Source organism: Pelmatolapia mariae, linkage group LG10_11, assembly GCF_036321145.2.
Source record: "Pelmatolapia mariae isolate MD_Pm_ZW linkage group LG10_11, Pm_UMD_F_2, whole genome shotgun sequence".
NCBI lineage: Eukaryota > Metazoa > Chordata > Actinopteri > Cichliformes > Cichlidae > Pelmatolapia > Pelmatolapia mariae.
Window position 1 is genome coordinate 24,732,646 of NC_086236.1, and position 144,179 is coordinate 24,876,824.

The window sequence follows — 144,179 nt, forward strand, 5'->3', positions numbered from 1 at the left end:
AGTTGATTTCCTTACATGGATGATTGAGCATGCATCAAGAGAAATATTTTTTTAGTAACTCCAAAATTGCTGATATTAAGAAAAACAAGTAATGATGACACAACTTGAACACACCTAAAGGCATATTGCAACATTTTTAAATAGATTAACAAATAAAACTCATAAAATCCATAAAACTGAATAAAATGTAATAACAACAATACACGAATATAACTGCATTCATTTCTTTCAAGATAAAGAGATAAATAATTAACCTCTATTTAGTCTGTTATTAAAAATATATGCATAATAAAAATAGAAAATAATTAAAAACATATGTATGGACACATAAACTTACGCCTCTACATAAACATTTATATTTCTGGAGTTCTCTTTTAGTCTCATCTACACACCTACTGTGCAACAGACACACAGATGAAAGACCTTTTGCTGCTGAGCTAATCAAACACACTACCTGAAAACATGATTTAAATATTTAACGTATTCACTAATTAAATGTGATAATATTATAAACAGGTGAAAAACACTGTGACATGTTACATGATATATTTACATATGGAAATTTGTTTAATTATTGCAGATAGTTCATGCTAAAGAATATATTCAGCTTGGATATGTAGCCTGAAACCATTTCATCATTGCAGATATGTCATTTTAATTAATTAATTAATTTGGGATTTTAAGATATGTCAACTAAATGTAGCATATTTGTGATTCATATGTTGGTTTAAGTATTTTTTTTAAATGCTTCAATTCAATTCAGCTTGTTATTACGCATAAAAACTAGATAACATCTCATAAATGACAATCCACAGCATCAATAAAAAATGAATTAGAAACTAAAGGGAAAATAATAAACAGTCATTTTACATTCATAGCCTCACGACAAGAGTAAATAGTCAAAACTTATAATAAACTTAGTATAACACATTTCCCTATACTGCAAGTGTGGCATTAGGGTAAGTGACCCATCTGGTGCCATTATAATGTCTATGTTATATGTGAAAATCAGCAAGGAGGTTTTAATAAAGCACAAATTTTCCCTAATTTACTGAACCAGGCAGCAGGCAGGTCTCTGTTCCAGCCTTCCATACTGCCCCTCACTGAGCAACGAGAAGGAAGATAACCAGCTCTGGTTTGAGTCATCTGGATTTTATTAAGCTCCTGGTTTGATACACTAGACCAGATTGCTGAACACTAATCAAGAAAGTGTAAGAGCACACAGTGTGTCATGCTCAAAACTCCCCTATTAATGTCAGCTAACCATAAAAATTAAATGCTGACACCCAGTAATTTGGTGTCTTTAACCTGCTTCCACCACATTTAGCATTTGTTTGAGATTTTAAACTCGTGAATAATAGCTTTAGTGACCAATGGAAAGGATTTTTGATATCTAAAATTCAATTCTATAGATACTGCTATATTTCAGCTATCACACACCCAAGGAAATGGTAAACAACATTCAAAGTAGCAAACACATATTATTTGGTGCGTTAAATAGCAGTTGGAAAAACAAAGCCAAACGTGCACTTTGGGTTTTGGTCACTAAGCATGTCAGAACCCCCCCCCCCCCCCCCCCCCCCCCCCCCAAAAAAACAGTTTTTAACACAGGGTTGAAGGCATATTTGTCCCAAACTTCAAAATCCATGCATCACTTACAGAAAACTCAATTATAAATCAATCCTACACTAAAGAATTAGCAAAAAATGAAAATGACAAGGATCTGTGTGCTGGTCCCTTTTTTCTTCTTGTGCTTCATTTAATTTCTTTCTTTTTCTTAAAAAAACATTTTAAACCTCTTTTTCTCCCTTTCTGTCTCTCCTTGTCTGTGGTGTTTGTCACTGCTACGTCCCAAGAGGCATGGCTTCTGCTGGTCACGCTGGCTCTCTGGCTGGTGCACCTGCTCTCGATTAACTACACACTCACCCTCTGAATTTAAACACCAGCTCTTCCACCCACTCTTTGCCAGATCTTTCTGCCAGCTCTGTGATTGTATCAGTCAGGCTCCCTGGTGTTTTGGGGTTTTTTTGTGATTCTTTGTGCTTTTTTTAAATCAAGGGACATGTCTTGTTTTTCGCTGCGCTTCAGATCTCCTTCCTGTGTGTCATCAGAAATCCTGACCTCTAGCCCCTGCATCTGGATTATGTCCACTCTTTTTTTTTTCTTTTTTTTTTTTACTTATTAATGAACTCTTAATTAGGGAACTCTTGAATAGGTGTTCTGGTGGTTAAATCATTACAAATAACCAACTTGGAATAGTAATAACACCTCAAATATATCTGTATCTTAATTTAAAAAGGGTCAGTGGTTGATTAGTGGAATTAAACTAGAGATAATTCGACTGTGTGACTCTATTATTGTAGAAGCACCATATTTTCGGAGTGTTTTGAAGATGTCTGCATTACTGCAGTTCGACTTGTCTCTTGTTTTAAACAAAAACTTCAAGGTGAGGTTGTAGTTGATTGTGATTGGTTGTTGATACTAAATCCATGCCAGCAAAGGCACCTGCCTCCAAGGATGAGGTGTGCAGACTGTCAAACATTAAGCAAGCAATAACCTCTGGTGTTGAAAAATAAAGCCAAAGTACAAGTGCCAAAAAAAATGCAGTTGTGGGAGTTGCAACTTGAGGCTGTCCATGAAATCATGGTTTCATCTCAGTTTCACGTACAATGGGAACACGGCTGCTTTGATCGACAGTTGGCAGCTGCAGTCCATGGCCAGATCTCACTTATACTAATTTGAGTCGCTAACTGAATGAATGGACAAATATTACAAGTTTCTATGTTATACATTAAGTATCTGATGAATGGCGTGCGATCCAGGCTGTATTCCGTCTCTCTCCTAGTGTCAGCTCCTGTCCAAGTGGTAAAGTTGATGGATGAATGAAAGGATAAATAATGTGTGTGAAGAGGGAAAGGACACAGCTTAAGTGAGCTTGCTTGCATTAACTGATAAGATAGCACTCAACATCTCATCTAAATAACCCCCCCCCCCCCCCCCCCCTCAAAAAACAAACAAACAATCCAAAAAACCCCAACATGGTGCAGTTCTCACTTTAATGTGGCAAAAACTCACAATAAGTAGTGACGTGTTGTACACAACAGTATATAACGTTCTAGATTCGGGTGTGTTAAAGAGTTGGCTATTCCCCTTTTTCTGGTAAGAACACTTTTTTGTGCCCATTTTCAGTAACTTTAATTAGCATCCCATTCCGTATAAAGCCTATTCACATGGTTGCCGTGCCACTTAATAGAGTATGCAGTATGCCGAATCACTCAAATAAACAAATTAGTCCTAAATTGTGAGTCAGATTGCCAATCGTAATTCTATCAATCCTTTGGCCAGATAGTTGAACCATAACTAAACAAAAATAACCTCAAGTGTTGGAACTAACAGGATTATATCAGCAGAACTGCTTTTATGGCTACTTCCTTCCAGCTTCTGGTTGCTTGACTCTGCCAGTCTTTTAGGTTGTCACATAATTATGTTTGGGTTAATGTCACAATCTTTTTATACCTTTTTTTTCTCTGTCAAGGTTAGTTTATGCTACTGCCACACTCAGCTGCACTCATTCATAGCTTCACTCATATCTGTACTGAAGGTCATCTGCTGTATAATGGTAGAGCTTCTGAAATATTAATACAGTTTACTTAGCATAGAATAGCTCTCACGTTAAATTTTCCATCTGCCTTTTAAGATCCAGTATTTGTTTAATTATTATTTATTTTATAAGACTTCTCCTCTTGAATAATCAGGCCTCATTTTATCTTAAAGACCTCATAATATCTTATCATCCCAACAGAGCACTTTTCTCTCAGACTGCAGCCTTATTTTTGGTTCCTAGGATATTTAAAAGTAGAATGGGAGGCAGAGCCTTCAGCTTTCCCGCTCCTCTTCTGTGGAACCAGCTCCCAGATTGGATTCAGGAGACAAACACCCTCTCCACTTTTAAGATTAGTCTTAAAACTTTCTTTTGGGATAAAACACATAGCTACAGCTGGACCCAGAATGATCAATTAATTATGCTGCAATAGATCTAAGCTGTTGGTGGACTTCCCATAATGCACTGACCGTTTCTTCTTCACTTACGTTTTTTTTTACTCTCCATGTGTTTATACACTAATATGCATTTAATCATTAGTTATTATTAATCACTAGCTCTCTTCAACAGTGTGTCTTTTCTCCTTTTGCCTTTAACCTCACCACCAATAGTTGTGGCAGATGACAGGGCCTCCCTGTGCCTGGGTCTTTATCTTACAATATAAAGTGGGTTGACTGTTGTTATCTATCTATCTTAAACTGAAAATGAATCGAATTGAAACAAATTCTCTGGGATGTTTGGTTGTGCTTTGTTTTGCAGTGGTCACATATCAGCTGGAGTTGTTCCTCTTTTCTACATAATCCATGTGACTTTGGTCCACTTTATTTTTGCTGTCTTGCTGTTCTAAACTTGGTGTGTATGGTTTCAGGCAATGACTAGGCTGGGGTTTACACAAACCCTATTAACCTTGTCCCTTCTGCATTCATATAAATCTGTTCCACGTGAGCTGGCTGGCTGTAATGTTAAGATGTGTTTCTGCACCTTTGAATTACATTAAAGTCACCCCCCTGAGCTAGCTGCATTCTAACGGTATTGTCCCTTGTGCAGAGTTGCACGTATGTGAGATTGAAGACTCCCCTGAGTGGCTTTTGGTGGACTAGACTATTACTTGAGGTTCAGTAGCCTATTCTCTATAATGGTTTTCATTAACTGAAATCAGACATTTATCTGACCAAACACTCAGTCACACTAGCAGAAGCATGAAAGCACTTTAACTTTATTTACTGTAAAGAACAGCGATTCCCGGACAAAAGGATGGAGACAGCTTGTCAGCAGCCCCACACAAACCCTGTTTAATAGAAAGGTGAAAGGTTAAAATAAAAGAGCTTATGCCTAACAGCTTTGCTTCACAAGTAATTAGAGATGATCGTCCTTTACCACAACAACCCATTTTTTTTTCTTTCTTCTCTTTTTACATCAGTGAGCTCCATCCTTCATCAAACGAACTTCACGTCACAAAAAGAAGCGCATTAGCCCTATTAGCATGTTAGGTGTTACCATCTACTGGCTTACCATAGTAACTGGTCTCCAGTTTGCATAAATTATACAATAAATTTACTGATGGCATGTGCGATCTATGCAACTTGGCATCTTACTGAAAGAAAAGCATCCTTTGTGTGATGTCAGGTCACTGGTTAAGTGAAAATAAAACATATCTTTGACGCTTTACTCAGTGTCCTGCTAATTCCACTGGGTTCACAAAACATTTGTGTGTTATCACATTGTTCCGAGATGTGTGTCGGGACTCTCATTTTAGCCTGAACAGTGCGCAAACGTAGTGGTTATCCCAGTGGAAGATGGTGTTCACTCGATTGAGTGTAAACAGGTCTTTAGTGTTGCTGTACTCAAAGCCTTTTTCCATGTCTGAGCTCTGGGAGATGAACAAAACAGGCGCGCAGACAATAAAACAAAGAAAAACAAAGCACTTTACGGTCTAAGAGATAGCGCGCACAATATCCTTTTAGTGTTAATGAGTAACTTCATTTATCATTGCACAAGCATGAAAACAACCTTTTGTGTCTATGTCGTGGGGCGGGGTGGTGATCTAATTTTTTCAGGCGTGCGGTTGTAGCTAAATTTAAAGGTTGTAGTTTTACACATAACGCCGTTCCCGTGCAGTTGAAGGCACCTACAGGGCAGTCAGAACTGGACTCCAGCCAGACAGCAACAACCTTCAAAGTCTGTGGACAACAGCACAGCTGCCTTTGTCAAAAATACAAGCTAGTGTTCATCAAATGTTCAAAGTTCATCAAAACTCTTGCGCTGTGCAGATTTTACTTCATTTTTAATTCTCTGCTGTCACTTCAGTTGCAGTTACTCTTTGTAACACTGATGCCTCCCTCCCCTCTAAAAGCTGTCCGGCAGTTTTTGGCAGTTTACTCATAGTGAAAGGCTCTCAAGGGTTGTTGTTTTGTTTTTTTTCCTTTGTAACGTAATGTCTGTAATGTAATGTCTGTCTCATGTGCGTTCTGGCCAATGTGCAGCATTAAATCAAGTTTTACAGGTAACCTCCAGTGTGTGTACATCTATCAACATTTTTTTGTGTGTAATAGAAAACTGTAATTTCATAAATCCTGACCATTAAAATGTATAGGAATAACACTGCATCTGTTAATTTAAAAGCTAATTTGGACAATTCATTACTAGCAGGCAGCACATGTTGAATAACCATATAAATGAGCTACAACATTAAATATACACTATTTATCATGACATATATTAAAATCGTCAGTATACACTTTAAGCCAGATGCTGTGCCCTTGCTGTTTTGTCTGATTTGTGTGTAATCTACAGTGGCTATAAATGTTGTGAAATACAATAAATTTTAGGTGGCTGTGCTTTGACTTGAATGTGTGCAATATGTTTGTTCCCTGTAGGATGTCTTCAGGCTGTAACTGAATTTTCCCCTAATGAACCACAAACAAAAAGGACCCGCATGCACAGCACAGACAATCACACAAAGGGTTAAACAACAATAGTCGTCAAATGAGCCTCTAAAGGAGCATCAGGTGAGTCCAGTGTGTTGAAAGCGTGCACCTTTGAGGCTCGGATGTCACCAAGAAGGGCCTTATAACTCCAAGACAAAATACACGGTCCTTTTAATCCTCATTTCCATTTGCTATATCCCATACAGTAAGCACATGAATGACAGAGGGCAACACACAGAGTCCAGTCACTGAGCATATAGAGACCACTTCCTAACGAAAACACAAAGTCCACAAAGTTCCCGGAGCTGTCTTTGTAGAGGAAGTCTTTGATCTCTCAATGCGTAGAGACATGCAGTGAAATTGCTGGAGAGAGAACACAGTGTGTACGACTCTGCTTGCAGACAGCTGCTTATTCACAGTTAGGTTTGAAAAGTGCACACAAGGTACGGATCGTGTAAATAGCTCGATGAGTATTATCTCTACTGTACATCTTTATAATACCATAACACGTAGTGTTACAGAGCTCAATGTAAGACAGCAGTACTTATCAAATGTAAAAATAAATGACATGACATATCAATATTCACAAAAACTATCTGAATTAATTTCACAATATCTACAAATTCACAACTTAGTAGTACTATTCTGAGCAATTATTCTGCGCAATTAGAATTGTTGCCATTTAGTTGAATCATTTGTTTAGTTTGCCTATTTTATCTACAGCTTTCTACGCATCAGGAGTTTTGCATAAATGCTGTTGAGGTTACGTCGTATAAAACATAGAATATTTAATGCTGTACTGAATAGCATAAATATATTAATATAGTAATATAGTCTTAATATACTCTATCTCATATGGATGACATGTTTCTGCTGAAGTTAACTCTGGCCCTGTGAGAAAAGGATTTACCACGCGACTAACACAATCATAGCCGAGCCTAAATGGCAACAGTACACTGGAGTCCTGCTCATCGAAATCATCCCAGGAATGTTCAAATCAATCAATCAATCAATCAAAAAGAAATAAAACAATTACCACAGGTGTACATGCAGACTCTTCAAAACACAGTTTTTTCTTACAATTTCTAGTTTTAAAAACTGCTCAGATTCTTATTTCTGCACTATGACATGTGTTGGCTGCTATGGCCTTTCCAAGCAGACTGGACGACGATGATTACGCTGTAGTTTAGCGGCAGAGTGAAGTGGTTCTGGTCTTATAGCTCCGGAAGTGTTTTACCCTTGTTTGCTAATCACAAACACACAACATATGCGGATTTAAAAAAAAATTGATAATTGATGAAGTGTAGAGAAGTATGCTATTCTGTAAATATTTAACTTGATCAGTACAGTCAGTACAGCTTGGCAGTCACACTATTTTCATGTTGTGAATGGGGTTAGACATGAGTTTATGAATGCTGTAGTACCCATGAAATTACAAAGCAAAGTGATCTTTGGTTATCACATTATACCAGATCCTGACATGACAAGGGCCTTTGGGCATATCAGGGATATTTATAAGTAAAGCGACTGTTTCTGCTTAGAAGTACGTACCTACAGTACATTTATCCCACTACCCAGAAGAGTCATACACAAACATTAATGCTGTGTGTCATCAGCTCCACATTTAGCAGCAGCCAGCAGGGTTTATAAACCCTCAGTAGATGTGTATAATGGATCATTTTGTTTGAGACTAAATTTAAAAAAAATGAAGAAATAAAGAAGAGGAAACAGGGTGTTTTAATAGAAAAGTGTATAAATCAATGAAATGTATCGGATTAAAAAAAGCTATACTGCGCCGGGATGGCGTGTGGTGTTCAGAAATATTTAGAGGCAATACGTATCATTAAGACACAGCGACATGCTTCACCCTGTTTGTTATTATACATTTAATTTGCCCGATGAAATGAAATGAATTTCTATTCCTCGATTTCAGTGCAGAGGTTAGTATCACGCCTTATTTTGCCATTATAGCCACTGTGTTTCTAATGTCTGTATAAGGTTTACAAAGAAATGCACATGCTGTTGCAATTTAGCTGCATGTGGAAGAGAGAGATAGGGTCTAGCTTTGTGTGTATGTCCACATACATATGGCTTGAAATTAGACGCACTGATTTATTGTAATGGCTAAAAGAGTCAGTGCTCTACAAATAGCCACTGATTACATTTTATAATAATAAAAACGCAAATATCTTATTTGTTCTTCATTTGATTATCTATCAGTTTTTTAAAAATATAATAATACATCTTGTATTAAATTGTACACATAATATATAATATATATATATATTTGATAAGAATAGCTTGTTTTCATCATGTTATATGTTGGCTAAATTCACAACTTGTTTGATGTACTTAACTTAATTCTTTCAATCACGGAACAACATTTTGTATTGTATTGGTGTTGTCCTATATCTTCATGTATGAACTGGCTAACATTATTTAAGATGACTGCAGAGCCAGTTCAGTGTGTGCGAACTGTGCGTGTGTGACCAAATAAGGGTAAAAACACTCCCAAAACTCTGTACCAGCTGTAAAGCATAAACATTGCATTAGTATGCACAAATAATTGGAATTACGTGTGTTTATACAGATGCTGGGTTATGAGAGGTAACTGGGATGAAGTACAACACATTGATACCAAGCCCTATTTCATTAGTGACAAACACCAATATTTGAGGCCAAAGACGAAAAAACGTGTACAGACTTCATCATGCATTAAGCTATGACTGAACACTTCTACATGGTTTGTATTAACAAACCCTTACAGGTGCCACAACACGGTTCACTCACTGTCCTAAGCTTACCACTGAAAATGGTAAGCTTAATGTATGAAAGAGTATCGAGTACAGTGGTTGTCAGAGCAGGTATTTAACATGATGAAAAACAGTTTGCTTAGCATAAAAAGCAACAGAAATGGCTTTAGAGTTACACCTGCATAAAAGCTTAGCACACATAACACAGAGTGTCACAGGAATACAGACACCACTAAACAAATCAGAGACAAATTCAATGTACGAGCGATCATCGCTCCATCGTTAGTGGCTCTTTGGCACGATCAGAACAATTTGTTGTTGTTTTATTATTATGAATTTTGCAATGCAACTGTCGCCAGCGATGGCAGTGTCTCCGAAATGTGTTCAGAAATGCTGCATGACTGTGACTCGACTTTTACTACAAAACACAGTATATGGAGACAATCAAATCAACACCAATCGACTTTACATGACAAAGTATAAAAAATACAGAACAAATCAAAACGCTTGTGCATGAGTGTGGCTACGGTGACCGATGGAAACAAAATAAGGGTGAAAAAAGGAAAAAAGGTTTCAAGGTGCCTGCTCACAGTTTGCTCACAGTTTACTTAAAGGGCGCGTGTCTGCTATGATTTAATGTGTGAAACGTGTCACGTTATTTGCATTTGAATGGTGAAAAAAAAATGTGTGAATTTGACTTCAGTCTGAGGTAATGGCGGTAGTTTGTAATGACTGCTCAGCTCACAGAGATGTCAAAACATGTCAAAACATAAATGGCACACGGACTATGATATATCCTTTAATATCTTTGCTTCAGCTTTCCACTAGTGCTGAAAGGTCTGTTAGCCTTCGGCACTCATGGGAAACGTTTACACTTTATACCCATCTCCACCGGCGGGGTGCGTGATGCACAGCCCACACTGCACTACACTGCAGAGCATGGATGCCAGTTTGTAAATGTTTGTATGTAATGTAAACACACAGACCGTCGTCTATATGTGTGGAAATGCAAGTGTAAGCATGTCAAAGCCTTTTTTGCTTCGTGATGTGTGTATTTACCAAGGCACGTAGCTTCTCTGTCGTAGGACATAGCCAGTTAAACCTCAAAGAGCCACTGAACTAGAAAATGTACAGGCAGCCCAATGAGACGCGAAAGCAGTTGCAGATAATACTGTATTGGGACTGTTGAACTTCACCGCAAGCTGAAGGTCAGACACTGACGATTATTAACGATGTTCCTATGGACCTACACAGGCTGCCCCCAGCTAATAGAATAACAGTAAAGCGACCAGCAAATGGCTCTCTTGGTGTCTTCTGATGCATGTGTTTGTGTGCATGTCTGCATGCATATCTCAACTCAATGCACGTGACAGAGTCTTATTATTGGTAATGAGCTACAACGAGAACGTTGAACGCATGCTTGCCCTGACTCATCATAAGAAAAGCGCAAACATGTCCAAATTTGGTGGAAAATGCAATTTGACTACTCTTCAAAACAGCAAGCCGTCAAAGGTACAGCAAAGATCACCGGGTTACTCACAACAGAGAACAGGGCCAGAGCTAAGTGTGGAGGGGACAAAACTAAAAAGAAATGCTGCACAAACACAGACTGACGTGACAATGTGCTTCCTCCACAGTCCACTACTCTATGTGAAACTACTGTGTGGTCAAATTTGCCTTCCATCTATACGGACGTGCAAAATATCAGATGCCTAAGAAAAAACAGACACAAAACATGCGTGCACACACGTACACACGCACAAAAAAAGATGTAATGGACTTGGCACACCGAAACCAAACCCAATCAAGCCTAGCATTTGGTCAGACTCAGTTTAGGTTGTTTGCCTTCATGATAGCGGGCTTTCTGTTGACATATGTGGCCCAGTAACCTAAGTTGAAGATGAAGAACAAAACTGGGAAAATGATGCGTGATATCTTGTCCACTTTGCTGACGCGGTTGTAGGATTTCTTGGCCTCCATGTAGGGGTCAGGCATATAGGGATGCTTCGCCGATGCGCCCGCGCTCTTGGAAATGGTCGTTAAACCTTGATCTTTAGCTACGTTGATGGCGTAGGTGGTTCCAACAATGTTGAAGGTGTTGTTCGCCTTTTTGGACAAAGTTGCAGATTCTCTTCTCTGAAAAGGAAGAAGGAAGTAAAGCAAAGGTCGTTAGGAAGGGGGGGGCACCAGACTCAACCATACTTCCATTTGAACTCATAAAGAGGAAATAGAAGCAACACCACGAGACACGACACACACAAGAACAAAACAAAAGCCTAACCATATCTTTAATCCTGGCCATGTTAGCCTGAAACGGTTCCTGAAAAGAAAAGTAGAAAAGAAAAAAAGTTTACCAATTATATTAAAATTACCCAACTTACATACTGTATTCATCAGTATCTAGCTGGAACTACTTTTGAACATACTGTCAAATCAAATCTGCATCATACAAATCTGGATTGCAGAACGTAAAGGATCAAGATCGAAAAAAAGAAAATCATGATGAAATTAAGAGTATGGGAATAGGAACAGTTCTGATTTGCATCATTGCAGAACCAGGCTGGACTGGCGTCTGATACTGCTAACAGTAGCAGTAGCAGCACAGAGCAGGATTAGAAGGAAAAGCAAAATAACAGCGCCTGAAAACATGTCTGACAAACTGTATCAATGAGAGCAGCCAGACCTCTGCAGGCAAACAGATTGCGATACAACAAACACGACAAAGGCTCTGTGTGATAAAGCTGGCTGGAGAGACTGCCGTCTTAGTTCTACTAGAGGGAAATCATTAGACTGTCTTTCATATTGAAGTCGCACAGGGAGCCAGAATTTTATTTGCTAAATTGGTACTGGCTCAAATAGCTAAACTTGCATCACTAGAGGATCCTGTCAGCCTAGCGGAGAACAGTACAGCGCACACAGTAGATGTGGGAGAGCAAGTAGGACACTAAGATTGATTACCAGGCAGAGTTTTAGTTTCCTGTGTGGCATCCAGTGTGCGAGTCTGTACTGTGGTAATTTCCTTCACACCATTCATCCCCACTGTGGCCACTTTAAGAAACTAATTCAGTGCGTGTCTTGTAACAGATTTTCACTTTCACAGCTCCCCCTTTTCACTTTTGCTTTGAGCCCAGCTTTAATTTTTGCTCCACTTTTTTTTTTTAGCTTCATTTAATTTTCCTTCCTTTTTGCTTCTCTCCATCTTTTTAATTAGCATAACTAATGTCCCCTCTACCCCAAAGTGCTTCACGGTGAATCTCTTACAGCGCACAGCTCATCACCAAATATTTTGTTTGGTCTTTATGCTCAATGTTCACATATACTCACGAATGGAGGCACAGCAATGGTTTTACACGTGACAAGACATGTGCCGTGGTTATGTTCAGTGTCTCGAGTGTGTGTAAATCTCACAGGGAGTCCTTTTTAATGTCTGCCAGTAGGTTTTGCTTGTTTTTTTTTACTTTGTACTGAAGGCAGCAGGATTGAGGGGGAAATATATTTACTGTCATAAGTGTGTTTCCTTGAGTGAGCAGGGCAACAGGATGAGTATTATCCTTCAACCTTGAGGAGAGCTAACAAACTTGCAGGCAGCTGATTTTAAACATAGGAATGGTGAACCAGTGCTTGAAGCGCCTGCTATCTTAAGTCAATTTGAACAGAAAAAGAAAGGAAGACATAAGAGTCACACTCTTGCTTCCAAATAACCAGGTACCTTTCAATGATATTGATCTAACACAGAACGAGCTGCTCTATTGGAGGTTTCTGTCAGCAGGAAAGGCAAATTACTACAATATCACGCATCAGGGATGCATCAATTGTAGTAACAATATAGCTCAATATGGCTACCCGTCATGCATCTTTTAAAGAGCAGAAATTGAATCATAAAATTTGTGAAACTGGATCGACTTCAAAATGGATGGAACACAACAGATAGCCATCAGTCACTGCCAGTGGTGAGTGTCATGTCTGACAGTAGAATTACTTGGCTGATGAATATGTGTATCCTAAGTGGCAAACACCAGTCCTGAGAAATGAAGCCAAACCACAACTTGATTTCCTCTAATGGCCACTTGAGACTGGCTCCAAACGCAAGTCCACACAGACTCCTGTGCTTTCACAGCCTGCTACAAAAATCAGTTTTGGCCTCGATAGCTAACACTCAATTTTAGCCTCAATAGCTAACGCCCGCTATACCTTCTGCCTCTGTACCTGTCAGGTGCAATTGTTTTAGCTTTGATTGCTAGCAGACAGTATATTTTTAGAGTTGATACCTAACAGATGCTATATTTTTGTCCTCAATAGCTAACAGATGCTAACAGATGCTACCATTCTGGCCACTATAGTATCTTCACGGAAATTGTATAAGAGGCGTACGGTATGTATGTTTGGAGAGGGAGCTTCAAATTAATAAGGATGTAGCCGCTCTGAATGACAGTTGGGTGCTAACACAGGATTCTGTAGTTGCTAACCGCCTGTTTGCCTTCACCTCAGTTAACTTGAATGGCTAACTTGAGAAACTTCTTAAATGTTCCTGCGGTGCTGCCTTTAAGAGCATTTTTAATAAACAGAAATACTATGTTTAGAGTTCTCCACCAGTCTGGAGAAGAAGGCCTGAATGAAAGTGGTTGTTAGCCTGTATTTAGAAAACATAAATTGCAATTTTATGGTCGCTAAATTAGAGTTCAGTTTATGTCTGTTTATACTGAAACTTTCAGTGAGTACTAAAAGTGTTTGGCCATCTCAATTTAACTTGCTGTACATTATGAAGGCTGTGTACCAAACTTCTAAAACCAATTTTCATATCGATCAGGGAATGTTCTGCACTCTTACACCTCTAAGCTCTAATAATACCATCCCAAACCATTCAGTCTTTTACACCATGGATGCTATCTGCACAGTAATGTAGCAAATTTGTAATACAAAGTAATTTTCTGTTCTTTTTTGCTGTTCCATTGTCCTTGTAGGTAATAATTTATATGGTCTAATAATTGGGGGAACAGTATGTAGCACTGGGCTGTTTGCATGTTTTTATGAACCTTATGTAACAGAGCACATAATTCACTAGCAGCCAAAGATTCCTGTGGACTATTCAAAGTCATTTCGCTAGCTGCAGGCAAAAATACTCCCTGAATACAATGCATCTATTGACCTTGTCTTTGTAACTTCTGAAAATTGTTGCATCAGAATTTCTTGATGAGTGTGATTAAGTGTCCTGGGGGTAATTGTGCCTTGCTGTGTCCTGCTGTTTGGAGCTCAGTGTGTGCATGTGTGCGTGTAACTGAACCTGGTGACAGTCTGTCCCTCTCTAAGACTGGAGCTGAGGTGTTGGCGTAATAAATAGCCCCAAGTATGTGAGCATGTGGGTATGTGAGTGTGCAGACTGTCTATAAGGAGCCACGATGTCCCTGTTTGTGTTCCTGTGGACACGTTTTGACGTGAGCATTTAAGTGTGTATTTAGGTAGAGGCACTTGCACTATCAAAATTTGGAGGAACTTGCTAGTTGCATGGGTGGCCTCTCTCAATAATTATGTCATTTAGTTATGATATTATATATAAACATGAAATAGACATTTCTGATATCACTTAAGGAAGTGTTAATGTACACTATATGGAAAAAAAGGATTCTAGCCTTTGAATTCAGGTGTTTTCTGTCCTTTTGCCACAGATCTATGAAATTAAGCATCCAGCCATGTGGTCTGATTTACAAACATTTGTTAAAGAATGGGTCATTCAGTTCACTGATTTCAAGTGTGGCACTGTAATAGGGTGCCATGATGGCAAGAATTTAGTTTGCGAAAGTTGCAAGCTATTCCACAAACAGCTGTGAGAAGCTTGAGAAGTTGATGAACTCTACAGAGTGGGGCAGCAATGTGCTGAGGTGCATAGGGTGTGAAAGCCACCAACAGTCTGCTAACTCTGACATTAACATCAGCACAAAAACTGCACCAGGAGCTTCATAACATGGGTTTCTGTAGGAGAGCAGTTCCTGTAGGGTGTAGTGTGTAGGTGGCCCATTGCCTTTGATCATATAGCGTCACATGGAAGAAGCCAACAACAAGGGGTCAGCGATTTAGTGGCATTTCATGCTTGCTATGTCAAAAAAGTTGTTTGGTTTTTTGGTGTAGTTTGTGACTCATTTGTGATTAATGGCTCACAGTATTTTATCTGGCAACGATTCTTTTTGTTCAGTTTCTTTTAGGTTTTAACACTTTAACACAGAAGCTTTTATTGCTCTTTCAGTAACATAATGAATTTATATTCTTCGCATGGTGAAATATACACACCGACAGACAGAGCAGAGAAGAAGAGAAAAGCTAGCGTGACAGTATATGCCAGCACATGATGCAGACACTCTCAAGTGCAACTAGATAAGTTAAATCCCATTATTGTCATGTGCCTGATGTTTCCTTACATACAAAAGAATGCTTCCAAGTATCCTCCTTGCAGTGAGGAACACAGCTTAACACCCAAGTATCTCTATCATTATTAGGACTGAAAAAGTACAAAAGTGCACCCCTGGCCTCCAGAAATGTCAACTCACCTTTGTTCTTTCCACCTGAGTGCATCAAAACTTCCAGAATACATTCTACTGACACGCAAATGCTTGTGCTAATAAGAGATAATGAATTATTCTGGTAAAATGTTGATGAAGTTATTATGTACTGCAGGTGCGTAGACACACACACGCGCACACACACACATGAAACCGCGATCACCCCTTGGCTGCAGCAGAGCAACCCACAGCCAGTGCTTCTGCCTCTGCTGATAAAACAGCACATGATATCCAACATAGCAGTGTCCAATCATGTGTCACAGGGTGCCGAGAATACGCAGGCTTTTCCAACCAAACTCCCCACCGGCTAATTTCTGTAATAACCTCACCTTCAGCCGGAGAGGGGAGAGCTAATTAGGCAGATTGCCTGTCACAGAAAACGTTCGAATAAAAGAAAGGAAAACGGCATCGATGCTCCATAACCAGTAAAGTAAATTAGTGCGCACACACTCGTCTGTGGATCATATCTGAGAGCTAAAAAAAGAAAGCAGCCTAAGGGTGATGAAGTCATCATTTGGTTCCGGTAGAAGTGGTGGCTGAAACCCTATCTCTGATGGCTGCAGGGCTGGATTTTTAAAAAAGACTTACTAGCTAAAACTTCTCTCCTGAAGAAGAGGTTTTGCTTATGTAGCTCGTGCTCATTAACAGTCATTTTTCTAAATTTGCTAAAAAAAAAGAAAAAGGGAAATATATACATTGCCTGATTACTTTGGATTCCAGTAGCTCGTTCTAGCAGGCAGTGTGTTGGGAGTGCCACGTCTCCCTCTGTGACCCCATTCTATTTTATCTATCATGACAACTGCATGCTCAGCACAACCCCTGAGAACCCAGTCCAGGCTGTTGCCATTAAGACGAGCCATCAAAGAGGAGGGGCGGGGAAAAAAAGAAAAAGAAAAGAGAAAAAAAACCCCTCCTCTCTGCAGCAGTGTAACGCTGCAAATTATCCCCACCAACTGAAAAGTTCTGTGGCAGCAATATGCATTTCTGCCAATCACTCCGAGGACCAAATGTCAAACTATAAAAAAAAGCGGGAAAAGGCTGTACTGAATGTGTCAAACAGTTTGTACAATGGTAGCAGAAAATAGATTCGTGGCACTGTCTGTCACAGAAGAAATAACTTTCCCTTTATGTTGCGTCTGTGGCTGTGTTTTTATGTGCTCACAGCAATACAGTAATAGCACTGCCACTATTTACCACTGGCACAGCTTCATAATGTTTCTTATATGATTCTTATATGTTTTTCCAAACACCCCAGAAGGCTGTCCTTTTAATATGGCTTTGCTTATAAGCCACAGTTAATATTCTTTTTCTCAGTTTGAAATGGACTGTGTTATACATATATCAGGTAAACTCATTTTAGCTGCACAATTACTAACTTATATTAGTCTCTTTATGCTGGTGTGCTTTGTTTTTATTGTTCTAATGTTCAGTTCTATGTACCAGGTCTATCCTTATTGAACTTAAGCTACTTCTTCATGCAGCCCCTTTTTTTTAGATGAACTCACTCTGATCATAGACTGTATATAAAAGATGGGTGTAGCCACCAAGACCCTGTTTTTGTTTTTGACAAAAACGGGAAAAGTTTGACTGACCACCCCAAAGCATACCCAGCTTTTTGCTCCTTTTTGAGTCTAATGAGGACAGAAAGCTGTAAAAAGAATATTATGCTCATTCAGTAAGACTTGAAACTAGCTCTCATGGCTGTGGACTGCAGAAAAGTGTTTAGTGAAGTCAAAGGTTAAGTGAGCAGTAGGGTCATTTCCCCAAAGACTTCTTCTTGCATCCAGAGAAGTCGCCTCCTGCTGGCCACAAGAAAGAATCCAAACCTGAGCCACTTTAGCACTTCACTTTTCAGACCTGGAAGCTACGTCAGTGTTTTATATGCAGTCTATAGTTCTAACTGGCTGACATGCGAAATGCTCCTCCAAGAATCTCTCCATGGTTCCAATGTCAGTGACTCACTATGTATGTTAAGAGAAATAAAGGTGCTGTTCAGTACATGCTAAAGTCTTTTGCTTTTTACTTTCTAGGCACTTTTTTTTTTTTTACATATTTCTATCTAAGGCTTTTGTAAAAGAGCTAAATAACATGAGAATCTTATATCATAACAGTAAATGAGCACAGCCTGATTTTAAACTGGTATTTAGTGCCTGGTGAGATTAATGTTAAAAGAAAAGAAGACTATTTTGATATTTAATCTGACTTAGTTTCTTTCATTTCACTACGTCTGTGTGCCTACAATTGTTTTTGATTTAATGCTATCATTTACAAACACATGAAGCACTCGGAGAGTGCAAAAGTCCACCAGGGAGGCTCACCCTGGGCAGGATTAACTTTTAAGGGAACAACAGAGTATTTTGTGTGGGAGTAGGAAATAGATAACAGGTATGGATTTGTAAATAATTGGATATAATTATTATATTATTATATAATATTATACTACTGTATATATTTTTAACTAACTAAGCAGATCTTGACAATACTTTAAACATATGACATATAACTTAAAAAAAAGGCAGATGTAAAAGTGAGGTCAGAGGTCAAATGTGACATGACATTTAGATGCAAACTATAGTGTTAATATTTAGAACCCCCATATACTGGCAGCATTTCCTAAATCTTCCAATACAAACAAAGGCTGTTGAATTTTAAGCACATAAAGGACATTTTATGAAGGTCTGGCCTTATTTGATCACCATTATTATTATTATTTCAATTATTATCAATCAGTTATTATCACTTTGACCTTCAAATCATTGAGTTAAAGAAGAGGTCAGAGGTCAAATGTGACATGATATTTTAAATCTTTCTATATGTTGACAGCAAACACAATGCTTGCCATACGTTTTAAGTTATAAGGCTTTTTGTCACTCTTCGACCAATAAATCATGAGGGTGACCATGAAGACCGTGGTGGATCTAAGACACTTTTTAATGGCTCGTGCTCTACACTACAAAAAAGTTTTATCAGAATTCATTGAAAACCTTTCGAGCTGTCATGATTACAGACAGAATGATCTTTCCAGTAAGGTAATCATACAGATCATATTGCATTTAAAAGCTGAAGCTGTCATGAGAAACACGTGGCTTGATTTAGGTGTTTCTTTTTCTTTTTGAACAACAACTTCTTTGGATACATATCTGGTTGTTCCCTCAATATAAACCATTAAATAGGCTCAGGCACGGCCATCGTTTTATTTTATTTTTTTTGTTTGGCTATTGATAATGTACAAGATGTGATTTATCTTCATCATCACGTGATTCATTTTAAACAATATACTATATAGATGTAAATGCACCATCTTTTCTGAGGAGAATAAGGCTGCACTGACTTTAGGATGAGAGTTGAACATATGCTGCCATCATAAATCAGGGCCAGCGTCTCTGGGAGTTTACCTCTGTTTTTGCTCTCACTGTTCCACCCCACTGTCTCTGTTCCATTTGGCTGGTAATGAATAAATAAAAGGTCTCTTTACAGTCTTTACAAAGTACTCCATGCTGCATTAAGGATACTTTCTATGTGTTTCCAAACTGCAATTTCCCCTCATCACTCCTCCAGAATCAAGTGACATTTTTAGCAACTTCTTTTTTTTGGATTAATTTTGAATTTAATAAGCAAAGAAAAGTTGCGTGAGACTTTTTCCTGAACTAGCTGCCTTTCATTCTGTTTTTGTCCTTACATATTGGTGATAGTTAATGTTGGTGCGCTGCGATGAATCGAAAGAGCAGGCGTCACACATCCATCATTTTTTTTTGGTTACATGAAACTGTTGCAAATGAGAATCACTCACCCTTATTTCCATGCCCTCTTTTTTCCCATCCCATGCCCAGCTGCGCTTGGTGAAGTAGTTGACTGTGGCAAACTCAATCAAGGCAGAGAAGACAAAGGCATAGCACACAGCCATGAACCAGTCCATGGCGGTGGCATAGGCCACTTTAGGAAGGGAGTTTCTAGCACTGATGCTCAAGGTAGTCATGGTTAGGACAGTGGTGACACCTGAGGAGAGAATAAAAGATCAGCAAATATTTCATTATTTCTGAAATTAAACATTTTTGGGGCAAGCAAGTGCCATGTAGTTCCTGTGCATTCACGAGAAGGAAATTTGCTACCAATGTCTTCAGTTGCTGGGACATTCTCTTCAAAACAGTCCAATTGGATAAATAACAATGTGGCAGTGAACTGTCCCTTTAAAGGAAAGTTACTTACAACTCAGTCATGGTTTGTTTGGGTTTTGCTATCCTGGCACTAAACTCTCACTTTATACTGACCAACATCTTGTTAGAGATTTAAGAGAAAAGGAAGCTGCACTGCAACATAACAATAGTATGGACTATGGCTAGAAAAAGAAATGTTAATGTGTACTGTCTTTTTAAACCTAATATAGATTCACTTTCCTGGGTTTGGTATTAGGTGTAAGTTATAAACTAAAAATGATGGTGTAGTTCCCTGCATTGCAGAGCTTTACATAATCTACTGTATGAAATCAAAAAGTCTAGCCTCATAAAGATAACATAACTCAGTGGTGCATAAACATTCAAAGTACACTGGGTCAGTCTTGCAAGTTCAAACAATGAGAATGTAGAATCTCAGTGTAATGACTCACTACGGAGGATTTTTCAGGCTGTGTTCTTCTGTTCAAACCAGTCTGATGAATGTATTTTCTTACTAGACTTATCTACAGTAGAACGAATGAAAATGTTGAAAGTTTCCTTTAGCTTATACACAAACAAAGAGACATGCTATGGACCTGCATACATAAAGCACAACCTGTCTAAGCTGCAGGATTGCGTGCAAAGGTTACCTGAAATGAAATCACTAAATGACACCACTTCTGAAAAATGAGCAGCAGATCTACATCTGCTGAAATTAATTAAGGCGAAAACGACGTCTTAAAACTTTCTAAATTTCGCAGATCATTTCACAACCTGGCCTTTACAGTCCGGGCGAATGGAAATGAAAGGCGGCTCGGACAATGTTCGCCCATCGAAGCGCATCGCTTTATCTGTTCCAACCTTTCTCATCTGATAAAAGACGGATACAAAGGAGGCTTAAAAAGGCTGCAACAAAAGAGTGATAGATGGCTATTCATGAGCTGATTGATTTGCAGGTAACGCATTTCTAATCTTGACTTTGTTCCACCATTTACATTAAATTAGAATATTCATCTGTACAAAAAGCAGTCCTTATTAGAACAGCAATTAACTGGTGTCAGATGAGACGAGGACATCCGGTGCTTGCGGTAACAGTGAATAATGCTCTTATATAAAATGCAGGTATAAATCAAAAAGTATCGAGTCTTAACTAGAAATATAACTGAGGATGCAAAAACAAAAAAGATAAATTAGATTACGCAGGTAATGACAGTCACATGCTCTCATAAACCAAGAGACTGTAAGCATGATGGCGAGAAAACTAAAACCAACACAGCTTGAAACTGTCCACTGAGAAAACAGCACTGATTAAAATTACTCTCATAATGTGAAGGAAATTGTCCCCTAAAAATTCAACCTCGTATGGGGCTGAAATGATTCTCAGACGACTGTATAAGAGAAATATAATAGTGGGTGTATTTTTGCAGATGTGGTTATTAAGACTGCACAAAGGGAGCTGGAACAGTTTTTATCTTCTCAGCAGCGCTTTGCCTTGCATGTATTTTTAAAATCTTTTGCGCAACGTATGCTTCTGCATGTACCTGTCTAAATGCAAAAATGCTAACCATGTTTAGAATTACATAAGACTACTCATATTGATTATGCAGCGCAATAACAACAACTGCAGGAGAAGGAAAATTACATTCCTTCTTTGAGTATCTTTGAGTTGATCACATCTGACGCAATGTTCTTAGCATGAATCGAGTTGGATGGACAAATTGAATCTGTTATTATTCATGGCTTAAAGGGAGAAAACACAGTCAATTGTCGCGATGGCAACAGGGAAAATGTCTCTATATTAAAGAGCTATTGTTATGAATAATAAAGGAAAAATATGACATTTAAATGCTTTAAATCTTGTTTTATGTTCTCTGTATTAACAGTGAACAGTTTCCTAAGAATAAGTAGTAAGGATGTTAGTGTCTGCAGCAGAATAAAGTCAGTACTGATAAAATAAATTATTTTCAGTGCTCGTGTGCACCTGAATGTACTAAGCTAACTAAAGCTAAAAAAAGAGAACTTTTCATGCTGAAACCTTTTCAAACCGTTTACTTGTTTGCTAAGTCCTTAGACAGTGCCTTTCTGTTACCTCATCATTTAATAGCCCTCTGATTAACTAGCTTCTTCAATGAATCATTTAATGCATTTATTTGAGCTGGATTTAAAACACGAGATAGCACTCACCGAATACTGTGCGTGCCGGAACGGATTCTCTGTTTAGCCAGAAGGAGACCTGAGACAGTATGACAGTCATGATGCACGGAAGGTAGGTTTGAATCACAAAATAGCCAATTTTCCTTTTCAAATGGAAATATGTTGTCATCACTACATATTCGCCTGAGGGGAAAAGAGACAAACAGAAAAAGATGGAGAGACACAGACAGGGTCATGATTATTAATATACTTGTTCCTCGCTTAGAGCAGCACAAGGCAAAATATTTGAAAATTGATGCATTAATGTTTGAACATTAACGTGCATGTGACAAGACGTGAGCAGTATTGAGACAGAAAATGCTTAGATGCTTAAAATATTCCAAAGATGTTGATGCACACTTCCAAACCTTAAGCTACAGACTGTATATAAAAGATGGACATAGCCACTGTGTCAACACCCATTGGCTAGTTTGGCCTTAATGCCTCAAGCTGAGAATGCTAGGTCCTAATGAGCTGAAGGACTGCGTTCTCAAAGGTTTCTATACAATATGATTTGATTTTGGAACAACAGGAGTCGCCACCTGCTGGCTGATAGTAAGAATGCAAGTTTAAGTAACTCGCATTGGCTCAGATGAGAAGCTATGTCCATCTTTTACTTACAGCAAGAGTTTTTAACCGTAAGAGACAAAAAAGTATAATAATAACTAAATAATAAAGACTGTAAACAAACAGACTGGTAGATGACATCACATTGATGTCATTAATAAGACATTTACAAAGTGTCACATTCTTTTAAGTGCACATTTACATGTTCCTTGGGATGTTTTTTGCTGTTCATATAAATATGTCAGTTATACTAGCAAATGGATAAACTCACATCTTCTCCAACTGCCAGCTCTCAGTGCCATGTTTGCAATCTGTGTTACGAAGATAGGACGAAAAACAGATTTCCATCCCTGAGGTGATTTTTTGGTTTTGTTTTTTTCTGAGGAGAATCAAACCAGAGCTGAACGGGCTCAAATCCTCCCATCCCCCTAGATCACTATAGTCCATTAGGTTTAAAGTCTAAGGAAATTAGCTTTTCCAACAGCCATAAGCTGAAGCGGTTTATGAAAGAAATCGCACTGACTCTATCTTGAATCTTTGGTACTTGTCAGACTTCTGTTGGTCTTGTTCCATCGCTGCAATTCTCCTGACTTACATTCAACCCACCAAACAGCACAAACAATAAAGATACTCTCAAGGAACGGATCCTCTGTAGAGTTAAACAGGTGCAGTTATTTAAAGGAACACACACACACACACACACACACACACACACACACACACACACACACACACACACACACACACACACACACACACACACACACACACACACTTTTATTTCTTGGAAAACAGGAGTGCCATCTAACAAAGTGGATTCTTGGTGCTTTAGTCTCCAAAGACAACTGAAGTCTGACAGATATCAGTGACTCTGTGGCTCACCTCTTGAAAGTTTCACAAGCAAACAGCTTGAATGCAAAGGTTAAATCTCTCAAAACTGAGAGCAGCGTGGCTCGCTGGTAAGTTGTTTTACTCTTTTAGTGATTTCCAAATGCCCCACTAAAGCAACTTTTTATTTTTAGCTTTGCCATTACAAGCTCTTTGGTACTTTATCTAGTCCTATTACACCATTAACTAAAGCTGCTAATTGATGTTAGCGGTACATGATAGTGACTGATAAGTATAATAAAAATGCAGCACATTCTTGAAGGTGTTTGAACTCAAATGATCTATTACCAGTGAGATGCTGCTGCTGTAAATATCTTCAGCATATGTGAGTACCCTGCCCTCACCGTGCTATTTCATCCCTTTATATTAAATTGCTAACATAAGCTTTAAGCCCTCCAATGGGGAAATAACAAAAAAATTGATTTTTGTGTGACAGATAAAAAGGATTCTGCAACAGTTTTGAAGATAAGATTTTAAGATCAAATGAATATGTAATCAAAAGAAAGGGGTAGACGATGGTTATTATAGTTGACTCTTGGCTGTACCCCAAAGCAAAGTGAAAAAAACCAAAAAAAACTTTCACCTCTGGCAAACGTCTTCATATTATCTTGGTAAATATGCTGAATAGTTTCAGTCATCATTTTCTCGATGGAGCCAAACAACGCAAGATGCATTTAAAATGACAGAAACTGTTGAGAAACTGCAGACTGTTTATTATTTTGGAAGACAAATTACACAAGAGCCACTATATGTCCGTGGAATAGATTATATGCAGTTTATCTTTCAAAAGTGAGAATTCGATCACTTTTGAGTACTCAAAATCAACTTTTTGCCTGTTCCAGACAAACTCTGATTTACCTTACAGTGTATTGTATGCTGCTGTCTGTACCCAGAATGGCATACCTGTGCTGGAACTGATGGTTTCTTTGCCAATAACATGTCCCAGTAAGTCATATTGGTTCAGCCTGGAGCCGTCCTCTGCCACAGCGACAGACCTCTCATCGCCCTGGGTCCACAGGTAGATCACCTCATTATTTGTGTAAGCATCTGAGCAAAAAGAAAGCCCCCCAAAAACAGACATCATAGGTGAGAGCTCAAAATATGGGTGCAATATTTTCTATTTTTCTCCTACCTCTGCACATTGTAGGGTTATCAGCATTTGCTTTGGCAAAAAGTTAACTGCTGACTTCAGGATCTAAAAGAGATTTTTCCTCAATTCCAGCAAGTCATTCATGATAATATGCAGCGTCCATCCAGTATTGATCGGGCTGATACACCTGCGGCCGATACCGATATCAGGTTTCACAAAAAATTCCTTTTACCGTGTTTAAGAGATTTAATCCTCACGCGTTAGGGGATCACTGACTTTTCCTCCAGCACCACTTTTTTAACTAAATGTATCCAAAATGAATGCTGTACCTATCAGCATCATTTTATGTTGAGTCATATAAGCATTGCTGCTAACACATCAAACTATATCTAATGCTGTGTCTGAAACAGTAAATAGCCTATGCTTGTGTATGGATGGTCACATGCCCCGCACTATGAGCATACTGAAAGTAATTTAAGCACATTAACTGTCGCTGTGGCGATGCCTAAAGGGTGCAGCCCAAAGAGGGAGAAGATCTTTATTAATAAAATTTTCTCTTGACTGCTTTTGTTATATTACCAAACATCATACTGCAGTGTAGTTTTAGTCTTTGTTTTTTTTCTTCTTTTTTTATAGGTCAGAAAAAGGTTCCTAACACCTGCAGAGAACCATCCCCACTGTTTCAGATGTCTGATCTTATATAAAACACTTTTGTTTTGACCATCTGGACTGACTTACAACTTCCAAACTTCAGAGGACAGGCGTGTGCATCCATCGGGAAATCCTCCAGGTGCATGGGGCACTCGGCATGAATGGTCAACCTGTGGGGGCAGAGGGAAAGAAAATGCATCACTGTTCAGTCTGCAGGATGGTTGAACAGGTCATTATAAACAAATGATGATGCATAATGATGTCAAATATTTCTGCAGAAACATAATTTGGAGCATTTTCATAGAGATACGTGAGACATGCTGGGAAGGTCTTATGCAAATTGCTTTATCGTGCATCAAAATTGGCTTTCCCACAAATCCAAATGCAGACCAAATAATGCTTTAATCTCTGAGTTTATTTCAAAACCAGGGATTTGTGTACGTGTGAATAAAAACTGAAGGAGAACAGATTTTGTCCTCTCTCTCTCTCCTCCTTTGCATCACCACTCTGTCAGTGGTAATTAGAAGGCAGACATGGACTAAATCTCCAGAGAGCACCCAAATTTGTTTCAGTTGGTCAAATGGCCAGGCCACAAAAGGCACTCTGCAAGTAAACAGAGAAATTGTGCACGTTATCTCACTCATACATGTTTAATCAACATCGGGGCTACATTTGCCGAGTTCAAACAACACAGCAACTCATAAAAAGCCATCCTTCGGTGCACTAACTCACAAATAAACCCCCCAAACTGGGTTATTTAAACTCAATTATACCATATTTACCCTGTACATCCATTGAAAACTGGGTTTTTACTGGGTAGATTCTTTTGGTCTCGCTGTTTAATGTTGCAGAAAGTCCCACAAGTTTATTTGTAGCCACAGCCTTAAAATTTGTAACATCGCGGGCTGCCTCCACAGACAAACTTTCTGTTTCCAATTAGCTCATTGTGTTGTATTTACAACAATGCCAAGCCTGTTTTTTGCCTCTAACTCGCTTCTGTGCTCTCTGTTGCTGCCTCATTACTGATAAGTGGCTCACTATCTACACAAGCTAACGCTTTACAACATAAATGTGAGAATCTTTTGCATCACACAGCACTTAAAACCAACATCCACGCGCTGTACTTATACTCTGACAGAAACAAAGGCTACAAGAAGACAGAATGGTTTTGATTAAAGACAAAAAGGCAAGCTGTCTTCATACAGAGCTTACAACTATATCATCAGCCTTGCGAAGAAGCGCTTGGGCATAGAGGTACCTTACACAGCATGTGTCAGCAATTTATGGTACTCACAATGACAATGCAGACATGCTGGTGTTTTTTGGGGAGGTGAAGTCTGATAAACTTTGGCAACGTTTACAGAACCATAAAACACCAATGAACACACATTGAAACCTCTAAAAGAAAAGGTTCATTTTTCTGTCAGCCACTTCTCCTTAGCCACCCTTAGTAACCTAGTAAATGGTATTTTTTTATATTCTAGAGGTGTTTACATTTCAGACTCAGGATTGTAATCAGGTGAAATGGACCACATGTTCCAATATATGATAGAGAGAAAAAAATTAACGAAAATAATAAAATTGCAAAAATAAAATTAGTACTAGTAGTTTTTGGTAGGGTTGTCTAACATTACAGTGTGATTGCATCTAAAAATTAAGTTAAATGTATTTTGCTTAATGTTTCTTTGCTGCCTTCAAGCTGCTGAATGGAATTCTTGTCTGAACCGACATTTCTGCCTTTCTTCTCTTAATCCTTCCTCTTGCCTTACAATTTGTTCTGGCATTTTCTCTAAAATAATATATTCCACTTTAATGTATTTAAATAGACCTAGCTTATTATACTTTCAAAACCTTATTAAACCTGGCATGCCTAATTTTAGTTTTAGCATGTATGTAAAATCATATGATAATTAAATATATACAGAAAGAATTGGCCACACTTACACGTGCAACCGGACTAAAAAAATAAAATGTATATATATTATAAAAAAAGTATTATTTCACCCATCACTTATGCTCTGTTTCATAACCCGAGACTTATCAAATCAAACAAAAACACTTAACTGATTGACAGTGACTGATTACTCAAATTTAATTTAACAGTATTACTCCTTCCAGTAGTATTAGTTTATTAAAGTACTGCTGTTGACGGGTGACAGGAATGGCAGCAGTTTTCATAAACCAAAGCACTGGGCAATTTGAAATTGGATCTGATGACTGGTGCAAGTTAAGTGATCGTTATTACGAAGTAAATATTGATGTGCAAAGTGAATGACGATCGACTGTTGAAACATGTTACTAAAATATTAGTATAATTCGAGTAGAACGCCTCATTTGGAAAGCCTCGTTTTGATCTGCCCCCACAGAAATTCTTAATTTCTTGAAGGGTTTGAAACATTTGCAGGCATATGCAAGAACAGCCAGACTAGAACAATAATAAAGGAAGACAAAGCAAAGAATTAATGAGGCGAATGCTACCACTGTGCTCTTTTGAACAATGTGAGACATGATGGGTACCACCCAACTATTTTCTAATCCAGGACTGTGGGGGCAGCAGTCTAAGCAGAACCCCACCACCTCCTCCACTTCTTGTGTATGTGTGCATTTGTGTGTTTCGGATATCAGAAAGCTTCCAAACCATCAGGGAGTAAAAATTTCCCAAGTGTGTCCCAGAACCCCATCGGGATCTTCTCCCTCCTGAACTCCTTTCTTAGAGTGAACCCAGACATCCTTCAGGAAAAGCTCATTCTCGGCACTTGTGTCGGTCCTTTTGTTTTGCTCGCTACTGACTGGTTGTGGCCATAAGGGAGGGTCTGAACAGTTGCTGCCCAGAAAATCAACAGCTATGCCTTGTGGCTGTTTTCACCACAACAGACCTCTATAGCTGCACTGATCCACTGATCAACCTGCTGCTTCAAGGTAGCGTGATCAGTCCACCCTCTTCCAGCAGAGAACCATGTCTTCAGACTTTTAATCCTCATACTGCTTAGCTGCTATTGTGGAAAATTTAACAATAACCTGCAACACACCCAGTGAGCTTGATTTGAAGTGGGTTTAATAAACACATTGCAATGTGGAGAGAGCATCCCAGTGAAACACCAGGACCATCTCTGAATTGTGGCCACCGCCCTTACATCTTATATACAGAGACACAGACAAAGAACATTCCACAAACTCTTACACGCTGGCCCCTCTCACGGGGGGGGGGGGGGGGGGGGGGGGGCTATACCTTCTCCCTCACAGAGAGAATTATGACCTTGTTTTCTGCTTGGCCGTCACCTAAGGATTTACATCCCTGATAAGCAGAAGGAGTCTCACTATCTGTTTAACGTCTCCCATTACAATGGCCTCACTGTGTTAACATTCCACATGCATGTAAACTAGTGACAGGAGTGCTCTTACTATAGTAAAGTGAGAAAGTGATATTACTAGAACTAATGTGATATGATTAAATATGTGATTAATACATGAGAAAAGAAATCTTCCACCACACTGCTTCGCAGTGTATTCACTGTGTACAATAATACAACACTTGCCTTCACAGATACCAGTTTTTCTATTTGTTTGATGCCTGTCTTTATTTGTTCATGTGGATCACACCCACTGCCATCACTGAAGTCTTTCTTTAGTTAAATACAATTCTTTCGTTTAAGTAAAAATGTATTTCACTCTGGAAAAGGGGGGGAGACATAGGAGTCATGCTACTAGCAAGCTATAGATCATATAAAACAATCTATTTATTTAGTTTTTTATATACTAAATATACCAAATGTTTAAAGACAAGACAAAAACTTGTGTCTTAGCAGCATTGCTTTTGTATTGTGTTGCTTTTATAGTCACATAGCAGCGTGTTAAGTGAAGCATTACTTCTCAACTTTGGCCGTGTTGAAAGGGCTTTCTGGCATTGTAAATCCCCAAGTACAGCTGTACAGTTGTATTTGTTTTTGGTGGTCTCTAAGCTGTTAAGTCCACTTAGTAAATGATACATTCTCATACAATAAATTCTTGAAATAGCTTTTAATGACAAATATAAACCTCTCTCTCTTTAAAAAGCACACCTGAGTCTTCTCACAAATTAATATTAGTGAGGGACAGAGAAATGCTGAAGAAGCCATGAGGAGGTTGAGTTAAAATGAGGTGAACTGTAAATGAGTGACAAATGCTTTCACAAAAAATAACCGCAGCAGCGCTGGCAGACAATACCAGCTCCCTAAATTCAGAAATAATGACGCAATCCTGCAGAGCCGAGGCCTTCATAGCATTTGTCAGTTCAGATCCTGTAGACGTGCTGATTAAATGGATTTAAGCAGTTGTTTAGTGAGGAATGTCAATCAAAGCGGGGCGCTATGGTGACGCACTGTGCACTAAACTTCCCGTGAGACAGATTTATATTCTGAAGCCTAATACCTGTGCAGTATGTGGAAATTTAAGGTATCAGTCTCTCCTTGGGAGTGTTTTTCAGTACCTCTAATAATACAGCAATATTTTCATGCAGATCCCCTTCAACTAATCACCCAAAGCTTAAGATAGATGAAAGGTAGCCCTAAAATTGAGAAAGTTCTTTGCCAGTGCTTTCATAAATACATTCCATATTAAGTTTATGATATGGGTTTCATGATAGAGTCAGTAAAAGTAGGGATGGTATAAAGAATACTTTGCAGTTTTTCATTAGGGCTTGGCAAGATATCAATATATTTGACAGAATTGTATATAAGAAATGACATTATTGATGCTGTACATTTAGCGCGCAGATTTTCACCTACATGCATTTTAGCGGTGCAAAACAGTTAATCTCTCTCGCCGACTGCTCACACATTAGAATTCCAGATCTTAGTGTTTTTACTTTTTTTGGCTCAACTCTGCAATGATCGAGGGGGATGCAGTTGTAAATTTGCATGAACTAAGTGTTTATTTTCTTTATTCAGGCAGTAAAGATGGTTCACAACATTTGGATTTATGTAATAACACTATTTTTACTTGAACTATTCAGTTCATTTCCATTTTATTTATATAGCACCAAATCACAACAGCAGTCGCCTCAGGGTGCTTTACATTCTTAAGTTAAGACCCTTTAATAATATAGAGAAAACCCCAACGATCAAATGACCACATTTGAACATGCACTTGGCGACAGTGGGAAGGAAAAACTCCCTTTTAACAGGAAGGAGGGGTAGCCATCTGCTGCAATCATTTGGGGATGATGGGAGGACAAAAAGCACACTGCGGAACTATGGTTTTAATGTTAATATTATATAATGTAATAATGTTAAGGTCTCTAATGTATAATAGTGTTAATAATATCAAAGTATGCCATACCCCCAAAAGCATTGCAATGGGAAATACAGAATTCCAAAGAATGAGTTTTATTTGCTGGTGTTTATTTTAGCTCCATAATACAGCTAAGCTGGTTCCAAAAATGCTTTTGGGCCTCTAAGGATTATCAAGGATGCCAAGGATTATCATACTTAATCATGCAACTTTTTCATCATCTTACAATACATTTCCCTGCTTATTTAAACATGTTAGTCCTTGTAATACTACATCAGAGCTCAGGGATCTTTGTTGGCCTTGGCAGAACTGCCACAGCATCAGATCTACTCATGTGGGAGCACAAAATGATTTTTTCACCATTTCATTTTCACCCCTAAAAATCTATACTGACCTTGTGCACGAGCGTCATAAAAACATTTCTGCAGCCTTTTCACGGCCCTGGTGCAAAGCTGGTGAATGCTGATTGACAGGTTCAGTGTTTCGAGCCAAAGCAATCACAGAATTATTTTTGCTGTTATTCAGTACATAACGGTATTCAGTGACTATGACTGTCTTGCTGATGCTATTTACAGTGTACTTTACGCATGACATACACACAATGACACTCCTTTGATCAAGTGAGTATTATTCACTCGGCTGTCTGCGTGTGATACATATATGGGCCAGACTGGCTGCAAGTCAGTTATCTGACTCACAGACAGGTAAAAAGCACAATTTTATTCCTAAGATGTTGATTTACACTTTAGTGCCACCACGGTGTTTGCATTCATGCTTTTAAATAAAATGTCTCTTTAGCTATTGAATTTGCTGATATACACACATCATCTTGTAAAAGCTAAACTAGGTTCTCTCATAATCTTCTAACTTTTCTTTGGAACCTGGGACTATAGTTTCCAATTTTCTTTCTATCAAATGTTCATGTTCTAACTGAAAAAAATATGACAAACATTCAGATTTCATTTGATGAAGGATGAGAATTTTGTAAATTCTCAGCTTAAAAAATGTTTTCAATGATTCAATATTGACTATTATTGCTGCAGCTGTTGATACATTTAATACTTGATTAATTGACTACTCATTTTAAGTCTTTTTCAGGGTTTTCAGTAGTTACATTTCTCTGTACAACCTCCTAGGCTTGGAAATTAAGCAAACCTGGAAGCGTCAGCAACTACTGTTCCTCTAATAGCCAGTTGAGGCAAGCTGGGAAAGTGAGTCAATAGACTGCCATGTTCAAATATCTGTATATAATGATTAGAGCATATGTACGTAAATATGCCTCTATGTACCCTTAACATTGGGCCAATCTGAATGAAACTTTGCATGGACATTGTGACGCATACAGTAACTTACAATAACTTCTATATGATCTTTAAAAAACCCATTTATTATAAATCAAAACTAAGTTTTTAAAAATGTTTTAATATTGGCGACAGAATACAGGATGATGAATTTGAAAAACCATTACAGGAATGGCAAAAACTGCCCACAGGCTGGAGTTTTGTTAGTCCAACAAAACAACATTAAGAAGCATTTTTACAGACTGATACAGAAAATGGCTTTGATCTTTATGGATAGTTTTCCTTTTCATATGGTGGGTCAATTTTGTTTGAACTAACCCATCTACATAAACTACTGGTCAAAAGTTTTAGAACACCCCATTTTTTTCAGTTATTTATTGTGATTCAAGTTGTTTAAGTCCAATGCATAGCTTGAAATGGTACAAAGGTAAGTGCTCAGATTTAAAAAATAAGGTTCAACAGCTTGAAGCACAGCTTAATTGTGGTAAGCAACTCTCAGTTTTAACTGTGAAGAGAAGACTTCAAGCTGCAGGTTTGACAGGACGAGTTGCAGAAAGAAAGCCATTGCTAAGACATGAGAATAAGACAAAGAAGCTTGCCTGGGGCATGAAACACCACCACTGGACTACTGAAGGCTGGAAGAAGGTACTATGGACTGATGACTCAAAATTTAAAATCTTCGCTTCATCACGCAGTATCTCAGTATGCCATCAAGCAGACGAAGGATGGTTCCACAGTGTGTGTCATCAACTGTCAGACATGGAGGAGGAGGTGTGATGGTCTGGGGCTGTTTTGCTGGATCCAGGGTCGGTGACTTGTACAGAGTGAGAGGCACCCTAAACTAAAACAGCTACCACAGAATTCTGCAGTACATGCAATACCCACTGGTTGCACCTAGTTGGTCAGGGGTTCATCATACAGCCAGATAATGATCCAAAACATAAGTCCAAGATACGCCAGAACTACCTCAGGAAAAAAGAACAAGATGGTAAGCTTGAAAACATAGAGTGGCCAGCACAGTCTCCAGACTTAAACCTCAGTGAGATCGTTTGTGATGAACTGGACAGAAGAGTGAAAGCAGAGCAACCTTCAAGTGCCACACATTTATGGGAACTTCTGCAACAGATATGGGAAGAACTTTCTGAAAATTTATTTGATGTCTATTGTAGAAAGAATGCCAAGGGTGTGTTCAGCTGTTATATCTGCCAAAGTTGGCTACTTTCATGAGTCAAAAATTTGAAAAATTGGGGTGTTCTAAAACTTTTTACTGGTAGTGTATAATACTACTACTACTACTAATAATAATAGTGTATTTAAGGCTTAATATTAGGAGAGGAATGCTGTCACAGTCAACTGTATCCCAAGCTTCCTAGCATAAGCTTATAAGGAAGCGAGTCACCCTTTCATACATATGGAGAACTTCTGGCTGTAAAAAGTGCTGAGTGCCAGTGGGTGAAATCTTTTATTATGCTTTCTTTTTTCTTTTAGGAATGTCAAAATAAGGATGTTCTCATGCCAAATTAAGATGGTTAATATATCTACTAAACAGCACCTGCAGATTTTTTGTTTCAAGTGATGGTGTTGACCTCCGAATCACCACAAAAGACGCTCACCTCATTGTGTATAGAAGCGTGCCGTTGTCGACTAGTCGTAGCAGTTTGTTAGGAGTTGTCATGTTGTGGGCTACAGATTTCTTTCCGTTGTGGAAAAAAGTATCAGGAGTCCAGATCTTACTGGCCAGGAGGTTGTTGAGGGGTAAAACCTGCATGGGCCCATCAAACTTCAGCCGCTCATCCCTCCAACTCTGGCGAAAGAAGACATCGATGGTGTACTCCTGATGGGAAGAGAGTTTGAAGAAATAGTTAGCAAGGTAACAATTCACAAAACTGGGAACATGGCTCTCATTCAAGCCTTACGATGCTCTTATTTGTGAAAGCATACAAAAAAAAAAAAGGCTACATGATGTTAAGTTGAGCCACTTTTTTTGTTCTTTTATTTCCACTTTTGCTTTTCCTGCTTTAATGAGTCAAAGTGCGTTTCCTTTTTTGTGTGACACGATTACTGCTCCGTTAACAATGTTGTGTTTCTCTCACACTTAAGGTGTTGGAGCCTCAGCGAGAAAGCTTGTAGAACATCTGTTTCATGTTTTATTAATGTGCGACACAGTATTTCTGCATCGTCACCAACACACGAAAGACCAAACAAACTGAAACAAATGCGGGAAGTAGCTGTTCAAAATGAATTTATTTCACATTATTCATTCAATGGGTCTTGGTGTCCTAGCAACTGCTTTTCCTCGCCAGCTGTGTACAGCGGCTTTGCAGACAGAGAGCTGAAGCTTCAACAGAGTGAGATGTGGGGAAGCTATGCCACAACAGTGCGCAACAAAGGCACGGTCCACGTGTTGCTAGCCATTTTTGAGCTTTTTGCTTGTTCGCTGAAACAGCTCAGGTACTGTGAACTGTAACTGGCTGCCCCCTGAGTGACACCTTGATTAAGTCATTTCCCATTGGTTTTAACAACAGGAATCCTTCATGCTCTGTGGGAGAGGGTATGCAGCTTCCATTCAACACAGCAACAGGTCTCCTCTAAACAGCACAGGATGGACGTCTGTTAATTGATGCGATTGACCTCCTAAAGGCCTGCAAACTTGCAATGCTATACAATAATTACATCGCATCTGTCCTCACAGCAGTGCTCTAAATAAAGCCCACAGAGAGCTTCACAGACTGATAAAAGCCAGAATGTGACTAACGTGCTCAACCCTCAATCACTTTATTTCATCTTTGCCCCATTTATTAATTAACTGCAGTCTCTGGTTCTTTTTTTTTTTTACACCTACTAAAGAGTTCAAAAAGTAATTTGTGTACTCTTTTTCCCATTAATTATGTCAGACTGATTCCTTCATGCATTAGGTTCTCAGTACTGTCATCAAAGGACTCTCCAGGTCACAAAAAAAGACTAATGACCAAACACATGTGGACAGTAGGGCAACCATGACACTGATTTATTGTTCTGTCCTGTGCATCTTTAACAAAAACTTTCCTGCACAGTCTAAGAAAGTTTGCTCTATCTTGGCATACAAAAAAAAGGAACCCTAGTAAAACATTTAAATCCCCATCGCCAAGGTTATCCTTTTGTTATGCATGTTAATCACGTCTTTATGAGATGCCAAATCAGGCCTCAATTAGTGTAAAACATGCAGTGATGTAAACTGACAATAGTGAGCTTGGCCCAGCTGGGGTGAAGCCATCATTTGTTTGTTTCCTTTGGACAGAACCTTCTGTAAACATGGGGAATTAATTTGAAGACTGAAAGACAGAAGTGAGGAAAAGTATAGTCAATCTCCACAAGGCCAAATGGCACAACCCATTCAGATGCCAGCTGGTGTTCCTCCAGGGACTGAGTGATTGATTTCTCCTTGACAGAGGAGACAGAGCGAAGCTTCTACCCAACAGTGGCTGTCAAATATCTTTTTTTACAGCAGTCAGAATCATGAATAGATTAACTATGGCAAACAACTCTAATTTAAAGAACCCCTTTAAACACATGACACCAGTATTGCAACTGCATTCATTAATGCTGACTGTCTTCACATAATACACAGACCATTTTTACAAGATTGCTGGCATCTTGCCTTTATTAGAAAGATGAATATTTGGGGGGACTGATGTGCCCCGGATGAATTCAAAGTGGATGGTGCAGATGCTCTGTCCTTCTTACCCAGACAGCCCACAAATAAGTACAAATTCCATAACTGTAAAAACATATTTGCTAAGGATGTATGTTTATTGCTGCAGTTAAATGAAATCATAAAAGTTGCAACTGGATCTAGACTACAAGAAAATTTGTGGAGCATGCTGAGCTGTAAATTAAATCATTTGATTGGGCTCTGATAAAAAAAAAAAAAGTAAAGATTTGCATTTTATGGGTTGAAAATTCCTCAACAGGATGTATAAGCTCACCTTAAAACAAAAAGGTGCCTTTAAATGTTATGTATTGTGGACATGTATATATAACCTGTGAAGGACTGCTGACCTGTACAGGGTGTACTCTAATCTGTTCACTATCAGCTGAGACTGAATCTATTTCCCTGGAATCCTAGTTGGATATTCAGTTTTGAAAATGAGCAGATGAAGGGTCACCTTGTAAAGCTAGTGCTGACATAAAGTCAACAGCTTGAGACCAATCAGAGGTGGGCGGTCCACTTCCTTCAGCTGCCCACCCTTCAGTGGCAGGTCTGTGAAACGGCGCTCATTTTCAATCAATCCTCAAGGCTCCTGATTCACAGGAGTGATGTTTGGAGCTATAGTTTAAACTTGGACTTCTGATGTCTGTAGAAGCATCACTGTACATTAACCCTAGACATTAACCCTAACCTAGACTTTTACATGACTTGGCAAAGGTAGCAGCTGGCAGGATGGGCTCCTTGACTCATTTTACTCCTCTCTTGGTCTTGCATTGACTAAACGATAAAAAATGTCCCTGCTTTTGACATTATTGGGGATATAGCAACAACTCTAATTGATAGAGATGTAGTCTTCCGCAACACTAATGCCTGCTTCAAGGATTTCCTTGTCCAATTTTTAGCCCACTGTTTGCGAGCAGATCTATTAAAAAAGTTCTAAAACAATTTGCATGAAACTGTTACTTTTAGAGTTGACTGAAATTTAGGTTCATGATTTTTCATTAGGATTAATTACCGCAACAACACAGGAAGAAATGGGAGACAGTCTCTTGATGACATACTTCTGGAAGCAGGAACTCAGTTCAGGTATGATGTGGAGGGAATAGTCAGCCTTTGTGTGGGTGTGCCGTCTTGGACTGTTGTTTTTTTGTAATTTAGCAGTGGGGTGAAGTTACAGTTTAATTACTATAGGAAGTAATTATCTAAGGCTACCCTTATTATAGTCATTACTTAATGTGAAAAAGAACTAAAGAAAGGTACTTCACAACAAAATACCGTAAATGACTGCTATAATCAATATTAGAATAACAATTAAACTAAGACTAAAGTAAACTAAGATGAGCTCACTGGCCACTTCACTGAATGCCCCTTTTCCTTCAGAATTGCCTTATTTCTTCATGCCATAAATCCACAAGGTGATTGGTACTAAACACCCAAAAGGTGCCAGGAAAATGTTCCACACAACATTACATCACCAACAGCCTGAATCATTGATACAAGGCAGGATGGATCCATGCTGTCTTGCTGTTTATACCAAATTCTAACTGTATCATATGAATGTCACAAGACTTGTCATGCTTTTCAAATCTTCTATTGCCCAGTTTTGGTGAGACTTGCAAATATAGTTTCCTGTTCTTAGTATACACAAGTGGCAACTGGTGTGGTCTTCTGCTGCTGTAACATATTAGCTTCTGCATACCTTGGTTGTAAAGACTAGTTATTTGAGTTAATTTTGCCTCCATATCAGCTAAAACAACCATTCTCCTCTGACCCCTCGAATCAGCAAGGTGTTTTTGCACAGAGAACTGACACTTAATGGATATTTTCTCTTTTTCAGACCATTTTCTGTAAACCCTATAGACAGTATATGTGGGAAAATTGTAGCACATCATCAGTTTCTGAAATTTTTAGTTTAGCCCATATGGCACCAACGACCATGTCACATTCAAAGTCACTTAAATACCATTTCCTCCCCATACAGATGCTTGGTTTGAACTTCCAAAAGTCGTCTTGACCATGTTTACATGGCTAAATACACTCTTACTGCCATGTGAATGGCTAATTATATTTGCATTAAAGAGAAGTTGGACAGGTGGACCCAAAAAAGTGGCCAGTGAGTGTATTTTATGAAAGGATTCAGTCACAGTTACAAAGTCACAAATTATCTGTCAAGCCCTTAGTTGTTTCGAGAAGCAGCAATTTTCAGCTACGGAGCTTTGATGAAGCCTCTGTACCCTTGCTGCTCACCAAAGATAGCAACGAGCTGGGACGAACAGATAGATTAGACAGACATTTTTCTCACATGTTGTGAAAGGACCACAATGTGGCTAAACGGCGAGAAAATCTGGACTTTGATCTGATAAACACAGCGATGACTCCAAATAAATGCTAATAATGACTTTTGAGTTAGATGTGTAAGTACAAACAGTTTCCATTTGATTTTTTTCTTACTATATCATCAACAGATTTATCACCAGCTGCAGACGTTTGATAATAAATGTCCTCTTTTAATGGGCTTAGATGTAAATTAAATTTCTCCTAAACTGTCTGACTGCAACCCTCTAAGACCATAAAAAAACAAAATTTCATAAAGTGAAAGCTTCAAAGGGCACAGCTGGGGTTATGTCTGTTTCACCATCTAGTGAGAAGGTTTACTTGGGAAATCAGATAAGGTTGCATTTACTAAGGTGTTGTTGCGTATACAGAACACAGTGCATTATGGGAACAATTCTTAATAAAATGGTGCATATTTGTGTTCATGTTTTTTCTGCCTTGGGTACTGCAGAACCAAATGAACTAAAATGAATTAGGTGTCACTCTCTCAACTAAATGGGTCTCTAATGTTTTCAAGTTGGGTTTAATGGCTGAGAAATTTCAGTAGATACTGAAGGGCTCGCCACTGCAGTAAAAAAATTATTCACATTAGTGAATTATGGAATGAAAGGAAATTAGGAAAATATGAACAGTTGTTGAGGTAGGATGTACACGAGACTGGGCTAAATGAGTCTAGACGTTAAAAAACGAGATCGGGTGTCTGGATCTCTGGTAATGGCAGGAAGGTTGTGTCTAATATCTGATAGAATATTAATGCAGTCTTTTATCATGAATTAATGAGTTCATTAAATTCTAAACATTTAGTTATTACATCCTCTTGTAATAATGTCACTACGGCTTTGTTTTAAATTGTTTCTTTTCTTTTTTTTTCTCGTTTCAATGAGTTCTTTTTATCAAACGAAATCAGCTTTTAGCCAAAGCAACCTGAAGAAGCCGTTTATGCCAGAAAATTTCCACTCGGTAACCCATGCTACTGTTATTCGTGGCTACAACTGGAGACATTTTTTCTTTAGATTAGCAGACTGGTTTGACAGGTTTGATTTAGTGCCTCTGACAAGATAGCATATTGTGCACAAGCGCCGTTTCCCCAATTTACTGTGCAGAAATGGTATGCGTGGTACACAATATGTCATCATGTCTTGTTTTTGACAGTGCACAGCAGCCCAGAGATAAGATACTGGTTCGCTGGTGTGGTAATGATACAGAATTAACACAGCTTTTGGGCCCAATTCTTCTCTTCTGTGGGCATCTGTCGATCAGTCAGAGGCTTGATTAATAATTACAATTTCGCCTTTCTCCCTCCCCTTGCCAATTATTCTGTCTCACTTGGATTCTTGTTTGCTGTTCACCTTTCCCTGCTGAGAGTAGAACCTGCGTGAGACTTGCATTGAGCTGTGAATCCCATACCAACTCCAATTATTGTCAGAGTTCACAAGCTTCTGCAGCTCTGAGCCGTAAACATGTTTTAGCACTTCACTGCATCACACTTCAAATAGGAACATTTTGTTCCACGAATATAGAGTCAAGTATGTAGCAGTAATCACATAAAAGCAATATGGAAATGGGACTCATTAGCAAATTACGACTGTTTGGAGCTGCATGCAGTGATGCAAACATGAATGAATTACATTTAGAAAGGAAATTTGGGTTATCCATCATGTGTTATATATCTACTACAAAAATAGAATAAATCCATGCATGCATGTTTAAAAAAATGCATACGTAGTGTCCCCTGACAGTGTTTTCACAGTCCGCAGTAGAAAATGCAAGAGAGAGATTTATGAGAGATCAGGGTTTTCATCTTGTGTCCAATGGAAATCACATGATTTAGACTGAACATATTCAATTCAGTTCAATTTATATAACACCAAATCACAACAACAGTTGCCTTGAAGTGCTTGATATTGAAAGGTAAAGACCCTACAATATCAGAGGAAAACCCCAACAACCAGACATCTGTCCCTCTGAGCAAGCACTTTGCAACAGTGGGAAGGAAAAACTCCTTTTTAAAAGGAAGAAACCTCCGGCAGAACCCAGCTCAGGGAGGGGCAGCCAGAACAAAGGACACACTATGGAATATATGTAAACTGATGTGTGGCATATGTATAAAAACTGAATACCATTATAGTAGATCTGCTATATTAGATTTATAGTGGCTCTGCTGTACTACTTTAACATGGATGTTTTTTTATCCTTGAACTTCCCTTGAGTTCTAGTCCTTATTTATCTTACACTGCCCTTTGGTGCAGTCCCTTAATTCATCCTGTTTGAAAGAAGCTGATTAGCTTTCCTCTGTTTAACCCTCAAGCGACACTTAAATGTAACTCTATATGAACACATTTACATTTAATTAGAGAATCTAATGCTACTTGTTGTAAAACTAATTTTCTTTGTTTTAATACTAACAATATTTCATTTTTGAAACCTGAGGTATGTTCGAATCAGTAACGCATTGCAGTATTCTGGTATTTTAAATGACCAGAATACAGTTTTCTCATCCTTTATTACTGCAAACAAAGATTTTTTTCTGCAGATTTAACCTATTTTGTGCAGACGCATTCAAAGTATTTAGATTACTGAAATATCTAGAAATATGGAATAACTGCCTACAAGCTAGAGTAAGGTTTCACTGGTCAAGTTCACGTCTTGCGTGTATTTATGTTTTAAAAGTCCATTGCATACAGTATGACTTGTTTGTGGTTTTGCTCTGGGCTGCGTTGGTAAAGCGTTGCTCTGGTCCCATAGGCACATTCTGTGTCAGAATGGTCGGACATCTCAGGGATATTACCTTCACTATCCGATGCCAACTCATCTCCGTCCTTGAGCTGTGTTCACTGTCACTTTGGGCACTTTCAGCACTTTGGGAAAGTATCTGCCTTAAGGCAGTGAATTTTAATACTCTGGGTCTGTTATGTCTGAACGTATGAGAGCAGGACATTTAGAGCCATCTGAAGCCTGTGCTATCGGCTCACTGCAATTTCAAACAATACAATGAGCTCCTTATAACTTTTCCAGTATTTAACATTAGATGTCCCATCAAAAAAGAGAAGATGGCTGCAGCTGCAAGACTGAAAAGCACCTGACTGTAGTGTTGGTTTAAATGGATTTGTGTTCATGATTTCAGTTGGCTTCTTTGGGATCAGAAAGCGAACATGTTTAAAATAGAAGCCATACAACAGTTTTGCTTTTAATAATAAAAAACGCAAGCCTCCACTGCCCTTTACTTGCTATGGGATTAGGATTAGGGATGGGAATCATGGCGTTTCAGGTCAGTAGTTCAATTCCTTGGAATTGGTAGTCTGCTAGCCTATCGATCCTGCTTATCTGTTCCACTTTCACTTGCGCTACAATCAGCTGATTTCAGTTTGTGCGCTGAAGGACGACTATAGAGTTGCAGTCTACAGCGTGAACATGGACATTACTTTTATTTTTACTGGACAAAAAAAACAAGAGTGTTATGGTGCAAAGTGCATCGGGGACAATTGCACTATGCTGCTAACACAATTTTGGCTCTTTGCAAGCATCTGCACAGACATCATGCTAACGCTAAGCTAGCCAAGAACCCAAAGTGATGTTAGCTGATCCAACCACCGCCCAGCAGGCAGACCTTAAACTTCAACAGGTAACAAACTGATGAGCAGTCAGACTGCAGCCTGTGTTTCTACCTATTCATATTTCTAAAGTGAATTGCTGTGGCGATCACTTTAAAGTCTCTTTTTGCTGATTTTTGTCTTTGCTTTGTGTTCATACCTAAATACGAGGAGAGAGATCATATGTGTAGCCTCATTCGGATAATGATTTGTCTTGGTGTATGGGACTGTAGCCACAGGTTTACGTTGTTAAAAGGTAATTATGAGACTATGTGTTTCGGGTCATTTTATAGAGAAAACTTTATCCTGGGAGTATTACTTTAAAGACTTCTGTTCTGTGTGATATTTGTAATAGATTACTTTTTTTGAGTAACGACTTAACGCTGATCACAACAAAAAGGTGAAATACCTCCAACATTCACAAAGATTTAACCACACAGCATGCTGTCAAGCTGCACGAATGTAATGTCTTGGATATGCTTCTTAGCGATGGTGGTGACATTCAAAGCAGAGCCAACAAAAACCCAGTGAGAACCGATAAGCGATCGAATGAATAAGTGATATCGATAATGGAATTGGAATAGCTAAATTCTTATCACTTCCCATCCCCATGAAGGATGTTACAGCCTTCTTACTTCTGGCTGCTATTAGAAGAAAAATATAGGCTTTTAGGTTGCAAAAAAGTCTTCCTGTTCTGCTTTCAAGTTGTTCCTGTCCGACACATGAATCATGCCGCAACACTGGGGAATACAATGACCTGTACAGTGAGTGAAAAAAAAGCCCTATTTTAAGAGTAAAGTTTTTTTTTTCTTTTTTTTTAATGAAAGGTGGTGGTGATGACCAATTTAAATTTGGTGTATTCTCTAAAAAGGGCATAACTGGGTTAGCAAGTCCTTGAATAAGGACAACATGATTGATACAGATTCCAGGAGTTCACCTTCAAATTTTAGCAGCGCAAAGATTCATCTTTCCTCTCCAGAATTTAAACTTGTAGGGGGTTTGTTTTGGAGCTATTTTTTTCTGAACTGTAAACATACGAATATAGGCTGTCACTTTTTCACATAACCCAGTAATTTTTATCCCCAGAAAATTTTGCAGCCCTGGTGAGATCGGGCCATCACTGCCGTCTTTGTCAAACCGAGCTTCAGCACAGTGCATGTGACAGCCTAAATCGCTTCCCATTTCATCTGCAAAGGCCTGTCAAATCCCACCATGAAACAGGTACATGTGCTGTGACACAGCATGCATGTGGATACGACGTGACTCCATTGACTTACTGAAAGGGCAGGAGAAAGACACAAACGAAAGACAGAAAAAAATCCACCGGATCGAGTGAGAAAGGGGGAGCTCGGGATAGAGAAACACACCAACCTACTTACTAGAGATCAGCATCAAGATCGTAACCTACATTCTGTGTCTTAGTGTGACAAAGTGCAGAAATCTTCTCTTAGTCAGACACAACTGTACAAAGTGCCCTGCTACTGGCCTAATATTTGAATCATGCACAATGAATACGCAGATGTGAGCGTTCCTCTTCTTCCAATATGGGACACTAAAGGTAGATGTGGCGGAAAGGGGTACAAGTGACGTCTAAATGTGTGGCCACAGGGCGAGCAGACATTTCTAGGACACTTGATGTTACGGAGATCGGTAGTTGGAAGTATACAGCAGAAGATAAGATTAAGAGGTCATTGAGTGTGCTCTGACTGTGAATTTCTTGTAACAGTTTGGAGAGAGATATCTCTACAAGTATAGTGTTTGTTTTTTCATGCTCCCACATCAACCTATCGCCTGATCTGATTTCATGAGACTTTGTTTGGTGATATTGTTCTTCTTGAACAATATCCCCTTATACACATAAGAATGAGGTCTAGTATGAGAACGCTTTTTTTTAGGAGACAGTGTTGCACGATAAGATACTTTAATGGCTAATTCAAAACATATCTTATGCTCCTATAGAGCTGGTTTGCCTTTTTGTTTCAGTGACTCTGCAGCTGCCTCAAAGTAATCAGTTAAACTGCGGTTAGCTGTAGACAAAACAAAACTCTCTTGTGTGAACACATCAAGGGAATACCTCAAAAAGCTTCTCTCCACCTCTGAAATACCTCCAAGATTAGCCGTTTCCTCTTTTTTAACTGACCTAGAAAAATGGTTCAGGCTTTTGCTTCCCAGTACTGTTTACTGCAATGCCCTACTCAGAGGCTGTCCTGCTCCACGCTCATTCAGCTTGTTAGCCTGAAAACTCATCATCCAGAAAACACGATCCCGCGACCTCAACCTACTCTAGAGATGCCACCGCCAGCTCTGACGAGTGTCTTCAAAGCTCAAATATACAACCATAAAATAACCCACAATATAGGATTATCTATAAGACAGCACTAATTTTCTAAATTTGAAAGAAAAACTACGCCAACTTCCCACCCACTTGTCCTAGAAGGCACCCGTCGATGTGGAAACAGGCACCAATTTTAGACAACTCCTTATTAAAATGCACAATATGAATTTTAACCCAGCCTACTATCCACATATTTTCCTTGTACAGCAGTCGCTCTTGTCTTGTGTTATTTCTTCCTCTGCTTAAAGGACCCGAAAAAGCTCAGAGTGCTGATCTATGACCAACATTTTATTCATGCAATGCTACACAATACCTTTGAAGATAGAATTTAGTAGATAGTGTAGGAGGAGATTACTGGAGTATAAAAAAAATGAGATGTTAATCTCCATAAAGTTGCTATCTGAACTGGACCCTTGCAATGTATGCACAACAATGCAAACACAACACTTTAAGCAGTTCACTGGTACAGACAAGATGCGAGCAAGCGAGAGGAACAAAAAGAGCGTCGGCACTACATATGCAAAAGATGTCCTATAAACACATTTGCAATGCAGATATTCAGACACTTGACTTTCGACGTCAGTTCCATTGTGGGATGTCTTTTGACAGCTTAAGCCTGATCATCTTTTCAGACTAGGCTGTGGAAAATCTTGAAAGGAAGTACTTGGAGCCGTTATACAGCCTTCATGTCAGTATGAAGCAAGAAAACCCAGTGTAGCCTGGGGCCAAGATGAGTCCTTCTTGGGTAATGATCTAAAACTGACAAGACAATGGAGAAATTAAAATAATAATAATAATATGTTGCTACTGTGTTTCCCAGGCTGCTACTCTACATACACTGACAGCAAGACAAAGGTGCCAGCGTGTGTGAACCAGCACTGACCTAGCTAACTGCAGCTCTGACCAAAGCATTACCACAAGTGGGCTTCTGTGTCCCGTGGTGTTTTCTGTTGATTCATGCAGCTGCCAAGTGGAGCATGTGAAGAGAATAAAAGACTGGATCTAGAACTGAGCTCTGAGAGACCCCAAAGGTGACATGTCCTGAAAAAGAGAAGGGCTCTGTCTTCTGTACTAATGCGACAGAGCCCTTCTCTCAAAGCAGGGAAACTGCTGTCTTTCTCATATTAATAATCATACTCAGCAAGTGTCACATGCAAACATTAAATGAGTAATCACTTTTTTAGGCTAGTTGTAGGAGGAACATTGATATGTCATTAACTTTTAGTTGACATGGCACAGTTGTTAGCAAACAGGTATTTATTCACATATAACAATTTCCTCTTATTTTGTTTTATTTGTGTCCATATAGTGAACATTGATCCCAGGAAACTCTTCTAGCACTTTATTTGGTGTCTGCCAACACATGAGCCAAGTGTCTCCTTTATTGCTTAATGCTATGTTCACGAGCTAGTTACTGCCTGCCACTTGATTTGGAGCAGGCTGCGAACAGCGGGACAGATGTGTTCTGTGGCAGCTGGAATGTGGCATGTGTGAAAAGGTGGCTGTGAGTGCAGGTGTATCAAAAGGCCTGCGATATGTTGAGAAAAACATGCAAAGAACGAGTTCCATGTGGAAATGCAGTATTTTACATGTGAGTTTGATGATCATTGAAAAGTTATGGCCCTAGAATTTTTGTTTGAAAAATACCGAGTTGTCAGCAGATGAACATTATGAATGTTCACTTTTGCTCAGTGGTTAATAAGCAAGAGTTTGCAGATGAGTCTTCCATGCAAACTAAAGACAACTGTGGCAAGCTGCTAGCAACCAAGGAAACGGCAAGGAGATTTCTGGTGCAAAACCCTCTGTCACTCGGCAACCTTCAGTAACCACTCATCAATTGGCCAGGGAATGCACATTTTCCCCTAGCGATCGGTTGTTGACAGGGGGCACCTGAATGGTCTCAGTGAAACTGGGGGTATTAGTGATCGATTTCCCAATGTCTGCCTGCAATCTCCAGCAACTGGCTGGGGAATATTTCTGTAACAGTTGGTGGTTGCCAGGCTGTCGCCTCTGATCTCTAAGCCCGTGTGACTGGAGCCATGGATAACCAAAAGTCAGTATGTTAACAAAGAGCCTCAAGCTTTTCCAAGACGTTTAGAGAAGATTCATCAAGATTTTGATGTGAGAGTGTTTCTTCTTAACAACAGTTTGTCAGCATGTTCATGTACTGAAATGATGCCATCCCTGTTTGCAAAAATACAAAAGACACAGTTGTTGTATCAGCCTTACATGACAGTCACATAGCTTATAGAGTACTTACTTATGGATATGCTTATTTAGATCGACATAGAAATAGCTCATGAAATGAACTGTGCTTGATGAGAAGCTACATCACTATCATTTCATCTCTCAAATAAGCAGTGTGCTCACACTGTAGCTCACATTATGTTGAAATAAATGTTGAAAGACTGCTGTTTGAACATCCAATCAATATGCTGAATATTTATATATGCAGGGCAGCACGGTGGCACGATGGTTAGCACTGTTGCGGCACAGCAACAGCAAGAAGGTCCTGAGTTCAATTCCACCATCAGGCTGGGGTCTTTCTGTGTGGAGTTTGCATGTTCTCCCCGTGCTTGTGTGGGTTCCCTCTGGGTACTCCGGCTTCCTCCCACCGTCCAAAGACATGCAGCTTGTGGGGATGGGTTAACTGATTAATCCAAAATTGCCCATAGGTGTGAATGTGAGCGCGAATGGTTGTCTGTCTCTGTGTTAGCCCTGCGACAGACTGGCAACCTGTCCAGGGTGTACCCCGCCTCTTGCCCTATGACAGCTGGGATAGGCTCCAGTGCCCCCCGTGACCCTGAAAAGGATAAGCGAATGGGTGGATGGATTTATATATTGCCCTTGTTATGTATCCATGTATATTGTCCTTTTGTGGATTAAAAGAGAACAAATCAAAAAAAAAAAAAGAATTACAGCAAGAAGAACAACTGGACTGACTATAGTCCACCACTGGATGTGGAAAGGTGTTTTACATTTTTTTTCATCATTAGACCACAACCTTCTTTGACTAGTGACACATCAGTATGCTGGCACTATACAGTATATTAATGGGTAAGTGCATTATACACAAATAATTTTGTAGTCTTTTCAGGTATCAAATTTGGGATTAGAAGCCATTTAACTACCATGATTACTACAGTGACAACCCTATTTTATACACTGATATAATAAAATTATTCATTACAGTTACAATCATTTCTAATTATTAAAAGTCAGGGTTATCGCCCAGTCACAGTAGAATAAGAACAGGATGGCAATTTTCTTGTGACTACCAAAAGCCAGTGCCTGCCCAGTGATTGCATTACATTTTCGCATTTGACAATCAAATGCAAGTAGCTGAAACAACCATAGTTGACTGTAGAGTTACTGAACAGGTTGCTTGGTGGGAAGCAACTGGTCTCCAAACAGTTGAGTCCCGACTCTGACTGACTGCATTCATTCTCAGACAGACTGGTAACGTTTGCAAATAACTGTTTACTAATTTATAAACGTGGACAGCACATCTCAATTAATCTTAGACCCCATTCAACTGATAGAGTGATAGATTTATTGCTGATTATCACCATCCTGAGACACCAAAGTTGCTTGAAAGAAAGCAAATGACTGCAAGTGGTTGCAGACCTGGTCTTTGAATCTAAAGTATTGAGATTGCAAGCTGACTGCACATGGTCGCAATAACTTTGGGTTGATTTGGGCTGTTACACAAAAAGTTTGAGCAAACCAAAGGGCCTACGTGATCGATGGCACTGTGTTTGCAGTGACAGAAAAATGTGTGTTGAGTCAGGGTTTACATAACATTGGAAAATAAAGAAGTCACCAACCACGTAGACTAATATCATTTCTGACTTGCATGGCGACCTCTTTTGTCGTCGGTTGGCTGGTCTCCTCCTCTTTTTGTTCTTCTTTTTTCTTTTAACTAATTAATTAATTTTCTGATTCTTCCAACAAATCTCTTCTTTTGTGTACTAATACTGACATTTAATTACTTCATCTCATTTAATTATATTTCATTTAATTATCTAATTATATACAGATATACACCCACTCATTTTATTTTGATCTCTTCAGTATACATTTGTGTCTTTGTTACCCGGCACACTTAACCATGACAGCATGAATATTTATGTGTCTCTGTACTATATAGTTGAGTTAGTTAACATAAAGAACATCTGTCATATACCAGGAAGTAAAGCCGTTCACCTTTAACATCCTCTGTAACTGTCTTCACACAAGTTTATGACATCCTCGGGAGATCCTCATCGACTCGTGTTCGAGTCTGACAGCCTGAACACAAGCTGCTGTAGAGGAGCTACGCTTAGAGCCCCAGAACAGAGTGAAGCAGAGCTCCAGTGAGACCGAAACACTCAAAGTTTGGCAAAAACGCACTAATCTTGCTACGTCATGCAGGCTGTCAAGCCAGCTCTGTGCTCAGCCTCAGAAACAAACCCAGAGCTCAAGGCGGTCAATTAGAGCTGCATGATCAAATATGTCAAATGCTGTACAGGGTCTCAAGACAACGCATAAAAATTCTCAGGCAATTGCTGCTTAAAGAGGGTCATCTGAGGCTTTTAAAGGCTGTGTTTTACAGGGAGACCACTTTGACAAGGAACAGCACCATCCGAAAGTTGTCTGCTAGTATATAACATAAATATATGTACACAAAACCATTACTACTACTACTACTACTACTACTACTACTACTACTACTACTACTACTAATAATAATAATAATAATAATAATAATAATCATAATAAAAAAATGCATGAATAGCTAAGACCAACAAATCCAACATCCTCTACAAGGACCTTCAAGCAAAGATGCTTACACAATCCAAATGCCACACTAAGCACCTCTGCCAAAGTAACAGGTAAAGGGATGAAAGCCTTCTTAGGTTTGATGATTCTGATCAGAGTGAGGAGGAAGCTGAGGAAACTGATACTCACCATGTCCGTGTCTGAAACGGGTCCAAAACTCGTTACATAGATGTTTGTCCTCACTTCTGTTACGCTCTCTGAGGAAAAGAGACAACGAGGACCAGAACACATTACGGTGCAGTCTGTACACAAAAAAAAGCATTGCTGCAGCTCTGTCTTTGTTAAGCTGATTGTTTGTGTGCATGACAGTGAAGTTCGCTGGTTGGATTTTAACTAAGCTGCCTTAGAAAAAGCCTAGAGTATTAAACGGTTAGAGAAACACCTCAATTTGAAGGAAAAAAATAAAACAAATGCAGAAGACTTATGCATGCTCAGGGAGGAATTTGTGTCCTCCTGGACGGCTTAATACCTGGATTCAAACTGTCTTTATGGATCATTTCGTCAAATCCGTGTGCTTGTGGCACAGGCTGCTGGTTTAAGAACATAATGCTACACCAATAATATAAGACATTTTCTAAAATACACACAGCAATGGCTATAACAGTCCTAAGGATTTGGCCCAGGAGTTGTTGTTTGTTTGTTTTTTTCCTCCTTCCCTGACCTCAATTCGGAGGCAAAATGTTGCTGCGAGCAGCTTCACAGATGCTTCTGAAAGTTATCCATTCAGTAAAACTACCATTTGTTTGGCTCAAGCTCGTTTTTGACCACTGAAGCATAAAATTTGCTTTGGGCCACGCCCAAGTCTATATCTTCAGAGACGAGATTCCCTTTTGACCCAAAATGATTTTAGTCAGCCTTAAAGGACTACTGGCTCAGGAATAATATGCAGCAGCTTAACATTAAGCATTTTTTAACTCAGATAATGTACACATGTTTTGCAGTTACACACACATACAAACACTGAGTCTGATTCTGTCATAACTCTATAAGACTTTCTACTGTGTCTATTCCTAAGGAAGATGAATTTCTTCAGTTTTAATGACATGCATCGTTGCATGTTATGTAACAATAAAAGCCCCATAATTGCTTTTCTGTCATAATGATTTATAGATGATTCCTGAATTTGCAACACCGATCACACTGATCATTATACGGCATGCTAGTGCAGACCTTTAATTGCGATATGAATTACGCGATGTGGAAGGATTGTTTCCAAACACGTCACTAATGATTTTAACATCGCATTAAGTAGGGCATGAGATGAAAGTCATGACAGATCAAAATTTGCCCTCTTCAGTGTGGGCTGAATCAGCTCCTCTGGGGTAACCGTGTAAAGCAGGCTCTTGGGCCGCTGGCGAGACAAATAGCTGCTCCCGGTGGTGCAACGACTAGAGAGTGATGAGGCTTTTCTCCAAAAGTGAATGGATCCCCGCTCTAACTGTGTCCCAGATCTAAATGGCCACCCACAGGTGAAGTCCCTAATCCTTTAGCAAAGACCCCCCCCCCCCCCCCCCCCCTTTTCCATCCCAAGGGAGGAGATCCACTTCCACATTAATCATTCCTGTGACTCAAATAGCTCTCACAAATACACGATTATCACAACACCAAGTCAGCAGTTTGCATGGAAGACATAGGCAGGGGAACAGAATGATTTGCCCTGTTTCTGTTTACAACAAAGCACTGGAGCATAGGGCAGAGCTAATAGATGCTGCTGAAAATAAAATGAAATGGCATTTTTCCAGTTTCTGCCCAGTCTGCTTGTCTGAGATGGTCCCACATGACTGTTTTTTCAGAAGGACTAGTGAGGCATGGGGTGGCCAGCAGGAGGAAGATTGGTACTCTTCTTCTTGTGCAGGCAGCAGCTTTAGACTTTAAAGCGTCCCAGCTATACAAAAGCGTGGTGCGTCGTCTCTGTGAAGGGCAGATGCTCCTAATCTAATCTGCAGATTTAAACCTGTGTCAAATAATTTTACAATACTTTACATTTAAAATGCATTTTAAAATATATCATAAAATTATAAATTTATAATTTATATATTTTATACATTCCTGTCATATTTTTGATGAATAAAGAAATAAGAGGATAATAAATGTCACCACCTTCCAGTCTATTAAATACCAAAGAGGATTTCAAATATGAAAAATTCAAACAGGTCTCCATTCTGTGCCTTCATAAAAAGTAATACAGCTATGATATACCAGTGCATAAAGCAACTTTAGAAATGTGTCCAGCTATTGCACCCTACTTACATACAAATAACTGACATATTTTAACCAATCAGAATCATTTCAGCTTCAGTCCTATTAATTTTCTTTGCTTAGTGACAATTTTCCTAAAGAACTGTGAGTAAAGAGGTGTTGAAAAATGGAATTGTGCTTTAATCTACAGGCAGTCACTTCTGTACAGAGAGACACCTGATCATCTGTTCTGCCTTTGGAGATGGGAATATAACATGAACAACCTATGTTTGGTTCCTTTTCCTGGTTACTGCCACAGAGCCCGAGTCATCCAGCATGGTGGGCCTGTTGCCCAGTAGGTATGCTCATGGCATGTGAATCAAGCAGTAGAGCAGAAATGGACATTCCAGCTGACTGGCTGAGAAATGGTAAAGCACGTTTGAGCATGTGGGCTTGCTGTTGTCCTTTAGGGCACAGATATTTGGATGAAATGGCATCAATTAGTGGGATTTCCACTGACATGTGTGCTTATTTGCCATTTGGGCATGATTGAACAAAGATTTTCACCCAAGGGAACGGACATTTCCACAAGAGTGATGTAAAAAAATGCTCCGTATTGTCCACCAGCAGTGCATAGTGTCAGTTTGGTTTCATGAAGCCAAAAACCTTCAGTTGAGAAGAAAATTGAAGTTTCAGCTACACTAGTCTAATATCTGATATTTACACCACAAAGAAAATGTCAGTAGTTTGTCTGAATATATATATATTTAAAAAAGAGCAATATGAAAATTGCATAAGGATATATAAAATAACCTGCACCCTGTGCATGTTGGGCCACTGGCACCTGTAAGAGTTTGCCAAAGTATGTGTGCTGATGAACAGGAGTGTGCTACAGGCTTAGAAGTTTATAACCTTCATAAGCTATGTGTCAGGCACTGCTGCAGCAACTGCTGACTGTGTTGATAAGGGGCCAAATTAGCCTTCCGACCTCACCTAACTCACTTCCTCAAGCACATTCACCAGTTTGAGACGTAGAACATCACACATATCAGTTATGTAACAGGTTTTTTTTTAAAAGAAAAAAAATGTATCAATTCTATTTATAAATAAATGTGTCTCCTATGCATCTGGACTGAACCACAGTGTTCAGTTGGATCAATAAGTGCCTCAGTGAAACATAGAAATGCTGCTCCTTAGACATGCACGTTTGACTAAACATAGTCAAAAGACATAATTAAGATTATTTTTTGCCAACCCTAATAATGGCTAAAGAGCCATAAATATCTGACACCTTGTAACCCCTGCATTTAAGTCACAAGTTAAATAGATGGATTCATGCTTCACACACCCCTTGATTACAAAAACGCCAATAATTCAACTTCAACATTTTCTTTAACAGGACTCATATTCTATTACACAACTATGTTAATAAATTTTGCACTTTAGCACTTTTTTTCCACTCCCTTAGGCAGATGTAAGTAATTCTATTCTGAAATGAAACAACATAAACTCCTGATATTTAAATTAAATGCGACTGTTACGCTTTATTCTACTGTACGCAATGATTCACGCATCAGGACGACAGCTTGAGGTTTACATCAAAGTTCTGTCTTTGCACAGCAAACATCACTCTGCAAAACACGATGATACAGCCATAATTTGCTACTTAAATCCAGAACTTACCCAGCACACCCACTCTATATTAACTAATATTAATGGGAAAAAGCCACAATAGTGAAAGAAAAGTATGAAAATAAGTAAAATGACTTAATCTCACTTAATCTGCAAAAAAAGTTTAACTTAATCAAAAATAATCCATTTCATTAACGCAACAGGAAGGAAATGACATAGGACCTCCAGGACGAGTTAGTAGATTAATTAATGTATTTAATGACTTTCAGCATTTGGGATTACAGTGTGATTAACATTTTTGTGTATCCATCATCAGTACAGCTGTTTAGGAACTAAGCACTGCTTACCTCCCAACCCGGGACGGAGCCTGTTGTCATATCCATCCAACAGCCTGTCTAAGATTCGGGTGAAAATGGTGATGTTGTCTTTACTGTCATCAGGCAACGGCTCTCTGTGTCCAACTACTGCCCTGCAGGGAGAAACAAGGAAAAGAAAGTGGAGTTCAAGAATAAGAAAAGCTGTCAGATTTAGCAAAACCACTGATATGCTGACACTGACACTGCGTACAACAGTGTGAAAGCCTGCTGTTTGTTAGTATCACCCACTGTCTCGACTGGGTGGACTCTCCGTTTTTAGAAAAAGAATACATTTATAGTAATGAGTTGTTTCCCAAAAAGAAAACACTCAGCAGCATTTTGTTAGAGAATTCATCATATGCTATCAACCATTAGTTATTAATTTACACGGCCCACAATCCCCAACACAACAATACTGTAGTGAAATGAAAAGGCCACTATATGTGGAACAGTGATGAGTTAATGAGTACCATCTTTAATTAAGTTAAAATCCCCCTGGGAGCTGACCTATAATATTAAAGTAATCCTCGTCAACCACCCCTCCATGCCCAGATGCACTGTTCCACATGCAGCCCTTCACACTTCTGTAAGGAAGGAAACGAATCGTGTATATTCCGTGAAAGATCCTCAAAGGAAATCCCAGAAAACTGGGAAACTGTGTTTTCTCCTGACTTTCTGTAGCTTAATGTCTGCTAAAATAACAAGTCAATATAAAGAGTCCACTGGAGCTACAGTATTATCCATTAAAATACTTACTGGGTGAAGGTCACCTCTTCAAATGTATGCAATTGTAATTATTATCAGCTCGGGGAGTTTGGGATCTTAAAAATGGCATTCCTACACAAAACGCATCATAATTTTGAGGCATCTGGGCAAAGTACTTCAGTTTAGCTAAGTGGCCATTATGAGGGCATGTGTGGGCAATAAAAAATATCAATTAAGCACCAGGGTTCCTTCGTGTTCTAGCGATTATTCCCTCCATAATGTAGTGGCACTCATGTTGTACAATACACCAAGCATAAATGCTTTTAAAGCTTTAAAAAATGATAAAGTGCTGTTTTTATATTAGGCAGGTTGAAATGTGTAAACTCTGCCAGTTATACTTTATTCAGTGTTAAATTAAATATTAACACCATCTGGTTAATATAAAGGATATTGTGCTGTCAATATTACAGGGAACTTTGTATTTATATTGATTATAAAGGTAATGTAATGCGGCACAGTTAGCGCTTCTTTTACAATGTGTTTTTTATTGCTTTTAACTTTCTTTTATGTTCTGCATTAGTGGAGAGACATTTAATTTCTGTTGTAAATAAACTGTTATGGCTCTGGTATGCTCTGTATGATGTGAATGAGGTAATATGGTCATCTCAGGCACGCAGCTCTGTCTATAAGCACAGAAGTTAAGTTCTGTTATTACTGGTGTGTCTTAGTTGAATCTTAGTCTGGTTTATGTTTTAGGTCTTTTCCTGTCCTCTTGTTAGGTGCAGGCTGTGTGCAGACAGGAATAGGACCCAAGGTGCAGACTCCGGAGACCAAAGGTGAACTCAAAACAGCTTTAATACTGAACTCAAAAAAGGGTAACATAACATGACTGGAAAAAATCAAAATAAACTTAAACCAGAGGACTAACAGAACACACAGCTAAGTAAACGGTAGAACGCGACAGAGAGCACAGGAAAACACAGGGCTTAAATACGCAGAGGGAGTAATCAGGGAATGGGCAACAGGAGGGAAACACAGCTGGGGCAAATCAGGACTAACGAGACAAAGAAGCATAAACTGAACACACTGAGAAAAGACAGAGACCTTCAAAGTAAAACAGGAAACACAACACAGACTGAACTTACAGACACAGACTGACTGGACACGGGGATATAGCAACTAAGGATACACAGAGACGCGAACTAGAAAAGGGGATACAGCTGACAGGGGAGACAGAGCAACTAGAGACGACAGAGACATAAACCATAAGACAGAACTCAAAGAAACCAAAGACTAGAAATTATAAATAATATAACAAACTCAAAAACCCTGGGTCAACGACCCAGGCCTCCTAACACCTCTGTGCAGTCTGTCTTGTCCCTTATGTTAAACGTGTAAGTTATGTCTGTGCTGTAGTCTCCCTTTTCTGTTCCCAGTTACCTCTCCTTGTGTTCAATGCCTTCCCAGTCTGTCATGTGTTTTATGTCTACATTTTCCATTGTCAAGCTCGTGTTGTTGTGTCCACGTCTCTCCATGTTTCCTGCGATATTTTGAAAGGTCTAGTGTTTCCATGTTCAGTGTGCTTAGTTTCACTTCCCCTGTTGCGTCATGTTCGCTTGTGTCAGCTGTGTTTCCCAGGTGTTTCTATTTCCCTCATTACCTTCCTGTGTATTTAAGTCCTCTGTCTCCTTCTGTTCTTTGTTGGGTCTTCTGTCAGGTCCCAGAATTTTGTTACAACTGTTCAGGTTCACGTTTGGATTATTTCTACGTTTTGCATGTGCCTGTTCAGTTTCATGTTCATGTCCCCTGTTTGTTTCGTTTATTCCCAGTTTTAGTTTAGTTTCGCCCTTGTTCGCCTTGCTTTGTGTTTTGTTTTTTGGTATTGGGCCAAATAAATGCTTGCTTTTCGTTTCCTGTTCTCCCGCGTCTGCTTTTAGGTCCGCTCCATAAACACACATGTTAAACACCCACCGTGACAGTAGCCAAGGGAAATGAGTTAAAATCAGTCTCTTCAGACAGTGAAGCAAATGAGGGACTATGGTCAGGTGTAAGATAAATAAGAATTAATGTGAACTGTAAATCATGCTAAGCTATTCAAGCAGTGTCGACAAAGATCAGGCAGAAATTGATTACAACGGGTTCCCTTTAAACACAAGACTCAGTTCAGCAGTTTTCATTGCCAGTCGAGTCCACCATTCACATGCATGAAGAATTCCCAAGAAATGAGGCGTGCTTATTAACCACCATTAACGTGTGTAATTTCATCCCACTGACTGACTCATTGACTGTTTACTAATCGATTTCCTAACACTGTACTGGGGGCTGCGTTAAATTGTTGGCGTCTCACAGAGAAAGCATTTGGGTTGGGTGACTTTTACTGTGAAAAGCTAATGAAGCAAGATGGTTATTGCATAAAAATGCATGTATGAAATAACATTTTATTTTCTTTTTGGACAGTGGATCAGTTTTAATTATGGACGACAGTAATAGAACTTTAATGGGGTGAGCTTTTAGATGAAGAGCCGGAGGCGAAAGACGGCACACCTCCACTGTCTGCAAATTACACTTCCAATTATTTGTGATTGACTCCTTGAAACATTGTTTGTTGGACTGCACAGTAAACAGAAACAAGTTGCTCTTGTGTGTTTTAAGTATTTAACTCATCTGAAAGCTGCTCATTTTGAAATAAGAACACTGGGGGCCTACTACCAGTACATTGCATAACTCTCACACAACACTACTGAGAAAAGTACCTGCAGCACTCAGTGATTTGTGTCTTTAATAACATAGCATTCAACATGTGCTGTAAAATCTTCCACTGAGGTCTCATACCATGTCTACAGTTAGGTCCATACTTTGTTTTCTGTTATTTTGGACATCACCAAATGCTGTGTTTCCTCCCTCGAGGCCTTTACTGCAGCTGCCTTCAGTTGCTGCTTGTTTGTGCTTCTTTTGGCCTCCAGTTTTGTATTTAATAGCAGAAAAGCAAGCTCTTTATTGGGCTGAGATCAGGTAACTGACTTCGCCACTGAAGAATTTCTCATTTCTTTGCCTTGAGAAACTCTAGGGTTGTTTTTGCAGATTGCTTTGGGTCAGTATCCATTTACAGTGTGAAGCCCTGTTAGTTTTACAGCTAATGGTTGAAAAGTTCATCTTGGTTTTATCTGTCCAATGAGTTAATTTTTTTCAGAACTTTGAAATGTCTTGTTCTCGAGCTGTTTGAAACCAGTGGTTTCACTTGGGCAGCAAACAGCTTACAGCCAACTGTCCGACTGGTTTTGAGCCTGAGGCTCAAGTAAAAATGGCTCCAACTACTAAACAGTTACTAATTTGTTGTAACCCCTTAAATTAAAGCTGTAAAGTATGCACTTCAATCACATCTTGGCTGTTTGATTTAAAATTCACTGAGGTTGTGTACAAAAGTTGTGCGCCTGGGACTAACTGTATGACCACGACAGGTTCACAGGTTTGGCTGTACCCCCGAGTAGAAACAGCACATGCTCAGAAAGTCCCAAGAAAGTCGGAAACTTTCAGAGGGTCCTTATCACTTCCCCGGGTGAAAACTTTCCTCAATTATGAAACTTGTGCTGAAATGCTGCTGGTAATTTCAGCATTCAGGGTGGCAGCAGAGGGACGAGTTGAGACTTCACAATAAAATCAAATAGGGCCCAAAAAAGTTGTCTACCCAGAGGAAAAATGTAAAATGGAAGAAATTGCCTCTGCAGCAATCTCCCTTGATGGACTTGATGATGCCCAAGAAGGCGCAAGTACACCGAGTTCACTAAGTGCACGTTTGTTTGAACAACGACAGCATTTCTGCTGTAACTACACAAGATTTTAAAAAATCATTAATCTTCTTCTCGTTTTGTTGACCTGACACAACTGCAATTTCTGTTCATCTTTTCTTTTCTTGCCCTCATAAATGGACACTCTTTTCTATGCTATATATTAGTTATTGTAACGAAATTGACTCTTCTAGTATGACTCATCATCTTACCATTAAAAAAATATAAAAAAAGGCAAATAAAATCAGATTACGATGAATTTTTTTTACAACCGCGTCCATCAAAATGACAGAAACAACACCTAATGCTACCTCTGCACCAAGGTGAACATGGAAAATAATAAAGAATACAACTTCCAGAACCGAGGGCAAGTGATAAGACAGATGATGTCAGATATTTGAGGCTTCCATAACTTGTGAGTGCACTCCACTGAGACTGAGCCTTTTAACTCCAAGCTCACGACTTGAACCCCATCGAACAGGGCATGGTTTGATATATTCCAACTGTCAAATAAGCACCTACCTCTATAATTATGCTCTGGTAAAAAATATATTAAAATATGACAGCATAACAGTGTACTCATAAATATTTGAATGAAGTAATACTGGATAATTCTGGATTTTCCATTCATGCAACTTATCAAAAATGGACAGGCATGTGTGTTTGAAGTAGCTCAGACACACCGAAAACACCAAAATACAAAAAAAGCTTTTAGAAATGGCTGGGAAGAGTTTAACTGCAATAGGTGATATCTCACTTAACATGAATCATATATCAAACAAAAAGCCTCTGTGGCCTCTCAGACGGCACCGATGGAAATTCAAAAATTAATGAGAACCCCTTAGTCGCTAAGAAACCGTTCGAGCAACATCTGCTGCACAAATATCCACTTCAGGAAAAAAAACAAAGCAAATGTGTGGCGTGTAGCATCTGCATGTTTAACTGAAACACACACGCTTTCTGTGACACACACACACAAAAACACACACTCTTGTAACCTCTTCCAGTAGGCGCCAGCTGTTTAAATTCACTGATGAGGACTAAAGAAATGGGACAATCCCTCTGTATTTGACATCATTTTTATTGAAACACAGAGGTTTTATAATCGTGCCAGCTGCTGTGTTTCACTCCCTCAACCCCCTTCATTATTCACACCATCTCAACACAAGCGCATGAATCCAATTTTAAAAGAAGCACAAAGAACCAAACAGCCATTATATCTGCACATAACGGGATGTTTGAATTTCAGGGGGAAAAAAAGTTGCAATAGGAGCAAAAAACCCCCCGAAAAAACGATTACTGCTGTATGTCTTAGTCTCGTCTCAACGCCAAATTTGACAAATACTTTCTTTTATTAAACATTGATATTAGTCATAGGCTCAGCATATAAATACTGTTAATTATTAATGACTGCCAGGATGTCTGATCGCATTATTCTGTGTAGCTACTCTAAAGTTGGACTTTGATGGTTAAAAGTGAATTATGAATATTTGAACATGAGATGAGTGATATTTACCGATGCTGTGTGAAGACAGCCCGGAAAACTATTAGTAAAAGGCCCCAATTCATCATCAGATCAGTTTGCAACAGAATTGTGAGAATTAATTCATTTTCATTAGTGGCTGCAGGAAGACATGGAAAGATTAGTTGGACCTATTTGGAGGGAAATAACTCGTACTTTTTAATTCTTATTGACCATTTTCATATCAAATGAGTGACTAACATAGTTTTTAAGCCCTGACATTGAACACAAGTGGCTCGTGTTTTATTTACTGAGGCAGTGACTGTAAATGAAACCGATATGACTGCTCTAAAAAAGGTGCAGTGCGCTAGCGCTCGGAGCTTCGGCTTGTATTCTTCTCCAGCCTGAGCAGGTTTAATAATAAGGATAAGTGGAAACAGCTGTGTGGGTGTGCAGGACCTTTAAGCTAACAATGGGCCTTTTTTCACAGTGGGTACTTGACTTGTATCTAGGAAGAGCACAGGTGTTACAACTAACTTTAACAATGGCTCTGTTATATCGTGCTGCAGAAAACGGCATGGCAGCAGCAGGAGCCTGAAACAGGAGCAGATAAATGGTATTCAATTCAAAAGGATAACAAACGTCTGTGCTTTGTAGTTCTTTGTTCAATTTGCAAAATTATCCATATGAAAAATGCATTTGAAATTCTCGTTATCCATTTTCCTGGTTGCTTCACTTCATTTGTAACGTCACCACCTGGTTCTTTGCTTTGTTTTGTCTGTGGGAGTGGACTGTACCAGTGTCCGGGGGTGTCTAAACCCACTAACATGACGTAAAATATGACGTAATATGTGCATTTGAACACATGTTAATTTATCAGCAACACTAAGGCATTAAATGTTAACTCATGGACTGGATCCAAAGGCCAGTGAAGTATTGTTGATGAGAGGACACAGAGTAACCTTCAAAGCGCCCACCTTGAGCATGTCCTCTCTTTCCACACCGCAGAGGGTTTGAATATATTGTGTATTTAACGATCCTTATATCTGACTAGTTACAATGACTAGCTACTGCTAGTTAAATGAATTGACAGAAAAAATGTAAGTAAAGACTTGTTAGTAGCAGTCTATTACTGCCTACATGACAATGGTACAGTCCATGTTTCTTTCATGTAAAATATCCATTTGTGTATTTATTTAAAAGGGTGGTGTAAGCCCATTTTTATGTTTTATGTGTATTTATTTTGATGACACAAATTAAAAAAAGAATCGAACTGTGAAGTGTTACACTGAACGATTACTTGTTAACAACCATTAACAGGAGTCACTCTGTGCTTTTGGTCCTCTTGATAGCCGATTCCTACATATTTTCCACAAAAAGTCTCAGTTTCCTCACACTGCACAATTGCTCACTTACATGAAAAGGCAGACAGTGAGCTGCTATATCTCAAAATCCAGACAGTAATTAATATTTGTACACAACAGCACTACACCCCCTGTTAAAGTGATGACGACTGACTATTTTCTATAGACAGGAAACAAACTTGCATGGACTTTTGCACAGCTTTATCCTCAGTGTTTAGGAACAGCAAGCACACAGTGTTGCAGAAACAGATTATAGTAAAGCATTTTACAGCCCTGAAATTAAAAACCCAACGCTGCAGCATTTGTCACCAAATTAATGATATCAAAAACACCGCTGACTCACTGGAGCGGTGAACGGTGCACGCCGTTAACCTGAGGTTGGTGTTACCATAGTTTTGAAATATTTAAAGCCTAAATTATAATATTTAATCACTTTAATTTAGTTTGGGTTTTTGGCTTTGATTTTGACTGAGTACTTTTGCAGAGAGAACTTTAATTTAGAATTTAAATTGGCTGTTTTGTCACTTCCATGGTCGCAGTACAAGGCAGGAGAGCGCATTAAAACCAAGCTGCTGGTGCTAGGCATATTTTCTGATGGCATCATTAGATGGGATAAACACGGGTATTAAATCAAGGGTATTCTGCCTCCTGGAGCACAAGGAAAAGTTTCTAACCTAATCATATATGCGCAAACTTTTTGGGAAGTTTACTTTCTGTAGTAGATACTATGGATTTAAATGTTATCCTGTGAAAGTTTCTTAATTAGTAATGTTCTGTAAAAGGCGTCTCTTTAATTAATTATTACTTAGTCCCATTTCTGAAGGGCATTCCTGATTTCCAATATTCCTCAGCTGAAATGAAAGGGACTAAACATCAAAGGCCTTTGATACCTTTAGTGGCACACCATATTGTTTGTGAACGCTAACCTCGATGTGGTCACTTTCTGCTGTAGTGTTAGCGTCTTACATGGATGACTGACAACCTGGGAAGAAGAAGCAGACTCGCTGGGCTGGTGGTGGGAACAAAATGCGTGTGGGCCCAGCAGTCTGAGTTAGTGGAACGGGCATGCACTGAGTGAGTGGACTGGCGCCAATCCAAGGTTAGTGCACTGAACCAGTCTGACAGGTGAAGGATTGCACTCTTGGCCGGGGAAGAGATGTAGTGTTGGTCTCCCAGGGCATGCTGGTGCCTGCTGGCAGCCAGAAGGTGTGGAATGAGCAGCGAGGCTGGAGGGAAGTGAGCGGTAATGAGAGCTGTTCGGGTGGCAGGAAGAGATGAAGGTGCTTCATGAGCTGACAGAGTGATGGCAAATAAACCTTAGTGAAGAGGAGTAATTGTGCAAGCTAAAGTTCAAGTGTGCTGTTGTGTGCAAATGTGTGCTTCGCTCGGTGACGGATCTGCCTCGTTTTGTGGGGCCAGTTATTTTATCCCACAGCCCCAGGATGCTGAATATATAAAGCAGTTTCAAACTATTTGATTAAATCTTCGCTGTACACACAACAGGGACTGAATTTCATTACCAGCTAAAGGAGCTCTGAGGTTACATCGGGACTGGCCAGAGGAAAAGGTAACCAAATCAGATTTTAGGGAAAAGTTGTGATTGGGTTTGAAGATTTACTGCTATACAGCTACCACCGACTTAAATGCCCCGTGAATCAGCATCACTTCCTCAGTGTGATGCATCCTCATTTCAAACAGGATGTCTGTGAAGACAGTGAGGGGCGAATCTCAAGTGTGAGGCAATGAGCTTCGGCGGTTTTATTAGAGAGAAGGGTCAGAAAGGTGAGGCTGCTGGGAAAGTTGTGAGGATTTTATTCATTGAACCTTCAGGTTACACCCACTTGTGCAGCATGAGTCACCTCTGAAAATGCTTTGTTCTCCTGAAGGTTCTCAGTAGCTTTGACCTAAACACAGCTAAACAAACCAAATCCATGTTGAACCCCATTTAAAAACAAACAAAAAACCAGCCTTTTCATTAACAAGAATGTGACTTGTCTAGCAATGAAGCAGAGTGCGCTGAAGAATACAAAATAGATGGACCTATTTGCTTTTCCTTACTGTCATCTATTCTGTTACAATGGTGGATGTTCATATTAAACACAGGCAAAATTTAAAGTAGCCGGTTTTTCCTTCCCACCATTCCCAAATGCTTGCCCATAGGGGTTTGTCTGATTGTTGGGGTTCTCTCTGAGTCTTAGCTTTACAATATCAAGTATTGCAATATAAAGGTGGCTGTTGTTGTTTTTTGGAGCTGTATGAATAAAATCAAATTGAATTGCTCTAAACAACTATTTTCCAACCATTTTTTTCTACTTTTGGCCGTGGCTGATATTAACTGGCAGGGATTTCCTGATATGGTTATGGTTATGGGGCAATCGTGGCTCAAGAGTTGGCAGTTCGTCTTGTAATCGGAAGGTTACCAGTTCGAGCCCCGGCTCGGACAGTCTCGGTCATTGTGTCCTTGGGCAAGACACTTCACCTACCGCCTACTGGTGATGGCCAGAGGGGCCGATGGCGCGATATGGCAGCCTTGCTTCTGTCAGTCTGCCCCAGGGCAGCTGTGGCTACAACTGTAGCTTGCCTCCACCAGTGAGTGAATGAATTGTGGAATTGTAAAGCGCTTTGAGGGTCTCGAAAAGCGCTATATAAATGCAATCCATTATTATTATTATTATCACAGGCACAGCAAGAGGTGTAGCTATGAGCACAGCAGCTTCTTGGTTCTAAACCAAATTTCCTAAAGAGGAAAGCACAAGGCAACAGTGGACCCAGTTTCTGTTAATGGCCAAAGTTTTTGTCTGTATATTTCACAGACACTGAATTCACCCCAGAGCCCGGGGAGCAGTGTGTAGAAACGTTACCTTGCTCAAGGGTACCTCAGGGTAGCCGTTCAGTGGATTTGAACCCTTGACCTTCTGATCATGGGGCAAACAGTATACCTACTGAGATATCCCTGCAATTTTGAGGTAGAAGCAACATTAAATCACTTAAATACTTGTCTTGATATTCAAACCCAATGGTTTGGGGCTACAGTTTTAGGAAGGCAATGGATGCATGTAGTCTACAAGGTAACCAAGTTTCATTATTGTACTCTTGTAAGTCAAGGTCAAGATGAAGTTCAAGTGCAGAAGTTCAAACTGAGCATCACAATGGCAAGCAAAGGTGACATAAGTGATATTAAACGTGACATGGCTGTTGGTACCAGATGGTCTGGTAGGGTTCAAAAAGCCCAAAGCTAAGAGGTGAATGGCTGGACAACTTCAAGCTGACAGGAAGGTAAGAGTGACCCACATATTACAACCGAGGTATGCAGAAGAGCATCTCTGAATGCACAGCATTACCTTGAAAAAGATGAGCTGCAACAGCAGAAGGCCACACCAACTGCCAGTCCTGTCAGCTAAAAACAGGAAACTGAGGCTACAGTTCACACAGCGATTCCACCAGAATTGGACGATAGAAGATGTGAAAAATGTTGGCCTGATTTCTGCTGCGACATTGAGATGATAGGGTCAAAAGCTAGGTGTAAACAGCATGAAAGCATAGATCTATCTTGCCTTAACAAACAAATTAGTTGCCAGGAACAGTTTGAAACCTCCACAGCAGCAGGAAGAGGAGCCTCTTTTTCTGCAGTCAGTCAATCAGAAGAAAGTCAGCTTTTAGAGAGCTGCATAAAGGGCCAGTATCAGTTAAATAAGAGGTTTTTCTTTTTTCCATCTGCAGCTTTAAAAGTAAATTATGCAAAGCTACTCTAGTGGAGTCCCAAAATAAAAAATATATTGCTGGAAAAGAGCAGAACGGGTCCCCTTTAACATTTGATGGACCAGGAGGAGACAACAACTGGAAAGATGTCACATAAATGCTCATTCCTGGTAGATTACATTGTAATAACAACAGTGCAATGCTTTTCACACTAGTACTTGCAATGGACTTCATAAATTGTATTTCATATTTTAATCCCCAACAGTTCGTGCCCTCGGATTGTTTTTAAATGAAGCAAGAAGAGCATGATTTTTGTTCCTATGCACATAGTGAATACATACTTGCACACTGGAGAATTACAATATATATTGGACAGTAAATGCAGCACTCTACAGCTCATATTAAAGCAGTACATGTGGATGTGACGCACCTATTGTAGTGCTGCATCATTCGTATATTACCAAGAGCACCCTTTTAAAGTTAGCGGCTTGAAAAGCTGTTGAACCCTGATAATAGAACAGGAGAAAAGGAAGGAACAAACAAACGGTCTCGTTGATTAACTTCCATTCCAACAAATTTTTAATCTCTTAAGCATTTGGCTGCTGCTGCTGTTACTGCTCATGCAGTCTGAATTCCAAGTGGGCACCTCAGGAAATGCCACAGCATCCTCGTCCAAATACCTTGTCTCTATCTCAAATGTGCGTCACCCCATCTGAGTTGATGTGAGAGCTGCCGGATGACTGATAAGGATCCTGATATCCAAAGTGGCCTGACGACGCACCCGCTGAACTTCTCGCTGTCTTGCCGCTGAGAGCCAAAGGCGACTCAAATCGAATGGAGGGGATTAGTGAAGCTGCTTGGAGCTTTGGGAGAAAAGATATACTGGAAGCTGATCATTTTTCTTGACTGCGGCTATGGGAGGTTCTGATTAATTTATTTATTTAAACATATGAAGACAAATATTTCCATCTTCCTGGAAAGAAGGCATGATGGGAAGAGATTTCTACATTGCTGATTAATAAATTTTGAATTTAAAGTTTGCATTTATGCATGAGGTAACCTTTACAGCATAACTAATCTTCCTCACCAGATCCTCCCACTCATCTTCTTGCCACATCTACCAACAATATATTGATAATATTATGCGGCGCGGCATTATGCAGTATATTGTCCCTTGCCTTGTATCATTCATAGCCTTTTCAATGTGACTGATTTTTCTTTGTTTGCTTCTTTATTCTGTCATCCACTCGCCTGGTTTAAGCAGATAATATGCACCGGAGAGAAGCTGAAGTAGGAGGGTGGGGGTGAAGTGCTTCGGGTAATATCAAACGGTACCTTTGCCCGACTGCAAATGTCTCATCTGCAGTCATTCCTCTAGGCCAAGATTACTCACATCTTTCACTCACTGTAGTTGAAGTGTTTGAGAGGAGCTAGTCAAAGAAGTTCAGAATCTGTTGGAGTGGAAACTGTTTGAAAATGTGATAAACAGGCGTTTAAACACATCAGAATGACAAAAGGCCTTATGGCCGTGCTAACGGTGTTCTTGTTGTCCATCACTTTCTTTGGGAGCATTTTTCTCATTGTGATGGCAAGCCACACATGGTAAGCTCCACACCTCACCACCAGTTGATTCGCTTTAGTTTACTTTGCAGTCACTACTTTAAATATATTCTACTTATTGTTCAGTATTGTTTCTTTATTAAATTTATTTATTTTTCCATCACACCTTCCAATGTTTATATGGCGTGCACACATATTAACACTGCAAGGTCAAAGTTCTGTTTTATGTTATATTAATACATCTTTCTTTGTTTGAGTTACCTGGGGTTTGGCTTCTCCTCCTGTCTGGCTAAAGGGGTGGCAAAGGACTGGGAGCGCTGAAGTACCACTGACAGCCTAATTGGATGAAACCACATGCTTCATTGCCTGGGGGGTGTTTCAAGTTTGTTTGTTTTGTATTAGTTGGTTATATGGCAGCCATTTTGTTTTCCCCCCGTGTGTGTCATTTGGTTTAGCTAAACCAGTATTTAAGTTCCCCCTGTGTCATTTCAGCAGGTCAGTTTGTCTTATGTTTGTTTGAGGGTTTGTTAATTGTTATCTTGAGTTTAGTTTATTGAGTTGACCTCTTTTATTGGTCTGCCTGTTTAAGTTTTTTGGCTTTGTTAAATATATTTTCATATTTTGGGGTCAATAAAACCCCTTTTTTTTTTAATTAAACACCTGTGTCCTTTATGCCTTACTGCTTGGTCCCTGATACTTATCATTTCAGATGCTGTGAAATTGTTGTGCACACACTCACTCCCTGTACAAAGAATCCATTTTACAATACCACCTTTTTTTTTAAAGACATATTTATACTATATAAGTACCAGTCCATACCATCATTACAGTTATAAGTGCGATCATATTGTACATCCAGTGCATTGGTTAAGATTCAAAGAAATAAGAATGTCGGACTTCTTATGTGCTAAATTCCTAGACTTTTTATACCATGCAGCCTGATAAATTTTCCTCTTACAGTCCATCTCATCCAATCATCTTTCTACTAAACCATGCATCTTTCCCTATGCAGTTTCTTATGGCGCTCTTCCCGCAGGAACTCCAGGCACTCCCCTGGCAGCTGGGCTGGAGTCCCTCCAGTATTTTCTCAGTTAGCCCCCCCTAGGCCTTTTACCAAGTATGCCACACCTGGCACTCTTTTTAAGGCAGGCACCTCGGGGACATTTTTAGTACTGGACACACTTTTCTAGTGTGTGTTTGGAGTAGATGCCAACTTAGGTTATGTGTCCACTGGGAACATTTCCTCTGAGCTTTATATCACTGTATTGACTTATGAGAAACTGCTACAGATTTCATACGATGTCGGGAGATTTACATTGAGTTTTTCCCTCAGAGCAGAGGAGTGAAAGAAACCTTTGGAAAAAGGTTTTCAATAATTGTTCAGCATTAATGACAGGCATGTCCAGCAACTCTTCCCAACATCTGTTTAACACTTCCAGGTAAAGAAACAGGAGCAGGCCAATTTGGAGCCTCCTCAGCCCATTGATTACCATTAGGATTAAAGCTGGAGACTGTGGCACAATCTGTTCAGACAGAAGAACAAGAAGAGGAAAATAAAATCAATTGAAAAACGTTAATTTCCAGCTGTACTACCATCAGATTTGTCGAACATTGTTCTGTCTCTTGTGATTGCTGTGCCATCTGTATTTTTGGAAGTTTGCAGTTCCAGATTTGCACAGAAATATGTATGTGACACTTCTGTCACCAGAAATGTCACATACATAATAAATAAAAGCTACACGTATATTACACTATGATAGGAGTTAAAACCATTAAAATGTAATTTCTTTAAGTGTACAGCAGGTGTATGTTTCAGCTCGTAGTTGCTCATTCTTAGAAAAACTAGCTCCTCTTTCCATTCAGTACACACATTCATCTTGCATGGTCATCCCACACACAGTCTCAATTCCCCAGTCCATCGCTGTAAAAGCCTCTGACTTACTTGATCTTGGAATTTAACAGTTTTCGTCTCACTTGTTGTCCTTGATCTGTAACTAGCTTTAATTCAGTACCATGACAACCAAGGTCGGCGAGAGGGCAGAGAAATGTCTTTCTGGTGTCCGTTCAGCTCGCAGACAGAAAACTGACTAATCAGAAATGATCGAGTTGCAGCGAAAAAGAAAAGCCAGAGAAATGAAATCTCAAAAATAATGAGAGCAAGGTCAGCATAGTTCAGTATTGCTGTCATAACAGCTATTTGAGTCTAATCAGATTTGGACTCCATGCAGAGATCCACAGCAAGGTTATACCATACTGAATTTAAAGTAGCACGTGCTTTAATACTCCAGTAGTGATGAGACATTGCAAGAGGAAAGCCTTGGATGCTTTATTTGGAAGTATGCCACCACAATAGATATATGCTTTGGTGTAACAACTCCTTACAACAGGAGGAAATTATCTAACGTAGAGATATGATCTGAAATGTGTTGCGACACCAATCTGCTTTGGAGGCCCAGAGTTTCACCTGCACTACTGATATCATCGGGGATTACAAAAGCTCTACCAGCACCATCAGCAGCAATGAAGATATCATTTACAACTTTAACCCTCTCACATCTAAGTAACCCTAATCCCTAACTCTCTGCTTGCAAAATATGTAATATCTGGATTTTGCAAATTACTCTCTAAGAAAAAACATAAACAACTGACAAACTATTAGTCTTCATTATGAAACATGATTACAGCAGTCGTGTGAAAAAGAGAGATCTCGCAGTCTAAGCACATCATTTCTGCTTCCATAGGAATTAAAAACAGTAAGTAGCAGCCATTGCAAAATTCACCTGAACAAATCACAAAGCTTCTGGAACAATGTCCTTTACGCAAGCGAGACAAAGTACAGATGTTTGGCCATAATGCACAGCACTACAACTGTCAAGCACAGTGGTGGAGGGGCTATGGTTTGGGCTTATTTTGCATTCACAGGAAATGAGTCGACCATGAACTCCTCTGAATAACAAAGTGCAGCTGACTCCCGAAATTTATGAGGGTTACACTTATAGAGCACCCGCGGAATAAAAAACGGCAAATTTTGGATGTGCTTCCTCCACTTCCATACCATTGATTCATTATGTTGAATTCTTTCGCAGCTGCTCTATTCCCATGTTGTTGTAGTATATTAATGACTAACCTCGTATTGTGGATGGATTATCTCAGTTGTTCTCCTGACTGAAGTTTGGTCCATTGGTCCTGCTATGTGATTGCATTTGCTCCTAACTTAGTGAACCCTCACGTTAACTTTTATTGAGTGGAAAAAAGCCAGCGTTCATCCTCCAGCTTCACTGTGTTTATGTTATGCTAACATAGCTGTGTCGCTAGCGATCACGTAGCTCATCATTATATACCAGGCAAGCCCAACTTCAGTAACCCTACAAAGTCACTGCTGTTTAGTTTTCTGTATTTATTTATGTTGGAAGTGATAGCAGAGCTGTACTTTTTAATTTTTTCAGAAATCTCTCAGTCAGAACATGGTATATCATGTTTCGGTGGAAACTAGCGAGCTAACTTCCTGCTAACCTCTAACGCCATTAAATTTAATAAATTTTGTTTTCATGGATGCCTGGATGTTAAAATTAATTGTTACTCCTGGTAAAGCAGCAACACTGATCATTTCATTAAAGATGAAAGACTAAAAATTTTTTGACAGATTTTTGAGCGCTGCGTACCACATAACATCGGTTTGAGGTCAGTAAGCACAGCCAGAATTCATGCATAAGGCGCACCGGATTATAAGGCGCACTGTCGATTTTTGAGAAAATTAAAGGACTTTAAGTGTGCCTTATAGTGCAGAAAATATGGTATTTTTATTTTATTTTTAATCCTAGATATGCGTTTGGGTGCCATCTTAGGGCTTTAAGAAGAACAGAACGAAAAACACGAGATGAGGTGAGATTAATAACGCTCTCGGATTGGCTACTTTCACACCTCCCACCTCTGAGTACAGGCGTATTTCACCACCCCAAGCTCCTTTTTGCTCTAAGAAAAAAAATGCTGAGGATATTTGCGGTTTCTGTGAAAATGCGGTGGTTATTAGTTAGTTCTAAGGAAAAATCTACGAACAGCTATTTGAGGTGGCGAACTCTGAACTGCAATTTTGTTGAGGTATACTGAATTTTAGAGTCAAATTTGAGGTCATCCGTCCAGCAGTCAAACATACGATAATTACTTGAAGTTGCTGGTTCTAAAAGCAATTAACTAATCAGGTGTACTTAGTTTTAAATTCTGTGAAAACCTTCTTCATATGACTGTATAACCTCACAACATGTGCTATTCTTCACAGAGGATATGAGTACTGGGCGATCGTGGCTCAAGAGTTGGGAATTTGCCTTGGAATTGGAAGGTTGCCGGTTTGAGCCCCGGCTTGGAGAGTCTCGGTTGTTGTGTCCTTGGGCAAGACACTTCACCTGTTGCCTACTGGTGGTGGTCAGAGGGCCCGGTGGCGCCAGTGTCCGGCAGCCTCGCCTCTGTCAGTGCGCCCCAGGGTGGCTGTGGCTACAATGTAGCTTGCCATCACCAGTGTGTGAATGTGTGTGTGAATGGGTGGGTGACTAGATGTGTAAAGCGCTTTGGGGTCCTTAGGGACTAGTAAAGCGCTATACAAATACAGGCTATATTTTACTGCATGGTAAATAATATTCAAATAACTTGCAAGCAACAGGAAGGGTCGATTTAATACATTTCTATAGCTGATTATCTTAGAGATGACAATTCCCACCTTTAAATTCAGAATTACTTCACAGTTTCTTTCTGAATATATTGCAGCTACAAAAGAATTCATCTCATGGGAGCACGCTTTGCAATAAAGTCTACACCTAAAATCTCGGTCACACATGTCGCAATCCATGGAATTTCTAGCAAAGAAATGGGTGTCTATTTCTTTTTACATTTCTTAGATTGTCATGATTTACTGATTACGAATCCATCTTTAAAGAGTATACACAGCAGAATCTTGCAGCTTTTATGACCAACATATGTATCTCCATCTGACGGCGAGGTGAAATCACTGGAATGGCTCTTTTTCTCTTCCTTGACAGAAGTGTTATCCTTTCATCGTTTTCCATCTCAGAAACACATGTTCTCCCGCCTTACTCTCTTTTCAACTTGATTTCCCCCTCTCTGTTTTTAGCTGCCTCCAGCAGAAACAAACATCTTCCGACCTCTAAAAATGTAAATGTTATTGAACTAGTGTATACTATTCACTACTGTGTCATCTATTACAATATATCCAATCATGTGTAGGAGGTAAATGTGTGAAGCAAACATTTACCATCTGACGTGACATTTTTCATGGGTGGCGCCAGAATAGCTCCTGCGGTAAATGCCTGTGGTCAGTGAGTCAGTCACAGCAGCTACACTGCAACATCCAGGACATTCAACTGACCTTCCATGCGTACAATCGCACATCTGCAGTACTCAGATCCATTTGAGAATTAGAAATGAAATCATGGACTCGTAATTTGAAAATCAAACTAATTTGTCTTTAAGACTAAGATGAAAAAATGTCTCATTATTTTTTTCTGAAGGAGGCGATTGATGTCCTGATGTTGGCTGGACTTAAACATGTGATGCGAGTTTTCGAAATAATGCTACACCCAAAGACTATCATCGTTATCATATCTTTATTAATTAAAATGTCCATTATGTACTTGTTTCAGTATTCAATTAATAGATCAAGTCCTGTTTTATTCAGTTTGTACCAATAAACTCCAACATTAGAACCACTGACAGCTGAAGTGACCCTGATGATCTCATTAGAATGCCACCTGTCAGGGAGTGTGATATATTACATATTTTTTTCTCATCTTTGCTGTTTCTGTACATGAAAGCCTGCAGCATGCTACCGGAGTCATGTTGGCTTGCAATGTGCCTGCAAAGTTTTGCAATCTGTCACATAAAGGTGGCCAAGTGGGCTGGGCAAAAGTCACGAATCTGGAAGCAAGTTGGTCTCATTTGTGTAAAATTTCTATGATGTATCAATCCAGGAGCACAGGTATTCCCAGATTTAGTGTAACAGCTGTGAAAGAGGAGATGCAAATTCCTTGCTGACAGTTTAACCAAAAGGCATTTCCAATGGAAATTGGCTGACATATCCTCAGCATAACCATGTATAATATCCTCAAAACTTAAAAAGAGGTTATACACACACACAATACGGTAATATTATGTTGAAGCACAGTACGTATCACTCCGCGAGGCTCCTGACTACGATAGCCGTAATCCTCGGACAATCCATCAAGCGGTGCGGGCGGGTTCGTAGCTTAGCAAAGTCGTACTAAAACATCTGACAGATTTTTGAGCGCCGTGTACCACATAAAATCGTTTCGAGGTCAGTAAACACAACCAGAATTCATACATAAGGCACACGGGAGCTAAACCAGTTCCACACCACTGAAGTTGCAGCATTTTTACAAACCAATTCTGGTTCATCTGTTTCATTCAACGATCCACTTTCGCCCGTCTCATTCTCCGTCGACGCCATGCTTTTTTGCCATGTGCGTATGAAAACAAAGGCACTGCGCATGTGCATTTTACCCATATTCTATCGCGATATTTCATTTTCTTATCGTTGCCCAACATTATACCGGTATTACCATGAATGGTATTATATTGCCCAGCCCTAACCTGGAGCCATATTAGTTTTCTATTAAGTAATCTTTAAGGTACTAGGTACTGGTTAGGGGCTTTGGCTAATAATAAAATGATAATGTTTGAGCTATGTTATCAAGCTTGAAAATGCTGCATATTGTCACCTGTAAAAAAGTAATTTTTTCAGATTACTATGAAAACTTACTTGTATAGTAAGTTTCTGTTGATTAACTTACTGAATTTGTTAAGAACGTTAAATAACTATGTAGGTTAAATCTGCTCTATGAGCTCATGAATGTGATAGGAAAAGAAGTTGTACATATCTTGGTTATAGAAAATATTCAGCCAAATAAAAATATTTATATCTATATGCATCTATATCCACGCTGTAACTGCGCAACTATTTTCCTCCCCTGGGACCCAAAGTGAAATCAGCTGATTCTCTATAAGAACCAGATCTCGATTCCCATCTCTCTAAATGAATTATGAAGAAGTCTCTATTTTTTTTGCTTAATGCTTAAAAAACAAAAACAAAGAAGTCTGTTGCCATCTGCAGTACAAAGTAATTTGTACAGAAATATGTTACATCTGAAGAATGGGCACCAGCTGGTTAATGAGAGAATAAAAAAAATGGGAAGTGGACTGTAAACCCAGATCAACTGGCACACCTGGATGCTGTCTAAAGCTTCCAGGCAACATTGTGCTTGCCGATTTCAATGAGATGTGACAACCTGGTGGTGTACATCACACCCCCACCTGCGACACCACATGTGCTAAAGCTACCGGTACAACTGCAGCTGAAGGAAGGAAGGAAGTGCTATGTAATCGATTAATAATCTAATAGTCAGCAATATGTGTTTTTTCACTCTTTAAGGAAAAATTGCTTCCTGCTGCACAGCTTTAACTAGCCAGTCACTGTAATTTCCCATATAGTCATTGAGCCCATCATGTGGATACAAAACAGTTAATCTTGACCAGATTTAAATCTGCAAGTCATTTAAAAAGAAATTCCTAAAGACATATAGTCCCCCATAGCTAATTACAAGACATTATAACCAGAACGACACCGGCTCCCATATTTTATGAATCTTTTCCTGCTACAGTGATATAACAAGAATAAATGTGCACAGCTCTGACTGAACAGGCAGGATGGGAAAAACGGCATGTGTTTGGAAAACTGAACACACAGATGTTCTCGTCTTAAATTCAATTTCAAGTGTCGTATCGTATCAGCCTTATAAACAGTCAATATATTGAGATGTCTTGAACGTGTAGGGCTGTGGTAAAAATAGCACTTTATTAGTGGTAAATAGATGCAAGATTTTAAATATTACACACCTTACGCACATTCTGTTTGTCCCCTTGTTGGCTGTTAAAACTGATTTCACTACAATACGTAGAAAAGACAGACTCAAAACACGAAAAAATATGTACATTTATAAGGTCTTCATGCATCAAGTCCAACCCACATATCAAAAATGCATTTGTAAAAACCACACACTGTTCTCCAAATATATAACTGTAATGCATAATGACAGCATAAGGCACCTTGGAATAATATTTCCACTTTCTTCCAGATCAACATGACCTCATCCAAAACATTATAGTGATGCTCATGCATAAGACCTAGTAACACCATTGTATTTTGTTCATCTTTCTGCAGACTGTGTTAAACATTTTTACCACATTTAGACCAAAATTCAAGTGAGCTGCAGGAATATTTCAGGAACACTAAGGCTACGTTCACACTGCAGGCCTTAATGCTCAATTCCAATTTTTTGATCAAATCCGATTTTTTTGTCTGGTTGTTCACACTGCAAATAAAATGTGACAGCAAACGCGCTCTAGTGTGAACGGTTCACGGCCCTCAAAGTGGCCCCGCATGCGCAAAAGAAGACGTCACACACAACGCGCTCTGTTTACGGAAGTAAAAATGGCGGCTACAGAGCTAGTAGGTGTTGTTGCAGCAGTCTATCAATTTCTGCACAGTCGTAATCGACAGAATTTTGACAAATTAATTAGAGAAAGAAGGACACTGAGAAAAAAAGACAGCCCGTGCTTTAACAATGGCCTTGTTTGGAGCAGTGGCTGCTACCTCCGTGCAGAGGTATATATGGACACGGAGTTGTTTAGCTTGAATAGAATTGTCTCCCCATATGCTAATCAAGTCCAAAACCTCAGTTTTTGTCCATTGACTTGCTCCGTCTCCAGTTTCCGCCACCTTGCTTTCTTGTTTGTCTTCTCCGGCGCTGATAATTGGCTTCTGTCTTGTGTCAGTGACGTAAAAGACGGATTTAATGTGACATGACCATTCAAACAGCAGTCGCTTTCTAAAACATCAGATATGTATCGGATTCAGTACCACATACGAAAGTGACTAGGTCGGATTTGAAAATATCGGATTTGTGCTGTTCAAACTGTCATACCATGATCGGATATGGGTCGCATAGGGTCAAAAAAGTCGGACTTGATGCACTTTCACCTGCAGTGTGAACGTAGCCTAAGTTTTACTATAAGGTAAATATCACATTAATATTACTGAGAGTAAAACTTAATACGTGAGCAAGTTATGAGCTTGCTGATAATTATTTTTAGATAATTAAAAATGATTCTGTGGTAACTGAATTTGAAAGCAAAAGATACTGTCCTCCCTTTGATTTTGTGATAAAGAAATATCACAGACATCCTCACCACCAAACTGGACCACCTTCAGATCCCCCCTGCCACCTGATCCTGGATCAAGGACTTCCTAACCAACTGGCCTCAATCGGTCCACCCTGATATACACCAACCCATCCAACCAGCATCATTGTCAAGTATGCCGATGACACCACTGTGGGTGGGCTCATCTCCGATGGGGATAAGACATCGTACATGGAGGTAGAGAACTTGTCCCACTGGTGCTCAAAAAATAACCTGAAGCTGAACGTTCTTAAAACAAAAGAACTCATAATGGACTTCAGGAGGCACAGACAGGTTCAATCTCCTCTCATTATAAATGCCCTGGTAAAGAAAGCCCTCTGCCACCCCTGGAGGCCATCGCCAGCTCCTCCTGTCTTGTTTGCCTTTCTCTTGTTTTGTATATATGCATTTCTCCTGATTGCTATTTATTCCTGCCTCGTTCACCATAAACTATTCTTTGCATTAGGTATTTTTTTTTCAGTAAAATGTTTAACATTTCCCTTTGACTTCCACATAATTTTACGCCCTTTTGCAAACAGGCAAGCTGCCCCCCTGGTAGCCAAACCCTAAAGCTGCTCTTCTTGTATAAAGTCTTTGGCTGTTGACCAAACAGCTATTTGAACCTGTTTGCTTGTTAAATTTCAAGCAAATAATGCGTAATTCAGTATGTAAACTGTAATACTTCTTCTGTGTTTTCAGATGAAGAGTAAAATAAAATAAAATAAAATAAAAAAGAAATAAATAAAAAAACAAAAATCACTTAGAAACTGAAACAGCCCATGTACTCTGAGGAACAGAGTTCACAGGTGCAGGTGGACCCCTGCCTGGTCGCTTGGATCTCCGACTACCTCACTGACAGACGACAGTACGTCAGGCTGAAGGACATCATGTCTGACACTGTGGTCAGCAGCACAGGAGCACCACAGGGAACTGTGTTGTCCCCTCTTCCCTTCACCCTGTACACCTCTGACTTCTGCTACAACTCTGAATTATGCCATATTCAGAAGTTTGCAGACGACACAGCCATCATGGGGTGTATCTGGGATAATCAGGAAAAGGAGTACAGAAGTCTGGTGAGGAACTTCGTCACATGGAGTCACACAAACCACCTGCAACTCCACACCTCAAAGACCAAGGAACTGGTTGTGGACTTCGGGAGGTCCAGAGCAGGTCCACTGCCGGTTCAGATAGAGGGAGAGGAGGTGGAGGTGTTCAACAAGTACAAGTACCTCGGGCTGTGGGTGGACAACAAACTGGACTGGTCATGCAACACAGAGCACCTGTATAAAAAAGCCCAAAGCTGACTGTACTTCCTCAGGAGGCTGAGGTCTTTTAACATCTGCAGGAAGCTCCTGAGGATGTTTTACCAGTCAGTGGTTGCTGGAGTACTTTTCTATGCTGTGGTGTGCTGGGGGAACAGCACAGCAAAGAAGGACTCATCCAGGCTGGAAAAACTGATCAGGAAGGCTAGCTCTGTGGTCGGCATGAAGCTGGACACTCTGGTGAAAGTGGCAGAGAAAAGGACACTAAAAAAATTGCTGGACATTATGGACAATGCTGGGCATCCTCTGCATACGGCCATAAACAACCAGAGGAGTCTGTTCAGTGACAGGTTGCGTCTCCCAAAGACAAGAACCAACAGACTTAAAAACTCCCTTGTCCCACACGCCATCAGACTGTTTAACTCCTCTCTGGAGGGGAAAGGGAGGGGAAACAGGAGGACAAAGGAGGGGGGAACAACTAAGCTGTAGTGCCTCTTCACTGCACTGTGCAATACTTTTTGTGCAATACTTTTTGTTAATAGTCAACGGTGCAATAGACTTGAAATGTGCAATTCCCTTGTATTCTTTTTCCTATTTATACTATTTATCCCTTTCGTATATTTTATTTATATATGTCTCTGTATTTATATATGTGTATATATATATAATATTCTGCTCATGTCCTGTAACTTCTGTCGGTGCTGTGCTATTGGAAACCGAATTTCCCAGAGGAACCCACCCGAGGGATTAATAAAGTTTTATCTTATCTTATCTTATCTTCACAGATGCAGTTATGATGATGATCTAAAAAATAGACTTTGATGCATATCACTTGATAAAAAAATACAAATTAGCTCACAAGATGTAAAAAAGCATTTTATACACTTTTTTTGTATATATACGTCTATATAGTCCATGAAAACCTATTGCAATCTTTTGTTCACAACACTGGAGTCGGCGTGACAATTTCAAAGGCACCGCTACGTTTAAGTATTTTAATCTGTACGGCTTGTTTATCCATAGCTTTACTGACTCAGACTCAACTTCAGAAGGGGTCGGGGGTGGATGTTGCTGGTGGCGAAAAATATGGGATGCACTGAAAATGATTGTGCTCCACTGAAAGTGAGTCAGAGCTATTCCCAAAAAGAAAGGAAGAGAACCCACAGAGTTATGTTAAAACAACAAAAGCAAAATTGAATCCAACAAGTCTATAAACTGGTAATATCTGAGGGGCCATTTTAACAAGGATCACATATTATTTTCAACATTTCTGCATTTTCAGGGATGAGCGGTCTGTGTCTAACACCTAGCTGCACAGACACTGGGAAATCTATTCTGTCTTCATTTTGATTCATGCCTGCCGGGGATGTCAGCTAATTGGTTGCTTGGAACATTATTGACCAGATCTTCAGTATATCAATATAAAATTGACTGAAACTCCCAAGTAATTAGAGCACGGATCAATAAAATTTTTTAAAGAATTCATGATGGCGGAAAACTCTAGTTTTACATGACAGTACTGCTGCCACAAACATGATTTCTTTAGCTGTTTACAACCACCCTGTTCTTCAAAAAAGTCAATTAGTAGACATATCAGCAAAAACCAAGATACTTAGAACACAGATCAATACAATGTCAAAAGGATTAAAAAGAAGTAATTAATCCAAATTAAAAAACAACAACAAAAAACAAACAAACAAAAACAAATGTAGGTTTTAATTACGAGTTTTTTAATGGTGGAATGGAAATATGAACATTCTGGATGGATCTGCAAGCTGCTTGGCAACCCATCTCCACCCTAGTGCTCCCTTTCATGCTGTACCTGATCAAACTGCATATTTTCTCCATGATCCCTGTTCAATTCTATATTAGCGTCTTGCTGGTGCTCTTAAAGGACCCAGTTTGGCACGGTTTGTGGTTGAGCTGGTTTGTGGTCCAAGTGACCTACAGCCCTGCCCCTGCAATTTTCTCTCTCTCCCTCTTGAGCCACCCCTTATTTCTTTATATTTTGCTAGGAAAACTGGAACTAGGTGAAGAGATTTTCAGGAATAGTTCCCCAGGCTTCTAGAAGGACATTCAAAACTCGTCTTTGGATGCTGTGTGCTTTTTGTTCTGTTCTCCATCTAGATGATCCACTGTGTGTTTTTCTATCTATTTAAATATGCTTTTAGTGCATTGGCAGCATGTTTGCGATCATTGTCATGACTGAGCATGTATTGTATCTAAATCTGTATTCAACATCTATTACAGCTGTAGACACTCACTTTTGTACCTCTCTTTTGACCTCCTCCACATATTTTGACAATGATTTTAAACCAAAAAGTTCAAATTTGGAGTCATCACTCCAGAAGTCTGTCAGTTTAGTTCTTGTATAATTTACCAAACCTTTTCTCCCTGCTTCCTTTCCTTAAGTATGGCTTCTTGACAGCCACCCTTCCCCTGAGACTACTTTTGATGAGTTTTTTTCTGCATGTTAGATGAATCTGCAGAAGGCCAAGTTACACCTCTCAAGTACTATTGGTGGCTGTAGCTCAGGAGGTAGAACAGGTCATCTACTAATCGGAAGGTTGGTGGTTTATTCAGTATTCCAGGAGGCAAGATACTTACCCCAAAATGTTCGTCTATAAATCCATAGGAGTGTGAATGTTAAATAAAAAGAACTTCTGTGAATGACGCAAGCTGTATAAAGCGCTTTGATTACTCAGCTAGAGTAGAAATGTGTTATAAAAGAACCAGTCCATTTATTGTACCATCTATTTCAGACTTGAATTTTTCATATTTCTTAACAACATGACTTTCAGATACTGTTTATCTGCTGTACATTGTGTTTTTTTTGGCCTGGCACATCTTTGTCCTCCATTTGTTCAGTTTCCTCAATTTTTTGGAGGATGCACTGCATATCATGCTGAGATAAATCAACTTCTGGGAATCAACTTGGTGCAAAAATATTACTTCATGTCAAACTCTGCTATTTTTCCCCTTTTTAAAGCTTCAGGTAAAGAAATTGGAAAATAACTTATGTGTTGCAAAAAGGCTTCAGGTAAAAAAGTGCCTGAGACATCATTGGTTCTTTGCCAAGTTCTCTATTATGCGTAGGCACAACACTGTTTCATCCCATAAGTGCCTTTTTATGGTTGAAACTTGAATGGCTCATAGGTCAGTGTTAAGTTGCTTAACAAACAAACTAAAAAAATCCCCTGACTGTGAAAAAGGACGCTAATGTTCAAGGAAAATCTTTGAAAGACCATCTCTGTGTGTGTGTGTGCTCTTTGACCACTTGACCAGTGACTCAATTGTTCAAATGATTGAGGCCCCTATAACACTGGCTAAGCCAAAATAACTGATAAGCCAACTAATTAAATCAATTTAGAAAGGAAAAGCAGTGTATACAATTGGCAAATCTTGACAGGTAACCTATGATTTGACAATAAGTACATCCTCAAACCTCTGACTTTCTATTCCTTTTGACTCCTCTGAGAAACTATTTGGCTGGTCATTCAATCAGGAAAGCAGTTCCGCTATGAATACCTTACCCTTGTCCAGACCTGTGAAACATTAACCTTGACAACACCACTGAAACAGAATGTTAACTGTTGACCTGGTCACTTCTCAAAGTGATTCCCCTCTCTGCCCTGCTGTAAATAATTCATGTGGGATGAGCTTACAAAGCCAGCAGAGCCCGGGCAACTTCAGAGCCAATATACAGGCAAAGTGTACATATAGCACTTTCATTCTTATAGCTATTGATTATGTGCCATGTTATCCAGAAGCTTGGCAATAGATTACAAACAAAACAGACAACAAGATGGCCTGACTGTCGACACTTGTTAAGCGTCGACTGTATAAGTGGAAGGCGGAGTGGAAGCGAGGCAAGCTGAAGGACTGATGGACCTTCGCCATTATGCAGACTTCTCATTTATATGTGGTCCATGGATTGCTGGGAATAACAGCTTAATCATGCCCCGACTTTCAGCGTGGGGTGAGGAAATTTGTTGATGTGCAGAATGACAGATCCTTATATAGAGGATTTGTCCGTTACACCTTAATCCATTAGGAAAGTCTCCTGCTTCAACTGTAGTAAAGCCGATTTGGAGCTTGTTGATAGCATCAGTGGGCATCAGGGAGGTGGCAGTTCTCAGAGAGAAACAGCTTTGCTGATATGCAGATATTCTGGGAGCATGTGCAAGCTCATGGTCTGAGGATTATACCTAAAGTTTGATGGACAGTTAATATATACTTTTACTTTCAGATGCAAAAATTTCCATTTTTCAGTTTAGGTTTAGATTTCAGGAGAGGCAGCACATAAAAAAGTCTTTATTCAAATAAGCAAATGTGAAGCCTCGTGTAGTACAAGTTAAACCAAAGAAAATGTTTTAAGCAGAGACTGCTGTGCTACATTGAGTCTGAAATAACTGGAAGATGATTTTTAGTGAGTCCCTGTCACGTGTTGCATCAGGCACATGCATTAAAACTTTCTCTGACGGCTTGGGCAGTGCTGCAACAGCATGTGGGTAGGGCTGCTGTGCTCAAAGCCAGATGGCCATGCAAGGGATATGTGCCCTCATATCAGATATGTTAGAAACTAAATGTTAGCACAGTTTGCAGCCTGAGCTTTTGGCTCATAGACATTCAAAACTTTGGCCGTGATTGGTCTTCCTTTAAGAAAAGTTTAGTACAATAGTATCGGAGTCAATCCTGTTTTAGTGTACATATGGCTGCCATCACCAGATGCTTTTAAACTGAAGTAAACCTTAAAATTACATCAGTCTTAGCCAAGTACTGCAGATGAAGGGAACACCTTGTTTTCTAAGAGCCAGGGGAGTTTAGTCAAAACCTCGAGAAGAAAAGGTAACACTGTTTCTAAAAATGTGTGTGTGTTACGCCGGCGTGCTCCTGTTTGACTGAGTTATGATACGGATACAAATTTTGATGCAAACTCTAGCTCGAGGTAGTGTGACACCTCCAGGGATCAGCTGTGAAAAACGTTCAGTGAAGTCACTGAGACACTGTTTACTGGAGACAATAAGTTTGCAAAATAAGAACTATGTGCATGCGTGTGTTTAGGCAGGCTGAAAGAAGTAGGCTCCAGAGTTTCATGAAGAAGAAGAATGTCTTCAATAAAGTAATATGCCTCTGGTTCTGCTGCATCTATTTAGATAAATGTCAAACTTTTCTTTATAAACACAACAATGTGGCACAAGTGCAGCTGACTGTTAGAAATAAGTTCTGTCTTATATGTCTGGATACTTTTTTTTGGACAAGTCAGTTTAGTCTGTGTTCATCACTGACTAAAGATCTGTCGATCTACATACACTATATGAACGTGGCTGAATTGAAAGCTACTATAAGGCCAGGGCACAGGTTCTTGTAAAAAGATGTCTTGCCAGGCTTGGCCAGCACCTTCCCCTGGTCACACATTTCTATTTAATATATGTAATTACAAGCACTGTGTGCTCCTAATAAGCAAGGAGAGCCAAGTGGCACAGTGACAAAGCAAACTGGGCTAATCCCTGTCACAGTGTTCTGATTTCCTTCCCCGACCGGCTTTCTTCCAGGTTCGGCAAGCCTTTCCTAGCGTGCAAAATCTTAAAGTGATTTACACTCCGTCGCGTCTCCCTGCCATAACATCCTACCTTATCAACAATGCAAACATGGCAACCTGTGCAATCTCTGCGTTTGAAATTACAAGGAGTATGATTAAAATGACTCCTAGACATGCTGGAGTTTTCTTTTTTCGCTGACTCGTAACGCACAGCCTGAAAAAATATGCACAGGATGCAGGAGTGAAAATGCTGTGAATGGACAATCATAGCTGTGGTGTGCTGCACAACGCAAATTAACTCAGCAGTCAGTGAAATTTAGACGAGTGGTGAAGACAGCACTAGGTGCATTTAGATGGGAGGATAACTCACTTTATGTCTGTTCTGTTCTTGAGGACACATGTCATGTATTCTATTTTAAGAGTCACAGTGCTCTGGGAGGTCCTTGGGTACAAAAACTTCAATATGTGCAAGAACAAAAGAAGATGAGTTTTTCTCTATACACTGAATTATTAAGCTCTTGCAGAACTATATACACAAGAACTGAGCCATAATTCTTAACATCTCAATTCAGGTGTTTTCAGTCCCACTGTCACAGGTGAATAAACTGAGCATCTGGCCATGCAGTCTGCCTTTACTGTAAAAATATTTGGGAAAGAATGAGTCGCTCTGAAGAACTCATTGAACTCAAGCGGGGTGCTGTAATATGATGCCACTGTTGCAACATTCAGTTTGTGAAATTTCTGCCTTCCTGGACATTCCACTACAATCTCAAAGTGGTAGTATTGCAAAATGGAAGCATTTAGGAACCACAGCAACTCAGACCACAGAAAGTTAAATGAAGACTCAACAAGTAGCCAATGCTCTGCGGACGGAATAAGTGCAGAGTAACAAATCTCCTCTGGTGTTAACATCAGCACAAAAACTGTGCACCGGGAGCTTCATGGCATGGGTTCCCATGGCAGAGCAGGTGCAATGTATAGGTGGTTCAGTACTTAAATCCATATAGCATTACAGTTATTGCATCTGACAGTCACAACTAAGATTCTCATTTCATACATTTCTTAAATTTTCCATGCAAATAAAAAAGTTGGTTAGGCTGCAGAAGCGAGCCTGATCAAACAAGTTCTAAAAAAACAAAAACAAAAAACACATCAGCAGCAGACACCCGAGTACTGAACTTGAATGGGCATTGCAGCGTGACATATATATTTTTGTGTACCTGACTTCAGGAATGAGGCTGAGGAGCAGGAGGAGCCAAAAGCCAATATCCACTGACTGAGGCTTCCAACGTGCAGCAGCCATAGTCTCTGCGCAGCTCTGCAGAAAGAAAGAAGAGACATAAGTGGATGGTGTTATGTTTGGAGCCTCGACCAAAATATCCAGTTATCCATTCCTTATTTATTCCATAATTTATTCCATCTTCGCACTCTGCACCACTGCACATATCAATATAAATATGCTATACATGTTGTTATTGCGACCTGTCCAGGCTGTATCCTGCCCTTTCTCCCTATGGTAGCTGGGATAGACTCCAAGCCCCCCGCGATCCTGAATTGAACAGGCGGAAGAGAATGGATAGATGGATGCTGTTCTTGTCTGTCTATTCTGCAAAATACATTGACAGCAAAGAAAATAACAAGGCCCAATTCCCTGTATTTGTGCACATACTTGGCCAATAAATGTGATTCTGAATTACTCAGACTTCTGAATGTATTACTCACAAAATGTTGTCTGATCTAAGTCACGATTATAGACAAACAACATGACTACGCTATGATGAAATAACACAAACAACTGGACTAAATATAGTAACTCAGAACCTCTGTTAGTAGAAACCATCCTCATCAGTGTTTTCTTGTAGCTGTTTAAAAGCTCTGGATAATGATGTTTTTTAAGTTTATTAAAAGTTTTAATGACTAAACAGCCCTCTTTAAAACAGACCTGGTCTATGTCTATGAAGAGGTAGAATGGCACCACTTATTGGAACAGGCACAGACCATGTTAATTTCTACAAAACACAGGCAAATGCAATTTAACATATTTCATAGGATATATTACACCCCTTACATACGACATAAAATTGATAGTAATTATTCCCCCAGATGCTTGAGATGTAAGGTGACAGATGGCAATCTCCTACACATGCTGTGGAATTGCCCAGTGATAGAAGAATTTTGGAGACGGGCCATTCAAATAATCTCAAGGGTAATGGGAATCCAAATTGAACTGGACCCAAAACTATGGATTCTAGGTGACAGAGGTTCTATTAACGTGAATTACCATAGGTGATGCCCCAATATCTAAGTTGGATTATGTTCAGGAGTCTTGGTCTGAATTCCATTCTTTCTCAACTATTCGGTTCTTTATTTGTGTGCCTTGGGTTTTCTTTATTTGTAGGTCCCAGACTGCCCTGACATACTTCTGTAACACTGTTACACTGTTTAATTCAATTTACTTTACAGTCTACTGCAAACTGTTCAGCCCCTGAGGTCAAAAAGCAGCTCCAAACCAAGTTGCTCCCTCCACCATGCCTCACAGTTGGGGCTAGTTCTTGATGTCGGTGCGCAAAGTCTCCTTTTTCCCCCACTCCAAAAAACAAAACGATAGCAGTGAATGTATTTGTTGAGGGCCACTTAGGAGAACTCTTTTGTCTGATCTTTTCAGAAAGGCTCTTGAGGCAAAATTGAGAAAATAGAGAAGATACTTCTAAACTGACAAAGCTTGTCTTGCAACTTGGACACAAACCCGAATCTCCTTTTTAAAATTCTTGTATGTGATGCACCAACAATCGACACCAACAAGCAAAAATATATTCTTTAGGTTTGTAATAGCAATTGACTGATTCTACTGTGAACAAATATTTTAGCAAGTTGTAGAGATTTCTGCAGGTGTTTATTCTTTCTATTCTTTCTTTTACGCTTTTAAAATTACACAGTGTGCTCTTGGTGTGCTCTTAGTAGGACGCCCACACCTATGGAGAGTAGCTCTACTGAATTTCATCCATTTGTTGACAGTTTTTCTTATTGTGGATAAAGAAACACCAAAGTCTTTAGAAATGCTTTTGGAGGATTTCCAGCTTCTTCTAAGGTGCGATGAGAGCGTTTGTGATTGAAGCATGGCTGCACGAGTCATTCTTTCTCAAGAAAAGCAGACTCAGCAACTGGGTTTTGCATGGCTGAATTCACAGGGCAGGGCACCTCTACAACCCACACTTCCAATCTCATCTCCTTAATTTGAATGCCTGACTTTAAATAGTTTTAGCACAAAGGTTCACTTATTTTTCCCAGCCTGCCTTTTGAATCATTACAATTTGTTCAGTGAAAATGTGAAAGGTTCAAAGTTTTTCTTGTAACTGTAAGTACAGAATTGATTACTGATCAAAACAAACCTAAGACTGCTTTTCTTTTAAATTACTCACCTAAGCCTCAACAATAGCCCTAAACACAGTTAAACCTGCCTGTTCTCCTGTGCTCAATAAGTTATATTCATGGTATTTATGGTGTTTTTCAGTCTTAAATTCACCCCAACACATAATACTGTGAGTCTGTCTATTATGTGGGTTAAAATCAAAAGAAGCTTTATGTCCACTCAGTGTTTAAATGATCAGTGCGGAAGAAAAAAAGACACACTGTCCAAATAATACTCAGAAAAGCAGTGTGTATAAATTTCCCCTGTGCTTAACGGGGATGGCCTGACTTATTTATGAGAGCTGGCTTCATTTATTCTGCGCCTTTATTTTCTTATCATAATAGAGAATTTCTTTTAGGACACTAGTGATTTGAAATGACATGGGCTTATAAGGTTCTTTTGCATCACCACAAAATCGGAACAGGAATGAAGACAAATGTGTCAAAAAAAGTTAGATTTCACAGTATTTTTGCATTTTGCATCTCCTTGCATCAGCAGGTGATCTCAAAAGACACTCTTTGTATACATGTGTAACCTTGCCGAAGTTTTGCAGTTTAATGCACCAACCACACAAAACTGCAGCTTACTGGTGCACACAGTAAGAACACAGACAGCCGTTCCCCGTCAGCAAAGAGTTCATTTTCTTCTGTGCTGGAAACAGTCCCCTCTGAGTTTCCGTTTGCTGATCCAAAACGAGCCTGGTTAGCACACCACAGACACTGAAATAAGGCACGACTCTTTGCTAAAGATGTACACTTATGGAATTGAAATTGTAACCAGTAATAATTATTTTTTCTACATAATTATTTGACTACAATAGTCAGTAATAATACTGTTTATACAGCCTTCAGAATCCCTTTAAGCACATGCTTATTGTAAACTGCATGGTTTAGTACTTAATATATACTTTACTTTAATTAATGATCAGACCTTATCTCTTTAACAAGCATGCATAGGCTATATAAACAACTTCGCATACTGTGCGCTAATTAATGGTTGCCCAAGGGTTTTGGCTATCTGGGAGAAGAACTCAGGCCATGCAGTAAAACTGTGGCTGCCAGTCTAAGTGGGGCACAGGATGGGGAAAAAAGTCTTCAAGACATTGTGTGCATGAGAGGATAACCTAAACGGCTCTGTGGCAGCCTTCATCCTCTCCTTCATCTTCCTCCCTTGGGTTCTGCAGTGAAGTCACATCATCTTCCTGAATTCAGCTGAGTTTAAAATGTAGCTCCATAGGCTCAGCTGTGAACACGCAACGTGCACTTGTTTGAAACTTGCTTTAAAATAATCTGCCAGAAAATGTGATGAGATTTAGATAAAGACTGCTGTAGTAACTATCAAAGACATAGTTTGTTATTTTACCACCACAGGTTTATATTCTACCTGTTCTGCAGGTGTGCAACACAACAGAGAACAGAGTTTAACACTCAACTCAGGTTTCAAGTGGTCTTCGTTGTTTGCAACAATGCTTCTATTTATCAAGGATTGTTATTGACTGAAATTCTATTATCACAACAGCAACATTAATTTAATTTTCTGAATGTCTTTTTTATCCCCTACTCCACATCCAATTTACTTTATGATTTGAGACCTGGCTGGAGTGATATTATGGGGCTCAAGCCCATCTCGCACGTGCTTAGTTAAAATTCAATTCATTATTTTATTGTTTTTCATGAATGTCTTTGGTGGCAGATATTGAAAGTAATAGTTCATAACACAGTATTGATTAACAGTATATAAACACATGGTTTCCAGAATGAGCAGGCCCGTTAATTCTGCTGTAAAAATGTCCAAACATCAATTTTACAAGGACATGTCTAACTATATTTATCCATAGTTTTTAACACAGCACAAACTAGAAATGTACAATGACGTGAAAATGATATTGTCCCCTCTTAATTTCTTAGATTTGTTCATATTTCTTATACATTAATGTTTAGAAATGCAGTATTCAAATGATGATTTCATTTATAAAGGAGGAAGAAGTCTATCCAAATCTACCTGAAAAAGTAATTGCCAAAAGTAACTGTAACTGCGATTAGTAAATTTGTTTTTGGAAAGCTGAGTTCAGTTTCAGCAGCCACACCCAGGTTTGATTACTGCTACACATGTTGAATCAAGAAATCACTTAAACAGCCTGACAAAGTGAAGCTGGCTTAAAGATCTCAAAAAGAAACACATCGTACCACGGCCTAAATGAACTGAGGAACAGATGGGAAACAAAGACATCATCTTTGGTTATAAAGCCATTTCTAAGGTCATGGGACCTCAACGAACCACAGTAAGAGCCATTATCACAAATAAAGAACTTAAAATAGTGGTGAACCTTTGCAGGAGTGGCTGGCCTACCAAAATTAATCTAAAAGCATATTCACGACCCATCAGGAGGTCAGAAAAGAAGCCAAAACAACAACTAAAGAACTGCATCCAAAAACCAAATAAAGGACTTGGATATGCATGTAAATAAAAGCTCAAAAATGGAGATCTCTTCTCTCTGGGCCTGTCTGTGAGGGACATGGGCAGCTGCCATATACACTATATAAACACAACGTCATACTGAAATCACTCACATACTGTGACTCTTTCCACAGCTGTTAGGCTAGAGTAAAAAAACTACTCTTTATTTATGCCTTCATGTATATGTAACTATTACCTACAGCTAAGCTGAAACTAAATTCATAAAATTCAAAATAAATATTCTCAAAATAGGGCTGTTCGATATAACGATATATATCGGATGTCGATACAAAAACGTCTATCGTTTCATTTTACGCTATCGTTTGTTTCCTGGTGTCGCAAAATAAACTGTTTACGGCAATATTTTTTCACCGTTTTGATGGTCACTGTAGTGGCTATATTAATTTCTCTTTAAGTTCTCTCTTTCTCTTATATTTAATATAACCACACTATGGATGGACAAGAGCCTGTTTTTATGAGTTGTCATTAGCAACAACGACGGTAAAACCATCGCCTGTCCGCTTGTTTATTTTCCACATAAACCTTTCAGAATAAAGCTCAAGATCCTGTTGAGACTTTTCAAAATAAACTGAATCACGTGAAAGAGTATGCAGAGTATTTACGGATGAGAAGCAAAAAAGAGCCGTCAGGTGCTAAAAAATAAACCTCAGACTCAAACGTTAGAACAGGCTTTTCCCCGGAGCACGCCATGTAATAAATACTCACAAAGAAAACGGCGGCGGTTACAACTTCTGTCTAAAAATGTATAGTTTCATGCATCGGTTAAAACACTGGACTCCAAGTACACGACGCCCAGCTGGAAACACTTCACGCAAGTCTAGCTGCCCGAGATTCACAGAATTTTCAGAAAATGTAAAATTTTTGTGATTTATATCGTTATCGGACGATAGATGTCTTATATCAGGATATGAGATTTTGGTCATATTGCACATCCCTATCTCAAAACAAATGATGCTGAAATCATACAAGCCATTATTACCGCTCACTGCATGACACACATGTTCAGTTTGTTGCTTCATGTTAGGATTTTCTGCATTTGATGTTGCACTCAAACAAACTCAGCACAAACAGATTAGTACATGCACCTACATAAAACAGATTATGCAAAATCACAGTTTCAGTTTCCCTTACACAGTATATGGACTCTCTTTATGATGCAGAACAACTGCTATCTTAAAATTAAAACTGTCATTAATAATGCAGTTAATAAGCAGCGGGGCAATTTACAGAAAGATATTACCTTGCATTAAAAATGAATGCATTCAAAAATTGGCAAAGCTGCTATTGAATGCTGTCTGAAAACACTGAGAAGATGAGAAACAAGAAGCCCGATGACTGAGGTACAACAGTCACGCAGCCACATGAATGCACGCACACACATGTAGCAGGTGTGTGGCACTTTCAAGGCTTTCATCGTGCTTTTGTGAGATTCAGCCCTCCCTCTCCATTGCCACCGTACAGAGAGAAGATCAAACCCTTTCCTCAGGGGAATCACTGATCTCTATGTTACCTTAGAGCACTGATCATTACAGGAGGAGTAAACAAATGAGTGGATGCAAAAATACAACTCGGGCTGGTGTTCAAATATGCAGTCGCATTAACAGTGTTCCAACCTGTGACTATCTTCCTACACTATATCTGTGATGGAGCTGAGGTGAAGCCGTTTCAATAAGGGTGTCTTAATATTGACTGAAGTAGCTAAGCACCAAGATAAGCCAAGATCCACATCTACTTTAAGTCTTTATACTGGCAGCTGTGCTTGCAAGAATTGGCAATTATTTTAAACCGTCTTTGATGCTTCAGATTTCTTGGCAGTTTGTCACCTAAATTTTTCCAAGACCTGAAGTAGCAAATAAAGAGATGCCTCAGTGTTGCTGCTGGTGGCATTTAGGACAAGCCTTCACAATTTCCTTATCAGATTAAATAGCTAAGACCGCATCACAATGCAAACTGCAATGAACAAACTGTTTGATAAGTAGCAAGAAATCAAACTCAGGTCAAAGTGGCCATGCTGTACTGACAATCACCTGATATCAAGAATAGCAAAAAAGTTTTCTTTGTTCCTTATGATTGAGTATAAAAAGTACCCAAAAATTGCTTTGTAACCTTTTGACTTGTTTAGGGTGCACTCCACCTTTTCTCCAGTGACACTTGGGATAGTCTCCAGCTGGTTCAGAACATCTCCAAAAATGACCACTGCAGCTCTTGTGGGATGTTCCCGGTCTGCAGTGGTCAGTATCTATCAAACGTGGTCCAAGGTAGGAATAGCGACAGGGTCATGGGAGACCAAGACTCACCGATGCACATGTGGAGCAAAGGCTGGTCCGTGTGGTTCAGTCCAATAAATGAGCTACACTACCTCAAATTGCTGAAGACCTACAAAAACTGCTGGTCTGATAGAAAGATGTCGGAATACAGTTTGCCGCCTGCAGAAGAGACTGCAGACCAAACAGGGAGCCTATATGACCTCTGTCCAGTGATGAAAACGCCAACAATAGGCATGAGCATCAGAAGTGACCCTCGGAGAAATGGAAGAACATCATGTGGATCGCCAGCTGCGTCGCTTACCTGGGGAACACCTTGCACTAGCATTGCCACAAAGCAAAAATGGCTCAGAGATTGTCTGAGGAGCACAACAATGAGTCTGAGGTGTTGACTTGGCCTCCAAATTCCCCAGATCTCAATCCTATTTGGCATCTACGGGACGAGCTGGACAATCAAGATGCCCCACCTTGAAACTTACAGGACTTAAAGGATCTGTTACTAACATCTTTGTGCCAGATACCACAGCACACCTCCAGTGGTCTAGTTGAGTTTATGCTTTGACTTCTCAGGGCAGCAAAAGGGGGACCAAAAACAATATTAGGCAGGTGGTCATATATGCCTAATCGATGTATGCTTACAGTCTCTGTTATAAACCTGTGGCTGTCATTGTTAAATAAAGCATCACGTATACCTTTGGATGAGAAATATTACAGTGGGGCTTTTCTCTAACATGGAAACGCAATCCTGATGGTCTCTTTAAAGAAGAAAGATACGGGATCTGAACATGTTTCCATGCCCACCTATCACATAATCTTATCAGGACAACTCAACCAGAATTCAAGAGCACTCTCATTATTTCACATGAATTCACCTAAAACTGGGTTACTTGAGCAGCCACATTAGGAGGTGAATTGTAAATGTAGCCATTTGAATTGAGCATGGTTCATGCAAATCAGCCGAAATGTTACTTTTAATCATTTCAACACATGTCATGCTTGAGGCCAAGCCAAGACCCAGTGTCAAATTATACCAATCTTGTGTTGCTTAAGAAATGCTGGTCAAACAGAAAGCTGCAGTCTGCCATGCAAGATTTTGTTTTATTCTTTACACACATCACATTAGGTTTCCAGCCTCTGTCCCTCTCTTTCATTCCCTTCTGCGCTGTGTTTTTGTTAAAAATAATCCTGGCTCGTTAGCCATTAAAGATTTTATGTTCCCATAAAAGCTACTTGATGCCCTCTGGTACCAGAGGTATCATTTCCTTGTCTTCTAACGTCTGTCTGAAAATTGCATTGCTAATTTCCTGACATATATTACCACCTATTCGAGTCACTTCCACTCATACTCATCACTGCATATGTGTCATCTTTAAGGCTTCAAATGTCCGGGGTGAATAAATCTTTTGAAAATATGTAGACATTTCTGTGCCCTTAGGCTCAGTCATAACACGGTTTCACCACAAGTAGTCTTTGTAATTTGTGGCTGAAAAAAGGGAGTATTTTCTAGTTAAAAAGATGAAAATGCAGAATATTGACTATTTCAAATGACTATGTTTTTGTTTTTGTTTTTTTAAAAAGATGACCTAATTATTTTCATTAGTCAGCCCATAAACTCCATAATCTATCTGTTAATTCATCTAGAAAGCATATGAGACAGCACTCTTATTAAGTGTCCTTAAGTCCTTTCCAATAAAAAAGGAAAACAGGCACCAAAAGGCTGGCTTCTATTCACTGTATACAATTCTGCACCAGATTTACCAATACCTGTCATGTAAATGAGGGCTCCAGCCGTCCCTGGGGCTCAGATTGGGCTTGAAAAAGAGAAAACGAAGGAGGGGGAATAAAGACATGGTGCTTTTGTTGGCAAATTAAAAATAGCTCGCCTAAAGTGACAGTAGACCTAAACCACTTTCCATTTCCTGCTCTTCTAACATTTGTTTTCAATTCTGCTGTCAGTCTATTTTTTTCCTGGGGATAAAAGCATATGTTATGAATAATGTAATCACATTTTACAGAATTAAAGGCTGTAAATGCCTTTGACGCAAAGGAGGTGAATTATCTGACTGGGCAACTATGCTGAGTGATTTACCGAGCAACCACGATAATAGGTGGTAAAATAAAAAGTGTCAGGGCCTAGTTTCCTACAAGCGAAATGTCACTCTGAGACAAATTTGTTTATTGTTCATAGTTACACTGCCAGTCGGAACATAAAAGAAAGTGCAATTCAAACTGAAGGTATTATACAGGCCGTTTCACGGTGTGCAAAATACTACCGCTGTAGCTACTGCACAGCCGGGACGACAAGGAACATTTAATAAAAACAGGAAATCTCATCAGCCAATAAATACCAGTCACTCCAGCAATTGTTGAATTCAGGGCACAGCTCTATAGCTATCTAATCCATGTGGCTGTTAACTAAAAATAGCCCCAAATCCTGTCATATTTGCTTTGATGTGATGATTATGCACTGTGCATCTACCAGCAGTTTATTATTTACAACATACATCAAAAAGGACTCATTGCTACAAAGTTGAGGGAATCACTAGTGTTCAGGATAACAGGACACTTTGATATCATGAGGTTTGTCTAAAATCATATTAACCTCCTAGGACCTGGCGTCCACATATGTGGACATCACATTTTGGGTTGTCTAGACCAAAATACAAAATTTTGCTTTACAAGGGCCTGATATCCACTTACAAGGACATTATACTGCTGCTGCTCTATCAAAATTTAAAACGAATGTCCTCGTATGTGGATCTCATTTCTCTCAGAAACAAAAATCAGGTAAAAAAAAAATCTGGTAATTCTTTGTTTTTACATTCGTCAGGTCCCAATCATAGCTTCATTCAGTGTAGTTAATACAGAGAAACCCACAGATTTAGAGTCATAAGAAAGCACAAGTACTGAAACGGAATACGTTTCGTTCTCTTGAAACAGATCATTGACTAAATAAAACAGTCCTAAAGTAATGAAACAAAACAATCATCTCATTGGTAATGAATAGTAATAACATGAATACAAATACGAACAATAATTAGAAAAGATCAAGAAGAAACACATCGATTGGTTTGCTGAAATAACTCCCTACAGTCACACCAGGAAAAACTTTAACTGGTTATCAACTGCTGATATCACCAAGTGCAATGAACTCACGATTTTGTTGCCTTTGAAATGGTTGCTTTGGAAATGGGGACCAAGTCTGCATTCACTTTCAGTCTGTTACTGTTTTCAAAGTTGAAAGGAGCCTGCCAACGTACTTTTACTGTAGTGTGACTGAGCTATTAAGAAAATAAATGAACAGCTAAAATAGCTTAAAGTAAACAACAGGTGTTTAAGTAGTTTAAAGTAGCCTCCTGGATAAGGAATTCAAATAGCAAATGCTAGTAGAAAGTTGGAAAGTTAGCAAAAATAACTTGATAAATAGTTCAAAGCTTAAATAAGAGCTGAAACAGCGTGGTCATTTGAAATATTAATGGTAAAATTTTCAAACATTTATGCTCTTTTGGCAGCTAAAATACTAAATAACGATTAACTGTATATGCAAAATATAATGAATGGTTGAAAAAGTACAGTGAACAGTGAAAAATGGGTTTTGGTAATTATTTGCTAATAATAACGGTAAAGTGGCTTGAGAGTATGAATCCAGCTAAATGCAAAATGTGAAACTTTATTAGATATTGTGAAACATGACTGAAATCTGAAACTGGAAAAACGAAAATAAAACTCATAAAATGCTTGAGAGGAAACTTTGTTGTGCAATCAGAAACAGAATACTTTATTAATTCCTAGGAAATGATGTATTATGTGTATTAATGATATGTGCTCCAGTTCATAATAACCTATTTGGAACGTGGAGTGAGTTCATCTGTCTGTGGCTATGTCTGACAAATAAAAAAGTCTGGGAACCACCATTGTAAATGATTCCTTCCACAAAGCAGACAGGTGGAGCTCTAATAAGGGAAGAAGCACGATTTTTCTCTCTGCTTTGGGACTGTGTGTGATATAATGATCATCAGACTGTTCTCAACCAAATGATCAATGCATTGGGCTGCAAGGCAAAACAGTTTCTACTGGGACCCATCACGATTATGTTACGCCAGAGATAATTTGTCAAGATTTGGGTTTCTTCCTCACAGACATGTAATGAGAGTAAAATGAATCCATTATGAACACAGCGCCACATGACAATAAGCCTATGTTGCTGTTTTTAGGGAGGAGAGAGAACGATATATTTCATTCAGTTATTTCCATCTCACTGTGCTAAGGCTTGGCTGACTCATTTGCAGAGGGAGTTGTTCACAAGTGCTGAAAGGAATGATAAAATTATGGCGTGAAACAGCTAAAGTGGCCTGATGGTCCAGTTTAATGAAAGCTAAACATATTTAATCTTGTCTGAATATAAAGCGAAGTGACTTCGAAGAGCTTTTATTAGTGCTGAACTTGGCAGGAATCGAAGTCTCTCACTTCCTGCTTTTACCGAGATCTACTTAAGGAAACATCCTCTCCTGACTGAATGTTAACAGGGCCAGAAAAATGTATGACATCAGTGGTTTATTAGCATAAAGGACATAATAAAAAATATATAACAGATGGAGTTATTTTTATAGAGACGGATTTGGACTTTTCATGCCGAGCGCACACATTTACATGACAGCGGAGAGGGAATAACAGAAATCTGGCTTCCAAAAAAATGAGACCAAAGTGGTTGAAAGCAAAACACTGTCACAGCCCTTAAACCTTTGTCATTTGATGTTCAGAGAGTACTCGAAACTTTTTCGGAAATAAAATGTACACTGTGTGGTGACAGTACGTGCATGTGACATCAAATGAGATTTGATATTCCACAAGGCAAAGCTTTCATGGGATTTAGCTTCTCTCGAGGAAACAAGTGATAAAACAGTGAGAGAAAGTGCAAATTCCTGTACATACTTGCAGCTACCGCAATGTTCAAATGCACCAGCGAGCCATATAAGGCCGCTCCCCGGCCAGTTTGATCAATTACGACCCATTTTTACTTCCCCTTTCACATGTAAGAGTGAGAGAGCAGAATACATTCACAGCCAGATTGATCCAACAGTCCCTTCGGTCTGAATAAAGCCGATTTTGGCTAACACCTTGATTCAATATTTCTATACGCCATCAAAAGTTCTCACCTGTCAAGCTACAAATGGGAAAGATCTGCAGCATAATTACGTTACCCAGTTGAGCACATTTGCACACATGGAGCACAGCTTCTCTATAGATACTGCTGAATCGACTATATTTGAGATCCATTTATTAAATCTGCAAAGCATACAATAAAGAAATGGCTGGAATGTGATTCCAACAGAGCTCAACAAAATGCATTCCCACTCTAACCCAGAAAATTAAAGAAAGCTAATATCTCATAGAGAGCATCCCATTATTCACTAAATATTTTCCAGTCATTATCAATTATTTGTAAAAGTAATTCCTATTATAAGAGTGGAGCTGAGAAAATAAATGCTGAAATCAAACATGATTATAAGGATACTGTAATGGGGCAATTTTGCCTGCAATAACATTCATTACTCTGCTGGGAGGAAGAGATTTCATCAGATAAATAAAATAATCATGTAAATCAGTGTGACTTTTACAATTATAACTAAACTAGTGTGGCTCTGCACACAAGTCAGCGCCGCCACGGCTTGAAAAACTGGAAAGCAGATGTTAAACCGGAGACAGGGTGGCTGCCTCGTAGGTGTAATCTGTCAGAGTTCATCAAGGACTCCTGGTGAAGAGCATTACCTTTTCTAGCACTGACCACCTGTGCACATGCGTTAACGCTGGCCTTGTTACACTGTGTGCAGCTCAAAGTCTGAACAATCCAGAATGAAGACCTTGAGTCTGGACATTTCCATTCTGCACCTTTGATAGAATCTCACTGATACGTCTGCTCAATCACAGATATATTTATGGCCATATGTTCTACAGAATCTGCTGTTTATGTTTTTTACTTTTTACAAAAGACAAAATATTTCTGTCTTCTATGGTATAGTTGAGGATGTAAATGCTTTGTGTGAATAATAGAAAAATATGAATCACAGAAAAAGTTAATCAGTCATCCATCCAGCCATTCATCTTCTTAACCACTTAGCCGATTCAGGGTTGCGGAGAGGCCTATCCCAGCTGTCAGCTGTTGAGAAGCAATCAAGTAATTTTCTGCTAATGCAGTTTTAACACAATCATAAAACAAATAGAAAAAAGTATTCCCAAAGCTTTTTGGGCTAACTAAACCAAGTCCCTTTTTGTCCAAGATCAGAGGTTGTTTAAGAGAAAAAATAGCCTTAGATCACATAAAGAAATGAAATTTCCATCAGGTGTGCTTTCAAAAATGCATGAAATGCTACATGTTTTGATCACTAGAAGACTGATCGTCAACTAATATTTCCTTGAGCATTAATTTATCAAGATGAAAAAAAGAAGATTTTGTCTGAGGCACAAATTTTAGATCTACTAACAGACATCGAAAGTACCACATTTGGATTATTTATAGTTCTTAATAAAAGCCACAAATTTTTTGCATGCTACTGGAAACGAAAACACGCGATCTTTAAATGTGCTGCTCATTGTAAATAAGAGAAGTTTTTTCTCTGACCATTAGCACAAATATATTCTTAGCAGAAAATAGATGTCAAATGGAGTATTTTCACACGGCTTAAGCAGGCAAAATTCCTTCAAAGCTGAAAGCATTACATGGCCAGCAAAGCAGGTCCCCACATGGAGGGAAAATTAATATCCCAGTTCAGACTGTGACAAGTTCTGCATGTCCTCAATGGATTATGATTACAGCTGGAACAAAGTCTTTGCCCAGTAGGAGGCGAATCAAATTGGCTGACAATCAGAAGAAGTAGGCACCAGAAGGAAGGGATTGAGAAGATGAACAGTTTAAAGTATTGACTGTTTACAGAGTCCCCCCCACTAATGGTAGATTTCTATTAGGCTGGAGACACTTTGATCATCTGATTTTTTGTGTGTAAATGCTTTATTTTAAATGCTGCTTTTTCTTTTCCTTACATATTTCTAAATTTTAAAAAAATGGTCCAGTCGCAAAAATGGAGGAACCAATTTCATCACGGTGGCAGTCCACATCTGAGACTGTGTACGTCTTCTACTTCAATTAAAACATCCTTGCAGAAGCCATTATTGACGGTGCAGTAAGAAAAAAAACATATTTTTTTAGATGAATGTGAAAGCCGGACTGATAGATTTACCGTCATCTTACTCTGAAGCTATATTGATGCTGCGGCACAGAACTAAGGCTGAACACAGAGAGACATGTTTAGCCAATCAGTTAACAGTGACATTGCTATGGGAATACAAATGAGCGTTGCCTGGCAAAGCGTGCAATAGATACACCATGTACTAGCTCGCCAGAGAGAAAGGACATGTGAATTCAGATATAATGAAATGGGGAAGACAACGTATACGGTAGAAGATAAATTGCCCTGAGGCAACTCTGGGCTAATAAAAACAAGCAATAAGGCTCAAAGTCTGGACCCAGTTTCGTTACTATAAATCCATTTGCATTTAAATTATCACGTGAGAAATCAGATTTAGGTGACGATGCACCCTGCTAACTGGCCTGGGGTGGGGGTAACCTGCATTATTCATGTCACAGCATGCTCCACTTGTTTGGATGGCAGTAATTGTTATATGATTAACCTGCTGACTGCTCGCTTGATACATTTTCTTAAGTACCTCGCTGATGTCTGATTGTTGGAACAAACCAATCCTTTTATCGCGGTCCTTTGCCAATAAATTCAGGGGAAAATGAAATCGAAAAACAAGTGAAAATCAAAAACAGTTAGCTTCAGATACATTGAGAGAGCGCTCGCTCACCTTATTACAGTCTAAAGTGTTGGATTTCACAGCAGCCTCAACACACTTGGTACCTGGAGGGGGTGCTTTCAAGGCTTTCATCACTGAAAGAAATTTCACAATGAATCCAAGTTCATTTTTCTTCTCCATAACCCATATTAAAAATTACCATGCCAACAGCTGTCATCAAAGATTAGAAGAAATCAGTTTAATCTCATGGTCATGTTATGAACTCAGAATAATTATCTGTAAAAGGCTTTCGAGGAAAGAATATCCATTACTCAGCTATGAACAGTCAGTTGTTCACCGTCAGATGCCAAGTCACCGCTCCATCGAATACGCTTCCCAAAAGAACAATGGCTGCAAGCCAGAACACAATAAATCATGAACAAGGAATCACTCTGTACAGAGTAGCTCACAATCCTGTTAATTTTTATCTTTCACATCCAATAAAGTATACGACTAACAAGACAATTTTAAGATGAGGCCAGGAGCAACAGCAGCTCAGCCACTCATACTTTCACACCATCTAGTTTTGTTAATGAGCTGTACCATCTATACCATATTGAAGTTTTCAGGCACTATGTAAAATGCTTTTTCCAAGTGCTACTTCAATACATTCTGAAACACTAATGAACCATTACTTTAATCTGCTGTCACATCACAGCGGATTTCATTTTGCCGAGCCAGGTGTGCTTTACTAATTGGTGAAGGGCTGAACGGCACCCACAGCCTGGTTGCCGCAAAAAGGTTAAAAGCCGAACACAGCAGAAATCATAGGGTCACTATCACTGACACCTAAAACGAGTCACAACGTGCCACCTAGGAAACTTTTCTGCTTTACTTTTAATTATAACAATAAACGTGGATTGTCCAGTCTAATGGCTATAAAATAATGACACCGCCTGCATTTAGACTTGGCTTTAAGTCTTTTACACCAGCCTGTTTTTCATACCTGGGGAAATGAAGACTGAGATGCACAAACACGAAGAGGTAAGTGCTTTTATTTTACTCTGTAGGCTTTGTTTGGTAGCTTAAATAGCAGCTAGTGGAACAACTGGTGTACCTGTGAAAAAGAACCTCATTATCTAAGGAGACAAAGAAGGTGAAGAGGGAAAGTGAAACAAGAGTGAGTCTTGGACAGGCTTGCACTCACTAGAGAGAGGCCCTAGCCTGCAAAGAATAAATGAAATTCAGATGGCATTAAGTTGACTAGTTATGTAAGGAAAGGTGCCTACTTATGAGCCTAATATGACTGGGTGTTTTAAAAGAGGACGTGACCTGGTCTTTCAGACAGCAATACTGACAAGTTGTCTGTTACCACTGCAGAATCATTTATTTGTTGGTCCATTAACCTTGTGCACCCTGACTTACATCAAAGCTTTCTAGGACATAAAGTGAGTCTGGAAAATGCAACAGCATTAATATTTCAACATAAAAGACCATTCACAAGATTGGCAGATAGTCCCCCAAAGTCATCAGTTAAACAGGGTCTGAAGAAGCAGGGCACAGCGCAAATATCTGTCCAACTTCATTTTGTCCGCAGAGTTGTGTGGTTCTTTTCATGTTTTCAGGTGCACGAGTGCAAAAACATGACTCGGGCCATTTATTCTCCAGTGGGTCTTCCATGTCATTGCCATCAATCAAATGCTCTGTATGTCACTTTGAATCACTAATGTAGGAAAGACGGTCCGTGCATTAACATGTCAGGGATTCTTCACTGCTAGCTGCAGGGTTTTCGGTGCGGCAGCGTCAGTTTGTCAGACAATTTGCTGCTCCGGACCAGACCAGAATATTTCAATAACTGTCCGATGGATTGACGTGAAATATTGGACAGGCATTTGTGGTCCCAGAGGAGCGAGGCTGACTTTACACATCTTCTGAAATTTCCTCTACAGCAGCAGCAAGTCAAAAGAGCAAATTTTGTACGGACGATGAACTCTAATGACTTACAAATCCTAAAGCACAAACATGAGGTTGACATTTGTGATTTGGAGCTAAATGTCTATTGAACTGGTTGCCAAAAATTTTGAAAGCGTACATGCCCCATCCTCAGGATCAAGTCCGAAAAACTGTGCTAAAGCTATGATGTAATAGAGCTGAATTATTATATTGAGTCATCAAATTTAGATGCCAAAGACAGATGGTCATGGTGAATCCAATATCGAGATAGACCTCAAGGTAAATACTGACTTCTGCAATGAAAAGAAGATCAATTTGGAACATACATAGCAAGGTTTACAAATTAAATCCCACTCTTCTTTGTTTTTTAAAAAAATTTTTGAGAGCCAAGTCTTGTAACTTAAGAGTATCATCGATCATACTGAAAGGGATAGTACTCACAGGCAGGGTTAGGATTCAGAGTAAGTAGAAGCTATAGTCATTACTAACATGAATGACAGCTATATAGCCCAACTGTAATTGGAATGCAAGGTTTCACTCCCAGGTAATAGCCATACAAAGAGCAGGAGAGTTCAGTACACGCACTATACTGGCCCAACAGAATAATTTGAACCATAAATCAAAAATCCATGCAGCAGTTCACCTTGAAGCTCTACAGGCTTGTCTTTGCCACTTAGTGCTAAATTGTGTTAAATATGAGTTCTTGTTTTTGTATCCTACCTAAACAAGGATATACTGTAGGGATTCAAGGATGTATTATATAACAATACACAATATAAATGTGCAGCAGAGTGAATGGGGATAGTTTCAAAGGCGAGACAGTTGTTTCATTTGAGGAAATAAATTGAATGTGATCTGTTGTTCCAGTTAAGATTTCAATTTGAAAAGAGCATTTTTAACATTAGAGAAAGTCTATTAATATCTTGCAAAGAATTAAGATGCAAGAAAGGTGCTAAAATTCAGTATAAAATAAGAAAGGAATAAAACAGCAGTCACAACACTTTACCTTGATGAGTATTTGCAGAAATATGCAATCTTAAAAATTCAACAATTTCCACTGAAACCTGAATAATTACCTTAATCTGATACAGATTACCCAAGTGAGCAAGAAGAATATTATTTCAAATGGTAATGTATTTAACAAGCACCGTCATCAGACTGAATTTTAAATTGGCAATTCGTATTTAGACTTATCGTCAGTCAGCCGAATACATTATGTAGGCTCTGGCTCTGCCATAGGGAAGAGCTGGCCACCCATTTCTCCATATGACACAGAGAGATATTACTGATGGTGTTCTTCCATGGAGTACATTAGGCTTGCAAGAAATAGCAAATCTTATCTCAAGAGCAGATGCGCTGCATCAAAAAAAGGCCTTACGTTGCAAATGTGGATCCCACAAATCTAAAGTCGCACACTGAGTTTCATTGCCTTCTTATTACACCACACAGATGGATGGAAAGACAACTTTAAATTTGATCCAGAAACATTGCTACAGTGCACAAACGCATGTACAGCAAGTTATTCGCAGCATTTCCAGTGTCCCCTACCACTCCATGTTGTCTTTCCCCGGACTGGATAATAACTGTTTTTCTCTTCAGCTGGATGAGGTGCGTGTGAATCTGAACAGAGCTGCGATCTGCTTTGGGCCCTGCTGTGAGTCTCTGTGGATGAGCTGTTTACTGGCGCTTTTTGTGTGGCCAGTAGGATCCCACTTAGTGTGAATGATGGCAGCTGTGAGGGTGCCTCTGGCAAGTGTGACTCCGACTATGGCTGCTCGGTCTCATGTAGAGTATAACGCCAGCTGCTCAGGCTGAGTAGCACTCCAGTGAGCACGACCGATTGTGGCTGAGGTAAGCACGTCTCTGGCGAGAATGATGCTGAACGCAGCAAGGGGTGAGCACAACCCTGGCTGTACCTCACCAAAAACATCATCTTGGTGCATCTGGATGCTTGAGATTGTCACTGCATTAGTCCAACTGTGGCAAGTGCGACTGAGTTTCTGTGGAAGGCGTAAGTGCAGGCTGCTGCCACGCAAGCTGGCAAACTGGTGAGGGTGATTTTGTGATCAAGGCAGCTTTGACTGCTGGAGCAGCAAGTTATCACTCTGGTGGAGTTTGCTGGTTGGGCAGAGGCTGCGATGAACACAACAACAACAACAAGTGTGACTGCAGCTGTGGTGAATGCGACTCAGTAGAGCATGGTTCAAGCTACACTATTTCAAGCACAAATGGAGTGATGGACTGTTGGGCTCCAGCACCTTCAGTCTGGACACACACAGTTGACTATTATTGTGGTTACAAAGGTAGAAAGCATCCATTAATTTACATGTGGCCTGAATCACTTGAATTTAGTTTTAGGATAAAACCAGAGGTTAATGTAGCTACGGCAACTGACTAGAAGATAGTTATCCTGACTTTGAAACATGTAACTTAAATAACAGATACAAGTAATTCATGAAGAACACTGGCTTTAATGGTCCTGGAAAAGAACTTATCTAATGCACACCAAGGACATCTACACAGGGCTCAGTTATCACATATAACATCACTACACTTCATAATCTTTGACTGGGACTTTAATCTTAACAGAAGTAACAACTAACTTGTTTTAAAAAAAGGCTTATATATATATATTTTTTTTTCATATAGAAAGAAGACTCCTTGTACTCTTGCTTTATTCAGGGCCACAAAACATACACAACTAACTAAAACAAAAAAAGAACAAAGTTTTTCGCCAGCTTCATAAATCTTGGACAGCACCATGGTCGTAATTTCCTGACTTGTATGGTGTCGATATATTGTTTTTTCTCTGTGTTTTTGTCTCTCAGAAGGTTGCCTTCTTTTCTTTCTTTCTGATAGAAAGTAAACTTGTGAGGTTACAGTCTGGTCTTAAAATAAACAGCAGCCAATGTTCCCAGCAAAGCTGTGAGTGCTTCCAATTCCCGAGGCACCGCTCACAATGACTAATCTTTTCACTCGTCTATCAGTTCAAAGATGTAAATGTTTCAAAGTTCATCTGCTTCACAGAATGCACCTGAGATATACATAGTAATCGTACTATCAGCATTATGGAAAATGACAGTATAAAACACCACTATTTCTGTCTACATTACCTAACGTCATCAAAATAATATATAGCTTTTACGTGTAATTCTTAATAACATTCAAAAGACCAGTCACAACAAAAACGATATCGTGATTGAGCGTGATTTTCCGTTCCTTCTTGCCTGCCTGCATTATTTGGTTACTGCAGCTTACTGCAGTCAGTCCGTGTAAGGTCACACCGCTTTCGTCTTTTGCTTTCAACATTGAGCAATCTAATTCACAAAAGCAGCCTTTTATCATGAAAAGTACTTAAAAAACATTTGCTGCAAAGTGGTATTTACCCATCAATAGAAAAATCCAGCTAAGCACAGAAACATTCAATTAATTAGTCAAGTGGCAAACAATAATTGTAATCATTGATTACTTGGCATTTTTTAAATTATAGTTCAGTAGCTGCATTTGAATTGATGTGCATCTTGAGTACATACAATTTATTTTTGTGCCCTCTCTCTGAATAGACTTCAAGGCCAGTAAAACTCCCAACAATAGCTTCCACTGAGTTTGTATTCACTAAAGCTCCCCTGCTCTTTTTTCCTGCTTTCCTCATCCATAATTGAAAACTTTTAGACTTACTTCTTGAAAACTCTGACCGTAACTCGTCACACAACACTAAACACAGACCACTGGGCCGTTCCAGTTTATTGTGTGTGTGTGTGTGTGTGTTGCAGGTAAAATTCAAGTCAACTACATAAAAATAAAAAATAAAAATAGGAGTGAGCTCATGAGGGCAGGAACAGGCAATATTAAGAGAAAAAGACGGCATTCTTTTTTATGATACGCAAGCTTCAAATTTCACTTCATCCTCATTTTTTTCTACTGAAAATGTAATAAACCTGACTAACATCTGAATAAGCATGTCATGTCATCCAAATACTGGTGTAATACACAAATGTATAGAATAAGAGACGAAGCCTTTGTTTCAATAATAATTACGAAACTATAGTCAGTTAATAAATATGAAGATGATAGCTCAAAAGGTCTGAAATTTGAAAATGCAGGTTTAAAAAACATAAACATTCTGCATTAAAAGCTACAATATACAGCAAGCTATGGGTAGAGAGAACCGGTGAGGCGATACATTAATGATTGACTAGATGACTCAAAATAGCCAGTATATCTGTGGTTACTATGTGGAAAGGACGTGGCAAAAAGGAGCAGTATGTTATGGAGGTTATGGGCTTGTTCATAGGCATTGGTATTCACAATGACGAGGAAAGACAGACCTCAAAAGGTCATGTAGCTTCAGTCTCGATGCCAGATAACACAGTGCACCTTTAGAGCTCTTTTCAGTCCAGACTTAGGCAGCGTGTTGACCTTTCACATGGAAGCATGTGAAAGGTCAACAGCACATCAGATATGGATGCTTTTGGCTCACTGGAGTATGTGATTCATAGAACTTCATGGCAATAAAACATAATGTGTCAGAGGTGTTCTATTGGATTGAGGACAGGTGAGCCTGGTGGCTAGTCAGTGGTATCAATTCCAGGAACTGTTTGCACTCACCATATGAGGGCAGGCACTGTCGTGTACCAGGAGGACCCCAGGACCCAGAGCACCAGGTAGGATGTGTAGGGACTGACAGTGGATCCAAGATTACATCCCAAAATGTAATCGCAGTCACAGGGCTGTGGCCCAGCCTGTAGAGGTCTGTGTCCCTTCATGGATATACCTTCCCACACTACCACTGTCCCACCATCAAACCGGTCATGTTACCACGTCCTCTCTGGACCCTTTTTTGTCTGTCACATGTGCTCAGGGTGAACCTGCATTTATCTGTGAAAAGAACAGGGCACCAATGGTGGGCCTGCCAGTTCTTGTATTTTCTGGCGAATGCTAATTGAGCATCAGGATGCTGGGCAATGAGCACAGAAACCAATGGAGGATGTTGTGCCCTCAGGTCACCATGTTTGTGATTTTTTTTTTGTCAGAGACATTTACATCAATGGTCTGCTGGACATCGTTGTGTAGGGCTCTGACAGTGCTCATCCTGTTCCTTTTTGTACAAAGGAGCAGATTCCAGTCCTGCTGATGGGTTAAGGACCTTCTGTCCAGCTCTCCTAGAGTAACTGTCTGTCTCCTGGAATCGCTTCCATGTTCTTGAGACTTCGTTGGGAGCCACACCAAACCTTCTGGTGATGGCATGTATTGTGCCAGACTACCTGTACAGCCTCTGTACGGTCCAGGTATCGCCTTATGCTACCAGTAGTTACACTGACCCTAGCCAAGTGCAAAACTAGAACAGTCTGAACAGTCAAAAAAGATGTGGAGGGAGAAAATGTCAGTGGCCTCCACCTTTAAAACTATTTCTGTTTTGTGGTTATTTCATTGTTGCCCCTCTAGTGGACATGTTTTTAATTTCATTAACACCAAAGTAGCTGAAACTGATTAACAAACCCCTCTGCCAACTCTATCCCACAAGTTTAACTGATGTGACACTAAACTGTGAATATGCATCAACAGCCCCAATTTGCTTAGATGTACATGTGATGTACAAACATTTAAATAGAACTTTTCCAGTATTACTGACCACTCAAAGTGCTTTTAACCCTACCTTTACACAAAACTGTAATCTACAAAGTCAAAGGACTTTATCTAGATCACACATAATGGCTCATTTAGAATGACTAGTTAACCTGACCTGCATGTCTTTGAGAGGAAGCTGTACCTGGAAGAAACCTTTGCAGGCACAAGGAGAACAGGAGAAAAGTCCGCCTGGTGGGGTTTGAACCAGGAACCCTCTAGGGATGAGGCAACAGTGTCCACTCCACCACTGTGCCACCCAGTTAAGACAACAGAATCATTGAGCTATATAATTCCACTGACAGAAAATGTACTGCATCTTTGCAGGACTGCCAGCTCTTCCTATTTTAAACACGTAGCAGAAATGACCACGTTATCTGGGGGTCACTTGTGACAGGTTTTACAGGAGGACAGAATCACCACAGCAAGTCATTCTGTCCTCCCAGGGAACTGTGTTCACATTCTTGGCAAGAAGTCAGGCCTGTTCAAGGTGGGCGTCTCAATCCAGCAAAGTTGTCACCTTGCCTGTCCGCGGTTTTCATGGATATGTGTCGAGGCAAAGCCAAGGTCTGACTCCACAGCTCAGGGACATTACAGTGGTATTCTTGCTGATTACAGAAAAACATCATCTTTTCATAATCTTTTCCACAGTTGGGTTTGCTAGTCACATTTGTGCACATCGTGTGTTAAAGGCTTTGTTTTATATAAAGATCACTACCCTCCCATCACTCTTAGAGGACAAACTGACACTGCTGACAGCTGTGATTGCTGTTTGTATAGCCCTAGTTTCACAGTGAATAACCATTCACAGGTCTCTCCTTTGGCTGTATAAAAGTTTCATAAAAGTGTTTTTAGTGTAGTATATATTTTTTATGCAAGATGCACTATCACATCAATAAAAACTTGTGGCTGGCTGCAACCAAATAGCGAAAACCTTAGATATAAATGATTTTGTTTTTGAGGTATATTGTGTCTACAATGCACTTTCATGGGCAAATACAAAATCTAATAAAGTGGCACTGTCTCTTGATAAAAGTGCTTGTGAAGCCATAACATTTTAGAAAATCCATGCTTGCTTTTTTGTTGCCTCTCAGTAAGTTTTGAATATTTATAGCTGCAATAAAAAACACAGTAAAATGGTCTTTCAAATATCTAGATAGCATTTTAAGTGCTCACAATGACTGCTTTAATATTGCAGCGCCTGCTTTGTCTAAGCTGCTTGAAAGCTTTTCACTAAAGTGAAAAGACAGGAGCATCCCCTCTGTTTTACCATCTCACTGGACGCCTGTTTTAGCATTGATTTTTTTAGAGCTCCTAATGTTTAGTAGTCTTTGAATGACCTAGCCCTGGCTTGTCTCTGAACTTAAGCTGCCTTATGGCTTGGTGTGCAGCCTGAAATCCTCAGACAGGAGCAACCTGACAGTTTTTCTGTCAAGGTTAAAGACTAAAGGTGACCATGCTGTTGTTGTCAGAGCTCCGAAAACTTATGAGCCACTTTCCAGCAAGATTGCGTCACAATTAAAGCTTTTTTCTAAAAAAAAAGAAAAAAAAATCATCTTTGATATTTATTCTTCTTGCATCCCTGCTGCTTTGACGGCTCTCAGGATGTCGCATTTCTTATCCCTAAATGACTCCCTTTGTTTAAGGCATTTATGTTTGTCAGGCATTATAACCTAGACTAACAAATTTCCTGTGGCGAATGGCGAGAAATCTCATAGTCACAGTTGTTGACAGGAACACTTTATGTTGTAATATAAACTGTAAAATCCCCTTGTGCATCTTAAAGATATGTTTCAGCAGCTATAATGACACCTACTCTATGTTTGTGCATGGCAATGCAACAGTGATGTAAAATAATCTGTGAAGAATAAATTTTTACTGTGCGGTACCTGGTGTAATACAGTGTGGGCTGAGATGACATGAAGGCGGCCAAAAGCTACACACATACAAAAAAACAGACACAATCATCTGGCAGCTTGTGATAAAAAACAATAAACACTATGGTCTCAGAGAGCAAAAAGACAAACTGTCTGCATGCAAATATGCTTTGAATCACATAGAAATCATTACAGTACTTTGCATAGACTATGTCTTAAAGGGACAGTTCACCGTGCCAAAATGATTTACATATTTTCCCCTCGCCTTTAGCGCCATTTATCCATCGAGATTGTTTCGCTGCAATTTGCCCAGTTTTGGGTCTATCTGTTGTACAGATATAATGGGTCGTGATGGCAGTTGCTTGGGGAGCTCAAAGCACCAAAAAGTTACATTTTTAAAAACTCAGCAACAACGTCTCTTTCTAGAAATCTTGACCTAGTTTCTCAAAAGACCACAAAGTTGCAGTGAGTACTTTCATGTATAAACTACTGAACTACAACACTTTTGCAAACCATATTGCTCTGGAGAAGAAAGCAATCATCAACCAATGACAAGATGCTCATGCCTCGACTACTCTGACAGGATGTAAATGAGCTTTAATGTTAGCTAAGTGTAAGCTCTGCTTGACTGCCAGATGTAGCTCCATTTAAATAAAATAGTTCTCACATGAAACCACTCATGGAAAGGTTTGTGGACTTTTTGAGAACCTTGATCATAATTTCTAAAAACAGATATTACTGCAGTTGTTGCTGCTTTTTTTTTAAAAAACTTATGAACACCAGAAAAACATGGCACCCAGTTCCATTATAGTCAAGAAAGATCCTTACAGCCAATATCTCCTCAATAGGGCAACACACACCAAAACAAGCTACAGAGACAGGCAGCACCGCAGGCTACATAAAAGAATAACGTATATTGGACAGTGAGATGGCTGTGTGAAAACGTCATGAAAACTTTTGAAAATGGATGATAAGTAAAGATTTACCCTTCAACTCTGTTATGAGTTTTGATTAGTCGCTACCTAAATAATGTTTTACATATTACTCCACATTTAATGCAATAAATTACTTAATTACTCAGCAGAGAAAGTAATTTGTTACACTAGTCATTGGATTACTTACACATTACTGCATTATTTAAGTATTAGTTGATATATCTGATTTTTTAAAGGACCAAATATCGGTATAACTTTTAAAAATCTTATATCAGTTGGGCTATATATTCTTGATAAATCAAATCTCAGTGACGCCCGAATGAAGCACGCTGTATCTTAAAGCACAAGATGTCATCTTAAAACTGCTTGTTCTGCAACTCGAAGGTATTTTACTACCACACTAAATACAAGCAAAAGAATTAAGTGAGAGGATAAAATACTACTGTTTTCCATGCTATTCAATATTCCAGCCGAGGCCTACAGTAAGTGTTATCTTAAGGGCAGTGCCAAGCCTCGAGTCAGCGAAGGGTTAGATAAAACGTCTGTGGGTCATTTGCACGTACACATTTTTGGTAGATAATATGAAGCCATTTAAATTGGTTCAAAGCCCAAACTCAACAGGCACCATCTAGATGAAAGGGCACAGTCAGATTTTGCCCTTGCTCTTGTGTGTTTGATTATTCTGCTTTTATTTTTTATTTAACAGCTCAGTCAAAAATATGCATAAAAGAACTGCCAGTAGAATTACAGCAGCAAACACCAGGATGTTACAGAATAATGAACAAACGTGTATGCCCCTCACATTGATCTCTTGTATCTTGATGTTCCACACACAGTCCCACTTGATACAATAAAAAAAATAGTCAAATACTTAAATATAATACTTAAAATAAAGAAAGAAAGAAAGAAGAGGCAATTAAAGCATCTCTCTCTCACCCCTCAGGACCTTTGGTTCCCAATAATCCCCACTATCTTCAGCCGAAAACACTATGTTACCAGGGCAACAGCTGCATTGATGGTGTAGCTTCATGAAAGCGTGTGTGACAAAAGCGGTACCTGAAGCATCACACTTATAATTGCAATCAAGGCAGACCTGTGGCAGAGATGACTGGAGCTGAATTATTTCTGTGTCTCTAAGTGTGTGGTTTAAATTCCATACAGGCACGACAGGAGACAGGAATTAGTGTGCAAGAAATTTATGTAGTCATGTAAATCTTTGCCTGTGTGCCTCCACTCCCTCTGCACACATTACACTTCACTGCATTTTTTTACCAAGCACCTTGATTCATGAAAAGTGCACTTGCCGTCTTTGCCAATAACCTTTAAGCAATGTTTCTCAGCTTATCTGGATCACAACCAAAAATCAGGCTACTCAATGCCTTTGCTTTAAAAAGCCAAAAATATCTTTTAGTCGACTGCCAGCCTCGATCAAAAGCCCCACATTTAATACTTTAAATCCCTTCCACTGATAGATGATGAAATAAATGCATGACTTAGGTAATTTCTTAGCGGACACAAGCATTTTTAAAGTTATAAAGAAAGAAAGTATCCTTCTTTAAACACCATTTCAGATCCTGAATGTCTATAACAATCGCTGACATTTTATGAGTATCTCAGGACCTGCAAAGACAGTCTGCCTCTCAGGAACAGGCGGTCCCAATATGAAGCTTTAGGCTCTTAGAAGATTCTGACATTTGAAAGATTTGACTGTCAATCTTAAAGGTCATTGACAGTGTGAAAGACGCGTGGGGTTTTGAAGAGTGGGTGAAAATAAGTCAGAGCAAGGTGACGCTATATGTTATACAACCTTCAGCTTCTTATGCATTCAAGTCCCTAAATGACAATTTTATTCCAGGGATTACAGCATGCAGATTTTATAGAGACTCCAAAGCTGAAGAATGTTTCATTTAACTGTAACCGTGTGCCTGACACAGACTTCATTTGGGTAGACTGCTCAGATAAATTAAAGATCACTCATTTGAATGTTTTGTGTTTTTAGTATTTTCTCTGTCTTGTTGGCCGGGTTGCTGTTGCAGCTGTCCTGATATCATTCGAATATTTCCTCAGAGAAACATACTCCAACTTCAGCATCTTTGACTGCAGCTGGTGATAGCGATCCTCCACTCATAGTTGGAGAGCCACTTTAAGGCCAACCTGCAGCAGATGGGGGAACTGTGGCAAATATCATCACCAGCTGCAGTCCAACATGGTGGAGGTGGAGTCCATCCGCAAGATAAGAGACTCACTGGAGAGGCAGCTGATTATATTGATTTGTTGTGTGTACATCTATATCCACCACCCCACCCCACCAGTACAAATCCATTCAGCTGGAAACACTGAAAAAAATAATGAATTCATTAAGATAGAAGTGTACCGAATCCTGCAACATGCTGAATGTTCATCTAAAGGTTATCTTAGCCTTTATGAAAAACTGTCTAGCAGTTTATGGCTCAACTGAAAGAAAGAAAAATCATCCAAAAAATAAAACATCAAGTCTGACCTCTGATGATCTAACAAGAAGAATTGGAATTGTTGTTGGCACGTTGCGCAACTACAGTTCGGGCTCCTGCAGTCTTTTATCAAACAGCAGATGATAATTTGCTCTGCTCATAATGCACTTGTTGAAAATGCTTTATGCAGCCTTGGCAGGCGGTTCTCTACTTCCTAAATAAATAACTGGGATTTGCGTTCCACACATGATCATCCTCGTCAGGACTGTTCTGTCTCAGCCAAAAATACAGGAATAAAAGTCACCGCACTGGCGGAGGCTTTAACATAAACTACATTTAAAGGAGCAACTGCTCGCAGAGTGAAAATCAGTGACAATCATGGGAATTAGCATAAATCAGTGGGCGTCTGGTGGTAACGTTATTCCTGTGTGAACGGAGCTTCTGTGATTAATCGTCTCTCATGCACAGAAATGGGGAAATGATTGGATCTCACATTAAGGGAAAAAGACTAAGGCAAGTGCAATTCTTGGAAGCTCCGAGTATGCAGACAAAGAAAAAAAAAGTTAAGACAAAAGAAGTCAGCAGCTTCAACATACTGCATTTCTTGACTTCATCCAAAACAACAACATTAGGCTTTTCCTGGATGAGGAGAGCATCCACAATCTGTGTGCTAACCCTGCTCTGCCTTCTCATGGTCCTGCTTTGCTCCACCTCTCATCATCACTGTCACTCTGTGGAGCTAAGCTGTAAAATTTCCCCTCAGAGCTTATTGGTCGTGACTGACACTGTCCTGGTCGAGGCTTCGGTGTATGTGGAGGGCTCTGATGATTACCTCTTGTCAGCTGTTATCATTATCATCCTCTGAGCGTTGCATCATGCCTGACTCCTGTGCCCACTTGACCCGTGTGGTGGAACCTCAGAACATACTGCCATCTCAAAAACAAGACTACCTTGTACGGAAATTCAGTGAAGTGGAGGGTAACGCCATTATTTATGCAGGAATTATTTGCTTTCTGCTCACAAAATACAAACTCACAATTATATATATATATATATATAAACACTTATACTACTTTTCCCTGGGAGCCATTACCCCCATTTATTTTCTAATCACTCAAGATACTTTGCATTTTTACTGCATCACGTCTTACGGTGCCTCGAGTAACAATAATGCAAATCCCTGCAACAGTCTGCCTCTGTCTTTTATTTTCCTGCATCTGCACGCTGAATCCCAACAATAGCAATTACAAAACAGATTCTCTAATCACTTCAGATGCGACGGGTTCACACAAGTCTCACACAAGCACGGCACATCCATCTGTAGCTCTCGGATGAGACAGCACCTTCTCCTCCAAACAAAATCTGCTCTGGCTGACACATTCCCTGCTGGACAATAAATCTGAGTTTACTTCCTTTTTCACCACACACCCATGCACTGCGAAAAGGGTTGTGTGTGTGTGTGTGTGTGTGTGTGTGTGTGTGTGTGTGTGTGTGTGTGTGTGTGCGCGCGCGGAGACTCTCTCTCCGTATGTCTCAACAGATGAAGAAACTGGCTGAGAAAAGTCATTTACTTGTGGTCACACTCACGGGCGTCATCGCATTACGAGCCCTGTAGCGTGCAAGACTGAGAGCCGGATGACTGTGCATCACATCAAAACGTGAGGTGTGGTAGGAAGAAAAAAAACATTCATGCATGATGTTGCAGAGGAGCAAACGCCTGAAAAAACGTGGCAACATCAGGGTGAGGGAGGGAAAGGATGAGCACCATTCAGTGCTGTGCTTGAGCGACGCCTCCCAGGTCTGGCAATTAAAACCAGCTCCTGGCCTCTGACACAGGCTGGATTCAAGCGTGGAAAAGATGAATGCAAGGATTCATGCAGGTGTACCATAGCTCTTCCTGACGTGTGTCTACATATGGAGCCTGCTTGTTAACCTTTTCACCGTGACACTAAAAAAAAAAAGACATGCAGGAGCAGATGTCTGAAAAGGTGCCACACTGTCTATTACAAAAAAAGAAAAGATCAGAACCAAAGGACTACCCTGTCAGGGACTCCATTCAGCACTCTGACAGCATGGATACCATTTGTTGTCACCCTTGTCTCAGGCAGCAAACAAACAAGAGATGCAAATTCTCTAATTGTGTCTCGTTTGTGTGTGTTGACCCAATTTCACATGATTTTAAAGAGGGGTTGGGATTGCTGGATTTACTTGTGCACTTGGGAAGCTTTCAATTGCTGAAGCTGTCCGGTGTCATTATTACATTTGCATCATTCCAGCTGGACATCGCTCAGTATGTGCGCCCACTGACACTCTATAAGCTACACCACGCGTGGCTAACTGACAGAGAGGATGACGAAAGAGACAGTCGTGTTCCCTCTCGTGTTGCGCTACGGCAAAACACACAACTACGCCGAATTTAAACGATTAAGAGCAAGAAAATCGTTTAAATAACAAATAAAAACGCGCATGCACATGGAAGTGTTTTTCCACTGTCGTCATCTCTTAATCTGCTTTTTTTTTGCGACAGGTAAACTTGTCAGTCCCGGTGAATTAAAGAAAAAAATACTGATATTAATAAAATACAAACCGCAGTGGTGTTTATTTTACTGGCGGTGGAGTTGAGGTTTAAACGCAGACAGCTGCCAGACCCTTCGCTTTAACGGAAGACGGTTTTTATTCCAAGGTTAAGTTAGCCTGTGCTCAACAGTCTTGTCACAGGTTGCGGTAGCTCGTTCCGAACACGATTCCCAGCACGCGGGGTCAAAGCACGAGCCCGGAGTTCCTGTGCAGGTGCGGCTTTTTTTTTTTTTTTTTTTAATCATTACCAAAAACCTCTCGCGCGCCTTCACCGCTAATTGCCCATTAAGGGAAAGTAACAGCCGCTCAAGCAGTAGTGTCGCATTGTGCTGCTATTTTGACTGTCCTTAGAAGTCGACCTAAGCTTTTAAATAAACAAACAAATAAATAAAATTCAACCACCCTTGTGACAGGTGTATCTCCACAAAAACAACCCCCTCACATTTGTTGCTTACTACTTTAATTCGGGGGGGAAATCGTCGCGGTTGAGCAGAGCCAGAGCTAGTCGCATGCAAGCCCCGCATCCCCCTCACCGTGCATCCTTTCCACTTCAGCATGCGAGGGGAGACCTGTTAAACCATCAATTATACTGCGGTAGCTACACAAACAGCAGTTGTTGCATGTGAATGAAACATTGCCGCTGAGCCCATTTGCAACCGTCTCCGGCAATTATCCTGCCGGCGACGTGTGCGAGATCTTAAAAACAAGAAGAAGAAGGAAAAGAATGGCATCACAGAAGACACAGCAGAGGTAATGACTAATAATAAGAAAAATAACAACAGTCTCACCAGCAGCAATGAGGATGATGTTCCTGCTGTTGTGTGTGTGTCTTCTCTCTCTCTCTCTCCTGGCTTTCCTTGGAGTTAATGGGGTTCTGCCGTTTGGTCCGACTGATTTCTCCCTCAGCTGTTACCGGCCACTGGATTTGGATAATTTTTCTCTTTCTTTTTTTTTTAATCCAGCGGAGAAATAACGGGGGAAAGCGGCGTCCTCTCGCAGAGCTCTGCCCTCTTCAAACTAACCTTCCCGCCCCCTCCTTCTGCCCATCTCAGATTGGCGCTGGGCGGGAGGGGCAAACCTTGAACCCGGGAGCTGGTTTAGGAGGGGTGATCTGTGGCGCCGATCAAATCCCGCGTGGATGTTTGCGGGAGGGCTCACTGTTAACTGATCAGCTCGTCACTGATGTTTCCGACAGCTGGAAGGGGGCTCTCCCCCCCAGCCCCCCAACACACACACCGCCCCTCTTGTGCAGTTATTACACAGCAACCTCCCAGGCGAGAGACAGCAGTGAGTGGGCCCACTTACTCCGGCGGACTGAGCACTGACGCAGGTGCCCAAGGTCCAGCCGCGACAGACAAGAGATGCCAAGCCTAAGAGCTGCTGCTGACAGTGATACAGCAATCTAATCTGAGTCATTGCAGTGGTAGGAAATGGGAGCAGATCATCCCCACTCTGTGACCTTGGAGGGGGGGATGTTGTGGTCTAATCAAGGAGTGGAGATGGGAAAAATCTGGGCAGGGCAGTAGGAACACAAGACGTCTCAACCTCTGTTTGAACAAGGTGCCCTTTTTGCATGGCGCGTAATGCCACCTCTAACCTCTGCTCAGTCAGCAGCAAATAGTACAAGACTGCTCTTGTACTCTGCAGCTCCCGGGTGTGCCGTGCCATACACAAATCTGTCAAGAACAGACAAAACTGCTGCAAGTGACCTGCCAGTGAAGCCTGCATTTTAAGTCTGCAGTTGATATAAGAACCTTTATTTTCACAGTTCACAGTACAAATCCGCACACTTCTGTATTTCTGTCAATAAAAAAGACCACAAATTGTGCCTCCTGTCAGTCTTCATCTACTATCTGTTGCATACATCAGCAGTGCAAAATGGAAACAGTGCAACACTAAGTCAGCAAATTGTTATTATTATTATTTTTTAAACTAAATACACTACACAAACTTTCACTACATCCACCACTGCTTTCCTGGAAAGAGGGGAATTCCTCGCTGTGTGGTCCAGCCTAAGGCATCTCGCATCTTGTCCCTAATTAGGTTTCGTTGAAAGGCTTTTCTCCCCGCTCTCACTGGGGGTCTAAGGTTGGGGTGGTGTGCCTTTTTCATTTATCATTTTCATTTATTGTTTCATTGTGAAGCCCTTCGAGACTGTAATTGTAATTAGAGGCTGTAATAAACTTGATTTGCTGGGAGCTGCTGTGGGCGAGGGGAAGGAGAAGGAGAGAGAGGTGCTGGCCAGTTCTTCAAAGGAGCATGTGAGCTGAGGAGAGAGAGCGCTGGTACAGGATGCAGGCTGCTTCTCATCCACACACCCCAGAGCTATAAGGTTCCCCACTCGGGTGTCTACATCACGGACGCCACAAGCCGCGAAAGCTTGTTTGTTTGTTTTATGTGCACGTAAGAGTCGACGCCTCGCATAAAAGGGGACCAGCCGAGAACATTTCACATCTGCTTCACTTCTTTCCCACAGCGATAAAATGAATTGAGCACAATGTGCCATTTCCACGCTTTCTGCAGTTACCAAGTGCTTTATAGTTCGCTTTATTTCCCTCCCCCCAAAAATTCCTTGAGCCGGCATAATCATGTCCTCCAGCTAATAATTATAAACTCTGGAAAGACCGACACTGAGGTGTGTGTGTGCGTCTGGGCTGCTTTTCTTAATTAGTCCCAGCTTGTTGGACAAAGATGAATCAGCCTTTTTTTTGGGGGGGGGGTTATGCAGAAATAGGACCATAGTGTATTTAAAAATAGACTTGACATGTTTTGTGTCATTTAAAGAGGAGTCACTGTCCAGTTTCTCTGTAGTTTAGTTGCGATTTAGAAACTCTCATTGCTTGATAACAACAACCTCTGGGGTCACCCTGAATGAGGTACTTGTGCCTCAAGAGGTGCTGCCAGCCTAAAAGTCTGCTCTCAGCATCCCATGTGAAGGATGTGAATGTACATAGCCAATATGAATATGTTGTTAAGCTGTCTCATTGTTACATCCAACCCTTTGCCCCCCCCCCCCAGCACCTAATGAGTGTGACCTTTTAAACATTTCATATTCTCGAATATGAGTCTCCATGCTGTGTTTTTTCTACATTAATGATCTCATACTGAAAATTCAGGCAAAGGCTGGCTCACTTTCCATTACGCCGTGTGGATGTAGCCAGGTCTGAGCCACAGGTGCACAGGTTTTCAGAGGCCCCGGTAAACAAGTGATTTGTGGAACCTGATGGCTTTGCTGTCATGAAGATGGAGCAGGGTGTTGTGTTCTTGCAGATGTGTGCATTGCCCTGTCAGATTAGATCATCACTGTAACTAACCAAGTGCGGAGCCCCCTTGTGGCATCCTTGAGCAGCTGCTTAAGTAAATGAACAATCCATTCCATCACCATTCATAAAGCAGGAGCGTGTGAGTGGTGCGTTAAATGTGAGGAAGCGGGGTATTTAGAGATGAAACCTTCCGTGAGTTTGGGCAGGAAACAGAACGCATCGACTTGCCATCAGCTGATCCTTATTAGCGTTAATTACCTTCACCATTTAGTGCCAAGCATTTCATTGAAGCTGTCAGCGCTTCATTTAAGGCTCACCCCGTCTTGCGGCGGTTCTACAACACCGCCCGGCCACATCCTGTTTTATCTCCTCTGTCTCCTCAGTAATCAAATACAGTAGCTTGTGGTGTGTTTCTGCAGACCTGTCTCCTATGACGATGACATTTGCAGGCATCTCATGGCACCCTGGTCGTTTTCATCTTGAACTGTGTGTTATTCTCATGGGAGGAAAGAAACCCCCAATGGAAAGCAGAATCTATATAAATGGACATTTGACAGAAAACACCACATCCAACTGCTGCATGATGCCTCAGCTGGAGTGACTGTTTACTGAGGAAGTGCTGGCATCATCGCCTCAAAATCAAGCCACACAAATCATTGTCAGCCCTGCAATTAACTGAAAGATATTGCTGCTTCATTAATATGTCCTCACATCATCCATCAGTCTCTTTACTTTCAGCAGCTTTGCTTATCTCCAGCAAGAAACAGCTTTTTTGGTGTGTGTGTGTTTACGTGTGTGTGTGTTTTGTCAGAGCGCTGGAATGGAAACATTCAGCGTGTGTGTGTGTGTGTGTGTGTGTGTGTGTGTGTGGGGGGGGGGGGGGGGGGGTCAAGAGGTCCTCCCCCAGGACAATTTGAGCATCAGACATTTCATTACCTACATTCTGGTGAATTTTTATGCACCATTCTGTACCCTTTCTGCTCTTTCTGTTTATGGTAGAAATGTCTGGAAGTCTCTTGGCCATTCTGTGTCGTTTTCAAATAGTTATCATCGACTTTTCTCGTGGAAAACCTCTCAACACACTTATAGACACATGCTTAGCTCTTCTGCCCTGTTTGCCAGACTCCAGATGTGACAGAGAGCACAAGGGGTCGACAGTTTTGTCGGATATTAGGCTCCGTTTGCTTTGGGGAAGTAACCTGCTTAAATCTGCATGAGTCACCAGTTCACGTCAATGATAAGTTAATTTATTTTAATTTATTTTAATTTATAAAGCCACAATATCAGACCTCCTACTCCTACTCCTTTTCTTTATGGCCCCACTACGATTATAAAGCTGTCTGCCCTGCTCTCCAGAGCAGAGTGAGAAGACACTGTGTTGCTGCTGCTGATGGAGATCAGAGCACTGCGTGTGCATGCGGTGAGGATAATTAAGTTTACCACCAAACATTCAGTGGTGGTATGAACTGATTTTCTAATTGTATTTTGGGAGTGAAAAACAGACCCACTGTTAAAGAAGAAAAAAGGCACTCAAATGCAACGGAAGCAACGGAAGCCCAAATGGCCAGCTGCCCATCTACAATTCCAGTTTCCACCTACTTTCTTTCCCTTACACTATGCTATAAAACTGTTGCATGGCTTCCTATTAGGCCTCATTGATAGGGCCTGTTTGCTGTGTGAGTAATTTTTTTTTCTCTGCCCACATTCGTTTTGCAGTTTCATTTAGTTAGTGACTTTGCTGGGGTGAGATTTAAATGTATAATGAGGCCATGACTACCACTTGCACAAATAAAAGACTCGGCAGCAATCTGAATTCAGACCATTTAGCTCAAAATAATCCCAGATGGGACTCTGGCATTTTCTACACAAGATGTGTAGCTGCTCTGAGGACAAGAGGTGCTTACAGCCAAATGCGTTGCTCTACAGCAATGCTTCTCAATCCGGTGCCTGGCGCTTGGGCTACAGGCTGCTTTTCTATTCCATCAACTCCTTAATTGAAGCTCATCGCATTTTTCTCAGTATTCTGGTCCTTAATCAGTCCTTGATTAGATGGCTGAAAAGAAGGCCAAGAACTTATTTAAATAGAAGCCCGTGCGCAGTCGTCCCCAGATGTATATGTAAAACAGGCCTCGTGAGACTACATAAGTATTGCTTGTCCCAGAAGTGTGTTGAAGCCTATTTGATTGTTGAGCACAGAACAGAAGTTTATATTTGGTCTCAAAAACAGTCCTCCAGAGACTGCACAGTTGAGCTATTGGATCAGACTGATTTGACTTCCCAGTAGTGAATCTGTGCTCTTTATTTTACAAAGAATTGTTCTAACTTGCCATGATACAGCAAGGCTTAACTGATACATACACAGATACAGTAAGTATTTTTATATTTATGTACAAATGTACTGTTTATTAGATGAGAAGTTATTATTACGGCCCAGGCTCAAAAGCTGCAACATAAGGCAGACTAAAGACTCACACAACAGTTTGTAGAAACATTGGTTTTATTATATATTACTTAGTAATCTAACCCCCCACCCACCTAAAATCTGGCCTCAGGCATGCCTTCATCCTCACCTCTTCAGTTATAAACAATCAACAGTTAAGCCTTAGCAACACTCAGAGTCTCTTACGCTGTTGCTGCAAGGCATGCAAGGGTGGCAGAATGATTGTGACAGCGTGACCAGCCTACGTCAAAAAAGCTGTGGTAAGCAAAATTAATATAGAGAATCTGTGAACTGTGTCATCCTCATATCTACCAGAACACTTATGCATTTCTTCTGCATTTGGAATAACTAGAAGTGTCTAGCTGAAGCTTCAAAAAACTTAGCCTCTCCAAGGCTGTCTGAGCTGCTGGGGAACGCTCCGACACTGTGAGAAGGGTCTGGATGTTCACTGCTGCATGTGGCAAAAGGAGGAAACTAATGTTCAAGTGGCTGAGCGAACTTACATCTCAGACCTCTGACATTCTGACAGGAGACAAATGCTCAAATGAGATTTTGTGTTTGCGCTCAGTTTACAGCACTTTGTGCTCACAAAACCCTCAAAAGTCTGACGTGCAAAAAGGCAAAAAACACGAAGCAGTTTCATAGAGTAGAAAAAGATCCATTCCAAAACTATCGAGATTTGGTTAATCAGCTAAAATGATTTAAATGCTCAAGTTAAAAAAACAATATTTCCTTAAATATGAAATGGTTTGAAGTGAATGTGGAAATTCGTAGAAAGCAATAATTTTCCTGACATTTTACTGGAAGATATCAAAAAATAATTTTAGGAAACTTGTATCATAATAGATCCCAGGGTTCAAACTGGATCACACAGAACTCCTTCTGTGTAGCTACAGCAATCCTAACTGCTAGCTCTCGATTTAAGCTGCTGTAGCCAAACAGAATAATAAGGACACGATGAATAATGCACATTTAATGTTAATATTAAAGGAAAGACATTCAGTAAAAGCTCAGTTCTGTACGAATGCCACGGTGATAGTGATACAACGATGAATACTATTGACAGTGCTCATAAAATTCTAATAATGTTGGAAGAGCAGCTGCATTCTAAATGTCTCTTTCTATTCCAAGAGAGAATTATGACACACATTCTTCGTATTCTAGTAGTGAAATTATACCCAGACTTTGGTAAAAGAGTTTGAATTTACGAGTAGTGGTTTTTATTTTATTTTATAAATCTCTATGAATCAGGGAGATTTAGAAGGAGGACAAACATCACAGAGGGTCCAAATTTTGAAAGTCTGCACGTTGTAGCGGTTAGCCTTCTGCATGTCTGCTGCAAGGCCACTTACATTAGAGCCCTGCTGTACATTTTGCACTTTTTTCTCATAATCTTTTTTGATGATGCAGATGCATGCACCCTGACTGGATAGCCTTAGTAAGATTGTGATGTTGAGCACTATTTTATTCTTTTAACATAAGGTTTGATCTTTCATCGAGCACTTGTAGACTTCACATAGTGTCTGTTTCTTAGATGTGCATCTTCAGACTGGCCCTGATGATTTCAGCTACATGGAGCATCACTGAAAGAGAACCTGCCTGCCAGTCAGCTCTATAGGCTTCAAAGAGTTTGCAGTTGTGATTTGGATTTTATGGAGCAGAAGCTATGCTTTCATGATTTTGGGTGTTGGAGAATACCCAGAAGAATGACTTCTTATTTCCTGCAGCAGTCATTCTGACATAACAGCTTTAGATCACTGAGTTACACTGTGGATCTGACATCACCCTTTCATTTGAATCAAATGAATTCGCTACAAGTTAACAAAACTCGTTTGTCCATATTACGTGAATGTAGGGTTTTATCTGCACAGATTTCCTTTCGTGATTCTTTCCCTCCAACGTTTCATGGCAAAGAAAGTTTTTTATTTAACAAACATTGCTTTCTACAAATCCCTTGTTGTAGACAAGGTTTTCCATGTTAAGTAGGAAAATGTTATGAATTCTGAAAATGAAGAGGAAAAGAAGCTTATCTATATAAAGGGGAGACACATGAGAGCTATCTTTTTGTAGATACAGCTGGTGCTGGCAGCACTGGCATTAGCTACGCAAGGATGTAGTAATTCAAAGTAAACCAAGAGAAATTAATTATTGATGTGTTATGAGAGACAACCATACATCATTATGGCGTTTTAGATGGAAAAGCAAATAAGAAAGAATTATAGAGTAGGCATTAGTTAGGCCAGCCACCAGGGAAAGGAAAATGCGAGTATTAAAAACATCAACTTGCTATCCTGCCCATCACTCAGCTTTCTGTTTACACTGGAAGGCGCACGCTTTAGATCAGGCATATGGAAGAAAAAAATCAGAAATATGACAAAAACTAAACAAACAAATAAACAAAAAACACACCCTGACCCTGCAGCCAAGGCTGAACACACTTTACAGCTTAAAAAAGATGTGGATGTGGCTGGGCCTTTCATCAGCAGCCAAAGGCATCTTCAGAGGCAGATACAGAAAAGCGGGTGGCTGAAGTGGAAGAGAGACGACTTTACTGAATCTGGGACTCAAAGTCAGGACATTTATCACGAGCGATGGATGCCTTACAGGAATGGATAATGTGCTATAATATGCATTTACCAGTAATTTTATTTCTAAATGCATTCATCTCTGTTTGTGGGAGTGGTGGAAAGTTTATGTTTTTATTAAGATGGATAACCTCGACATAAATCACTGTTAGCTCTTTTAAGAAATTTAATGAATACTATTATTATTTCCAGGAAATCAAATAAAAATATTGATTATTGCCCATTTTCTGACAATCAATAAAACCTGTCTGATGGCTGGAATTGATCAACGTGGCAGGAAAGAGAGGCTGACAGGAAGGGTCGTGACCTTTACAATGACTGGAGGAGGCACGGTAATGAAAGGCACAGAAGCAATTATCTCGTCAGCTCCGGGTTTCTCCGTATGATCAATGAAACAATATGGCTTGATGTCTACATCCACCTTAAGTCTTCGGCGCTCCCCTGAATGTGCCGGACCTGTCAAAGTGAGCAGTGCTGTATTTTACCCCGAGGAATTTGGGTGACTTTAAGCCCAGATTCAAATGTCACAACTCAAAGCACATCAGCAAAGCCTCAGCACATACTAAAGGACAAAGTTACAGTTATCAAAGGGAACACTTTCTAGCACACACACACATACAGAGATACAAACAAGTGCTGGTTTGAGAAACATTTGTGTGTCTCAGAGAGGGATGCATAGGTGTGACAGAAGATAGCATTTGTGTGCAGCCAAGACTGTGGCTTGTCTTCCAGTGAAGCATATTAAATCAACAAAACCAACTCCGTGGAAGGGCTTAGTCATCCTGTGCTGCCTGTTTGAATAAAAAAGCCGAGCTATACTTGGGAACACTTGCTGTTCCTACTCCAAATAATTGTTCTACACGTTGGAGTTCTGCATCTGTTTGTGGGTTTGCCTTTTAATGTCATGATTTTTTAAATCAATTTTTATTGTTTACATATGGATATGAAAATGAACAATGACAACAACGAGATTCTGATTTGTTTTTAGAATCAGAATACTTTATTAGTCCCAGGGGGAAATTGCTTTGTTACAGACGCCCACTTGAAAGTATAAATCCCCCCAAATTAAGCAAAACTAAGGCGCTAACTAAGATAAAAGAATAATATGTGAAGTATGGACAAGATATTACAAGTGAAAATAGTCATAAGGTGTCATAAAGGGGACTTATGAAGTCTTGTACAGACTTTGTGTCCTTTTGCAAGCCTAACAAAGGAGGACCTGTTGCAACATGACTAGAGTAAATCACAGAAACCTGCACATTAACCTGTTGCCAGTCTAATAACAGTCGTGAATGCCAAGACTTGGGGAAAAAATCTTCCAAATCCCCAAACAGAATTAGGGTTTGACTTTATTTGCAGCGTATTTTCTGACAGCACTGAGAAAAAAAAGAAAAGGGGGAAAAAAGGACTGTATTATAGAAGAATTAATACACAAACAGCACCAGTGATAGAAAAAAAAAAGGTGAAAAAGCTCGATACCCTCCTCGTACATGTAAGACTGAGAAAGCCATCCCAAGAGCTGGTTAGCTTGGCTTTACAAAATAACTGGAAACCTTTTAACACTGTGTTAAATGGTGAACATTTGGGTTGCTAGTGAATGCAAGTTGTGACCTTTAGATGAAGCCAGAGCAGCTGTTTCTCTTTTTCCCCCCAATATTTGTCCTAAATTATAGCCCTACCTCTGGTTGTAGTCACATATAAACATGTTTAACAAAAGCATCCAAACCAACAAACTATGTTCTTAACAAAGAATATATTTTTAAGTATTAGATTCTGGTTCACCGGTTCTGTCCTGATATAAAGATTTCTTTGTCTGCTGTGAAAATCTCCGAAGCTGCTAAATTATACAAAGGCTTATATTGCTGTTGGACTTTAGATTGCTATTGACCCGAGTGCTTCTTTTATTTTAGTGGATCCAAATGTTTAAATTTCTCTGATTGCAGTGCTTCACAGAGCGAAGATACTCTGTGCACCGAGTAAAAAACTTGCATGCAATAATACTATCTGGATCAAGCAAAGTGCAGCGGAACTGTTATTTCTCTTTTGAAACTCCCATGAGGGATAATTACCAGAAAACAGAATCCGTTTTTTTACTGTTACTTGTGCGCATTGATAATGTGCACATGGCCTGACATTTAAGGAGCCTATGTTGAATTTGATAAATGACTATTTTGATAATGAGGCGGCTGTTCCATCACACTGTGGGATGCTGTTGTGAATAACATATACAAACAGAATACCCACTGTTTGATGTGAGCACAAAGTAGGAGTACAGCAGTGAGCTGATTTGCTATACATTTAAACCCCTACCACTGGGACAATGGAGCTCAGACATCAAGGTGGGAAATGCAGACTCACACCCTGAAGATATCCACTACCCCACTACTGATCGGATTCTGTGTGGAGGAGAGAATGAGTAACACTACTACCTTAGGTAACACAGTGGGGAGTTTTCCCAGTGGCACGCACTCACGCAGTCACACAGTGAAGAGTGGTCTTGAACCCACACTGAAAGCAGCATTATTTGGCAAGCAAGAAAACAAAAAGGGATAAATGGCTGGTTTTTGCTCTTATTTTTGATGGTTAAGGTTTCGCTGTTTCCTCCACAGCTGAAAATATAAATTGTGGGGGTGGCTACGCACCTCATAATGCAGTTTACTGCTTACTTCAGTGGTTGGTACAGTTAAAGTTCAGAAAATCAAACCACAAATTTATATAATAGCAAAGTACAGTCAGGTTGTACTGGTCCTAATGCTTCTGTTTTTAAGCCACAGAAAGGGTCTAACACTCCGGAGAAAAGGTTTGCCTATCTGTCTACTGATACTGGTGTATCCCACTAAAATAACTCTAAAACCAATGCATAACATTTTCTACAAACATTCATGAACCTCAGAGGATGTCAGTAAATGTTCCCCAGAACTCTAGGTTCACATTTATAGTTTAATGTCTTGGAAAGTGTTTCAGTTTTAATTGCAGTGATCCCCGTGGTTTCATAACACCTTCTGGTTCACATTTGTACAAAGTCATGTTCTAGTTGCTGGGTTGGAGGGTTGCGCTGTTTGATCCTGTTGTCTACAGCAACACATGGTAACAAAAGTTACAGTCTGACTGCAACGTTAAATACCCAAAGCTATAAGGTAGCACTTGACAAATCTCAAACACAACAGTTTGACCTGCAAGTTCAAACAATTAATCAGTTTGATCTTATCTTGCAATCAAGAAGACCGTGTGTGATTCTTAGCCATGGTCCGATACTATAGTGAGACCTCTGTTTGCTAAAAGGTTTCTGAGGACACTGAGGTCTTGATTTCTGCTGTTTTGACTGTCCCACATATCACTGAGCCTCTTTTCATCTTTTTTTTTTTTTCAACTACAAATGCATGCTAACAAATTAGGTGCTGGGGATGGTCTGCTGCAGATGAAAGAGACCGCAATTGACCATGTAGTTCGTCTTTATAGAGAAAGTTTAACTCTTACCAGTCAAACTATTTGATTGCGGAAAAAGAGGTGCTGTCTCTCATTTGGGGTTTTGCAGCATTTTCAGTTGTATGTGGAGGATGGTAGCAAATATCCTGTGGCATGTACAGAACACAATCTCTTCCAGTGCCTCATTTCATTGTGTCTTTGTCTACTCCTATCCAAACACACAAAAAAGGTCTCAGTTGGAGTCTTGGGCTTTCCCCCAGGGATGGACATATATACACTTACATTTTACCTCATCCTTTTAATTCACACTGCACTTTGTTTTTCTTTGAATTTTATAGTATTTCTCTTACTGATTTTCTCAAAGTCTCCTACATTTTTTTCTTTATCTTAAGCCTTGTGCTTAGAATGAGTATGTTAGCATATTGATCACTTACTTTTAGCTAAAAGAAAGATCTTACTAGGACAGCTGTAGGCTGTTATTGGGAATCCACATCAAATGTGGCTTAAAGGAAAGCAGCAGACTTGAATCATAAAAAATACATGGACTGCTGGGGTTAGGCTGGATAGATACATTTGATAAAAAAGAAAAATATCTCTTGTGAGTGCCTGGCAGGTGAAGGATGTCACAACTATACCTGTGGTATGTGGATCCTTTAGTTGACATGAATGCCACAGTGTGTCCAAAGTGTGCTTGTTATCAGGCTTAGTTTTCATTAGATATTAGCTGTCCTAGCCCTACAGTGTCTTTCTAGTGTATACAGATGATTAAAAACGATTGACTTTGCACTGTAAAGCTTCATTCCACACTGTCTTCCAAATGAGACGTTAGTAAGTTCTTCTGACAGGGGACAAAATATGTAAAATAAGAAATATGAAAAATAAATACATATGGTAGAATTTCTGCCTTACAGTGTGTTCCCAACACATCTTTCTCCTGTTTGAAATAAAAACTGACATGTTGCAGTGCACTTCATCTGATAGCATACTGTAGGTACACTAGGCACAGCAGTGCAGATGGTGGAACAGAGTATAAATTGGGAGAGCTTGTCAGGGATTTTGCCACAGACATCAGTGCAGTTAGTGTGGAAGAATATAATGTGTAAATTTTGTTTTCTGCCAGCTGAGAATGCTCATCCCCACAGTGAAGGTTGTCTTTAATTTGAAACTGCACATTTCCTGCAGGATCTCAATCTGTTTTATAATGTAACATCAATTTGGCTTTTGCTATAGAGCTGAAAGTGAAATACACAATGAAATGAGAGAGATAGGAGGTGGTCTCATATTGGATTTAATCCAGTGATGCTGCTTTCAGGCTAGATACTTCAGTGACCTGACCCGCAAGAACGCTCATTCTATTCTCTCTTTTTAATGATAACATGAAGAGGATGGTTCGTTCTTTCTCCTTCTCCTTCATTATCCCTTGGTGACCTCAGGAAAGCAATCCTTGCTTTCATCTATTGTGGTCTAGATTAGTTGAACTTATCCTCGACTCTATTCTCAGTGCAAATTCAAGATACCTTATGCCAGAGCTCCCCAAAATGTGGGGCCCGCCCCCTAGGGGGGGCGCAGAGCCATATGAAAAGGAAAAAAAAAAAAGAACACTTGGACACTGCTAGCATAATGGACAGGTTTTTGATGGGGCTCCCGCACAAACGCAAAGCGGGAGATGAAGCATAGCTGAATATGTTTCCAAACCAACTTCCTTCCAAGCCAAAGACTAGAAAATATAGTGAAGCATATCTTCCCTGTGGCTTCACCTGCACAAGTGCCAAGGTAGGTCTCCCCTGCAGAATTGGTTTTCCCTGCGTCGGGAGCACGCGCTGGGCTGTCCAAATCACGGACAAATAGTATCCCACATTCTTGATTTTTAGTTCACAAACACTTCTTGTAATAACCAACGACTCCTGACATTTTGGAGATGTTAGCTTTTTATACAGTAAAGTTACAGTGGAATACAAAAAACAAAAAAACAACTACACGTAAAACTAGAAAATGCATTTTCTGAAGAAACTACAGTGTGGATGCTGATAGCTGAATGTTTTGAGCTGAAATGAAATAATTGCTGCATGTTAAGTTAAAAATGTTGAATGAGATGAAAAATACAGAAATTTTCACCTGAAAACAGAAGTTCAGAACTATTGAAAGCTGACATTCAAACAGAAGAAGTTAAAAAGTAGGCGAACATGTTTACAATGTAAATTAGAAAAAGCTGAGTAATGACAAAAGAAAATGTAGAGTCAGAAAACATCTGCATAAAAAAAATTGAAACCTCATATTATTTTAATCACTGAATGACTGAAATGTGGGAAAATCCACTACAGACAGCTAAATGCCGTGAGTTTTAATCATTCAGTCAGAAAAGATGATTCTAAAAGTCATCATCTGACTCCAAATGCCCAGATCTGAACCACCTGTGTGCGGAAAAAAATCCACCAATGAACAATAAGCTTGAATTTAACAGGCCAATCAGAACACCCTATTTAGTTGGCCTGCACTAACTACTGGCATAATGTTATTCTGTGGCAAAACCCTGTCAAATCTGCCTTGGTGCACCTGTTGAAAAACTGCATCTAAATCCAAGACCCTAACTCCCATCAAAACAGCTTTTGAACTGTGAGGATCCCAAGGAATTCTTCTACACAACAGTGTCTCTTTTATCCTTGTGGTGTCAAAAATGTGATGACAGAAGCAATTTAAAAAGTGGGGTCTTTCCTGCTGTTGAGACAAACTCCTGACTAAAAATACAATGCATTTCTATGGGTCAGTTAGAAGGTTATCCCTCTACTTTGAGCCACACAATTCAAAAAATTTAAATCTCTGAGCTTTGAAAAACACAATGTTGGAAAGAGAAAAACGATGGCTACGTTTTGAGGGTAAAATGATGGCTGTAGAGCAAACACTGTGGACACAGCAACAGTTGAAAGAAGTTTTTAAGATGAATCTTGGCAGAGTGGCAGACAGAGCCTATTAAGCAGGCAGGTGTGAGCCTGGTTGCTATAGCAACTGCATCCAGTGGCATCACACACACACACACACACACACACAGACAGACATGTGCCCCTCTTCTGCTGCTTTAAATAAACAGAAAAGTCATTGTGAAACAAATACTTCCCAAGAAAAAACTACAAGTTGTATTGACAAAATTCTTTCACCGTGAGTGCCAGCAATGTCTAGTCTACCGAATTCTGAGTTTTCATGCATGTGGACTTTATTATATGGACGTGATGGCAGTGTAAAGACAGCCTGCTTAATCAGCATCCACACTAATAAACATTTGAGTAAAGAATAACATTGTTCTCATTGTTGATTTTGTGTCTTCACCCTGAGTCCATCCCCTGCCAAGCTGCACCTGTGATTCTACGGCTGCTTGCTGATGAACTGACCGATATGTAAATCTTTTCTTGGATCTTATCGTCTGCATCCTTACCCAATCATCTCTGCCTCCCACAGCCTGCCCTGTTGAAACACTATTTTTTTCACTGTTTCAACTGAAAAAATAGAATGCCTTTGATCCAAAATAGAATACCTTTTATCCAAAATAGAATGCCTTTGATCCTTTGTTATGTCATCATCTTGCTGAGAGGCAAAAACCCTTAAATAGGGGCTTTCCTCTGTTAAACTTTACTGCTTAACGGACGTAGACCTGACAGCAACCAAAACCCTTTTGGAAAGTTTTGAGAGAATTTCACGTTTCTCAGCAATTCACCAACCAAGCCGACACATTTCACCATGTCAGCTAACCCATCCTTCAGCTCAAATGAGCTTGAAATAGTTGAAGGGAGCATTTTGGGAAGCCACTACAAGGTAGAGGCCTTCCTCGGAGAAGGGGGCTTTGGTATTGTAGCCAAATGTCGTGATACCAAGACCAACCGAGCTGTGGCTATTAAAGTCAACAAGAGCCGCCCTGATATTCTGCAACAGGCAAAACTGGAAATTTTCATCCTGGAGCAGCTGCGAAGGTTGGATCCAGATGCCGCCAACATTGTTAATTGGAATGGCTTTTTCCACGACGGAGAGCGGGTTTGCCTAAAGTTTGAACTCCTTGATCAATGCCTGTGGGACTACATACGGGACCGGAATAACCAGGGTCTCCCCATAAGCGAAGTCGGGCCAATTTTACGTCAACTGACAAATGCTCTGTCCCACCTGGGTTCTGTGGGAATAGTGCATGCTGACCTCAAATCTAGAAATATCATGATTGTAAACCGCCATGAGTCTCCAGTCAAAGTCAAACTTATAGACTTTGGTCTCGCATGTCCTGCGTCTGCAGTGATTCCTGGTGACCGTGTGGGGACGGTTGGTTATAGTGCACCTGAGGTTATGCTTGGCCTTCCGTATAATGAAGCAATTGACATGTGGTCTCTGGGGCTGGTAGCTGTGGAGCTTGGTACAGGGGTTCCACTCTACCCTGGAAATGAAGATTATGATGTTTTGAAATTCATCATAGAGACTCAGGGTCAGCCACCAGATCATGTTCTAGACTCTGGCGTGTACACTGAAGACTTTTTCATTGAAGACAACTACAACCAACAGCGCTGGACATTTAAGACTGACCAACAATTTCAGTATGAGACAGGATATGAATCCCTGGAGACTCGATACATAAAACTTACGCGTCTTGATGACCTTGAACAAGTAATGATATTCAGACGAGGACCTGAAAATGGCCAACGTTTGTTTGTCAGCTTAATTAAACAGATGTTGGCTTTGGATGCAAACCAGCGCATAACACCCTCGGAGGTTCTCCGGCATCCCTTTCTCGACCCTAAAAGTTCCTTGTGCATTGACACGAGTAGCACAGGGGGACAAAACCCTGTGGTCTTTCAGCAGCTTTCAAACTTGAAAAGCAAGAGATCACAGAAAATCAACTGCAGTTTCCAAAACTCGGTTGAATTTTCTCAACAACTACACATCACAACGTCAGCCAGCCCATCCTTCAACTCAGATGAGCTTGAAATAGTTGAAGGGAGCATTTTGGGAAGCCACTACAAGGTAGAGGCTTTACTTGGAGAAGGGGCCTTTGGTATTGTAGCCAAATGTCGCGACACAAAAAACAACCAAGCCATTGCCATTAAAGTCAACAAGAGTCGCCCTGATGTTCAGCAAGAGGCAAAACTGGAAATTTTCATCCTGGAGCAGCTGCGAAAGTTGGATCCAGATGCCGCCAACATTGTTAAATGGAACGGCTTTTTCCTTGATGGAGAGCGGGTTTGCCTAAAGTTTGAACTCCTTGATCAATGCCTGTGGGACTACATACAGGACCGGAATAAACAGGGTCTCCCCATAAGCGAAGTCAGGCCAATTTTACGTCAACTGACAAATGCTCTGTCCCACCTGGGTTCTGTGGGAATAGTGCACGCTGACCTCAAACCTGGAAACATCATGGTTGTAAACCGCCATGAGTCTCCAGTCAAAGTCAAACTTATAGACTTTGGCCTCGCATGTCCTGCGTCTGCAGTGAATCCTAGTGACTGCGTGGGGACGGTTGGTTATTGTGCACCTGAGGTTATGCTTGGCCTTCCTTATAATGAAGCAAGTGACATGTGGTCTCTGGGGCTGGTAGCTGTGGAGCTTGCTACAGGGGTGCAACTCTACCCTGCGGAGAATGAATATGATTATCTGAAATTCATCATAGAGACTCAGGGTCAGCCACCAGATCATGTTCTAGACTCTGGCATTTACACTGATGACTATTTCATTGAAGACAACTACAAGCAACAGCGCTGGACATTTAAGACATACGAACAATTTCAGTACGAGACACGATATCCACCCCTGGAGACTCGATACATAAAACTTAAATGTCTCGATGACCTCGTACAAATAATGAAGGTTAGACGAGGACCAGAAGATGACCAAAGCTTATTTGTCAGTCTAATTAAAAAGATGTTGGCTTTGGATGCACACCAGCGCATAACACCCTCGGAGGTTCTCCGGCATCCCTTTTTCAACCCTGGCCTCTCTAACAGGTTCCCTTGTATTGACACCGAGAGACCACACAGAATCAATCTCCAGAAGGGAGAAACAAAAGTGTGGATCATTGGGTCAAGCTACATCAGACGAGGCGAGAGTGACGCAAAAGAGATATTCGGAGAAAATTTCGGACTTAATGCCAAAGTCCAGTGGTTTGGCAAAGGAGGGATGCGCTGGAGCGGAGTCCTTCCCCGTTTTTATGAGGAGCTATCCACACAGAGCCCACCTGACATATTGGTAATCCATGCTGGGGGCAATGATTTGGGACTCATGTCTGCTTATCAACTTTCTTCTGTCATTGAGAAGGAATTGATGCAACTGCACACAGAGTTCCCCTCAATGACAATTGTATATTCATCCATCAACGAGCGTCAAGTGTGGAGATATGGAAATCCAGGCAAAATAAATAAGGACAGGAAGATCGTGAACGCCAGCATTAGAAAGGCTGTCAACCGCTTTGCTGGAGTGATTATTGAGCATCCATGCTTGAAGTTTTTCAACAACTCAATTTTTTTACCCGACGGAGTTCATTTCAACAAGAAAGGAAATGCACTGTTTCTGAAAAGCATCCGCTTGGCCATCCAGCAAAGTCTTCAGTCACCTCATAGAAAACGGACTTGAGGGATTTCCTTCACAGTCCAGAAAAACCATATGTTGTTCATTTTAGACAATGTGAGCAACACATAGCTAAATTGTGCTCTCATTTTTCTTTTCTTTTGCCTCTCACCCCCCAACCAGTCATGACAGATGGCTGCCCCTTTCTGAGCCTGGTTCTGTCAAAGGTTTCTTCCTATTAAAAGGAAGTTTTTCCTTTCCACCGTTGCCTAGTGCTTGCTCTCATAGGGGATGATTTGATTGTTGGGCTTGAATTTAACTGAATTGAATTTAATTGGATTGAACAAAATTTTGAAAATTCGGGTGAGAGGTTCACATTGTAGGGAACACTACAAAACCTACAAATAAAAAAATTGTCATTAGCGGCAAATCAAAATAAAGAAAACAAATTTTGAAAAACATCTCTTACTGCTTTGTTTATTTACTTAAATGAACACTTGTACTTTTTTGTCATAGAAAACTATTAATATAAATATGAACACCAAGGAGTTAGTTGGCCTGCACTAACTACTGGCATACTGTTATTCTGTGGCAAAACCCTGTCAGATCTGCCTTGGTGCACCTGTTGAAAAACTGCATCTGTTGAAAAACTGCATCTAAATCCAAGACCCTAACTCCCATCAAAACTGCAAGGATCCCAAGGAATTCTTCTACATAACAGTGTCTCTTTTATCCTTGTGGTGTCAAAAATGTGATGACAGAAGCAATTTAAAAAGTGGGGTCTTTCCTGCTGTTGAGACAAACTCCTGACTAAAAATACAATGCATTTCTATGGGTCAGTTAGAAGGTTATCCCTCTACTTTGAGCCACACAATTCAAAAAATTTAAATCTCTGAGCTTTGAAAAACACAATGTTGGAAAGAGAAAAACGATGGCTACGTTTTGAGGGTAAAATGATGGCTGTAGAGCAAACACTGTGGACACAGCAACAGTTGAAAGAAGTTTTTAAGATGAATCTTGGCAGAGTGGCAGACAGAGCTCATTAACCCTCTGGGGTCCAGGGTATAATTGGCCGTTTTTGACTACTTTTGATTTTACCTCTATATTTCACCTTTAAAATATGTTTTTCTTGCCTTGTTCGGTATCATTATTTTCAGCACAACCTCAAATATCTGAAATTTGAGTTATTTTTTCATTTTGGCATACTATATTAGCACAGTTGATCTAAATTCAGACAAAAAATTCAAAATCCGAGTAGAAAAAAGTTATTTTTTACTGTAAAACCCACAAACATGTTTAACGAATCATTTTCATAACTTGAAATGCAAATAGAAATTGTACATTTCTAAAAATTATGCACAAGTTTTGCAAACAACAAAGTTATATGGTACTATTTACCTAAAAATGCAGCAAAGGCCTCAGGCGTTATTTATATAACCATTTAAACCTATTTACAGAACAATCAGGTGTGCTGCATCAAATAAGAAGGCACACAAATTATTTGTGCCAGTCCAAAAAATGTAGTTTGTGTTCAGTATAAGACAGAGGAGAACACCACAGGCCTAAACCCTGCAGGTCTGACAGCAGGAGGTGCATGAGTGCAGTTTTCCATGTGGGAACATGTGTTTACACTGGAATCTGCCTTTGACGGCTTTTTTAGAGCAAATATGAAATTTAGCAGTCTAACTGACACAAAATACAAGACAATAACTACACAACACACTAACTATAGCCTCCAAACACGCTAAACGTCACTAATGTCTCACATATGACAACTCGCTCTCTCTCTTTCTTTCGCTCGCCCGCTTTCCGTCGCGGGTGTCACTCCTAAAAACGTCCCCTTCTCCCTAAACAACCAAATGCCACATGTTGCCATATCATTTTTTTGATTGGCTGACATGGTAAACTCTAACACCAATAGGGAAGGGGTATTTTTTGTTATTCTTTTTTCACTCGCAAAGGGAGAGTGTTTGCTAGCGCTGTCTGTAGAAAACGCCGTTTTTACCGTTCTTCCCGCTGTAAACACCACTGTTTTGTTCAGAAAAAAACATCGCGTGTATTTTTTATCATAACTCTGGTTTTACGTGGCCCATCGACACAATTCAAAAACTGCAAAGTCCGCACTTTCGACCCAAGTTGAAATGGAGACTCTGACGTGCTGCATCTTTTAGCTGTGTCGTCTTAAATTGGTCATGTGATTTTGACGCGCCGGCGCGTCCAGCGACCCCAGAGGGTTAAGCAGGCAGGTGTGAGCCTGGTTGCTATAGCAACTGCACCCAGTGGGAACCCCCCCCCCCCCCCCCCCCCCCACACACACACACACACAGATAGACATGTGCCCCTCTTCTGCTGCTTTAAATAAACAGAAAAGTCATTGTGAAACAAATGCTTCCCAAGAACAAACTACAAGTTCTTCTCCATGGAATCAGACGTAGAAAACCGAATTTCTTCCAGGTATAAACAGGAGACCATCTCCTCGAGCCACCTCTTGAAGCAGGGAGGGGAGGCAGATTTCCACTCCCCCAGAATCAGACGTTTGGCAATCACCATACCAAACATGAGGGCCTGTTGCACAGCAAAAGGAAGTGCCAAGGAGTTGCTGGAGCAGCCCAGGATCACCATAAGACAGTCAGGATACAGTTGCCTATTGTAAACAGTGCTATAGAAACTAAAAATACTAGTCCAAAAGGCAGTAAGCTTAGAACAGGACCAAAAAAGATAGCCAAGAGTACCGTCCACAAGTTTACATTTATCACATTTGGGGGAAACGTTAGGAAAAATCTTGTTCAATTTGGTTTTGGAATAGTGCAGTCTATGGACTACCTTAAATTGAATTAACTGAAGCCGGGCGTTAACAGAGCACAGTTTTATCCGGCTTAACACTTCAGCCCATAAATCGTCAGAGATAACCAAACCAGTGTCCCTTGTCCAAGCCTCTTTAATATGGCAAGAGGGGGCTGCCGAAGAAAAAAGGTTAACAAGTCGAGAGATTAAGTGTTTTGAGGTGGGAGGTTCGTTCATTATGTTGTAAAAGACATGCTGTATGGGGATAGTATCTAAATTTGAGAATGCTTGCTTGACATAATTCCTAATTTGTAAGTACTGAAAAAAAATGACTTGTAGGGAGATTGTACTTTGTCTGAAGTTGAGCAAAAGAGGCAAAATGATTGTCAATGACAGCCTGTACTTCTGATTTTCAGACGAATTTTGGGAGTCATTTTAACATTGGACTCTATGGAAGAGTTGGAGGGAGGAGGCTGTGCATTGGTGACATTTATGAAAGAACCGTAATATATGCTACAATAATAATAACATTGGATCAAAGAGGACAGCGATGGCTACGTTTTGAGGGTAAAATGATTTCTGTAGAGCGAACATTGTGGACACAGCAGCAGTTTAAAGAGAAGATTTTGAGATAAAAATTTGCCCTGCTCCCACTCTGGCAGTTGACCCGTCTCACTCTAACCTCCGACATTCCATCCCATACACACCCATTATAAATTCTGAAACGGGTGAAAAAAAGCATGAAACTTAAACTGGAACTGAAGAAAAAGTATAATAGATATTGAAAAGATAAATACAAGTTGAATAGTTGAATGTCTTGGCTTCTTTTTTAAGTTTAAATGGTGGCTCTAGGTCAACGTATGTCAAAGTAGATACAGTTGGAAGAGGAGTAAGTTGAATGAGAATTTGAAGGGTCTCCCCATTGAAATACATTATAATTTTTTGTTGAATAAAGTTGAATAATTTAAAAAATATAAAAGTTAAAAGTGAGAAAAATAGAAGCAGTAATGTCCAAAAGAAGAGGAATCGAATGGTGGTTGAATGGTTTTTCTAAGTTGAATGGTGTTGAAGGAGATAGAAGAACAATACTGTGGATGCTTAATCAGCATCCAGACTAATAATTACACCGTGAGGCCTCTGCCTTTCTAAATGGAGGGACAGTAACTGTGTGTGTATATGTAAGCGTGTAAAACCTGAAGACAGTAAGATTAACAGTAACAGTATTTTGTCTCTATCTGCCATTCTGCAATTCATCTCATGTAAACAATAACGTGAAAAAAGGCACATACCTTTGACGTTGGGTGACGAACTCTGTATTCCTCGTCCACATGTAAACGCAAAAAAAGGAGTTTAAAAAACCCCTCAGTTTTCGGTGATTTGAAATGCCGTTTATGTGTGAACGAAAGGCCCAAACGCATAGAAACAGCTGCGTTTTCAAAAATACCCGTGTAGGTGCGGACGTAGCGTAAAAGAGTTATTAGAGTATTTTATTACTACCTGTAATTTACTGCAGATTACTTGTATTTGTTTAATTGTTTACTAAATGTTTGAGGTGTAAAATAAACCGCAATGGAGTTTGAAAACTTAATATGGGTGTATGTGGTTGGAGGATGTGTTTGTGCAGAGGAGGGGCGGGGTGCTGCCACTATATGTTTAAATGAAAGCATCAGGATCATATCGTTCCCATATAAAGGGGCTCCCGGTATGCTCTGAAGTCCAGCGTTAAATTTTACTTCTTGTTAGGTTGTTTTCTTTTCCTGATTTATAATTTTCCTGTATTAGATAGAAAACACATTTATATTAAAGGTTCCTGCAAAACATTTTTCAGCTGTTTATTCCTTAAAAAAAAAATCTCATGCCAACTGAGGTATGTCGTGGTAAAATGAGAGAGCTGAACCTTAGCGAAGGCGAACGCTGCAATCAGTTGATTTCTTCATGTTTGATAACCGAGGGTGGGGATAATCTACTTCTTAACTTCTAGCCCCCAGTAAGCTCTGTGGAATTGTTGAGCACTTACTTTCTCATCTGGTGTCCCAGGAGCAGTGAGCACAGCTTGATAATGCAGGAGGATGCTGCTCAAACTCCACAGCATGTATCTGCAACACGATCACAAACTGTAAAGTGTGATTTCATTAAAAAAAGAAAAAAAGGGGGAAAAAAAGCAAACCTCCCATAGTTTACATCACAAGGGTGGCTTAGGTGTAGCCGTGCATGCATGACTCTCCCAGCAGCATTACTGAAGCATCAACTGCCAAATGCCAGAATATGTGTTAGACATTTCTTTTTATCTAACTGGAACAAACCCCCCAAGCCTGAAATACAGCTAAACTTGGCAGAGAGCGGGATGCAAAAAACTGCAACACTGCAAGCAGTCATTGCAATCATTATAGCTGAAATTACATTAATTTTAATGCTAAACTGATCAGGTTTTAAATCACTGAGGACTGTGATGACAAAAGGAAAATAAAATAAACAAACACTTGGTAGCATGTCTATACTAGGAACACACAAAAGCCATTGCTTGTTAATTGTGAAGCCACACAATGAAAAGATTTTTTATTTGCTTTAGGTATTCTGCTTTTTCATAATTAGATATTCAAGTAATGCCATTTGGAACTTGAGTGTCAAGTACCTTGGATACAGTATCTCACTTAATAATTTCCTATTTTATTTTGTAGTCTTTGGTACTTCGTGTCTTGTCTGTACTGTTACTGTATATCTGGCATTTTCCTCGATTATGTTCAGCTGTGTCCTGTTACCGACCAGCGTCCTATTCCCTTGATTAGTCCTCAGTGTGTGTATCTGTGTGAGACAGCGAGTATTTTTTTTGTCATTCTTTTGTATTCACAGCCTTTCTTTTTTTGGATGTTTATTTATTGTATCCACATTATGTGCCTGTAGCTTTCTGTTCTTCATCAGGTGGCATTTGGGTCTTAACCTCACAATTCATGATAATTGATATAAAGTGCTTAAAATTTGGTGGTTTAGCCTACTAAAGAAGGTTAACTCACACGTGAACCTTATTTAGTAGGCTAAAATATTACATGTGCATTATGGCTTTGTTAATGGCTCAATCCCGGGTGCTGATATGATCATAGTCTTTGCTCATCACATCCCAGCACTTAATAAATTCTTTGCTAATTCATTATGAATCCAAGTAAGCTACAGGCCACAGTTTCCTTTGAAGGTACACCTGTTATTCAGAGCAGCCATGCCTCTATCTTTAAACCTTAACAAAATCCAAATGGGTAAGCTATAAAATAAATCCCTCTCTATACAGAGGTCATGAAGGAAGAAATGAGCTATAAAGACCAAAAACCATTATTTGTTGTTTTGCTGCCAGTTTTTTTTACTGGACATTTTCACAAGAATTGCTAAATATCAGTGAAAATAAGTTAATTACACCTTTAAATTAGATGTCTTAATATATGAAAAAGAAATGTAATTTCAACAGTATGTCTTAGTTTATCTACACAATAAAGAAATGCTGCTCGTAAAAAAACAGAAACTATAGCAGATGGTGGAAAAACCAAGAACTCTTCTGTCATTAAATTGTTTATCTATTACTCAATTACTTTGGTATAGCATGACTGAGTTTCACAAGTTTCATTTTGCATTATAATAGGCTTTTATGAGTTAGTTTATTACATGTGCTTCATGCTTTTTTTTTTCTAATGAAGCAAGAAATGCAGAAAACATTTCTTGCTTTTTAAGTTGTACTGCACTTGCATACTTAAAAAAATAAAATAAAAGGCAGTTCACTGAACTTCAGATATTCATGACCCAAACTATGAATATTCTTCATTAAATGCTTAAAGGGTTTCACATAATCTCTAGATCCTTCCATGTTTAAAGAACTGCAGGTCTGCTAATGTAAGAAATGTAAAATCAAAAGGTTAAATCAGGGAAATAATATAATTTCGTTGACTTAAAGGCATTTTACTTGGTAACCAATTACTCCAGCACCACATAATCATATGTTGAGCTGTAAAGTTGGGGATTAGCCTTGGCCCATTTTTCCCTTTCTCACAGTACACAGAAGCTTTTCTACTTCCTCATGTGTCTTCCTTTCCCCTCTTCATCCTGTTTCTTTTTGGCTCTTTATTACAGTACAACAGCCCTCAGTGATCTCACAGGAGCCCAACACACACATGATAATTTAATCGTGCACTGGTGCGACTTTAATACTAGGCTTTGATGGGAAGCGCTGTACAGCAGTAAAGCAGAAGGTATTTTAGTGTGTGTATGTGTGCTGTTCTTAGCATTTTTGTACACTTTTACAATTTTCTACACCATTATCATTTCAGTATTTTAGCATTTATACAACCCAGTGTCTTTTTACCTTTAAAATATACTAAGAAGTACTGTGTTAAACTGGTTCATGCGACTATAAAATATAGGCCTTATAAAGAACAAGAAAGTTTATAATGGAGATGTGAGGTTTTCTTTCTTACTGCCTGTAAAGCTCTCACTCATCATAGTACTGTGGCCACACGGGTTCATTGGTCTGTCCTGTTCACTCTGGGACTTATTCATTGGTACACTCTAATCTGCAGTGGCAGTCTGGGTCTGTTTCCTTGCTATTTGTGCTCTTGCAGCACCAGAGCACTCAGTGAAATCACTTCCCATAGCTACAGTAATTGTTTTTGCTATCAGCACCTACCATCCAAACTGAATTAGGGAAAGCTTCTGTGTAGTCTGCTCCCTCTCTTTTTTTCTGACAGCTGATGTGACAGCAGTTCTTTGTGATGCCTTTCTTCCATTATTACAATAGCGGTGTGATGGATATTCTCATGTTGTGTTCAGGGCTACGATGCATACATTCACCAATGCCTTAACAAAGAGGTTGTTAGTGAGTGCAAATAGGTTGGAAGCTCATATGATGCATTATGTAGCAAGTTGTACAGGTAATCCTCTTAATATTGTTAGTTACACCTCTGATTTTCGCTGTATGATAGGTGAAAATATCCACAGAAGACAACTGCAGACATACTGCATACTGTACAGCTCTCATGGACAAATACAGGATGAGGCCTGGAACCAACTTGTTGTCATCCTTCAAAATAAATGGCTGCAATATTTAATGAACCTCAAGGGGAATGACTGTAACCAATCTGTCCTGCTTTAGAATTCAAACAGAGAACACTCACCCTATTTTAATTTGATGCTCTTTCATTGATGAACTGCAACATATCACCACAGTCTCCAGCAAGTCAGCTGGTGGTGCAGCAGGGAACATGATGGTGATATAGTGAAAAGGGGTAAATGGAGATGAAAGATGGAACAACAACAAACATTTAATATGAATTTAAACAATACTGTATTCATGATATGTCATCACTAGAATTAAAAACTGTTCATGCTTCTTAGTTTTTCTTAAAGGGCAGCAGATTTTGCACACAGTATGCTAGTATTCGGCAAATTTTTATTGATTGGTCCTTTAAGGTTTTATGACAGAACAGCTTGATGCCACGCTTGCAGTATCACAACAGAAATGTACGTGCACAACATGTAGAAGAAGCAGCTGGTTTCAGTGGTCGAAAGAGTGCTAGTAGTATTTCTCTCCTGGAACAAACTTCTTCCCTGAAATATTTTTTTCATGTCACTCTTTACTGCAACTGTATTAAGTTTTAATTAGCTGTAGTATTGAAAATGTTATCAGTGCTTACTGGTATTTAATAAATCGATTCATTCAATTCAATACACTTAGGAAATATTAAGCAAATACTGATGAATGTAAAACTGCCTGCCTAGAGACTCTGGGCAGACATAAAGTAGCAGCAGTATATATATTACACAATCGGCAGGTTTAGACAAATTTAAAAGATAAAGCATTTTTATGGACTACATAGAGAAATGCATTTATTTTACAAACAGGGAGCCATGCTCTCAAGGCTAGCCATTCATGATTCTCTTCAATGTTCAATATGTTGCAATTAATTTACTGTATTAATACAAGGGGGGGCACTGCTGTTACATACTAATCACAATCTGCTATCCCAGTGTTGCTATAATAATGTTGGTTCAGGATCAACAGTGATGCTGATCAATGATGTTATCTAAGCTTTCAGTTAGCATTAGCATTAGCCAAGAAATTAACTGATATTTGGAATAACTGTCACTAACAAACCAATATGAGTAACCTAAATTTGGCTAATAAGAAAGCTAATATATTTATTATATTGTATAAACTAATTAAGAAAACACTTAAAATACTTACTACTTGTTTCTAAACACAGTTCTATACGAACAAAGGTTGCCCGGCCCATCACTAGTATCACCCCCATGATTGGTAAGTTGCTTGTTACCAGTCATGGGGGTTGATCCATGAACATTACTATGTCAAGGCAGGAATAACACCCATATGTACAGTGGCCCTGAGAGGCCAAACGGACTGCGACTTAAGAAAACACCAGCAATAAGAAAAACGCTGCAAAAGCACACAAAATACAACAGAAATAGGAAAAAACGACAATGGGAATACGAAAAAAGAAAACAGAAATAGGAAAAAACACAAGGGAAGTGTTTCTGGGGAGACAATAACCCGACAGACCAGTTGCCGGAACTGAAAAAATGGTAGGTGTGTTTTATCATGATTCATATAATACTGATGACGGATTTTTAGGCTAATAGTTGGGCTAACACACTTACCTCTCATCTTTTCTTTCCTCACAAAACCGATAGATCCTCCACTTCTTTTAAGTGTCTCCCAGCCCAATTCTTAGCATATTTTGGTTCCTGCAACTGGTCCGTCGGGTTATTGTCTCCCCAGAAACAGTTCCCTTGTGCTTTTGGAAATCTGTTTTTTCCTATTTCTGTTTTCGTTTGTCCTCTTTCTGTTTTCTTTTTTCCTATTTCCATTGCCGTTTTTCCTATTTCGGTTGTGTTTTGTGTGCTTTTGCAGCGTTTTTTGTATTGCTTGTGTTTTTTTAAGTTGCAGTCCATTTGGCCTCTCAGGGCCACCGTACATATGACATGTTGCATGTTTAGAGCTGGAAATATGAGTCCGTCAAACAGAGATATTTCAAGTTCTAGACTCAAGAATAAGTAATTCTTTAATCATTGAATGCTATAACACCAAAGATAACAGTTCAAGGACACACGTTCCCCAAGACATGAGTGAACGTGCAGCAGAGAAAATGATTATCTGCAATAACTGCAGAGACTTTACCAAAACGTTTGCCAAGTTGCAAGATTTGCCTCGAAATATTTTGGTCAATATACTTAGTGATAGAAAAGTAATTAGCTATTTCAGTTATTTCTTTCATTTTCAGACAAAGACATAAAACGCCTGCTAATCCAAACTTCTGCTTTCTACTGTCTCACATTGCTGCAAACTATTTCTATTTTGTTAAGCAGAGAAAAGCTTTGGAGGACAGCACATGGGTTGAACAAACTCTTTCAGCTCTTTGTATTTTTATTGAACAAGAAGAAATCCCCACACTGAAAAATGCTATGCAGAATAATAGATAATAGAAATGAATTGCTGCTGACCTGGTTGCTTTGCTCGCTTACCCCTTACCACAGTAAACATCCATCTCCTGCAACACATTGCTTATTGAAGTAATGAGCACAGTACAAGAGAGAAAAGAAAATGGATGGTTGTATATTTTTTTTGCCTTTAATTCTCTTACAGCAGTGTCCAGAGTCAGATTCACAAAAACACACATCCATTGTTCAAAGCTGCTACTTCTTGGCACAGTTAAGTATGACTAATTTGCCATGAACACTATGTAAATGAATACTTTTTTTAGTCTGAAAAATATATAGGAATCCCTTTAAACTATTTAGCTCACTCGAGCAGAGAATATTTGCCCCCCGCAGAGAATGCATCAGAGTTACAGCAGAGCTCAGCTGCAAAGGATTCTCGGTCTAATGGGGGTCAGTACAACAGTTAACTTGTAGGTTATACGCTCAAATGACTGATAATGTTTTCAGTGTATATTCCCTGTGTAGTCACCAAAAACTCCCTTCTCATGCCTTGTTTCTCAACCTTGTTAGGGAACACCAATCATGAGACACATGTTCCTCTTTTTTTGGTCCCATGGTGCAGCTAATCAGCAGGAGGCACTTACTGTTACCATGGAAAACAAGGCTTTAGCTCTGATAGACATGCTAGCTTAGGTTGGCCTAAAACGGACCTGACACGACAAACAAGTTTTAATGCCTACAGAAATATCAGAGTGAAATTAGTCCCATTTCATATCTCATGAACTTTTATTATATCTTTCTGTCATTTGCATCTATGACACCTAATCTGTGCTTCAGACCATCAGGCTCATGACACGGCTCCTCAATAATTCCAGCTAGGATCTGATTAGACAGGTCCGATTGTTAATTATGTTTAACATAATTAACAATGTTAACAGTGTTTTTAAATATCACTGTGTTACATAAGACTGTCGTAAATTAGATGGTAAGAAAATACATTATGAATCCCATTTCAGTTTAAGAGAGAAAGGGGCGAACAGAAGAGCACCAAATATTAACAACAACTCTAATAACTAAGACTGAACTGACAATCTGTTGGATTTGGGTGCAAAGTGACCTTGGCTATGTCTGGAGTGCTGATACATGAGGGGGGAATTGACGTAAATGTAAATCATGTACCCCTTTAGCTGATTAGAGTGCCAAATGCAGTGTAACAGGACAAAATATGGAGGACCACCCTACTCCTAGGGTGCAAAAAGCACCAGAGATAATGAAACCGCCCACCACGAGCAGGTCTCCAGAGAGAGTGACAGGTTTATGTGCGGATTCTAAATAGCATGTATCCTCTGTAAAGACAGCGTATATAAAGTGCACTCTGAATGACTTGCCCTCATAACAGTCCGACGGACTAAGGCGGCACCTCGTAATATCAAACAGTAGAAAGGTCAGGCTTTTATCACACATGTAAGAGAGTACACATCTGGATACTTCATCTATGGATGTGGCGCCTATCTCTAAAAACTTCCTCATATACTGTATATAAGGGCCCAAGGGAAATTAGAGTGATGAGAGAAGCTGCGGTGTGGCTTTTTGCAAAGTAAGCTGGGAGATATGCACGTGTTGCATGAATAGTCAGGTCCTCGGAGGTGAGGGTGGGCTCTTGTGAATCTGACTAGTGATGGAGTTGTTTGCTCTTGCTCTTAACTATGGAGCGTATTTGTGTGATTGGTAATGAGGCCGAATTTTTAGTTCTTGTTTTTTTGCAGTCATGATCAATTGTGGGGATAAAACACTAATAAATGTAACGTTGGTGCTGCAAGCTTTTTGTGTTTCTATCTAAAGTGCTGGAGTTGGAATGAGAGAGTGAGTCCATAAATGCCCAGCCACCGTGACTCCCTTTCTGCTACTGTGGATTTCTTTAAAATCTTTAAAATCATATTTATTTCCCTTGAAGCAAAGTGAGCGAAATTGTGGCTCACAACTGATATTAAAATCAGAGGTTTAATTTTCTGCCATTTTAACATTTTATCAACTCATCGAATAAATTTCTAGTGAAGATTATATAAACCTCCTGCAGAACCAGACTCAGGGAGAGGCAGCCATCTGCCAGGACCGGTTGGGGGTGAGGGGAAAATTATTTGTTGTATTCTATTTTTGTGGATTTGTATAAAAGAAATATGTTGTATATAAAATTACATATACACTTTGCTGTAAAACCTCTCTGCATATGCTTTATGGTTTGGCAATGGTTTATATAGTCAGGCAAGGACAAGGACAAAATTCTGGTTTACGTCACCCTCTTTTTAGATTTTGTGAAAATATTTTGGTTTAGCTTACAACGTGCCTTTCATAAGGTTAAACAGACAAACTTCTACAACATTTCCATGATTAGCAAAGTTGCATGTGTAGTGATAATGCTGGTCTCATGGTGTCAGTCTTATCTTGCACAATGAAAATGATGCTAAAAGAATATCCAGTGCATTACAATGTTCCAGAAGGGGATGTATTGTGAATGAAAACAGGTTGACCAGGCTACAGCAAAAGGTACTTAAGCTACTAGTTGACACAATAATGGAGCCTTCCTAAGTCTGTATATAAAAACAAACTAACAAAAAAACAGCAGTCTTTGGTATAAACTTCTATTCAGATCACACAACCTTCATAAAGGTTCGCCATGTTATAAATTTGCCCCATACTCTTTGATAAATTGTGCAACTGAATGCAAATCAATATCTAATTTCAATGAATTGTCTTCTATCTGTCACTAAAGACAGATAAAATGCCTTTAGCGAGGCCTCTGTTCCCTGAGGATGCCTGAGGATGGAATCAACATTTTTTCATTTTT

General features: G+C 39.7%; 1 protein-coding gene across 2 annotated transcripts; it reads right to left on the bottom strand.

The window, feature by feature from the left end:
• Positions 1-6,682: 6,682 nt before the first annotated feature.
• Positions 6,683-114,020, bottom strand: gabra3 (gamma-aminobutyric acid type A receptor subunit alpha3). Of its 2 annotated transcripts, XM_063485178.1 has the most exons (11): positions 113,666-114,020; positions 82,739-82,836; positions 52,867-52,988; positions 48,839-48,906; positions 33,555-33,775; positions 25,460-25,542; positions 24,535-24,678; positions 22,168-22,320; positions 19,623-19,828; positions 11,563-11,601; positions 6,683-11,417 (listed from the first exon to the last, which is right to left on the bottom strand). In XM_063485178.1, exons 2-11 carry the CDS (start codon positions 82,819-82,821, stop codon positions 11,109-11,111), a joined length of 1,428 nt encoding a protein of 475 aa, XP_063341248.1. In that variant the 5' UTR covers positions 82,822-82,836; positions 113,666-114,020; the 3' UTR covers positions 6,683-11,108. The 2 variants fall into 2 exon arrangements, with proteins under 2 accessions (XP_063341248.1, XP_063341249.1); XM_063485179.1 differs by lacking the exon at positions 11,563-11,601.
• Positions 114,021-144,179: the final 30,159 nt, after the last annotated feature.

What these genes read in the sequence shown, in the direction of transcription:
- gabra3 (XM_063485178.1), bottom strand. Translation starts at nt 82,821, where the DNA reads ATGGCTGCTGCACGTTGGAAGCCTCAGTCAGTGGATATTGGCTTTTGG. An exon ending in ACGCTTCTATACACAATGAG is followed by an intron (nt 25,543 to 33,554) that starts GTGAGCGTCTTT and finishes CTGCCCCCACAG; the next exon opens with GTTGACCATTCATGCCGAGT. An exon ending in AACCATCAGTTCCAGCACAG is followed by an intron (nt 22,321 to 24,534) that starts GTATGCCATTCT and finishes TTTTCCCCTCAG; the next exon opens with GCGAATATGTAGTGATGACA.